This window comes from Siphateles boraxobius, unplaced genomic scaffold, assembly GCF_051911475.1.
Source record: "Siphateles boraxobius isolate OS27281-9 unplaced genomic scaffold, OSU_SipBor_1 30, whole genome shotgun sequence".
NCBI classification, from domain to species: Eukaryota; Metazoa; Chordata; class Actinopteri; order Cypriniformes; family Leuciscidae; genus Siphateles; species Siphateles boraxobius.
Genome location: NW_027508920.1, coordinates 13951402 through 14095580, shown reverse-complemented (window position 1 = coordinate 14095580; position 144179 = coordinate 13951402). Strand labels below are relative to the sequence as shown.

Here is a 144179-nt window from a genome sequence, read left to right as displayed (position 1 = left end):
GCCTCTTCTGGATCTCTCCACTTTGGTGCGGGCGTGACGGCACAGCAGCGTGAGCGGTCTTTTTCTCTTCTCTCTCTCTCTTCTTTGTTTGTTGTTTTAAAACTGAGCAAACAAAAAAGCTGTTTTCCCGGCTGGTAAGGTGCGCGGTTAAAGCGCTCAACGGCCGTTTTTACGGCTGGTAAGTTGCGCGATTAAAGCGCTCAACGGCCGTTTTCACGGCTGGTAAGACCAGCGAGAGAGAATCGCGCACAGACAGGTGCACATTCCTGTCTGTGTTCGCCGTGGCCGTTCCCCTGCGTGCTTCAGCACCAAGGAGAGCAGTCTCTAAAAGAGCTTACACAGATAGTTTGCGTCTTTTCCAAGATGACATTCTATCTGTGTGTTTCTGGATGCGGTCGTTACCTGGGGTCGCGGGATGGTCACGATCGCTGCCTTGTGTGTCTGGGCCTCGAACACGCACAGGCAGCGTTCGTGGATGAGTCATGTACTCATTGTGGGAAGATGACCATCTCGGAGCTGAGGTCGAGACTCACGTTCCTGCAAAGGGGCGGAGTCCCCGTGCCTGCACCTCGTTCCAACTCCCCTTCGCGGGTTGCTACGGGCAGTGACACGGGTGACCTGAGGATTACAGTGAGCGCGCTTCCTTCGGGGAACCAACCCCCTAGGAACCCTCACTCCTCTCATGCTCCGCAACCAGTTGAGCTGCCAACGGAACGTTCTGGACCATCCTCGAGATGTGTACCAGTCGTTTCGTTCGGCGCTCCCTGCGACGACCAGATGTCGATCGCTGCATCGGAGGGTGGGTCAGACCTCTCCGCGGACGACGGCTCGGAGTCGCTGCCTCCTTCAGGTGTGTCAGCGGTGCCCGAGTCGGACCCGGAGATGATGGCCATGCTTTCCCGGGCCGCCAACAGGATCGGGCTCGTGTGGAACCCTCCACCGTGTCCCGAGCCCTCGAGGTTGGACGATTGGTATCTCGGGGTGGCGCGCGCTGGTTCTCAGCAACCCACCCCAGTGCCTTTCTTCCCGGAAGTGCATGAGGAGCTCACAGGGACGTGGACGGCACCTTTTACTGCCAGAAACCGTCTCGGTGGCTCCTCCTCCCTCACCACCCTTGATGGCGGGGCAGCTAAGGGATACGCGCGTATCCCGCCAGTGGAACGGGCCGTTGCTATGCAACTGTGCCCTAACTCCACTTGGCTTGGAGAACCGTGTCTTCCTTCCCGTGCCTGTAAGTACTCGTCGGACCTGACCGGCAAGGCTTACAAGGCCTGTGGGGAAGCTGCCTCTGCCATGCACGCAATGGCGTTGTTGCAGGTTCATCAGGCCAAGGCACTGAAGGACCTGCACGAGGGTGGTCATGATCCACAAGTTCTCCAAGAACTTCGTACCGCAACTGACCTCGCGCTTCGTGCGACGAAGGTCACTGCGCGGTCAGTGGGTCGTGCGATGTCCACACTAGTGGTCCAGGAACGCCACCTCTGGCTGTGTCTGGCTGACATGCGGGAGACCGACAAGATCAGGTTCCTTAACTCCCCCGTGTCCCAGACTGGCCTCTTCGGCGACGCGGTCGAGAACTTCGCCCAGCAGTTCTCGGCTGTACAGAAGCAGACTGAGGCCATTAAACACATCCTGCCGCGGCGGTCAGCTGCTGCCTCCACCCCACCGCCCGCGGCTCCTCGGTCTGCTCGTCGCCGTGGGCGTCCGCCTGCGTCTGCCCCTGCTCCCGCGCCGCAGCAGCAGCCTCCATCCAAGAGGCACCGTGGAGCCAGTCGCAGGCAGGGCGCCCCGCCCGTCCTGGCCCCCGCCAAGAGGGGCGGCAAAGCCAAAGGTAAGCGGCCCTAGGACGGGCGACCCAGAGGTGGAAGGGACTGCTCTCCAGGAGACGATGACTGCATCGCTCCCTCCCCCGGAAGAGGGCCGGGTGGAAAATCCTTTGTTTCGTTTTGTTTGTGTTCCGCCGCTGGCCTTAAAACCAGCGGTACCCAAATTTTCAATAAAAGAGCAGTTTCTATCATCTCTGGGTCCGAAGAGGGCCCGGAGAGCAGTGGGGGGTCGGAATCCTTACCACTCTCATCCGCCTCTTCTATCGCCAGCCGGCAGCTGCGTACGGTCCGAGAACGCCACCGAGCCGCCTCCCGCACCTCCTGCCCCGTGGAACCAGGTAAGTGCTGCACAGCACACTCAGAACCCGCTACGGGCCGCCTCCCAGAGAGAGCCTCCCGAGCCGCGTCCCTGTGTTCCACCTCGCTGCCCCACTCCGGGTACGCCTACGGTTCCTTTGGTCCCACTTGTACAGTCTCTGCGAGCCTGGTTAGCGCTCCCCAGGCCGTCTCGCTGGCTCATTCGAACCATCAGGCTCGGCTATGCGATTCAGTTCGCCAGGCGTCCCCCCAAGTTTCGGGCCATCCACTCCACTACAGTGAGAGCAGCCGATGCCCATGTCTTGCGTGCGGAGATCGCAGTCCTACTGGCGAAGGATGCGATAGAGCCGGTCCCTCCAGCCGATATGAGGTCAGGGCACTACAGTCCCTACTTCATTGTACCCAAGAAAGGTGGTGGGTCACGACCGATCTTGGATCTGCGAGTTTTGAATCGGAGCCTCCACAAGCTACCGTTCAAAATGCTCACGCAGAGACGCATTTTCGAATGCATCCGTCCCCAAGATTGGTTTGCAGCGATCGACCTGAAGGACGCGTACTTTCATGTCTCGATTCTTCCTCGACACATGCCATTTCTGCGCTTTGCGTTCGAGGGTCGAGCATATCAGTACAAAGTCCTACCCTTCGGGCTGTCCCTGTCCCCCCGTGTCTTCACGAAAGTCACGGAGGGGGCCCTTGTTCCCATGAGAGAACAGGGCGTTCGCATCCTCAACTATCTCGACGACTGGCTCATACTAGCCCCCTCTCGAGATCAGCTATGCGAACACAGGGACCTAGTGCTCAGGCACCTCAGCCAGTTGGGTCTTCAGGTCAACTGGGAAAAGAGCAAACTCTCCCCTGTGCAGAGGATCTCTTTTCTCGGTATGGAGTTGGATTCGGTCGCCCAGACAGCGCGCCTCACAGAGCAGCGTGCTCAGTCGGTGCTGAACTGCTTGAACACGTTCAAGGGCAGGACAGCGGTCCCACTGAAACTCTTTCAGAGGCTCCTGGGGCATATGGCAGCAGCATCAGCGGTAACCCCGCTCGGCCTGCTACATATGAGACCGCTTCAGCACTGGCTTCACGGCCGAGTCCCGAGATGGGCGTGGCATCATGGCACTCACCGGGTGGCAATCACACCGGAGTGCCGCCAGACCTTCAGCCCGTGGTCAGATCCCTCGTTCCTGCGGGCAGGAGTCCCCTTGGAACAGGTGTCCAGGCATGCTGTGGTATTCACAGATGCCTCTGCCACCGGCTGGGGTGCCACGTACAACGGGCATGCAGTGTCAGGGGTGTGGACGGACCCTCAACTGCGTTGGCACATCAACTGCCTCGAGTTGCTAGCAGTACATCTCGCCCTGACATGCTTGAAAAGACGGCTACAGGGCAGGGACGTGCTGGTCCGTACGGACAACATTGCGACCGTTGCGTACATCAATTGTCAAGGTGGTCTACGCTCCCGTCGCATGTCGCAACTCGCCCGCCATCTCCTCCTCTGGAGTCAGAAGCATCTGAGGTCGCTTCGAGCCATGTATGTCCCCGGCTTGCTCAACCGTGTGGCCGACGAGCTATCACGAGCTGTGCTCCCGGGAGAATGGCGACTCCACCCCCAGGCGGTTCAGCTGATCTGGAGAGAGTTCGGGGAGGCTCAGGTAGACCTGTTTGCCTCCTCAGAGACCTCCCACTGCCAGCTGTTTTACTCCCTTACTGAGGGAACACTCGGCACGGACGCACTGGCACATTCGCAAATATGCGTTTCCCCCAGTGAGCCTACTTGCGCAGACACTGTGCAAAGTCAGGGAGGACGAGGAGCAGGTCCTTCTGGTGGCTCCCTATTGGCCCACCCGGACTTGGTTCCCAGAACTCATGCTCCTTGTGACAGTCCCTCCCTGGCCCATTCCTCTGAGGAAGGACCTTCCGACTCAGAGACGGGGCACCCTATGGCACCCGCGTCCAGACCTCTGGAAACTCCATGTCTGGTCCCTGGATGGGACGCGGAGGTTTTAGGTGACTTACCCCCTGAGGTACTTAACACCATCACTTCAGCACGGGCGCCGTCCACGAGACGTGTTTACGCCCTGAAGTGGAACCTGTTCGTCGAGTGGTGAAATTCTCGCCGAGAAGACCCCCGAAGATGTCCGATAGGGTCTGTGCTTTCCTTCTTGCAGCAGGGGTTGGAGCGTAGACTGTCTCCCTCCATCCTCAAAGTACATGCTGCCACTATTTCAGCTTATCACGACCACATAGATGGCAAAGCAGTTGGAAAGCACGACCTGGTCGTCAGGTTTCTTAGGGGGGCGAGACGATTAAATCCTCCTCGACCCCCCTCCATACCCTCTTGGGATCTTTCCCTGGTGCTTCGAGCACTTCAGGATGTTCCCTTTGAGCCTCTGCAGTCAGTAGACTTAAAGCTTCTTTCAATGAAGACTTTGCTGCTGGTTGCACTGGCCTCTATCAAGAGGGTAGGAGACCTGCACGCATTTTCGGTCGACGAATCGTGCCTAGAGTTCGGGCCGGGTGACAGCCACGTGGTACTAAGACCCCGGCCTGGCTATGTGCCCAAGGTTCCTACCACTCCCTTCAAAGACCAGGTAGTGAACCTGCAAGCGCTGCCTTTGGAGGAGGCAGACCCAGCCCTGGCTTTGCTCTGTCCCGTTCGCGCTCTGCGTATGTACGTGGACAGAACTCAAAGCGTCAGGACCTCAGACCAGCTCTTTGTCTGCTACAGAGTCAGCAAAAGGGAAAGGCTGTCTCCAAGCAGAGGATGGCCCACTGGATAGTGGATACCATCGCCTTGGCTTACCAAGCACAAGGCGTGCCCTGCCGGCTCAGGTTGCATGCACACTCCACGAGAGGCGTTGCATCCTCCTGGGCACTGGCACGTGGCTCCTCGCTAACAGATATCTGTAGAGCTGCGGGCTGGGCGTGTCGCTAGATACTATAGCCTACGTGTAGAGCCGGTCTCCTCCAGTGTTCTCACCCTAGACGGGTAGAAGCACTGAGAGGTCTGGCTCTGTCGGCTTGCTGCACCCTACTGTGCACCCTTATTGCTCCAGAGTAAAACCTGTCGAGTCCTCCATAACCCCTCGACCCGGACTTGGCGGAGCGTCCGGCGCCAGGCCCTTATCCGCTGAATCCTTGAGAACCGGATCTGGGCTGGGTTCCATATGTGTGACCCTACGGGGATCCCATATGTGTATATTCCACGGCTGCTCCTATCGGAAGCCCGTGTCTTTCCCTTGGGCTAAGTCACCCATTATTTCATATGCAGTACAGCCTTCGGGCTAGTCCATATGCATTTCCACATAACTCTTTGAAGAAGTGGCTTCCTAAACAGAAAGGGCACGCTTTCCCAGTGTTATCCAATATCTAACTGTATGGGTTATCACGGAACAACAGTGTCAGACTCACTCTGTGTAGGCCTCCGCCTATCGTCCTTCCAGGCAAGAAGGTGTAGAGGCTTGCATGGGGGCGCTGGATGGGGTGCAGCAGCTGTGGCGCTTTGGTAGGGATTCCTATTGGTCAGTCATGACCTACGTTGTAGTGACTGACCGATAGGGAACGTCTCGGTTACATATGCTAACCCTCGTTCCCTGAGGGAGGGAACGGAGACGTAGGTCCCGTCGCCACATCTGCTGCCGCCCGCTGGGGCGGCCAGCTTTTTCAGGCTTGGCTCCTCAGCAAAAAACTAGTGTGCAATCGCACCAGCTGCTTGTTAAATACCCGCGCTGCGAGGGTGCACAGCTGTTGCAAATGATTGCACGCCAATGTGTATTGGCTTGTTTTAGTTTCACTCGAAGTAGATTGGCCTCTCTAGCGAGATTCCTATTGGTCAGTCATGACCTACGTCTCCGTTCCCTCCCTCAGGGAACGAGGGTTACCATATGTAACCGAGACGATATCTCCAGTGTTAGGGTTCTGTCACTACTGTCTAGTTTATATCTTGGTTTGGTGACAGAGCTCTGACACTTCCGGTTTGTCATATGCTCGTCATATTATAATCCTATCTGTTGTGAGCACATGGCTTGTCATGTGTTTCCTTGTGCCATGTGCTCTCCTGTCAATTGTCTATCTCCTCCTATCTTGTTACCTATTTAATGATTAATTTGCCCTGCTTTCCTCTTTAGCCTCTTTTGTTTGCTTCCCTATTTAGTCTCCCTGTGTTTGGAGTCCTGTGCTGGTTTGTCAACCCGTGTATCTGGGTTTCCTGATAAAGTCAAATTTTGAGATGCCTGTCTTGTTTTCTTCCTCGGGTATTTTTGTTTTATTTGACCACTTAATTAAAGGATCCTTCATTTCTTGCACGAATCCTCGCTTCACCTTTATTCCATCCGTGGCATACAGTGAACTCGCAAACGTATTATTACCCCTTTATTTATTTTTTTGCATTTTGTTGTTGCAGGTGCTTTAAATTACATTTTTTAATGACAAAGCAAATAAATAAATAGATTTATTAATTTAAAAAAATAAAATAATTAAAAAACAAGTAGCCTGTTATACTCTTTTACGGGACACATGTTTCTACGTTTCGACTGGAGTTAACCTCAACGGCGTTAACCTCAAGAGAGTTAACCGCAAGAGAGAGTAAACCCCAAATTCAATTGAATGGACATGATTTGAAACGGCGCACACCTGTCAATAAAAGGTCTAACAGCTGAAAATACTTATCAGAGCATTAACCAAGCCATAAGGTCATAGGAACAGTGTGCAGAGCTCAGTGACAGGTTTGTGTCTAGACACAGATCAGGGACGGAAGACCTAAGTTTTTTTTTTTTCTGAACTACCGCTGGTTCCGAATTGTGCTAAAATAACGTTGCCGTATCTTCTCTGAAAAGTATTCCACACATTCAGATGACAGAAACCACACTTTAAATAAACAACAAAAAAAATCTATCCAGTGATGAAATGTTTTCTGTGTTGACACAAATCTTGTGCGATGTCCTAATCTGCCGGGATCACACAACGTGTGCCGTGGTCCGTTAATGACACGTCCGATTCGCGAACTAATGATTTATTTGAACCGATTCACTTCAATAAATGGTTAAAACAACTGATATGTCCAGCACTGAACTCAAGAGACATAACAAATCGGAAACACTTTGCAATAAGGTTCTATTTATTAAACTCTAGTTAACTACATTAGTTAACATTCTATTAATATTAGTTTCTATGTGGATTTACTCCATGACAAAACCATCTCAGTCATTCTAGAATGATTCATTCATTCCAAATAGAGCTATTCAAGTCATCTGGTGAAACTGTTTTTATAATCGCAATATATATCGCAGAAAAATAAAATATCGCAATGTCATTTTTTACCAATATCGTGCAGCCCTAATATATATATATATATATATATATATATATATATATATATATAAAATAAGCCCAGAAGTTTCTCTTCATGTGCTCTGCTCTTAAAGATTTTTAAAAAGCCCATCCAGCCGTCCGACAGATGTGCAATGTTTTATGTGATTTGCGGTCCAATATTGTCCCACTTAAAGTCTTTAAAGCAGCACTCTTTTGACCTCTGTGAAAAATTGGACGAACGTAGGTAACTGTTTTTCATTCTTTTGCATAAGTGTTTCCAGAAGAGCATCTGTCTTCAGCGCTATTCTGATGAGATTAGATTCCTAAACAGTGTTTGAGTTCATCTGTCATTTCAAGTACTGATTCAGACAGGATTAGGATCTTTGTAGTTATTACCAGGGTGGAAGTGTCTGTTGTCTGGATGTCAGTTTAAAGGAAGGATTACACCAATTGTTATTTTACCCAGGAAGTTCTGTAAAAGTTCTAAATTCATTAAAATGATGCATAAAAAATTGCTTTAGTTTCAGTATTCCAGTGGTTCTCAATTCCTGTCCTGGAATTTTATCAGATGAAGTACACATCTAATATAACCAATCACTTGACAATTTATATTAACTAAATAATATTTTAATATTTATATAAATTCACTTGAATTACATACACACTAAAAGTATGGTACTTTATATTTATTTTTAAGGTATAAGTCATCATACCTCAAACTTCTCTAATATGCACTACTGAATTTTTGTCTGTGTTTGATGGGATTGAAGGGTGTTCCGAATTAACGAACTGGACCAATATTTGGGATGACTGACAGTGATAACCATAGCAAAGGAAGGGACAGAAAATCTAATTTGTCAAAACAGATCTGCATATTAAGTCCTGCAGTGTAAATGCAAAAACTCGCCAATTCTGACATATCATATGACCTTTTAAAAAGTTTGCAATTAACACACACACACACACACACACACACACACACACACACACACACACACACACACACACACACACACACACACACACACACACACACACACACACACACACACACACACACGGATGGTTAAAATTGTTGCTTTTTTGTTCTCTCAGCCAAGCACTACGCTTGGCACAAATCAAATAAAGCCCTCCTCTCAAGTATCATCATCAGTCAAAACATAGTGACAGCAGCATTATTTTCTGCGTTTCTATTTGCAGGAGAAACTAGAAAGCTTGTTTGCATCAAGGACAAAGAAAAATACACAAACATCCTTGAGGAGAATCCGTTTTGGTCAGCCAAACATCTGCGTTTAGGCCAAGATTGTCTTTTCTACAGGAAAGGACAATTCATAAATATGATGAATTTCCAATCCTTCAACACTGGAGGATTACTGGAAACAAAGTGGAAATCTCTGCAGCTGGTTTTTGCTTTATCAATAAACAAAAGCACAAACAAAAGAATGTCCCCCAGATTCCCAAGAGATCACAAAAACTTTATTTCTAATTTGAGAATGTCACGTTCAATTAAACGCATGCCAAATATACAGGATGTTGGCGTGTGATGTGAAAGCAGCTTTATATAAGGATTGCAGAAAATGATGAAACAATTAAAAACCTGTAAAAAAAGATTTGTTGTCTTCTTACAAACTACTATTCCCTTTTCATTCTCCTCTCTCGCTTTGTCTAAAGAGCACACGGGGAAACACACTTTATTAATTGATATTACCTTGTTTTTTGGGGGGGGGGGGGGGGGGGGATTTTGACAGCGTGACAATTTTAGCTATTTTAGGCAAGGCAAGGCACTTTTATTTATAGAGCACGTTTAAAACAGCCACTGCTGACCAAAGTGCTGTACAATCACTTCAGACAATAAAACACATAAATACATAATCAAACAGGAAAACATACACAAATTCATAAAATTACAATGAACCAAATGCCAGAGAGAAAAAATAAGTCTTTATTTTTCTTTACAACTACAACTACAGTCCGGTGGAGAAGAAGATCTGTAATGTAGCGAGGAGCCTGGCCATCTAATCCCTTATACACATACAACAAGACCTTGAACTTAACACGGTATTCGACCGGCAACCAATGAAGCGAAGCAAGAACAGTTGAAATATGTTCCCTCTTTCTACATCCAGTAAGAAGCCCGGGGGCAGCGTTTTGTATTTTTTGTAGACAGGATAAGGAGGACTTAGCCACACCAAGGTACAGTGAGTTACAATAATCCAGCCTGGAGGAAATAAATGCATGAATCACTGTCTCCAAATCATTTACTATAAAAAACCCTTTTAATTTTGCAATGGATCGGAGATGATAAAAGCTACTCTTCACTACCGAACTGATTTGTTTGTCAAATTTAAGGCAGTTATCAAAAATCTCTCCCAAAATTTTAGCATAAGCATGAGATTTCCCAGTTAAAGGACCCAGCTGGTTATTTATCTGTATAATAGAATCTGGTGGTCCAAAAACTACAATTTCGGTTTTAGAGTCATTCAGTGTTAGACAATTAGCTGCCAGCCAGCATCTTACCTCCTCAAGACAGTTTAACAGAGAGTGTATGTCATAATTATCCCCATTTTTCAAAGGGAGGTACACCTGGGTGTCATCCGCATAAAAATGGTATGGAATGTTGGTACTTTCGAAAAATCAAGCCTAAAGGGAGCAAATACAGCGAAAACAACAGTGGGCCCAAGATAGAGCCCTGAGGTACACCACAAGTTAATGGTACAGAAGAGGAAGAAAAATTCCCAACCTCCACAGAAAATGTTCTATCAGAAAGATACGATTTAAAGATTTTGAATTGCAGACACCCGAAGCACAAAGCATACTTCGGTTGTCTGTGCTACGGACAGTGTTTGTCTACTGAACTGGGTTCTTATTCATGCTATTATTTAGGCCCAAATGGCACACTTCACGTGCACTTGTGGTCTTGTTGACTTACACTGGCTGCCGTGTGCATGTGTCCATAAAGTCCACAAGACCATAGGGTGTACCATTTGTTATTTTAGGTATCAGAAGGGAGATCCCCTTTGCGGCCGATTTGCACCCTCGATGCACACTTTTGCCAAGCAAAGCGCCATTACATGTGGACTCATATGAAGATCGCGAGGGCTTCAGGTTCCATTTGAGACCAGGCCTAACAAGCAAATCCCACACACACTACACTGCATTTTGCAGCAATCACTTGAACTGATTTTGGCATTAAGTTTAGGCTTTTAGGGAGGGACAAAAGTGTACCAGAAAAGCGGTGCATTGGATTTATAACACAAGACCAATTTTGAAACTGAATTTGGCACAATGTTTCCTGATCACTGGAAGCCAAAATCATAACAGAAAATCAAATTCAATATCCCCCACACCTAGCAGAGATTCTTTATAGGTGTAAAACAGCTTACTAAATCATTGCAGATCTTTTTGAATTTTAGTTTAGGGTCCAATTCTCACTATTAACTAACTATTACCAATGACTTTTCCCTTAATAAACTCCTCTAATTACTGCTTATTAATAGTTAGTAAGGTAGTTGTTAAGTTTAGGTATTGGGTAGGATTGAGGGATGTACAATATGGGCAAGCAGAATAAGGCATTAATATGTGCTTTATAAGTACTAATAAACAGCCAATATCCTAGTAATATGCATGCTATAAGCAACTAGGTAATTAGACCCTGAATTAGAGAAATAGAGACCCTAAACTAAAGTGTTACCGAAAGTATATATCTCCAAAGTATCAGTTTAAAAGTCAGATTAAATTTCATGGGCCAAAAAGGTCCATTGTCTATTGTAAATAGTGTAGTGATGTGTGAAGCACAGCTCACAATACACATTCAAACCAAGCACCTTTCTGTTGATCAATGTGGTGAATGTGTGACCAACTTGAATCCGTAGACAAATCTGTGTGAAGGAATCTTTCACCTTTTATGCGAAATGTAAATATGCAATGGTAAATGTGACCACCCCCTTGAGTTGGGCAGATCATGAATGGGCAAAATTCATATTTTATAAAATTGACTAAAATTAAATTAAAGTTTAAATTCTGATTCTAAACGGTGCACAATGTTACTGCAGAGTACTCTTTTTCTTTGTTTCTCTCTCTCCAATTTACTCAGAGACTCACCATGTCTTTGAAACTGCCCAGAACAGCAGTGGTCAGGATTCCAAACACGAAGGCCAGAAGGTTGAGGGCAGTTAGGATCCAGAGGAGAACATACAGAGAAAGGACCTCCTGACAGCTCTGCACACCAACAAACTCATAGTAATTGTTCAGATATCCTCCACTGGAAAAGAAAGCAAGCAGGCAAATCATTGTCATGGTATTACATGATTATGTACTATTTCACATTAATAACTAATCTACTGCAACTAGATGTTCTGAAGAAAGTGTAAGTGGTTCAAGGTATGTATGGTGTGCTTAGGAATTTAAACCCTCGAAATATGAATAATAGCAATAGTTATATTTGCCTTAGTTCTCTTTTATGCTATGGTGTGGAAAGATAACAACTTTATTATTATTATTATTATTATTATTATTTATTTTGCATTATTGATGAGTGTTTCTTTAAAGTGTGTCTTCAAAAATATGCAAATTACTTACTTGGCACAATCATACAAATCACAACAGTAACATGTTCCACTGCGAACTTTCATATCACAGGACTCAGTTAGTCCTTGACAGGGAACCTACAAAACAAATGAGTATAGAAATAAAATGTTATATTCAATACTTGAATGTGCGGTAAGTTTCATAAAAAAGTAACATTTTGAACCAAAAGCCGACAAAATCACATTTTGTCAAAGACTATGTCTGAATCGCATTCAGAACAATGATCAAAATTTACTTATTTATTATTTTCACCTGGGATGTTCCCATGACAACAGAGCAGAAATACAATGCTGTTAACATAATGGTTGCAAATAAATAAATACATTTTTTTTACTTTACAAAAAAACTTTTAAAATATGCATTACATATCTCTGTCAGTGTCTCAACTTTAAAACTTTGTAACTTACATTACCTAACATTTCTAATGAAACTTTCTTTATGAAAATTTAAACACAACATGAAACAATTTGTACAGTGTAACTGATGTATAGATTAATATCTTTCCTTCATGTTCTTCTTCTCTATCTTTTTTATTTATTTATTTTAGTTTTCAGCTCATTGTTCTTTTCTCATTTGTATTCTAATGACATTGAACATATTGTTAATACATTTTGTATATTGTATACAAGTTGTATGTCATAAAAATGTAATCTCTGTATGTTTTGCGAAAAAAATAAATAAATAAAGTTAAAATAAATAAAATAAAATAAAGTAGAACTTTGAGCTGTAAGCATGTCCCAGCCGGGTCCGTCACTTATTTGGTTCCCCGGAAACATTTCCGTTGTGGTCTGTGTTATTTACAGCGCGTTTCTGTATTTGGTTGTGTGTGAGTATTTGGAGCACACGTGTGTTGTGAAACTGATGAAGATGTTTTCTTAATTGGCGGGTGTTTTTTTCTATTTGCATGCGTTTTCTTCAGTTGCAGCACGTTGAGCTCTCTCGGCCGCCGTACATATGCTTCTATAACTTGTTTCTGCTTTTTCTTTGCCTGTGTTTAGATTATGTACTATTTTAGAAGTTGAGTAATAGCTCCCCCTACCGTATAACAGTGAAAACATGGATTTGCCAGAAAGTTCCGTCAATGGCGGGGAAAGAGTTAACTTTAATTAATTACTTAGTCTTGAAAGTGTACTCTCTTTATATACATATAAGTAGCCTTTTATTTATTAGTTTGAAAACCTTTTTTGTTTTGATTTGTAGAATACTACAAGTGCACATTCAATAAAATTAACCACACTTCTTTTTCACAAGGGATATTTTACAGAACTGAAAGTAAACCTTGAGAATTTGACTCACTGTAGTGTAGTAGTTCTCATAGATGTAACTAGTACCACTGGTGTAGAACTGACATCTTCCTGCCCTCATTGGACGCATATCCTGTTGACAGAGTGTAAGAAATGTCTACAGTTTGCCTTTTTCCTTTGAAACTGCTTTAACACATTTTTTTTTTAATACAATTCCCTTTTTGGAGTGACAAGAAACAGTAGAATGCCTTTTGTTTGAAGAAGCTCACAGTGGGATTTTCTTCTCACCACACCTTAGCCCTTCAATCCCATCATTCTTCTCTTTATGGGCCGCATCCATGCTGCTAAGACAGATGATCTGCCAGTATTCAGCGACTTCCTCATCCCTCCAAAATAAGCCCTTGAATGTATTTTGACACTGAAATCTGTGACTGGTTGCATGAACTGTTTAGACTAGTCTTACAAGTTATTCATCTTTTTTTCCCTTCAAGACTGGTTGTAACTTTTAAAAGTCAGTTACATAAAAGGTAGATTAGTCTAAATTGAATCCAAAAAGTAGCCAAAGACTGATTATATTTAATTAACTGCTAGATAGTCTTTATCATATTGGCTATGTTCATGCAACTGGCTTCTGGACTGAACATTTTATGATTGTGCAGACACAAGAATGCAGATCTCCAGCATAGTACCATTTGGTTGCTATGGCATTGCTAAATGGTGAATGGCAGCTAGGCAGTTCCTAAGGTGATTTTTATGCAAAACTGTGAATGGTTAATGTACTCACAATGTTGAGTAGGATGAAAACGCCATCAACCAAAAGACAGAAGAAGCTGGAAATGATACCAAAACTCAGGAACACAATGGCTGCGATCAGCTGGACAGAAAAAGAAAAATGGATTATAGATACAAATATACATTTGGATTGACAACCAAAAGAAATGCTGTCATTATTATTTATTTTTGGTACATTTTCCCCTAAATACATATCAATATTAAAAAAAATTTTTTTTGGAATGTTTTAAATACTTTTTTTTTATCAGTTGAAATAATAATAAATAATAATATATAAGTTCACGCTCTAAATCACTAGGCTGTATGTGGCCCTCAAAGTGCAAAGAATGTAGTGGCCTATAATGTTGTCAAGGTTCCTGTTGTCATACAAATAATTGCAATCAATTTATACTATGTTACACAATGTTAATGTAATTTACAAAGAAGCCTAATACACATACACCTTAAGAAGACATTTATTCAGTAATATTTCATTGATTTATACATCACTGTTGTCTTTTAAACACTTTAGTCTTGAACTACATTCACAATGTACATTTATTAATATTATTATTAATATAATAATAATATTTTTGCTTCAATTAAATGCCACATTTGTATTCAAATGGAGCCAGAAGAGCGCATAGTTTCGAAATTTTAAATGTGCAATGATCAGTCATCTAAAATAATCGCGACAGGGCTAATATTATATAAAACACTGCTTCATTTGACATGAAGTTTAATGTTGTAAATACCTTTCCTATTAAATACACATTTATATATGTGCACATACACACAGTATTTCTCTTGTCCAAAGGCTATACATTTTTATGCTATCCCTGGGGGCACAAAAAAATCCTCATCTGGCTTTGAAACTAGCCATAAATTACATATAGCTGACTGCTATGACTAAACCAAATGTCATAATGTATTTATTTGAACATGCAATATGATATCCACAGGGACAGATCTTTTTTCAGCTGATCAGAGACAGACTGCCAAGGGATGCGGAACCCACCAACAGAGAGACAGATGCACATCAAGAGAAAAGGAGAGGCAGGAAGAGAGAACGTGAACCGAGACAGTAAATGGACAGACTACAGTATATATGAAGGAAAAAAATAGAGCATCAGAGAGCATTAACAGGAAGGAAAATAAAAGGACAAGGTTTACGCTCAGGACCTGTGCTTCTTGTTCAGTTAAGTATAATATACCAGATGTGAATCACAGTTCAAAGATCGGAACGAGGAAGATATATTCAAATTAAACAAGACGCAAATATAAATACACATTTCTTGTCAAATAATAATCTATTGGTATGATTGTATTGCTTTTAATTGACTCTTCACTAAGCTCCGCCTCCCCTTTTTTGTCACAGATCAGTATTTGTGAGGTGAACAACTGGCACCCTGGGGAGATGGAATGACTTGTTTTTCTCGACAAGCTGGCGCTTGTAAGCTGGCCCAGGAGGGTCACTTCTTTCCTAACTCAGGGTCAGAGTGTCAGCCGTATCATCCATGAAGATGCTTCTGCCTATCAGTCCATGTGTGGACATTTTCAAGTTCATCTACTTCTTAGCCAATCAGAATCATTCAACCTGAAATAATGACGTATCTTCATGATTTTAGGAGAGTATAATTGGTGTGAAAATGTAAGCAGAGAGGCCTTATGAACTCCTTCCTGAGTGTTGAAGCTGACTTCTGTTGATCAAACTGTAAATTATTCTTCAGTAAAACTTTCTTCAATTGACTGCACTTCTGACTCCTGGTCTTCATTCTTACTATCTGGTCCTTGGGTCTTTAACTGTAAATTCCCCTACAATGTATACTGTTTATTAGCATTATGTGGTGGAAATTACTTTCATTACTTTGGCTTGCTATGGCTAATTTCATAACTTTATGTATACCAAATAATTCGTATTTTAAAGCACAATTTGACAAATTTACTGCTTGATTAAAAATGATACACAATAAATATATTTATCTCACAAGGGATATTTTACTTTTTGTTGTCTTCACGTATCAGATGTATCATACTTCTCAGCAAAGCTTTTTACTGTTGTTTCCTAAACTTTATAAAGGGCTACATCATGGTCGAAGGGAGAAGTGGAAATGATGCCCCAGATTTTCCAGTTTTTCCCATCTAACATCACTATGCTCTTGCAATCGAGCCACAAGAATATGGACAGCACTTTTTTTGTACCATTGTTAAGTTGGGCTGAGGACATTTAATTTCAACATAATATCAACTACAGTAGGTTTATGAAACAAACAATGGCCACCAACAAAGCAAACTGCCTCAAAGAACTGCTTCAGATGGTCGCAGAAAACTTCTAAACAGCCACAAACGCCTGAAGAAACTGCATATCTTTGTGGACATTTTATGGTTTTGTTCTATGGGTGCCTGAAATACTGAATAATACATGCAATGTTTCCCAAGAGCTTTGTAATTATCACAACATTTGGATTGTTTTATTTAAAATCCTGGGTTCAAATTTCAATAATGCATCATTTGTTTTTGATTATGATATTATTCGGCTCCAAAACAAAGTTCAGCATATGACAAACAATGTTTAATTGGTGATTATCTAATATATCACATTTTATCGGCAACTATAAAAGAGTATATTATAGTGAGTTGTATTCATTTAAAGGTGAAATCATTGTTTATTGGTATCAGGAAACATATAAAGCCAAATTCTGAACTCTTCAAGTTATTTCAGCAAGTAGCACATGTAAACAAAACTCAGAAACACAATAAATGTTGCAGCTGCGGCACATTAGCTTTTTTAGACCTCACAACCTCTATGTTCTCATCAAATAATGTATCTACTATTATCTTATTATGTAGCTAATATTACCTTTTTGAACATCATGCCAGAAAATTATATTCCTGGTTGGAATTCAATGAGCAAAAAATGTTGCCCTTGAAATCTACCTTTTCAAATCTGTGTAAGTATAGTTATTTGGGGGTAAAAACTATACACACAGATTATGATGCGTTTCTGATAATATTGTATTCTATATAACTACTAGCCTACATGGTTCTATATGATAATATGGTTCTTCTCTACAGACACACAGAAATTAAGTGCTCTAAGAATGTTGTCAGGGAAGACACAGACAGTTATGTCATCTTAAATCTGACCAGCAGTTACTCTTTTCACACAAGACATAATTCAATCATGAATTTGCATAAAACTAAGGTACAGCATCAAAATATTGCCTGTACCACGGGATGGGCGGTTCTGCGCACTATGAGAAATTATTCCAGTTACTTTTCCACCTAAGCATGGTACAATCACAAACCATTCCCATCCTGGATTTGCTCAACCGTGCTATAGCCTATAGTGGAACACCTGAAGTGACGTGATGATGATGTTTTTCTAGTATAGTACAGTATTTTTGAACAAGCCTTTTACATTAGCGAGGTAAATTATACGCTAACTAACTCACTCAAACTCTTATAATATATCGGTTATAGTATTGCATAAATAAATGTCTTAATTTTGAATTTCTATAGTTAAATAATTACTGGAGATAAACAATGAGGATGATCACATCATATAGAATATGATGTGATCCTCCTCAATGTTTACCTACAGTATCACGCCATAATCAACTCTTGTGTGACAGATACAGTCTAAAGCCCTATTCGGACTGTAATCAGACTGTGATCCTACGAACCCAGGAACGCGCTGCTCACGTGGTCAGTCGCATGATTGTCTACTGTAAGTAAAATGTCATATGCTTGGAATAATACAGATACATTCATATTTAATTTAATAATATAAAAGTAATGTCCTATAATATTATGTGATTATTTAAATCACCTCTATAAAAATTGCAAGCTAGACACGATTTAAATGTTTTTCTCAAACCATTTATATCTCGAAATGATGTATGACATTTAAAAAAAGATAGAAATTAGCAGAAATAAGTTAAAGGTGCTGTAAGCGATGCCACACGTTTTTTAGGCCGAAATTTTTTTTTGTCACATACAGCAAACATCTCCTCACTATTCGCTAGCTGCCTGTCCCCTGAACACACTGTAAAAAAACACGGTCTCTGCAGACACCCCAGGCTCCGGAAACGGCAACAAAAACAAACTAGGCCAACCCGCACCACGAAACATAACAAACTGTTTTAGCCAATAACCGACAAGAAGGATTTAGGGGGTTAGTGTGTGGATGAGGACGAAGGAGGGTCTAGCTAGCCTCCGTTTTGTTTGACAATACTTTGAACGTCAACAAGAAGTGACGTCACCCAACATCGCATAATTCAGTCACTTATTTACATGAGGTAAACAAAGCTGCTTGGTATTTTAATGTAATTGTATATACTACATTTTTAAATTGTATTATTGCAACAGCCCATTTGTTGCTTTTTTCTTTTTCTCTTTTTTAAAGTGTACATCTTTAAAATGCATGCAAATTACGTAAAGTGCAACAGTTACAGTGTTACACAGTGGTCAAAAAGGATTTAAACTGTGAATTTTGAATTGATTCCTATTGCAAAGACTGCAATTAAATTACCACACGACGTTGGTGTTTGTCAAAAAACAACAGGTAATTAGGCAGGGGATTTTTACGCGGGTGGTGGGCGAAAAACACTGACATTCTGGATTCGGAAGGCAATAAAATCACTGACTAGCCCATGTAAATGTTGAAAATGTCTTACGTCCCTATAAAAAACAATTACCGTCCGACACAGTGTTTCCCAAAGCTGTTCCTGGACGCACACCAACAGTACACATTTTCCAACTCTTCCAAATCAATCAGGCCTGAATCAACTCATCAGCTTGTTAGTAAAGACTCCAAGACCAGAAATATATGGGTCAGATAAGGGAGACATCCAAAATGTGCACTGTTGGTGTGCCTCCAGGAGCAGGGTTGGGAAACACTGGTCTAACATAGAGCCTAATTCTGATTTTGTAGCACCACAAAAAAGAAAACAACCATGCCAACTGGCCCAGATCATATGGTTTCACAAAAATAATTGTCTGTGGACAAGAAACATTAAGTCAATACATTGTGGCAATCCAATGTTGGAGAAAGGAGCCCAGGAACAAAGAAGTAGGTCCACTCTAGGAAAAGTCATCAATTATGAGTACTTCCACCTGTTCACCCTCCATACATGGAACCACTCACAGCTATAGCCAATAATGTCCCAATTGAGGTCACTATAAATCTGGGAACTTTGCTTCATTCAGGTTTGAATGGTCCTGGGTGCAGGCACCCCCAGGACGAGGCACAGGGAGGCCTAGAGGGAGACCGACTGAAGAGAAAAAAAAAAGGGCATGGTTAAACTTCAAACACCTGCTTTACCAACTTTGCCTTTCTTTTGTTCTGTCTGGCCTTGTGTGCAAGCACCTGTGACGGATACCCCCGACCGGGAAGAACCTACATTTTTTAGTTTAGATTCCGTTTGGCCATCCTATGTTTTTGGTAAAACCCTGCTCCCGCCTCTCTTCTGGTTGTGTTTGTTGGCAGCTTAAAACTAATGACGGGAAACCGAGGCTTTCTGAAACATTTGAGGCTTTCATCAAATTGTGCCGAAAAAACGTTCATTACTCGAAGCTTTTAACACAATGCGCATTAGTGACATCTGGTGGTCACACTTGTTTTCTCCACCATATCTAACAAGTCACAGCAGAGTAGAAAAAGCATGTGACCAAACAAAGCTTCGGAAGTCTGTGACATACAAGTGTGGGATCAATACAGTTCTAACTAATCTCATCTAAATTAATTTGTGCCAATGAGACCACAACTCATGTCATGTGTAGCCTGGTCAACAGATTCACATAATGATCAATACTATAGATATTTATATATTACATATATATAACATATATATATATATATATATATATATATATGATTGTAGATCAATGCAATAATATTGATTTCCCTTTTCTGTCGAAGATATTAGAAAAGGCAGTATCCTCACAACTATGTTCCCTTTTAGAAAGAAACGGTATCTGCGAGGATTTCCAGTCAGGATTTAGACTGTACCATAGTACTGAGACAGCTCTCATTAGAGTCACAAATGATTTGTTCTTATCATTCGATCGTGGTTGTATCCCTCTATTAGTGTTACTCGATCTTATTGCTGCATTTGATACTATTGACCACAACATTCTTTTAAATAGACTAGAAAATTATGTTGGCATCAGTGGAATTGCATTAGCATGGTTTAAATAATACTTATCTGATCGTTATCAGTTTGTAGCAGTAAATGAAGAGATGTCTTATGGATCACAAGTTCAGTATGGCGTACCACAAGGCTCAGTACTAGGACCGTTGCTGTTCACTCTGTACATGCTACCCTTGGGAGATATCATTAGGAAGTATGGCATAGTTTTCACTGTTATACTGATGATAATCAGCACTATATATCTTCACGCCCTGACGAAACTCACCAATTCACAAAATTAACGGAATGCATAGCTGATATAAAAAAACTGGATGACTAGTAATTTCCTACTACTTAATTATATATAAAAAAAGAGATTCTACTTATTGGACAAAAAAAGTCCTCACGTACTAACCTAGAATACTGCCTAACACTTGATGGCTGCTCTGTTAAGTCTTCATCGTCGGAAACTAACCTGGATGTGCTCTTTGATACCAATCTTTCATTTGAAAGTCAAGTTTCTAGTATCTTTAAAACCACATTTTTCCATCTTGAAAATATATCTAAATTACATCATATGCTCTCAATGACAAAAGCGGAACAATTAGTTAATGTGTTCATGACATCAAGGCTAGATTTTTGTAATGCTATGTGTAATGTTATGTGTGGTTGCCCTGCACATTTAATAAACAAACTACATCTGGTCCAAAACGCAGCCGCTAGAGTTCTTACCAGAACCAGGAAGTATGACCATATTAGCCCAGTTCTGTCAACACTGCATTGGCTCCCTATTAAACACATTTTAAAATATTGCTGATTACTTGTAAAGCACTAAATGGTCGCATTATAGTCCTTCACATCTATTGCAATCTCAAAATTCCCACCAGTTGATAATCAAAATCAAAATCGACTGCTGGCAGTAAATCCTTTTTCCTATTTAGCACCAAAACTTTGGAACAATCTTCCTAACATTATCCGGGAAGCAGACTTCCCTGAAAAGTTTAAATCTAGACTAAAAACACATATCTTTGACCTAGCATACACATAACACATTATAAACTTCTATAATTCAATGTTAGGCTGCATAGATTAGGTCAGCCAGAACCAGGAACACTTCCTATAAATCCTGATGTACTTGTGTTACATCATAAGAAGAATGGCATCTACGCTAATATTAGTCTCTCTGTTTATCCCGAGGTTTACCGTAGTCCGCCGTATCCAGATCTGATGAAGGACCTGCGCCTGGACATGACGACAACGCTGCCCTGAAGTGTCAAAAAGTCTCTCCCCTGTGTGGTGTATGGACGAAATCACAATGACTAGTTAACTCTAAGCTTCAGGAAAGCTTTTAACCTACTGGACTCTTTTAGTGGCATGATAGGAGTTAAACAGAAACACTCCCTATCTCTGCCGAGAGCTTCAGAAAGATCTTAATCATCTCACTTGACCTCCCAAGGCAAGCGCTAAAGTCACATTGCATGGATGGACCTCAGAGAGACTCCCAATACACATATATAAACATTCCTTCCATTTAACTCATAATAAAAGTCATTCCAAATGTATATGATATATTCCTGTGTGTATGTATGCTTCCCACCTCCTATTAACCTAGTGATGACTTTCTAGTTGTGTTAGTTGAACTCTAAGTGCTTATATTCAAGCATAAGAATGTATCTCTACGTTTGTACCTTCCAGACATATCTTTCTTGGTACCGAATTAAACCTCTCGGTTTGCCTTAGCTAAATATATATAGGAGGTTACGATAAAATGTATTATACTATGTTTACCATTCTTGGAGTAGAAATGACAAATTCTGACACCTTCATAAACCATGCAAATTAGGCTGTCAGAAGGAGGCAAAGAAAGTCTCTCCCGCTAAAAGTTTCTGAGGGTGATTGGTCAGCTCACCCAGAAGAGGTGTGAGCTAAGCTTTCCTTAAAGGACGATGACGGCGGGTCATTCTTTGCTGGCTCTCAAAGATTAACTGTTTGTGATTTTTGTCATTCTGTGATCTCACTCTCTCTCTCTCTCTCTCTCTCTCTCTCTCTCTCTCTCTCTCTCTCTCTTTCTTTCTTTACTTTCTGAATATGTATTCTTTGTTTAAATGTAGTCGTGTGTTTTTATAGTTTCATTTATTAAAACCCATTATACGCTAGATTGTCTCTGTCTGCTGCTCACCTAACAAAGTCCCTTAAATGTGTGATTTTAAGCTACAAGCTTTATATTGTTAAGTAACTAGTACAGAAAACTTATTCTTCATGATCAGAGGAATAACCTTTCCTGAGAGTTTATAAGAAGAATCATCTTTCTGGAGAATTGATAAGAAAATCGTACGAACAGATTATTCAAGGTGAAATTAATTCTGTTAAAGGTTATTGTGGAAATCGATCTATAGCCTAGCTGTATATTCATTATTGATTATAATTCATTGTAATTAATTATCTATATATAGAGATACAAATACATGGGCTATGTATTCCATTTTTGGGTGATTTAAAATATGTATGCAATACTCGATCATAACCATGATTAATTATTAATTATATATTCCCTTGAGCTAATTCGCTACAACTGTGAAGGCCTCATTCCCTTCCATTTATCTCTGTACAGATAAAACGTTGTCAAAATATTTCGGTTCCCATGACTAAGCGGAAGCGATAAATAATTCTGTATTATACATTTTTAAGGCCAGACAAGTAATTTCTTGAGGTAAATTTTTAAAGAAAAACTACACACCTTTGCACATATATATTCAAATGCACATACCTATAGACTAAACACGGCTTGCATACTTGGAACCTATTTCAAGGTTTGCGTTCTCGAGCCACCAGGCACTGTTGTTGTGCGGATGAGCAGGCCGGAGCATGTTAAGGGGTTTCTGTTAGAACGGTGTCAGGTTAGCAGCCACTAAGTTAATATAACTAATGATCTTTGCAACAGAAGTGAATCAATCAAAACTATCTTTAGCTGGACAATAACTTTATTCTAGAGCTGCTGTAAAGCCAAAACAATCTCTGTTACTTTAATTTTCTATTATCACAGTGAAGCTGCTTTGAAACAATCTATATTGTTAAAAGCGCTATATACACTGAACAAAATTATAAAATCCAACCCTTTTGTTTTTACCCCCATTTTTCATGAGCTGAATTCAAATATCTAAGACTTTTTTTATGTACACAAGGCCTATTTCTCTCAAATATTGTTCACAAATCTGTGAACAGTCTAAAATCTGTGTTAGTGAGCACTTCTCCTTTGCCGAGATAATCCATCCACCTCACAGGTGTGGCATATCAAGAGGCTGATTAGACAGGATGATTATTGCACAGGTGCGCCTTAGGCTGGCCACAATAAAAGGCCACTCTAAAATGTGCAGTTTTATCACACAGCACAATGCCACAGATGTCGCAAGTTTTGGGGGAGCGTGCAATTAGCATGCTGACTGCAGGAATGTCCACCAGAGCTGTTGCCTGTGAATTGAATGTTCATTTCTCTACCATAAGCCGTCTCCAAATACGTTTCAGAGAATTTGGCAGTACATCCAAGCGGCCTCACGACCGCAGACCACGTGTAACCACATCAGCCCAGGACCTCCACATCCAGCATCTTCACCTCCAAGATCGTCTGAGATCAGCTACCCAGACAACTGCTGCAACAATCGGTTTGCAGTACCAAAGAATTTCTGCACAAACTGTCAGAAACCGTCTCAGAGAAGCTTATCTGCATGCTTGTCGTACTCATCGGGGTCTCGACCTGACTGCAGTTCATCATCGTAACCGACTTGAGAGGGCAAATGCTCACATTCGATGGCGCCTGGCAGATTGGAGAGGTGTTCTCTCCCGGGTTTTCACTGTACTGGGCAGATGGCAGACAGCTTGTATGGCGTCGTGTGGGTGAGTGTCTTGCTGATGTCAACGTTGTGGATCGAGTGGCCCATGGTGGCGGTGGAGTTATGGTATGGGCAGGCCTATGTTATGGACAACGAACACAGGTGCATTTTGTTGATGGCATTTTGAATGTAGAGAGATACCGTGACGAGATCCTGAGGCTCATTGTTGTACCATTCATCCACGACCATCACCTCATGTTGCAGCATGATAATGCACGGCTCCATGTTGCAAGGATCTGTACACAATTCCTGGAAGTCAAAAACATCCCAGTTCTTGCGAGGCCAGCATACTCCCCGGACATGTCACCCGTTGAGCATGTTTGGGATCCTCTGGATTAGCGTATACGACAGCGTGTTCCAGGTCCTGCCAATATCCAGCATCTTCGCACACCCATTGAAGAGGAGTGGACCAACATTCCACAGGCCACAATCAACAACCTGATCAACTCTATGTGAAGGAGATGTGTTGCACTGTGTGAGGCAAATGGTGGTCACACCAGATACTGACTGGTTTTCGGACCAGAACCCCCCCAATACAGTAATCTGTGTTCGAAGCTTCAAACGTCATCAATCATGTGGTAGTGTCAATTCGATACAAGCATCGGTACAGTGTGTGATATTGTATCAATCAAGCCCCGGTATCAACTGTCCCATCACTTAAACCTCTCCTTTCTTTGGGTCTGTGCCACAATATTTTTAAAGAGAAATAATTCATGGGGAATACTGTTCTGAAATAAATAAATGCAGTCATCTAAAATATCTAAAAATATTATTGGCATCAACCACCAGTCATGTCTTCATTAGGGATTAGACCATTCCTTCTGATCTTAAAGAAGTAGTTCAGCCAAAAATGAAAACTCTGTCGTTTACTCACTCTCATGTAATCTTGAACCTGTATGACTTTCTTTCTTCTATGGAACATAAATGAAGATATTTTGAGAGTTTTTTTTTTCTTCATATATACAATAGAAATCAATGGTCACCAAGATATATTATTTTGTGTTCCACAGAATCAAGAAAGTCAGGGAATTATGACAGAATACAAATTTCTGGATGAACTTTCCCTATAATGTTTCTTCGTAAACTGCAGTACCTCAACAGCCTGTCCAAAAAACACAGGTTCTGTTCGCCACAGAAACAAGAGACTAGGTTCTCAACTTTAGTTGAGTTCTTGTGGAATTGGACTATAGCCTTTTAAATGACCAAATATAGTCTCCCTGGGATAACAAATGTTTTTTGGTTTATGAACGCCAATCCATTGGAATAACAGGCAATAAAATTACCATCTGCTGTGAAACATTCTTCTCATAAGTCTGGACACTTTCTGCTGTACATAATGTTCTTTTTCTCTCTACGTCACTCAGCATCTATGTTTTTCCTAATTTCACAGATATGTAACAGTTTGTATCTGGTTTCAGACTTTTATGTTTATGTTTTCCAGACACGTTCGACATGCTGAAGCTGGACCATGATGAACAGAGACAGTTTTATCTGACCTTTGGCTCTCCTAATATTTTTCCAGTCAATACTCTGGTCCCCTGACGATCACGTGATGATGCCGAGCAAGATGGCTGCTTAGGTTGAGGGCTCCGGCGCCACGAGTTTACATTAAGTGTGAATATATAGTAGAGATGCGCGGTTGGTGGTTATAGCCGCGGACTCCGTGGATAAACCGCGGATCGGGCGGATGACGCGACGGAAAAATTTTTTTTAATTAAATTCGGGCAGGTGGCGGGCGGTTTCTAGTCTCGCGGCTTTCATCAGTTTCGTCATTGTATCAGCGGATGCGGTTTTGAAAATTTGTCAAAAATGTTGCGAATGGATGGCGGACGGATGATGAGTTTTGTGATGCGGTTTGCGGATTAAATAATAGCCCATCCGCGCATCTCGAATATATAGGCATTGCATTGTTTTGTTTTTTTTGCCTATAATAAGCGTCATCCATTACTGATATGCCAAACCCCCGGAAAAACGAAAATGCAACTCAACAGCAGAAAAGTGCTAGGGCTGCCGCAGCCGCTAGCTCAAAAGTCGCCCACGCTTCTCCTGGATCGCCAGCACGTGAAGATGCGGATGTGTCTATCTCTACTGCTAAAATACACAAACTTCTTCAGAAACTATCAGATGAACAAACCAAACACTTTGCAGATATCCGCAAGGACGTCTCAGAAACGAGAAGGGCTGTTGAGGCGATTGAGGGTAAGCTAGCCGATATGTTAACCAGGATAAGTAGCGCGGAGGTGCGTCTCGATATGCTGGAGGAGGTTGAGAGGCAGCGCTGCGTCTCCCCCCGGCTTTGGCTTCGGAGGTTGAAAAACTGAACACCAAATTAACTGAGTATGAAGATCGGGAAAGGCGAGTTAATCTACGCATTTATGGGTTCCCGGAACGTGTTGAGGATAAAGATGCCATATAGTTTTTGAGGGTCACTCTTCCCGAAATCCTCCAGGCTGACTTCCAAGGGGGCTTAGATTTGAAACACACTCATCGTTCGCTTCTACCAGCTAAGCCCGAAGCACCTCCAAGGCCATTCATTGTGCGGTTTCTGAGGTTTCAACAGGAGCGGGTGAGACAACTTGCTAGAGAAATCGGGGACGTCCGTTGGCAGAACCATAAGATAAGTTTCTATCAAGACTTTTCTAAGGCCACACAGGAGCGCCGACACTCCTTTCTGGAGTGTAAACGTCTGCTTCACTCAGCCAAGATCCCGTTTGGCATCGGCTGTCCTGCAGTGCTTTCTTTCACATCGTCTGGTGGAATAAAGCATCGTTTTTAAGATCCTAAAAAGGCCTTGATATGCATTAAAAACTTTTGATTGTCTCCATCCTTCCGCGGCCGTGCACACCTTCCCAAGGTTTTTTTTTTTTTTTTGCTGGCAGAGTGACTAGGGTAAGATAATGTAATCTATGCTCCGTTCTCCATCTCTCCCTCTGATATACATTTAAATTAGCGTTTCGGTTTTATATTACTGGAGGTGGGAGATGTTTATTTTTTATTATCAATTTATTTTTTGCACTGTCTTGCATTACTACCGGTAATTTACTTATTTGCTTAGATCTACTATTCTATGTTCATCTTATTGTCTTTAGTGTTGTTGCATGCCATGTCGGCTATGTATGTTGGGTGGGGGGCATATCCGTGGGTGCCGTGGTCAGTAAGAGTATATCTCATTGTTATATAATGGCAGACATTTTAAATGTTGAAGAAAATGTTTTTAACTATTTTTTTTCAATATTTTAACTCCTCAAAACCCAGTCGTTTACTAACAATAAAACTTCGGACGGATGAGCACTTTGCTGATATTTTTTGCATTAAAGACAAAAATGGCACTATTAAATGTGACCCAAAGGAAGTGAATGCTGCCTTTGCCTCCTTTTATCAGGAGTTATATAATTCAGAAAGTAATTTTGATAAACATGTTTGCGATAATTTCCTGAATGATGTTAGACTATCCCGCCTTGGTACTGATGACTCCATAAAGCTAGATTGCCCAATCACATTGCAGGAGTGCGAGGCAGCTGCTAGGGACATGCGTAAAGGTAGATCACCAGAACCAGACGGAATTCCTACCGAATTTTATCTTACCTTTTGGCCCCTGATCGGTCCGCTTTTATTGGACATGATCCTTTACTCAGTCAGAGTGGGATCATTTTATAGGGATGTTAACTCAGCATTAATTTCATTGCTTCTTAAAAAAGTCAATTTCGTCAGCACGATGCTCCCCCTTCCCCCGCCCCCTAATTATTGGAGCAAATTACAGTCAGCAATAACAAAACTTTTTGTGGCATGGCAAACGACCTCGCATTAAGCTCACCACTATGCAGCGAGAAAGGCAAGCTGGTGGCCTGTCTCTCCCTAATTTTAAGTTCTATGAGTGGGCCTTTACACTTAGACCTCTCCTATCCTGTACTCAACCTGATGCGCAAGTGTCTTGGCGAACTTTGGAGGAACGGACGATAGCTCCATACTCTTTTGCTAACATTCTGCATGCTAAAATCTCACCCAATCATTGCCGTTTGAGATTTGGTCCTGTGATTTCATACTTGTTATGGGTTTGGAGGAGGGTGGAGAAATTGGCTGGTTGCTCTTCTGTTTGGGACCCACACTTTCCAATATTTAACAATGAGAGATTGTTGATTGGCGGATCTCCTATTTGATTTCCCGATTGGGAAAAAAAAAAACGTTTGTACACTTGGTGATATTTATGGGGAGGGGGGGTTACTCACTTTTCAGGACATTTGTATTAATCATGGTATACCACGTTCCTCCTTTTTCTTTTATTTGCAGTTGAGATCGGCTTTAAAAAGCATTGGTGCCCCTTTACAGGCCCCTCTCACACCACACCCACTACGAAAACTGTTTCACTCTGTGGGGAGTAAAAGGGGTTTTGTGTTGAAACTCTACTGGCTCTTGCTGCGGTATGCTTATAGACCTCTGGCGTTGGACACGGTGTGGAGGAGGGATGTTCCAGATTTGGCTCCCACATTTGATTGGGATAGAGTGTGGATCAGTATGGGTTTAGCATCTAGGAACCCTGATCATCAGCAAATACTTTATAATTTTGTACATAGGGTTTATTTAACTCCTAGAATACTTCATATGATGAAGCTAATCAACGATCCGACATGTACTTATGTTCTTTCAAAGTGATTGGCAGTTACTTTCACATGTTTTGGGGATGTACCCCAGTGGCTGACTTTTGGAAGATGATTGCCTTGAACCTCTCTAGGTTGTTTAAGATTAATTTGCCCTGTACGCCTGCTACACTCATTTTGAATGATTTTTCAGGGTTGGGTTTGACACTGGATAAGAGAAGAGCATTGCTGGCTGGACTTACGGCTGCAAAAAAACGAATTGCCTCACGTTGGAAACCTCCACATTCACTCTCCTTTCGAGCTTGGGTTTTAACTTATATGGATATTGTTTATTTGGAGTTGTTGACAGCTAGAGTCCATGGCGCAAAAGAGTCAGCAATAGAAGCTTGGCATTCATTGCCAACTACTCTTCATGGGCTTCAGATTTAATTTGTAACTGAAATTTTGAGATCTGGATCCAGGGGGTGGGGGGTGGGGGATGGGGGGTATAACTGTTTGTTTGTTTTTTTGTTTTTTTTGCCGTTGTTATTATTTTTGTGTTTTTAATTTATTTTATGTTTATTATTATTATAATTTGTTTTTATATTATGTTAATCATATGCTTCATTATATATGCTTATTTATAGGTATCTATGCAAATGCTTGTATATATGTATGAGTGTGCGTACATATGTGTATATATATATATATATATATATATATATATATCTGTACTCTATTTATAGAATTAAAGGGTTAGTTCACCCCAAAATTTAATTTCTGTCAGTAATTACTCACCCTCATGTCGTTTCAAACCCGTAAGACCTGCGTTCATCTTCGGAACACAAATTAAGATATTTTTATGAAATCCACAAACTTTCTGACCCCCCGACGAACGACAAGAATTATTTTTGTGTGCAAAAAACCCCCCAAAATAATGACTTTATTTAACAATTATCTGACTTATCTGTCAGTCTCTGATGCTGTTCACATTGTAAACACAGTGCAGCGCTTCTGGTTTTTATCAAATTGCACCAAGTTTCTATCAAAAGCTGATTTTGATCGCTATCGTAGACATCAGTGTTCATATTTGAACTTTAAACTTTTATCCAAGTAAGCCTACTAATTTTAACTATTGCATCACAGAAATAATGATACTATGATGATACGGTCACTCTTGGCTTACATCGTGACCCACGAATAGGAATCTCGCTAGAAAGGCCAATCTACTTCGAGTGAAACTAAACGAGCCAATGCAAATTGGCGTGCAATCATTTGCATTAGCTGTTCAGCCACGCAGCGCGGGTATATAATGAGCAGCAGGGGAGATTGCACTTCAGTCTTTTGCTTCGGAGCCAAGCACTCCGATGCTCTCTACAACTCTACAGGAGATTGTGAAACCACGAGCGAGTATTTTTGGACCTCTCCACCCTGGTGCGGGCGTCACAGCACAGCAGCGCAAGCGGTCTTTTCTCTCTCTCTCTTTATTTTTTTTTTCCCTTTGAGCAAACAAAAAAGCTGTTTTCACAGCTGGTGGGGTGCACAGGTGAGAGCGCTCAAAGGCCGTTTTCACGGCTGGTAAGACCACACCAGCGAGAGAGAAACAGCACACAGACAGGTGCACATTCCTGTCTGTGTTCGTGGTGACCATTCCCCTGCGTGCTTCAGCACCAGCGACAGTAGTCCCTAAAAGAGCTTACACAGATAGAACGCGTCTTTTTAAAGATGACATTCTATCTGTGTGTTTCTGGGTTAGGGTTAGACCCATTGTGGGAAGATGACCATCTTGGAGCTCTCGTTCCTGCAAAGGGGTGGAGTCCCCGTGCCTCTGTCTCGATCCAACCCTCCACAGAGGGTTGCTCTGGGCGATGGCATGGGAGACCTGAGGATTACAGTGAGCGAACCCCCTTCGGGGAACCAACCCCCTAGGAAACCTCATCCCTCTCATGCTCCGCAGCCAGTAGAGCCACCAACGGAACGTACTGGACCATCCTCGAGGTGTGTACCAGTCATTTTCTTCTGTGCTCCCCGTGATGATCAGATGTCGATCGCTGCATCGGAGGGTGGATCAGACTTCTACGCGGACGAGGACTCGGCACTGCTGCCTCCTTTGGGTTTCCCAGCGGTGCCCGAGTCGGACCCGGAGATGATGGCCATGCTTTCCCGGGCCGCCAACAGGATCCGGCTTGTGTGGAACCCTCCACCGGGTCCCGAGCCCTCGAGGCTGGATGATTGGTGTCTTGGGATGGCGCACGCTGGTTATCAGCAACCCACCCTAGTGCCCTTCTTCCCAGAGGTGCATGAGGAACTCACGGGGGCATGGACTGCACCTTTTACCGCCATAAACCGTCCCGGTGGCTCCTCCTCCCTCACCATCCTTGATGGTGGGGCGGCTAAGGGGTACATAAGTATCCTGCCAGAGGAGCGGGCCATTGCAATGCAACTGTGCCCTGACTCCACTTGGCGTGGAGAACCGTATCTCCCTTCCCGGGCCTATAAGTACTCGTCGGAATTAACCGTCAAGGCTTACAAGCCCCCTCTGACATGCACGCCATGGCGTTGCTGCAGGTCCATCAGGCCAAGGCACTGAAGGACCTGCACGAGGGTGGTCACGATCCCCAAGTTCTCCAGGAACTTCGTGCCGCGACGGACCTCACGCTTAGTGAGACGAAGGTTACCACGCGGTCGGTGGGTCTTGCGATGTCCACCCTGGTGATCCAGAGACCAGCAAGGTCAGGTTCCTCAACTCCCCTGTGTCCCAGATCGGCCTCTTCGGCAACGCGGTCAAGAACTTCGCCCAGCAGTTCTCGGCTGTACAAAAGCAGACAGAGGCCATGAAAAACACATCCTGCTACCTCCAACTCAACGCCGCGGCTGTTTTACTCCCTGACCAAGGGAACACTCGGCACGGACGCACTGGCACACAGCTGGCCCCGGGGCCTCGGCAAATATGCGCTTCCCCCAGTGAGCCTACTTGCACACACCCTGTGCAAAGTCAGGGAGGACAAGGAGCAGGTCCTTCTGGTGGCTCCCTATTGGCCCACCTGGACCTGGTTCTCAGAACTCCTTGTGACAGACCCTTCCTGGCCCATTCCTCTGAGGAAGGACCTTCTGACTCAGAGACGGGGCACCAAATGGCACCCGCGTCCGGACATCTGGAAACTCCATGTGTGGTCCCTGGACAGGACGCGGAGGCTCTAGGTGACTTACCCCCAGTGTTTCTTAACACCATCACTTATGCACGGGCGGCGTTCACAAGACGTGCGTACGCCTTGAAATGGAACCTGTTCGTAAAGTGGTGTTTTTCTTGCCGAGAGGACCCCCGAAGATGGGGTCTGTCTCCCTCCACCCTCAAAGTACATGCTGCCGCTATTTCAACATACCACGACCAAATAGATGGCAAAATAGTAGGAAAGCACGACCTGGTCGTCAGGTTCCTTAGGGAGGCGAGACGGTTAAACCCTCCACTACCCCCCTCCATAACCTCTTGGGACCTTTCCCTGGTGCTTCGAGCACTCCAGGATGCTCCCTTTGTGGCTTTGCACTGGCCTCTATCTAGAGGGTAGGGGACCTGCAGGCATTTTCGGTCGACGAATCATGCCTAGAATTCGGGCCGGGTGAAAACCATGTTGTACTGACCCCGGCCTGGCTATGTGCCCAAGGTTCCTACCACTCCCTTCAGGGACCAGGTGGTGAACCTGCAAGCGCTGCCCCTGGAGGAGGCAGACCCAGCCCTGGCTTTGCTCTGTCCCATTCGCGCTCTGAGTCTGTACGTGAACAGAACTCAAAGTCTCAGGACCTCAGACCAGCTCTTTGTCTGTTATGGAGGCCAGCAGAAGGGAAAGGCTGTCTCCAAGCAGAGGATGGCCCACTGGATAGTCGTGGATGCCATCGCCTTGGCTTACAAAGCACAAGGCGTGCCCTGCCCGCTCAGGTTGCATGCTCACTCCACGAGAGGCGTTGCATCCTCCTGGGTACTGGTACGTGACTCCTCGCTAACAGATATCTGTAGGGCTGCGGGCTGGGCGACACCTAACATGTAGATATTATAGCCTACGTGTAAAGCCGGTCTAAACCCGTGTTCTCATCCTAAACGGGTAGAAGCACTGAGAGGCCTGGCTCTGTCAGCTTGCTGCACCCTACTGTGAAGAAGAAGAAGAAGAAGAAGAAGTTTTATTTATATAGCGCCTTTCCAAAGCTCAAGGTCGCTTTACATGGTACCTTTATAATACATTTAACACTGACGCACAACTTTACAATCACAAAGGACACATATAATCACATTTAGGCGAAGTACATGTTAAACGGATATGTTTTTAACTGTGTCTTGAAAGCAGTCACTGATGAGATATTTCGAAGTGAAAGGGGCAGTGAATTCCATAATGTTGGCGCATTAACACTGAATGACCTTCCACCTACTGTAGATAATCGAAAACGAGGGATGGACAGTAAACCAAGTTCAGTTGATCTGAGAGAGCGTGCAGGACGGTAGGTGAAAAGTAGATCAGACAAATATGGGGGTGCAACACCGTTTAATGCCTTATATGTTAAAAGCAATACCTTAAAGTGGATACGTGATGAAACGGGTAACCAGTGAAGGTCATGAAGCACCGGAGTGATGTGAGCAGAACGCCTGGTGGAGGTGAGAACTCTTGCTGCTGAGTTTTGGACGTACTGCAATCTTGCAATAAGTTTTTTGGGAAGGCCAAGAAATAAAGCATTGCAATAATCCAGACGTGATGTGATTAATGCATGAATTAAGAGTTCGGCGTCAGCTAAAGTGAGAGATGGTCTTAGACGAGCAATATTTCGAAGATGAAAGAAAGAGTTTTTAACAATGGAAGAAATATGAGAGCCAAAAGACAGAGTTGAGTCAAATAAGACACAGAGGTTGCGAGTCAGTGATGAAGGCTTTATATGGAAACCATCAATATAGAAGGACTGGTCCATCCTTTTGACTGAAACTGGAGAACCAATCACTAATATCTCAGTTTTATTATCATTTAATTTGAGGAAGTTAAGGGACATCCAATGCTTTATGTCCCTGATGCATGCAGTGAGTGAGTCAGGCAGGGATGGTCTATCGGAGCTGGTGGTGAGGTAAATTTGGATGTCATCTGCATAGCAATGGAATTGTAGTCCATGCCTGCGTATGATGCTACCAAGTGGGTGTATGTAGATGATAAACAAGAGTGGACCAAGAACCGAACCTTGAGGAACGCCCCGTGTAAGTAAATTGGTGGCAGAATTATGACCTTGTATGGTGATATAATACATTCTGTCAGTGATATAGGAAATAAGCCAGGAAAGAGCGGAACCAGTGATACCAATATCAGAAAGCCGAGAAATAAGCAATTCATGGCAGACTGTGTCAAAAGCGGCGCTTAGATCAAGGAGCATCAAGATGTTTATTAACCCTGAATCCATCGATGAGAGAATGTCGTTAACCACACGCAGAAGAGCAGTTTCAGTGCTGTGAGATGGGCGAAAACCCGACTGAAAAGGTTCAAAAAGACCATTCATATCCAAATAAGAGCGTAATTGAGAAGCAACAACCTTTTCAAGGATTTTGCTTAAGAATGTTAGGTTTGATATCGGTCTGTAATTGTCCATGTTTAGGTGATCAAGGCCAGGTTTTTTAAGAATGGGAGTCACTGCAGCAGTTTTTAATTCCGCTGGGACAATGGCACGGGCTAAACTACAGTTTATCATGTGAGTTATGAATGGTGCGACCTCGAGGACGCACTTCTTAAGTAGAACAGTAGGTGTAGGATCGAGCCGGCAGGATGTAGAATTTGACTTCACAATTAGGTCACTTATGGCAACAGGAGTAGTCAGAGTAAAAGTAGAGAGAGGGTTTGACAAGTGGGCTGGTCCAGTTATCATTAAGTTTGAGTCGCTTGTATGCTTGTTTTTGGTGATGGAAGAAGTGATAGACATCAATTTGTCTGAAAAGAATTTAGAGAAGCTATTTACAAGCTCCACAGAGCCTGACATAACATGTTGTGGTGGATTTGTTAGTTTGTTAACCATAGCAAAGAGTGATTTGGGTCTGCACGAGGAATTTCTAATAGTGGAGGAGAAATAAGTGGATCTTGCATTGTTAAGGACGGTCCGGTAGTTGAGCAGGTGTTCTTTAAAAGCTAAAGAGTGCACAATGAGTCCAGTTTTCCTGTATAGTCTTTCTAGACGGCGACCCTCAGTTTTCATCATCCGAAGTTCGGGAGTGAACCAGGGTGAGGCACGAGTAGATGGAACCAGTCTAGTTTTAACAGGGGCATGCATATCAAGTATTTGAGACAGAGCATTATTGTAAGTACAGCAGATTTCTGATGGATGGTTAGACAGTAGACATTCTGATAAAGTAGAAGCCCTTATAGAAGCAGAAAAAGAAATTAAATTTACAGAGTTAATTTTACGATAGGTCAGCATTTTCTTCTGAGGAGACATAGATATTGGAAAACTACAACTGAAATTTATAAGTTTGTGGTCTGAAAGTGCAAAATCAGAGCCGTTAACAAGAATATTATTTAAGCCAGATGTACATATGAGATCCAGTATGTGGCCTCTGGAGTGAGTGGCAAAAGTTACATTTTGAGTCAAGTTGAAACAGTCCAATACTGACATCAACTCTTTGCATTGTGCAGTGTTTTCATGTATGTTAAAATCACCAAGCAAAATAACAGATGAATGACAAGCACAGACAAGAGTAAGTATCTCACTAATATCAGAAAAAAAGTCAGAGGGACTTTTTGGTGGTCGGTAAATTAAAATTACCACCAGTGACGTTTGGCCCGTCATTTTCAGCGCTAAATATTCAAATGTTGTAACATCGTGTAACTCAATCTTGGATATTTTAATAGTCTCACGGCAAACTACAACCAGCCCTCCACCTCTGCGATGAAGACGTGGTTGAGAAAAAAAGATGTATCCAGGCGGCGTTAAGAGGTTTAAGCTCAAATAGTCATTTGGCACCTGCCAGGTTTCCGTTAGAAATAGCATGTCCAGGTCAGTGTCAATGATTATGTCGTTCAATAGTGATGCTTTATCAGTTAGAGAGCGGGTGTTTAGCAGCGCACATCGCAGGTCAGGTGATGCACGTCTGCAGATTCCGAGGTCAAGATCAGGACGCAGCGATCTTAAATTTCCAAAGTTGATATGTCTATGTCTTTTATCCAGTTGTGTTGTATCCAGAACACGGTTGATGGTAGAGACAACCGGAATATTATTGGGGGGCGAGTAATAATAATTCCGGAGTTTTTTCCGCGACCGGTGAATGTAGCGAGGTCGGCGTAAAACCTCGAGCTGTTCACAGCGTTTATAAGTATCAGGAGCCAGGCGGGAAACTCCTTTTAATGATCTGAGATGAGCAACGGAATATTGCAAAGCCATCTTGGGGAAAAAACTGTGATTCGTCTCATCAACAGACAGGAAGATCCAGATAAGACCACCAAAAAACAGAAACAGAAACTGCCAGTGTAGATGTGACGACATGACGAGTGATGACCCGTTCGACCTAACACAACAGTTTATCGGTTTCACTGCGTTAGCCAGAACCGCGTCGGAGTCAACAATCCTCAGAAGGGACGGCTACCCAACTATACTAAGGATTTACATCGCAAAAGACAAATGACAAAGAGAGTGGAGACTCACAGTATCAGGTGTCGAGAGGGATGACAGGATATTGACGGAGAGGACTCGCAGCCGATCTGTGTGAGGGATCACAGGGACACCCAGGTCAGTTATCCAGTTATCCAAAAGTTTTGGGAATAGTCCAGCGAATTTACAAAAATTTAGAGGGTATGAGAGTAGTCCAGCGAATAATCCAGGAGGGTTGAAACAGAGAAAAACATATCCAAGAAAAGACACGAACGTAACAGCAGCAGACAGACAGGTACCAGCGTGAAGCGGCAGCACAACCGCGCCAAGCGTTCTCACAACCGGAAATGACCGAGTACTGTGCACCCTTATTGCTCCAGAGTGAAAACCTGTTGAATTCTCCAACGCTCTCGGCCCGGACATGGGGGGAGCGTCCGGTGCTGGGCCTTTATCCGTTGAATCCTTGAGAACAGGGTCTAGGCTGGGTCCCATATTTGTGACCCTACGGAGATCCCATATGTGTATTTCTTCCACGGCGGCTCCTAAACGGAAGCCGGTGTCTTTCACTTGGACTAAGTCACCCAGTATTTCATATGCAGTACAACCTTTGGGCTCCATATGTATTCCCCACATAACTCCTTCGGGAAAGAATGTGGCTTCCGCAGCGTTCCCCTTTCCCCATAGAAAGGGTACGCTTTCCCAGTGTTATCCAATAATCTCACTGTGTGGGTTATCACGGAACAACAGTGACAGATACACTCTGTGTAAGCCCTCTCCTATCGTCCTTCCAGGCAAGAAGGGGTAGAGGCTTGCACAGGGCGTTGGATGGGGTGCAGCAGCTGTGGAGCTTTGGTAGGGATTCCTATTCGTCTGTCAATTACGTACGACAGGGCAATCGCACCTTCTGCTCATTATATACCCGCGCTGCGTGGCTGAACAGCTGATTCAAATGATTGCACGCCAATGTGCATTGGCTCGGTTAGTTTCACTCTAAGTTAGGGCTGGGCGATATGGCCTAAAAAAAAAAATCCCCGATTTTTTTCACAAAAAATCCGATTTACGATTTAAATCGATTTTTTTCTCTCTCTACTTAAAATCAATCTGCAGATGACAAAGAAATTGTTCAAAACAAGTTTTAACTTTATTTTGTTTTAATATTCCCTTCTGGGATTTGATCTCCATTAAAGTGCAATCAGAAACAACAAGCCAAAAAGACAAGAGGACAGGCCCTGTCTTTGAAAACAATGAAAATGTAACAAAATAAAATGGGTGGATTGGGATTGGGGGGATGTGTAAAAAAAAACACAAAACTTGTGATTGTCAAATTATTTGGTAACTAAACATAATTTTAAGTTTACTGGTATGCTACTGTTCTTATTATTGCTTAACACAAATTTCACAATTTCAATTCAATTATTGTGATTTGATTCTGATCTTGATTCAATATAAATTCCTTTGGATAAATAGGTACAGTAGATACGTTAATGTGTTAATTGTTCTCCCCCCAAAAAAAAAAAATTCACCTAATGCTGTAAACATAGAGAGCCCTGTCAGCTGGTATTATTGAAGGTTAAAACTAACTCAAATTAAATATAATGCGTTTTTTATTTTATAATGCGTCTAACTCACATGCGTGCTGTGGGTCATTAAAAGCCATCCTGAGGTAAATGTAACGTTACGTGACATATGTTGTTCTCCAGCTGTTTTATGGACATCTCTCCGCGATTGAAAAACACTGATCGATCGATTTTATTACATTTCGGTAAGTTGGTAGTAAAGAGTAACAGATGTTCGGTTCACGTGCCGCTTGAACTGAGATCTGCCAGCGTTCTTTCACGTCACATTTACAAGCGCCAAAACGGTGTTTATTGTTTGAATTTTGTAATAAAATTGACAGAATCTGAGAGCTGAGAATCTGTTTCATATCGATAGTAACCTGCTCTGTCTTGTCTGTCGGTGTGAGTGTCCTCTTTGCTTCGCGATTTTTCTCTGCGTGAGAAAATGGATGTGTGGCGTGAGAGTGTGTAAAAAGTGACAGAATTGCGTCTCTCACAGTGAACTCGTGAGAGTTGGCAGCCCTGCAGATTCAGCTTGTAGCCTAAATGTTTTCGGCGGGTGTGCTTCTTCTGCTGCTGTTTGTGTATCTCTATCATGGCAAGCGCTGAGCCCGGTCGGAACTACGGGAGCCCAGATGGGAGCGTCGGCGGTTGTTAAAGAGAAAACCGATTTTCATTCAGAAAAATCGGCGTAAACTACACATTCGAGTTAATCGATAAAAACGATTTATCGCCCAGCCCTACTCTAAGTAGATTGGGCTCTCTAGCGAGATTCCTATTCGTCGGTCAAGACGTACATGTCCGTTCCCTCCTTCAGGCAACGAGGGTTACCATACGTAACCGAGACGTTTGTGAAGCTGTTTCATGACAACTCACTCTCTCAGTTTTTTAAAAGTGTACATCTTTGTCACAAGGACGTGTACTCTCTATAACTAACATTTTCAGTGCATTTATAACCAAAATAATTTAATCTGGTACAGCATGTCAAAGATACTGTTGACAGAGTTTAACTTGACCTATGAACACTAACACAGAGATTTACCTGCACTATACTACTATCCATTAATCTTTCAGATATCAATGACAAACGCATATGCTTGAGTGTAATATTTAAGGATCAATGATTCACTGAAAAATTCTATATGCTAGTAATTCTACTCATACTCTATACCACATTTACTATATGTGCAATTGTCATTATATAGTGATTTTCAGGTTTTTGCCTCTTTTCTACTTACTGTTACATCACTAATTCACCCAGTAATTGGAGTTAACCTGAAATCACCTACATTACTGGATAAAATCAACAATCCCCATAAGGAAATTTGCTTAATTAAGCTTAAAAATGTAAAGATTCAGAAAGGTTTGTGTGGGGGTTAGGTTTAGGATTAGGGTTATGATGTGATATGTGAAAATATCTTTAGCTCAGTGTAAAGACAATAAAACTCAAATTCCCACCACAAACTGTGTTTGCAGTTCTGGTTTTACACTCACCTAAAGGATTATTAGGAACACCTGTTCAATTTCTCATTAATGCAATTATCTAATCAACCAATCCCAGGGCAGTTGCTTCAATGCTTTTAGGGGTGTGGTCCTGGTCAAGACAATCTCCTGAACTCCAAACTGAATGTCAGAATGGGAAAGAAAGGTGATTTAAGCAATTTTGAGCGTGGCATGGTTGTTGGTGCCAGGCGAGTATTTCACAATCTGCTCAGTTACTGGGATTTTCACGCACAACCATTTCTAGGGTTTACAAAGAATGGTGTGAAAAGGGAAATACATCCAGTATGCCGCAGTCCTGTGGGCGAAAATGCCTTGTTGATGCTAGAGGTCAGAGGAGAGTGGGCCGACTGATTCAAGCTGATAGAAGAGCAACTTTGACTGAAATAACCACTCGTTACAACCGAGGTATGCAGCAAAGCATTTGTGAAGCCACAACACGCACAACCTTGAGGCGAATGGGCTACAACAGCAGAAGACCCCACCTGGTACCACTCATCTCCACTACGATGGCAAAAATGTTGCCTGGTCTGATGAGTCTCAATTTCTGTTGAGACATTCAGATGGTAGAGTCAGAATTTGGCGTAAACAGAATGAGAACATGGATCTATCATGCCTTGTTACCACTGTGCAGGCTGGTGGTGGTGGTGTAATGGAGTGGGGGATGTTTTCTTGGCACACTTTAGGCCCCTTAGTGCCAATTCGGCATCGTTCAAATGCCACGGCCTACCTGAGCATTGTTTCTAACCATGTCAATCCCTTTATGGCCACCATGCACCCATCCTCTGATGGCTACTTCCAGCAGGATAATGCACCATGTCACAAAGCTCCAATCATTTCAAATTGGTTTCTTGAACATGACAATGAGTTCACTGTACTAAAATGGCCCCCACAGTCACCAGATCTCAACCCTATAGAGCATCTTTGATATGTGGTGTAACGGGAGCTTCATGCCCTGGATGTGAATCCCACAAATCTCCATCAACTGCAAGATGCTATCCTATCAATATGAGCCAACATTTCTAAAGAATGCTTTCAGCACCTTGTTGAATCAATGCACGTAGAATTAAGGCAGTTCTGAAGGCGAAAGGGGGTCATGCACAGTATTAGTATGGTGTTCCTAATAATCCTTTAGGTGAGTGTACTTGTGAGGACCAAATTTGTGAAAATGTCTGACTTTCTTATTATTTTGCATACTAAAATGTATGTGTTTTGAAGTTTCATTTATTATAAACATTTATACCTATCAAGAAGAATGTGGTCAAGTGATATGGAACTTTAAAAAACTTTATAAATTCATCCACACTGAAATGTCGGAAAAAAGTTCAATTCACCTTACTGCGCATGCATAAAACCTCATAAAAGCTCACGGAGATGATGCATTCGGAACATAATAAAGTTCTCATGTTAATCTTCTGGCAGAACACATTTTTTTTAGCAAAATATCTCACCATTCACTGATGAGTCCAGGTCGCACTCACTCACCATTACATGTTTGGTCTAAAACACAACTACTCTCATGTTTTGCCACAGGACAGCAATTACGAGTACATTTTCTGTCATCTTTGCAGGACTGTGATATGAAGAGTGTACAAAGTAACATATCTTTAGCAACAGTGTGAAAGTGAATAGCACACAGCAAAATCCCCAGTGTTAAATGAACTCTCCTGGTGTACATATGGATCCACCATACAACAGGACCCATATGTACAACAGGAGAGTTCATTTAACACTGGGGATTTTGCTGTGCACATGACAGGCACAATAAAAATACATACTGTATCTTATCTATCAGTTCAATATGCGTCACATGACTAAACATGAGTTTTCAAATTTATCCACTTGGAAAAGCGTTTTCAAAAAGCTCAGTTTTCATAGTACAAAATCTCTGTCTCAGTGTGGACGGAAGGCCAAACCGGAGAGAAATAGATATTAGTGTGGCAAAGCCTTAATGTGGTCATTCAGTCACAAAAAATTAATCAACATTTGAAACATTTAACCAGAAGCAAGCATTCAGGAGCACTGTGGTAAAAAAAATGATTATCTTGTTTTTTGAAATGTTTGTGCTTCACATATTTGAACGTTGGAAGAGTGAGATTTGAATGTTTCCATAACAAATAGAATGTGATGAAAAAGGACAATAAAAGATGGTACATATTTTGTGAAGCATAACTAGAAAGGACCATTGCAGGATGACGAGGTATCATGCTGAGCAGGATCAAAAAACAGGAAGATAAAACCCATGCTGATGATGAAAAACTGAAAACGTTACATGGGATATCTACCAGCTGTTTGCGGTTTTCCTCCAGGCATAGTCCAAGAACTCCCAAGAAGGATCCAAACGCCAACTGCAATCAGCAGACAGACATAAATGTAAAAAGAGAAACAAATGATGCAAAATTCTCTGGAGAACATAAGCATGACCATACGAGCACTGGGAATCATTATCATTGTTTCAATTAATTTCAAGCTAAATGATTTAGGACATTCATTCTATGGGTTTATCAAGCTTATATGACAAGAAAATATGAGGGAAAGTCTGAAATACATACATATTTCAGCGTTCATGAGATTACATCCTGTTGTGGAACATATAACCTTTCCTCAACATCTTGCTAATAGCTAACTGGAAGATCCAATCTTTGCATGCAAAACTTCATGACCATCAGCTTATGAGAGCTGACATACTTTAGCTATACTCATAACCCAGGTCGCCAGTAGGGTATCTGCTGGAGTTTCACAGACCATCCAAGTTCACAGATGGAAAAGAGATGTTTTGGCAACACAGTATGCGGTTTACTCCTCACTGTCAGACTGACTTTATTATCTTCTTTTTCCTGCTGTGAACCCATTGATAATATTTGACATTGTATCAACAAGAAGCCCCTTGTTTATAATGTCTGAACAGCCTTGAGCCCAGAGATGAAGTCACTAATGCAATTAATTAATGAGAGAAATGCAAATTCGGATATTATTAAGGCCGACACTTCAAGGCCCTAACAAGACCGTTCACAAAAATGGGTAGAAATTCTGTCCTTATTTTCATGTTTTTCTAAACCCATATGCCACAAAAGGAGACAGTCTGTATAATTTATAGTTAGATAAAAAGGGTTAGTATAATATATATTTGTATAATATATATATATATATATATATATATATATATATATATATATATATATATATATATATTATAAAGTAATATATACTTGTATATCATTTCATGGTCAATCTATATGGGACCTATCCAACAGGTATTGTTAGTGAATTGAGGGGTACATGGAAAAAATACTGTACAAATGGCCCAAATAAAATTGATTTTAAAAAAGGACATAGCATTTCATATTTATAAGTTGATCATGTATTATATGTGACATTTGGCAACCCTAGCTAGGTGTCATAATAATAGGAGTACAGATGTTGGATGATGCTTGACCATTGACTGCACTGTATGCTAGGAACCTGTTTTCAACCTGATTCTGGTTAAAATGATAAAGTCTTAATTATGTTAGTTCTTGATGGAATGAACAATAACAGTAAATTCAGCTTTAGATGATGGGCCTGAGTGTCATTTGCATAAGAATGATCGTAGAAAGAGATGATGATGTTGCTAAGTGTAAGATAATAAAACAGGTCCGAGTACTGAACCCTGTGGATTGATTGGTGTGGAGATGAAGTGGATCTTTTCCAAGATTAGAAAGAAGACATTTTTCAATGTGCGTTCTTTTGCAATTTTTTTCCCATGCAGATTTCGCAATGGGTTCAAGTTAGTCACATGGAGTCATTACCCTGACCAGCAGAAAGCTGCTTGGTTTTAAAGTGACTTCTATGTGAACAGTGTACATTGCTACAGTATTGACAAAAGACAATGGACCTTTTTTACCGACAAAATTTCACAGAAATTTCACTAACGTGATCACACATCAAAGCTGCTGAGTATGTGACAAAATGATAATTGTCATAATCATGAAATGGGAAATTAAAAGGTTCCTATTTGTCAACAAAGTAAATTCTGTAAATTCTGTGAATCAGTGTGTGGGCCTATAATCCCGTCAAAGCCAAAGAAAATTACACAAACCTACATTATATACATATATGCTATTCTCCAAAAAACAATTAAATGCTATTTGTTTGATTAAGCATTTACTGGAAAACTTAATTTTCTTGGAAATTACCATAAATATATCATCTTTCAGCACAGGCTAAATCTTAAATCAATGTGCATTTAACGATTTTGAAAGGGCTGGTGGGATCTAAAATGATTTTATCCCAAACTTAATTTATAAATTGTATCTCAGATAAAACTGTGATACTCCTGCGTCATAGTAGTGTGCGATTTTCTCATGAAAATTTGTCTTGGAAGGTTTGGTTGGTCTCTGTCTACTTTGGCAACTTCTATTAGTTAAATAGACTCAGAGCAGTGAATTTGGCTTGGGTTGTTTGGGGAATGACTGCTCCAACCAAATTTTGTGTTTTTCTTGACAGACGATCCATTTCAAATGTCTACTTTCTTATCAGATTATGGTTTGACTGAATGAGACATATAAGTGCATTTTCATTTGGCTGGAATTTGGAATGGAATCTTCATTGAGACCAGAATAAACTCTAGTTCCCCAGGGTATGTACAAAAAAATTCAAGGATGTCAATAGGTCTTATAGTTAGTCAGGATAGAAAAGAAAACAAATTTAAACCAAAAAACCAACCATTGTTTTATAAACATTTAAATATGTTTTCCTTTTATTTCATTTACACCCAATATGATTCAAAATGTGATTGATACTTACGATAATCCCGGACATGTATCCTGTGATGCTAACACTCTCAGTACGTGTGCTGATGTAGATACCCATTACAACAATGAGCAAAGACAGACTTAACATGGCTGAAACCAGCCACTGAACCTTTCTCCTCCTCATCCTCACTACATCTACCAGAGAGACAGTGAGACAGAGAGTTATATGAAAAATAATTTAGAAGTTAGCTCATCTTACGAATGATTGCAAATCAACAACATAAACACAGTTTAAATTTGCTAAAAGTTTTCTCTCTTGACTGACAAACTCAGATATAATAATTAATCATTCTCTGCCCCATGCATAGGGGAAATTCTTGGATATTTTATTGTTGGCTTCATATTTTTACGAAGGCTATTGCCAACTGCCAACTATATATTTGGTAGCTAAATGATCCCTCAGCACTAGCAATATGTAAAACTGTTTTGAAAATATTAAACGATTAGTGGGAATTATGAGATCCATGACACACATGTTGAATTGCAAGCTTTTCAATCTCAACCTTTGAGCATTTGATGATTCTACAATCATCCTAAATGTCAATGTAGTTTATAGTAGGCTATGTCATAACATGTCAGTAGCCTATAGTTTATGTCAAAATTATAGGTCTCAATTTATCTAATTTATTAAATACACGCTTGTTAGATGCTGGTGTAGCCTATGATCATATCCACTAAGATTATTTCAGACAAATGAAAACATTTTCAGAAAGACAAAGACCATTGAAACAATAATGGCAGGTAGCCTTCATTTAATTGTCAACTGATTTTTAAAGGACAGTCAATCATGAAAATAATTCGTTCCACTTTACCTGTGGTCTCACTTAGGCTACTTTGCCTGACCTGAAGCCAATCAAATATAAAGATCTAAGACTGCATTGTAATCTATTAAACTTGACAAAAAATAATAAAAACCCTGCGGGAAAAATGTATTTGCGTATAAAAATGAGTTGTGCAAGTTAATGCAGACCATTCTTTCATATAATAATATTTTAGCCTAAATAAAAATAAAAAAAATAGACTACTCTCTATTTTTTTTTTCTTACGCAGAATTTATTATAGGCTACTTTTGAAATCTAATTCAAACCACTCACACTTACCCACAGCAGTATTTGGAGGAGCGGCGTCGCGAAGGGTCGTTTCCTGTGAGTTTGTCATCTTTATTCATTAATGTTTATAATCCACTCGATCTCACTCACTGGTATAAATCCGGACTGTGCGCGCAACCACGACTGCTCGAGCTTTTATACACGTGCCCGCGCACTCCGGGGAATTCAAGGTCGTAAAATTAGAGCCTGAAGTTCTACAGTGTTCTATGTGTTACGTGATATTATTACTAGAATTTGGGGCAAGACCTTCTATTTGACTTTATGGTTTCTTTAAAACTTCCACAGACGTGCAGAATATATAAATGACTTAAGGGATATTGTCACACCTTTTACTACAGTGAATATTTCTCAAGGAAGATGTTTTATTTATAGTAGCCAGCTCAGGTAAAACATTTGAAATAGTTTATTTAACATTAGCTATTGCTTTTTTTGTGACAATGGAATCTGCCATTATTAATCAGGCTATTCTGGCATATTTAACAGTAAAAAAAAAAAAAAAAAAACACAATTCACCAGACAGCAACAACAACAACAACAAGTCTCATCCCATAGAAAAACCAATAGAATTTTTTTTAACCATATTTTTTGTTTAATTACAATACAAGTAATTTGCAGTTCATAACTGACAACTTGTCCTGACTCTATGCCAGTGTGGTTAATATGAAACAAGTTACGAGCAAAAGATGTTAAAGGAAAAAGTGCTACAACCAGCCTCGCTCGCTGTCCTCAGTTCTGATTCATGCAGAGGTCACTGGCCTGTGTGAGATCTGAGATGCTGTTTTTGTCTTATGTCAGTGAACCCACACTGACCGATCCTGACCATCCCTGTGAGTTCCAGAGATTAGCTGCAGACAAGAGGAAAAACATCACACACCTATTAAATCATGTATCATTGTGTCATTTTAAACACCCTGCAGTACTAAGAAGAGATTTATAAGGACAAAAATGAGTGCTATTTGGCAAAGGACATACAGGTAGCAGACTGAATTTAAAGATCTAATTATGTATAGAATCTAAGCTTTTATCATAATATAAAGCCGGTTTTCTCGGCTAACTAGACAGGCCTGTGTTGAACAGGAATAATTTACAGCCTGGCAGGAATGCGACTTTTAAATGAATCCCAGCTAGAACAGCATTTGCTACACTTAACACCTTAACTAATTCAAACAGGCCAGAAGACAACACATGTTGTCGGTTTTATAACACTTATTTGGAATAAATTTGTTCAGACCTCTAACTGATTTTTAAGTTTGTGGATTGCGTTTTTTAAGTTAATGTGACGTGTGTGTTCCCACAATACAGAGCAATATATATATTTTTGCTATTTTTATAAAATATTGTCAGCCCTATCCTTCATGTTATTACATTATTGGTCTTTTGTTCTTGTGTATTGGGATGGTGTCATGTTTGTCTGGGCTCTTATGTGCACTTATGTGTATTTTTTTATATATATACCTCATTACCATTAGGTCAACATATGATGTTCTCCCATCACCGCAGAACCTAAACCTCTGGGTAGGAGAGGATCCCTCTTGTCCTTTGTGTTCATCACTTGCCACATTAAGGCACATTTTGACAGGATGTAAGGTGGCTCTTAGCCAAGGTCGGTTTACTTGGCGCCATGACCAAGTATTGCGATGTTTGGCTTTAGCATTGGAAGGCAAGCGTAGTATGACCAATACGTTGCCGCCTGTTCTAGCAAAACATGACATGCAGAAGACAATATGCGGTAGATGAGGCATATGAGAGGAAGAAACTGCGGTATGCTCATCTGGCCACTGAAGCAGAACAGCGAGGATGGAGAGTCCAGGTTTATTCAGTGGAAGTGGGTTGTCGAGGTTTTGTGGCACACTCTACAACCCGGTTCCTCAGAGACGTCAGATTCAGTGGCCAAGAGTTGCGTCGCACAGTAAAGAACTTATCTGAAGCAGCAGAAAGGAGCAGCAACTGGCTGTGGTTGAGACGGAAAGATTCTAGCTGGCTGTGTACAGGCCGCCATGCTACGGTTTCGTAGAATTCTTGAAAACTTGAAGAGTCTGTTGGTTTATTTGTATAGGTTGTATAGTATTTACAGTCATTACGTTCCTGTGTATATTGCGTGAATGACGGGTGGCTGGGTAGATATTGTGTTTTGCGTAGGTGGTATGCCATACGGAACCGTTGCCACTGAAACTGCATATTAACGCACCAGTGGGGCTCGAAAGCCTTAGTCAAACGGTGTAGAAAAGGAACTGTATTGCACTAATTACTATTCCGATGCCAACCGTTTCAGAGGGTCATTACCACATTTTGATGTCCAATGACCACGAGAGTAATGAAGAGCAAGCAGTTGTACTAAATTGTACTATTTTACTCTTGATATCGTTGAATAACAATAATCAAATACACTGTGTACATGTTCACCATCAAAGGATTATACAAATGTAAAGAAAATGTACATATGAATAACATAGGCCTGTGCAAATAATAAACAAATAAACAATGAATTATTTCAACAGATTTGAATTTCAAGGATACAGATGTTAGCTGGTCTTGCAGTTAGGCAGTGAAAACAAAGATTGTAACAGACCGTTTTAGTCTCTACAGTTCTTTAAGATGTTCAAATGTCCAAAACAGATTTGTGAAGTTCGTCGTCGAGCTGCAGTATCAGGCCCTGATGTATGATGAATCCTCTGCGATGATAAATGTAGGTGTGTAATCTAGTGTGTTACTGAGTATTTATCTTGCTGATGTATGATTCTCAAATGTGGTTCTACAATAAACAAATAAAGTAATCAGTAACATAAACTGAATAGATGTCCAATTAACACGGCAGAAATGCTGAGACATTACAACTCTACAATGGCTGAGCACGTTTGACACTATTAACATAATATTTCACACAATCAGGTAATCTCACTCTCATATAACATAAAATATTATGTAGCAGCCGTACATCAAGCTAAACAGTGAATAAGTGACACAATAACAATATAGTGAATACTCAAATGTAACTCACAATCTTCAATGACGCACATTCAAGAATCGTCACTATGGAAACTTCAGCGCGAAGTTTAATACCATCCGCTGTCAATCAAGAGCACAAATATTCTATTCTGCAGTTCACAAAGTGAAGGCGCTGCAGAAAGAGATTTTAATCTATCTTATTTAACTGCTTTACAGGTAAGATGGCAGGACCTCAGCTTCCCTCAGGATCCGAACGGAAAATATGATCCGCTCTTGCGCGAACTCAGATTAAACCACACCCCCTCACATTCAAATCAACGACCAACATAATAGCTGCACAGTCATTATAATAAATGAACACAAACTGAACATGGGCTTTTTTACAGCCGCCCCCAAATTTGGTAGACAAATTTGCCCGTAGTAAAATCTACTACTGCGTATCATCTGAGCCCTGCGGTAAAGCGGGTAATCTAATCAATCGGGCAACTGGTCGAGTGTAAGTATGATCTCTCACTTTAACTACAGCAGTTCTAACTCTACCATCAGAGCTAGGAATGATGGATGAAACCGTACCCACTCGCCAGAGCGCTCTCGGTAACTGCTCGTCAGCTATAAGAACTACAGTTCCAACCGTAATGTTCTCTCTCTCTCGATTCCATTTCTGACGTGTCTGTAGAGTAGGCAGAAAATCATGCACGAAATGCTTCCAGAAGTGATCACTGAGAAACTGCCTGTGTCTCCACCTCTTCCGACTGAGCAGATCAGACTCAGGATAATCCACCTGAGGTAATGAGGAGTCAGGCCGACCCATCAGCAATGAATTCGGAGTCACAGGATCTGGATCGGCCACATCACTGGAGACATAACCCAAAGGTCTTGAATTTAAGATACCTTCAACCTCTACTAAGACCGTCCTCAATACCTCTGCAGTGACAACCTGAGCACCCAGTCTGGTCCGTAGGGATGTTTTCACAGACCTCACTTCTCTTTCCCAGGAGCCCCCAAAGTGAGGAGCACTAGGATGATTAAAGCGAAACCTGATCTGTTCTTTGGCTAGTTGTTCTCGGAGAGTGCGTTGTATCTGACTGAAAACTTCTTCCAATTCACGACTCCCCCCTTTGAAATTGGTTCCCTGATCAGATAGAAGTTCGTAGGGCTTTCCCCTTCGTGAAATAAAGCGTCTGAGGGACAACAAGCATGAATCAGTGTCCATATGATCCAGTAAATCGAGGTGAACCGCTCGAGTGGTGAGGCATTTATAGAGGATAGCCCACCTTTTCTCTGTACGACGGCCTTCTTTTATTGTAAGGGGACCAAAACAATCAACCCCAGTGGAATAAAATGGAGGTTTGAATAACCTAAGGCTGGAAGGTGGAATGTCTGCCATCCTTGGAATTTCTGGTCGACCCCTCCACTTTTGGCACTCAGGGCAGTAACGCTGCTGTTTCTTAACTGCCTCTCTCCCTCGTAAAATCCAGAACTTTCGCCGTAGCTCGGCAAACACCCGTCCAGGCCCAGGGTGAAGTAGTTGGGTGTCATAGTGCTTAATGAGGAGTTTCACCACTGGATGAGTCGGAGATAAAACCACAGGATGTAGAACATCTTTGGCCAGGCTGTCACATCTTCTAAGTCTGCCACCCACTCTGATCAGGTTAGAATCTTTGTCATACTCAGGTGCAAGTCCTACCAGCCGACTGCTGGTTGAGAGAGTCTTTCCTTCCTTAAGCAAGGCAAATTCTTCAGGGAAGTCTTGCATTTGACAATGCCTCAGAAGAGTCAATTCTGCATCATGGAATTCATCTGCATCTGGTGGTTCTCTACTGCCGGCCACCCCATGCAGGGACTGCACTGTGGCTTCTAGAAGCTCTTGATAGCTATTGAATTGATGGAAGTCTGGAATGGCAGATATTGCAGTTTCGTTAAGCAACCCACTGAATACAGGTTTCTTAAGCTCCTGACTATCATCAAGGGTTTGACCTTCAGGTGCCTTTGGCCAATTGCAGCTGGGTTGCATCAAGAAGGCTGGACCCTGCCTCCAGCGAGCATCTTGAGCCAGTTGAGTCAGTGCCAAACCTCATGTTATGTCATCAGCAGGATTATTTGATGAATCGACATAGCGCCAGGATTTTGGATCAGACAACTCTTGTATTTCACAGACTCTAACTCCAACAAATACTTTGTAGCTGCAGGAATCCGATTGCAGCCATGCGAGGACTGTGGTAGAATCGGACCAATATACAATGTTGTGGATGTCCAAAGTCAGCTCTTTCTTCAATACAGCACCTAGCTGTGCTCTTGTCATTGCAGCACAAAGTTCTAAGCGTGCGATGGAGAGCTGTTTCTTTGGAGCGACTCTGGATCTTGCGACCAAAAAGGCTACCGTAATATTGTTCTGATCATCCTCAGTACTCAAGTATACAACAGAGCCATAGGCTCTCTCAGAAGCATCGCAGAATACATGAATGCTGCAACTCTTGATTGCATACTGAATACTGGAGCTGTAACATCTAGGCTGAGAGATCTCTGATAACTGAGGAAGCTCATTCTCCCACTGTTGCCAACCCACCAATAATTCAGCCGGGAGGCAAGGTTCATCCCAGCCTCGTTTCTTGCCCCAGAGCAATTGCACAATGATCTTAGCCCTTGTAGTGAAAGGAATCAGATACCCAAAGGGATCGTATTGCTTTGCAAGTGTGCGATAGATCTTACGCATGGTGGTTTCACCTTCCTCTTTCTGGTATGGTTTGTATGCCAAAGTATCAGATTTGCAGTAACATATCAGTCCGAGGGTACGCTCCTGAGGATTGGCTGTTTCTTGGTTAATCCAGATCTCACTGCTCTTTGATTTTAACTCAGACGGAAAGTGATTAATGACTATAGGAACATTACTGGCCCATTGTCGCAACTCAAATCCACCCTCCATTAGTTGGTGCTGTAATCTGTGTACTAGTTCTCGGCCTGTTCTGCAGTTGGTACACTTTTTAGACAGTTGTCTACATAGAAACTGTTTTCAACAGATTGACACACATCATCTGTTGGTTCAAGGTAGTTCCCTACTTGCGACTGAAGGGAAAATGTAGGACAACAGGGGCTACAGGTGGTTCCAAAGGGCAAAACTTCCCACTGATAGATTGTTGGAGGCTCAGCAGTATAACCATTACGCCACAGAAATCTGAGGAAAGGCTTGTCTTCATCAAGGAGACGGACTTGATGAAACATGCCTCGCACATCACTGCAAACAGCTACATGGTGCTCCCTAAAACGGAGGAGAACTCCCAACAAGCTTGCCCCAAGAGTAGGCCCAGGTAAGAGATACTCATTCAGAGACTGGCCTTGGAACTCGAAGGAGCAATTGAATACGATACGGTCCTTCCCATTATGATGGACCATATGGTGTGGTATGTACCACGAATGAGGACTCAATTCACACTCCTCGAATGATAACGGGGTGACGTAGCCTGCCTGCAGCAACTTTTGAATCTCAGCATTATAAGTGGCTGCCCTTTGTGGCTCTCTGGATAATCGTCTCTCCGTACTACATAGGAGAGCCAGGACAGCTTCCTTTGGCGCATTCAACGGGGGAAGTGACTCTTTCCAGAGTAATGGTGTAGTGTATCGATTGACTCCATCCACATTAACTCTAATGGTCTTTTCTTCCAGAATACGGAGGGCTTCTGAATCTTGACGCGAGCGTGTGACTACCTTATCAGATCGGTAAGGTAAAACGTCCAGTTTCCACAGCCTTTCAACCTGGTTAAAGAGTTCAGAATCTGGTGTCACACAAGAAACAAAGAAACATTCCTGCGGCTGAAGACGAGGGCGAAGGAACCTTGATGGACCTTGCAAGGTCCACCCAAGTCTCGTATGCACAGCTGCTGGTCCTCCTTTGGGTCCCAATCTCACTGGCTCCACAGGTTTGATCAAATGTGGATAGTCTGAGCAGATAAGCACTAATGGTTGTGCTTGATTGATATCGTGCAAGGGCAGATCTCTAAGATAGCGATACTTTTGCTGTAGGTCAGTGATGGGATAAGTATGCTGGACAAGACCTAGGTCCTTGCCTGTAAAGGCTCCAAGAATTTGGAATGATCTGTCAGGTTGTGAAGCTGGAGCTATAGAGAAGGACACTGAACTTCCTCGTATGGTGCTCTCTGACTCTCTGATGTTGCCTTTCCCACTTGATTCTGAACTGACATTAACATCATGGAGAACTTCAAGATGTCTCCTATCGCATTTCTTGCACTTCGCTTTCAATGTACACTTCGAAGTCTGATGATTTCGACCGCATCTCCAGCATCTACGGCCCATTTTGATCCAATTCTCAACCTGCTCCTTGGTCAAGAGCTTAAAATTTGAGCACTGATTCATGTAATGCTGGATGGTATCGCAAAACGGGCAATATCTTTTGGGCTTCTCCTGCACCCTATCTGAGGACACTGACCCTGTCCTTGTCCTTGAGTTATCTACTGACTCTCCCTTATGCTCACCTCTATGCAGAACAGTAGTCAGCTTTTGAGGTGGGAAACCATACTTCTTATCTTTGCGGGTGCCATGCTTCTCATAATCAGGGTAAGTACTGTACTGGGTTCCCTCCACCTGCATGCGAACCTCATATTCAAGCCAATCGGCCAAGTCAAGAAGGGTAGGAATCGGAGTCTGAAGAGGGTTAACAAATCTCTTAAAGTTGGCTCTTAGGTCATATGATAACTTAGCTAAGAGGCGAGATACATGAGAACCGCATTTCAACTCAGTCCAACCTGGGCTACCCAACTGATTCAACATTCCAACTAATGCTCGCACACGAAGAGCGAATCCCTTGAATGCCTTTACATCACCACTCTTGATAGTGGGTCCTTCCATCAAACTGGTGATCCGCTGCAATGCTAGCTGATGCGGTTGCCCATACATGTCGGTTAGAGCTTGCATAGTGTCACTAAAGGGAGAACGACTGTGACTGCAAGAATCTGCAACAAGTAAAGCATCTTCCAATTTCAAATGATCCATTAGTATTTGAAACTTAAAAGATTCAGAAGCTTCGTCAGGCAGTACGTTGCCTAAAGCGAGCTTCAGTCTGGCAAACTTTCGTGGATCATCATGAATGAAATTTGGGATTGTTGGTGTAGGCCCACGATATTGCATTGGCAGGGTTGCAAAGGAGGGTTAAGATCTTGATCCAAAATTGAATATGAACGATCAGGCGGATACAGCCTTCCGTTGCTATGATAGTGTTCAGATCTAAGATCACGTTGAAATTGAGGACTAGAACGGTCAGCTAAGGCAGTTTCTTGCAAAGTGTGCACTCGGCCCCCATATTATGGATCATGAAGATTTCTAATGGGCCGATACTCTGAATGCGAATGAGAAGTATGTGCATCTGCAGGTGAACGACTGAAATCTCGAGGGAGATTTGGCGAATTGGGCTGAAACAACATGGCATCACCGTACTGCCTATAAGGAGGATTAGACTGACTCTGCTGCAAACCACGGACATTAGCAGCTCGGTCAGGAACGTGTTGCAGTGAATCATTCAAAATATGATGAGGTTCAGTATACTGAGGTGTTGACTGACCTGAATGTAATTGGCTACCACTCAGTCCACCTACTCTCTTCAAACGATTAGTAAGATCTTCAATAAGATCTTGAGGACCATCACGACGTGCGTGCAGAGAATCATCCCTAGGAGGCACCAATGGCACATACTCAGATTGACCTGGATTTCGATCATCCTGATGTGAGGCCAACATACTTGTAGCCATCGGTGTAGAAGATACCTCATCTTCCGCACTAGGTGATTGCCGTGTAGGTGATAAAACCTGTAGTGGAGCTAACATAGGAGAACTAGCGATTATATCTGAGATGCGTTTCACATCCTTCCACAGCTGCTTGCTCTCCTCTCTCATTTCACAAATACATGAGAGAACGTCAGCATTCATTACCGTATTGACCTGCTCATCTGCAAATGTGAGTTGCCTCTGAGGATGACTAACCTCGTAGTCCTGAAGATACAACGGCTGTCGAGTAATTCTGCGTTGCCGAACCACCTCATCCTCTATCATTCCCTCTCTGGGTCTGGACATCATCGCTGAAACGATTAAAGCATCCGGCTCGAAGGACCATTAAATGTAGAAAAGGAACGGTATTGCACTAATTACTATTCCGATGCCAATCGTTTCAGAGGGTCGATTACCACATTTTGATGTCCAATGACCACGAGAGTAATGAAGAGCAAGCAGTTGTACTAAATTGTACTATTTTACTCTTGATATCGTTGAATAACAATAATCAAGTACACTGTGTACATGTTTACCATCAAAGGATTATACAAATGTAAAGAAAATGTACATATGAATAACATAGGCCTGTGCAAATAATAAACAAATAAACAATGAATTATTTTAACAGATTTGAATTTCAAGGATACAGATGTTAGCTGGTCTTGCAGTTAGGCAGTGAAAACAAAGATTGTAACAGACCGTTTTAGTCTCTACAGTTCTTTAAGATGTTCAAATGTCCAAAATAGATTTGTAAAGTTCGTCATCGAGCTGCAGTATCAGGCCCTGATGTATGATGAATCCCCTGCGATGATAAATGTAGGTGTGTAATCTAGTGTGTTACTGAGTATTTATCTTGCTGATGTATGATTCTCAAATGTGGTTCTACAATAAACAAATAAAGTAATCAGTAACATAAACTGAATAGATGTCCAATTAACACGGCAGAAATGCTGAGACATTACACAACTCTACAATGGCTGATCACGTTTGACACTATTAACATAATATTTCACACCATCAGGTAACCTCACTCTCATATAACATAAAATATAATGTAGCAGCCGTACATCAAGCTAAACAGTAAATAAGTGACACAATAACAATATAATGAATACTCAAATGTAACTCACAATCTTCAATGCTATTACATTCAAGAATCGTCACTATGGAAACTTCAGCGCGAAGTTTAATACCATCCGCTGTCAATCAAGAGCACAAATATTCTATTCTGCAGTTCACAAAGTGAAGGCGGTGCAGAAAGAGATTTTAATCTATCTTATTTTACTGCTTTATACAGGTAAGATTGCAGGACCTCAGCTTCCCTCAGGATCCAAACGGAAAATATGATCCGCTCTCGCGCGAACTCAGATTAAACCACACCCCCTCACATTCAAATCAATGACCAACATAATAGCTGCACAGTCATTATAATAAATGAACACAAACTGAACATGGGCTTTTTTACAAACGGGTTGGCGCGTATGGTTCGGTTGCGGAGAGATTGTGAGATTGTGGTTAGGTCTCAGCAGCAGGAGGGATGTAGAGGTCAGTAAGCTAGGCTGAGTAGAGTGGGGGACGGAGGGGGGTGACTCTGGGACGCCAGAACCACTGTCGAGCCCTCTTGAGGTGTCGTGGCCTAGTCGACGAAACACTGAGGACGGAAGGTACCCACTTGAAGACCCTAGAGATGTCCCCTACTCAGCTCAATCCAGACAGTTGTCATGGGGGGACCGCACTGTGGGTGCAGCCGTTGTGTGTGCTGACGCGTGTTAACACTAGACAGAAAGAGATTTACATCACCATATGGAAAGAAGCGTAAATGGATGGGAGAAGCATAGGTTACTGTAAAGCTATGTCTTATTTGGTGCTTATCTGGGCGAAAGCCGAGTACAAATCAGCATGAAGTTTTAACATCTACTCTCGTGTAATGGAAATCATAACTTTCACTTCAAGTTGTTGCTAATTTCTAAGTGGTTAACCTGACTGTTACATCTTTGTAATAGGCTTCATGATGTGACTATTTACAAAGTTATTACGTTATTACAATGATCTACCATCGAAACTGCAAAGTACAAGACAAACATGTGTTTTAGTGCAGTGGTGTAAAGTGTTTGAGTAAATGTAATTAGTTACTGTACAGTCCCCCTGTGGTGAAAAAAAAATCAAGCTATGTTGTTTATGGAGTGTTTTTATGCTTTAAGACAAACCATGTGCAAATTCATAAGTCAACACCATTGAGTATTTTCTCCTTAAAACTGCAGTGAACCAAAGACAGTTTAAAAAAAGTTTTGAAATCACTATTAGCCAATCACATCAAGTTGTGATCATCAAGGAGTGGATCTTTGAGCTGGTGCCAATGAGTGGAGGCGGGGCTAATTTGCTTATTCATAGAACCCCCTATACCTACTACCAGCACATCCGGTAACTTAACTGTCGATTTCCTCACCGCCCCTTTTTAGGGGAAAATAAACTAGACTTCCCATAGACTTCAATACAAAATAGTGTCACAAAACAACGTCTGTACACAGCCGGCAGTCACGAATACCTTAATAAATCACTAAGATTAAACATGTCAAGTAATGATATGTCCACCTTGCCTGCCATAGAGCGTGAAAGATACATCAACAAACTTAATTTGGTCAATTTAAAAACATGTCCCTTCACTCTCCCAGCGTCAAATTGGTGTAACAAATCCCAGCCAGTGGGGTTATATATATTATAAGATATATTATAATGTATATTATAAGACATAATATATATATTTAAAGATGTTTACTTTCAAAAACGAAGTAAAATAATTCACTGGCTTACCATGGTTACTCGATGAGGTACCCGGGTAAGACACTTCTGGCCACTGGGTGGGGTTGTTACACCAATTTCACGCTGGGAGAATGATGCCCCGTTTACTAGGGGTGGGTGATACTGCAAATTTTGGTATCGATCCGATACCAAGTAGATACAGGGCCAGTATCGCCGATATCAATACCGATACCAATACTTTTTCATTTTAAAAGCATGTACTTGAACTTGTATGCACTTTCCTGTGCTAGAGCAGAGTTTCATGATTTATGAGGTGAATGCATCATTAATATGCTAAATCTAAATACGTTTTCATGACCACTAAATATTTTGTGATTTGTGCTCTCAACTCGCCTGTAATTAGTCAGTGACTTTTACAAAACTACCCTAATTATAGTAAATGTACTATTGTACACTAGCCTACTGTTCAAAAGTTTGGGGTCTGTAAGATTTTTAATTCTCTTCTGCATTTATTTACAAAAATACAGTAAAAAATGTATTATTACAATTTAACATAGGCTACCTGTTTTCTAAGTCATAGTAAACTGTAATTTATTCATGTGTTCAAAGCTGAATTTTCGGCATCATTACTTCAGTCATGATGATAATTCATGCTGATTTGCTGCTCAGGAAACATTTCTTATTATTATCAATGTTGAAAAAAGTTTCATATTTTTGTGGAAACCATGATACATTTTATGCATAATTATTTGATGAACAAAGTTGAAAGAACAGCATTTATATGAAGTAGATTTTTTTTAACAGTGTAAAGCCCTTTGATCAATTTAATGCATCGATCCTTGTTGAATAAAAATATTAATTTCATTTAAAAAAATCTTACTGACCTCAACATTTTGAACCGTTATGTACACTTGTGGTTTGTTTATTGCGAAATAACTCTGATTGTTTCTCTGTCATTCTAAGCAAGGCTTCGTTTCCCAAACGCACTGGGCCTGTGAGCTCAGCGAAGCACCAGCATCGGAAGCTCTATGTGATTGATTGGTGTCGTCTTGTATCCAGATGACTAGGAGAAAAAGTTCTCTTACGAGAGTATCTCTCATACTGCGTAATATCTTACGCTACGGGGAAAACCTCTTTTCCACGAGATATTGAAGCCAAAAATTATCCTTAATTTTGAATTAATGTAAAACGCTGTGCAGCAGCATGCAGACATAGGCAAGACGGCTTGCGCGCCTATTGGCTGCCCTGCAGCAACAGCAGCAGCCTATCGAGAGAGGCTCTGCATGACACATATCCAATGGGGGCATTTCGCGCCCATTTCGTCACGTCCCGCCAGAAAGGGCGTGGTCTCGCCCTATAAACATAGCTCGATTAGGCTGGTACAACTGATTTTCATCTCTTCAGCGTAGCATCACCGCATCGCTGGATCCGGAGTGAGAAGCCACGCCGTCTGAGAAAAAGCACACCGCGGGTTGAGCCTTGAGTCTGAAGTCGCTGGCATCGGCGCCTTTAGCCGCCGTACCTGCTACGCTTTCCGGCGTTATATCCTTTTCTGAAAGTGTGTGTGTGTGTTCGCTGCTGCATCTTTTTCAAGATGCATCGATCCTGTGGCTCGTGCAGAGCCACACTCAGTGAAGAGGATCGCCATGTCATCTGCGTTTCCTGCCTGGGTGAGGATCATGCGGCTCTCGCTCTCGTCGACGGCGGATGCCCTCACTGTGAGCTACTGCCGATGGTGAATCTGAGGACTCGCCTGGCATCATTCTCAGAGCCTGCACTTCAGCCCGCTGTAGCGCCGCGCCGTAAAAGCGCCGTGCCCAGCGCGGCCCCGAGCCCTCTCCTGCCCGCCAAAGCTCGCCGGTTTAGAGCTTCGCCGGCATCGCTCGAGTCCCTCACCGACGGACAGCGGCCGCCGTCTGCCGCTGCTTCCGCCATTGAGGTCGACGAAACAGCCCCGAGCCTTCTCTAGCCCGTGATAGCTCGCGGGTTCGCCCGCCAGCTTCACCAGCTTCCCTCGAGCTGCATCTGTAGAGAAGGCCAGCTGCTCTATCCTGGCGCCGAAAAGTGAGGACTGGGCGAGCTCTGTGGACCTCCCCCCCTCTGCCCGCGAGTCGTCAGGGAAACGGGCCAGCATCAAAACCGCTGCGCGGCTAGCTTTCTTTACGTTACAAGAAAGCTACCCCGCCCCGCGTGGACATGCGTCACCGGTGAAATGAGGAAAGAGTGTGTTTTGGTCCCGCCGAGGCCAGACCAATCTTCATTTCTCAAACATTTCTCAGCTCCTCTTAGTTTGAGCGGCTGAAAATGTCAATTTTGCAGCAATGAGCCTGTTGAATAACACGCACGCCTGCAAACAAACGCCAACACACACAAACTGTGATGACGCTCTCTTATCTGCTCGAGCTATTTTAGGCTTTTGTCGTTTCCCCCTGTGGCTCAGTGGCGAAACCCAAAGCCTTCGCACGGGAGACCCGTGTTCAATCCCAGGTCTCGCAGCAGATACAACTTAGTCTCGCCGCGGCCAGACTTGCACCGAAACTTCTGGCTCGTTCAGTTCCAAGAAAATGTGACTGTTCCAGTGTATTTTGCAGTCAACCAGCCGGTACCATGGCCCGATTGCCTGCTCAAAAATGCAGTTTCCACGGCGACCCAGGAAAATCATATAAGCAGTGTATTTTCTGGTATTCCGGCCACAGCCGATGGTGTTATGAGTGTAATAAAAATGCCCACAGCCCAGTGTTCATTTCTACACACAAACACAGCCCGCCACAGTGCAGGGCTCACACAAATGAGATCGACTCATGTCATTGTGCATTAAATGTAGTGAATGTGCCCACAACCCAGTGCCCACAAACACTACACACTGCATATGCCACGTTTTCTGTAAAACGAAACCAACACACATACAGTCAGCTAAGACCCACGGTGTTTAAGTCTCGCCGCGGCCAGACTCCACCGAAACTTCTCGCTCGTTCAGTTCCAAACAATGTGACTGTTCCAGTGTATTTCGCAGTAAACAAGCCGGCACCACAGCCCGCTTGCCTGCACACAAATGCCATTTTTATGGCGACCCAGATAAATCCCAAAAGAGTGTATTTCTGTTATTCCGGCCACAGCTGATGGTGTTATGAGTGTTGTAAGAATGCCCACGTCTCAGTGCCCATTCCCACACACAGACACAGCCCGCCACAGTTCAGGGCTAGCACAAATAAAATCGACTCATGTCGATTGTGCAAAAATGTAGTGAATGTGCCCAAGACACAGTGCCCACAAACACTACACGATGCGTGTCCCTCGTTTTCTGTAAAAACGAAACCGACACACATTCGGTCAGGACAAGCCGACGGTGTTCTCAGTGCAGTGAATTTGCCCGCCGTCCCGCGCCCACATTCCTTCACAGACACGCTCAACCCCACGGGGTTTGTCCCGCTCGCTCTCTCTCCACAACCTGTCATAGAGAATTCGAGCGCGACCAGGCTGCCCGCCGTGATCGGCGCGCCTCCCGCCTCGCACACTATAAACACAGTGTTTATGTCTCAGCACACCGAAGCTCTGCAGCCGCCACTATGCCGCGGCCAGAGCCCGGATTTCATTCTACCCCTAGCTATTCACGCAGATGCGTGGGCAAAGCTTCCCGGGGTATCAGAATGGGTGTTGAACACTATAAAAAGAGGCTATTCGCTACAGTTTGCTCGAAGTCCCTGCCGTTACACGGCGCGAGTCGAAACCAACGTAAACAACGAAGTATCTCATATACTTTGAGCCGAAATAGCGAAACTGCTGAGCAAAGGGGTCATAGAACCTTTATCTTAGGCTCAGAGCGAAGGGGGGCTATACAGCAGATATTTTCTGGTACCCAAAAAAGATGGGGGTCTCAGACCGTCTGCGACAGCTGAACAGAGTGCTTATGAAGCACCAGTTCAGAATGCTGACAACCAGGAAAATCCTTGCGCAAGTGCGCCAGGGAGACTGGTTAATGTCAATAGATCTGAAAAACGCCTATTTCCAAATACAAATAGCGTCACGTCACAGGAGATTCTTGAGATTCGCCTTCGAGGGCCAGGCATATCAATACACAGTCCTACCGTTCGGCCTATCCCTAGCACCCCGTACATTTACGAAGTGCATGGACGCGGCCCTCGCACCCCTGAGACTTCAGGGCATGCGAGTTTTGAACTACTTTGACGATTGGCTGATTCTAGCTCGATCACATTCAGAGCTCATAGAACACAGAACCACATTACTCGAGTGTGACGGTGGTGTCCACGGATGCCTCCACCTCGGGATGGGGACCACTGCTCGAGGGCAGACCGTTCTTCGGCCAGTGGTCAGAACGGGAAAAGCTCCTACACATAAACTGCCTAGAAATGCTGGCAGTCGACAACGCGCTATGGCGCTTTTGTCCCCAGTTAAAAGTCCGCCACGTCTTAGTCCGGTCGGACAACATGTCAGTGGTGGCATACATAAATCACCAGGGTGGCGTCAGGTCCCGAAACCATTACAGGCTGACGGAACGCCTCCTGGTCTGGGCTCAGCACAACCTGCTTTCACTGAAAGCAGCGCATGTGCCTGGTCGCCTGAATCTGGGACCAGACCGTCTGTCCAGAATCAATGTCCCAGCAGGGGAATGGTCGCTGCACCTGCAGACAATCCAACTGCTGTGGGAGACATTCGGCAGAGCGCAGGTGGACCTGTTCGCGTCCCAAGAAAGCGCTCACTGTCCAAACTTTTTCTCCAAGAGCAGGGATGTGCTGGCCCACGTATGGCCCCGCTGCCCCCTCTGTGCTTTTCCCCCCGTCTCGCTCCAGCATCAAGTGCTGGAACGAATCAGGGAAAACGGATGCCCAGTGCTACTCATGACTCCGCTCTGGACAAACCAGAATTGGTTCCCAGTCCTAATACGGCGGACTAGCACTGCCCCGTGGCCGATACCGGTGAGGAGAGACTTCCTCTCTCAGGCAAAGGGCTCGATTTGGCATCCTCCCCCGGAGTTATGGTCCCTACATGCATGGGCCATCAACGGGTACCCGCTAACCTCCCAGGGGGAGTGTTAAACACAATCACGCAGGCTAGAGCCCCGTCTACTAGACGCCTCTATTCCTCAAAGTGGTCAGTGTTCTCTGCCTGGTGTCAAGCTCAGGGCTTTTCTCCCGCAGACTGCGGGGTTAAGGAAGTGCTCTCCTTCCTTCAGGAGCTGCTTGATAAGGGCAGAACCCCATCCACGCTCAAAGTATACGTGGTGGCCATAACGGCGTTTGCAAAACCGACGTCTGGCCAGTCACTGGGGAAAAACGACCTGGTCGTGCGATTCCTCAGGGGAGCTCGGAGGCTGAATCCTCCCAGACCCCGCTCAGTCCCTGTGTGGGACCTTTCTACGGTTTTGGAAGCCATGATAGGTGCCCCATTCGAGCCAATCCATTTGTCAGACATGAAACATCTGTCTCTCAAAACGGTATTCCTTATGGCTCTCGCTTCAGTGAAGCGCGTAGGGGACTTGCAAGCGCTTTCGGTAAGCGCGTAATGCATGATGTTTGGGCCTAATGGCTCAAAAGTCATACTCAAACCATGGCACGGGTACGTGCCCACATCCCTCAAACACACCGTTCAGGGCCAGGTTATTTCCCTGTGCGCCCTCCCGGTTCGTGATGAGGAGAAGAATGCGAGTCTCCTCTGCCCTTTCAGGGCACTGAGAGCTTATGTGTCCCGCTCGTCGGTCTTCTGACAGACTGAGCAGTTTTTCGTTTTGTTTGGCGGACACTCCAAGGGACTGGCCGCATCAGAACAGAGCCTATCCAGATGAATAGTCGACGCCATAGCACTGGCTTACACTTCTAAGGGCGTGCAGTGTCCTTTGGATGTCAGAGTGCACTCCACAAGAGGCGTGGCCTCATCGTGAGCGTGGTATAGTGGGGTTACCGATATCTGTACGGCCACGGGCTGGGCCTCGGCGTCTACATTTATAAAGTTTTACAACCTAGAGGTTCCCGCCTTACAAGCCAAGCTTCTGTCGGTATAGAATTCAGTGCTATCTGCCCCGCTGTGCCGGCCCAGATGCTGAGTTTCGCTTGTGCATCGCTCACTGAGCGATAAAACAGCTCCATGGGTGTTGAATAACCCGTACTATTACCCAGTTCAGGCTGAACACGTTCACCTTGTCTGCGTGAAACACTGTTAACATAACTCGCTCCTGTAGGATGCTATTTCATGGGGAATGATGCTTGCAGCCTCTCTTCTCCCACTCTCTGTGAGTCTATAGTGATTATGCACTATATGAGCCCCGGGCTACTGCCCTTGGGACTTTGGTGTTGGATCCCAGTACGCACGCGTTTTGCATTGTGTTCCCCATAGCGTCAGATATTACGCAGTACGAGAGATACTCTCGTAAGAGAACGTACTCGGTTACTAACGTAACCTCGGTTCTCTCTAGAGGGCAGCCAATAGGCGCGCAAGCCGTCTTGCCTATGTCTGCATGCTGCTGCACAGCGTTTTACATTAATACAAAATTAAGTATAATTTTTGGCTTCAATATCTCGTGGAAAAGAGGTTTTCCCTGTAGCGTAAGATATTACGCAGTACAAGAGATACTCTCGTAAGAGAACTGAGGTTACGTTAGTAACCGAGTACGTTCTATCCTACACAATTATCCGCTAACATTCGCTTATTTTTCCACTTAGAAGCTTATTTTACGCACTGAATTGCGTGCTAAATTAATAAAAATTACTGTTAAAAAAACACACATTTGGATCGATATTTTCATTTGAGGATCGATCCTTTTCGTATAGTATAGTATCGATACTTCAGGATTGATCCGCCCACCCCGACCGTTTACACGAAGGGAAGACGCAGATATTTCCCTGCGGTTTGGCCTGTCATTTACATGAAACCCCCGTTTTTATCACAGAAAACGATTATTTCTAAAAACTCCGGCCAAAGTGGAGATTTCTGATAACGCCTATTATGTGTTGCCATGTCAACTGGGAGAATCGGGGTTTTAGGTTCTCAAACGTCACATTATGCGCCAGAAAATGCTTAAAGGGACATTGTGTAGGAATTTCTCCCATCTAGCGATGAAATTGTATTTTGCATTCAAACCACAGTAAAAGAAATGGACACAGCGACCCCCTTGATTTCAACGGAGAAAACTGAGCCCGATTAAAGCACTCACTTCCTGATGCCTGAGGGACTGCGCAGGCTCAAACTGAGCTTGACGACAGTCTGACAGTTGTAAATCTTCTAGTAGCTGTGCCAAGACAAATCTGAATCACCTAATTCCTAAAAAACGTTGTTGAAATATTTTGTCCCGTTACTTTTATGGACTCTCTATCTATGGGCTTCTCCCTTGACTTTATGCCTCTATGTCCCCCCGATTGCCTCATAGACAGTAAAAGATTACCTGCAAGCTTCTCCTCCTGTCTATACGGTAATGTCTCTATTGTGCGACAGAAAGTCGCATGGTTATGACGCAATCGTTAGCCTATTTTTACAAAAACGGCTTCTACAAGGCCATAACGTAAGATAAAAAGTAATGGAGCTTTTTATACATTGTCGTGTGTCTTTAGAAATAACTTATGGACAAATTAAAGTAAAGTTATTCGCTGTCAAAGTGACGCCAAAATGAATGGGAGTCAATGGAATGCTAACAGCAGGTGAAGTTCAGCTACAATGGCGGCTCCCGCGAAGCTTCAGTTTCCGGCTAATGGATGCAAGGAGTAATCCATCAGCCGGAAGTAGATATATTAATAGATATATTAATTAATTACAAACATTTACAATTTTCATTTATTTACTTTAACGTGTTTAGGTCGGCAAGGCACTTGTTATTAAAATAATTATATTAAGGCATATTTTGGGTGGCGTTTTTGAAGAAATTTTCAAATAAATGCAATATTTCACAACAGTCGATAAGTATATTAAATGTAAATTTTTTTTATATTTTTCAAAGTTGTAAAGCTTATTAAGCTAGTTTTGCAAGAAAATAATATTTCAGTCTTTGTGCTTCAAAATGTTACGTTTAATTCAATGTAACACATGCTGTTTCATTGTAATTATTTGTACAAATTTACTAGCAATTTCTGAGTGAAAATATTTGTACACCAATTTTTTTTCATTGTATGGTTTGAGGCTGAAATTATGTTCTGACAATCTAAAGTCTCATGATCCTGCAATATCCATCCACCTCACTGCCACCTTCTGAAAATGAAACCAGCAGTGCAGTTGCTCTAACCTTCATAAAAGTATTTCCAGTAATCGCAAACGTTTTGATGCTATTGACCCTCCAAACATGATGTGAGGGACCTCCTTCCTAAAATATAAACGCAGCTATACATTTATAACATTTCGGAAAAAGCAGGATATTATGTAGTCCCCAAATTTAAATAATTAAATATTAAATGTTTTATATTGTTACTATACTGACAGCAAAGCAAATGATTAAAATCTTGTCTGGACTATATAACCAATATTACAGTAATGGATGTATAACTGTCAGGGTTTAGGTGAAAGGAGCGAGGACTCAAGTGCAGGACAATGGGTATTTATTAAGCAAAAAAATTTGACTTGACTTGACTTGGCATACAAAAGAGGGTAACGAGGGAGGACAGGTGGGGCACATTAATCAATAATCAGGTAACAAGATGGGCTGGGTTAAACAATCGACAGGAGAGCACATGGCACAAGGAAACATACATGACAAGCCATGTGCTCACAACAAACATGACTTAGGGGGCTGTCACACTGGCAGTTTAGTTCGGAACGGGGCACGGTTCGCATGAAAAATCGCTAATGTGAACGCTGTCATGGGACCCGGGTGCGCACTGGGGTACCGAACCCGAGACTATCGGGAGGAGGTGGTTTGAGTTCGGTTGCTCCCGAACCGTGCTGCGATTCGCATGAATGTGAAAACAACACGGACTCGGGGGCGCACTTGTTCAGGAAGTAAAGTATCCTGCGCAGGCGTTTTAGCTGATTATGATGTATTTAGTTAAATAAAACACACGTAAGGGATGAAGATTTACCCTGGATACGAGCAAGAGTGAGTCTGCAGTGTATTCGCGCATAGTGCGTGCAATCAGGGCAACAAATTAATGGAAATCCACTGTCTCCTCAAAAGAGTCCATTTGCAAGCAGCGGAAAGACAGCTTATGCGAAACACACACAGTTAACCTGCGTTGTTTACTCAGCTATGAATAATAGCACCAAATTAATAAAAAAACACAATATATTGACCCGCGTCGTGTTTTCTATCATGCGCCATGCACATTTGCAATGATGTAAGATGCACGCAAACGCACCAGAGTTCGATAGAATCAAGTTGAGTGTGAAACCAGACCAACACTGCGGGGGGCGCCGGGAACAATCGCGCTCGGGCTCGGACCGCAGCAAACGAGCCCATTGTAAAAGCCTCCTTAAAACATAAGCACATGGCCAGAAAAAAAAAAAAATCACCAGCCATGTGCTCACAAAATGAGACATGGACACGCAGCCAATGAGAACACTCATAAACCACGTGTTCACGCAAAACATGACATCATGAAAGCACACAGCTAGTGTTAAACACAAGCTTTTAAAGAAAAAGCTTGCTTAAAACATTGTAAAATATTCTGTGTGGTCTGATTTAGTACTGTATGTATCTTTTGTGCAAAACAAGTGTTATTTAATTGATTTAAACATGTTGAAATTTGGTTACAGTGGATCCATGAGGGTTAAACTTGGCATCTAAAAAACAAATATTGGAAAAATTTGGAGTCCAGACTATATGCATTCTGGCACAGCATTCTGCATTTGTCTTCTTAGACATACACATATGCTTCAGATTTGTCAAAAAAAAAAAAAATCTTTAAAAGCACCCACCCTAATATACACAAACACAAACCCATACACTCAACTCCTGAACACTTATCTGACTTGCATGGCTGTAAGGATGGAAGTGGAACCCATAACTGGACTGCTATTTTCCTCTCACCAGGCTCCTGCTGTACACTACCACTCATTATGCCGGATTTGTCAGATCTGTGTCTTGCCCATTTAAGTGGGTTTGTGCTATGCTTTACTGTTCAGTCTTGAGCCTATGTTACCTGTTGCAAGCGGTAATGTTACCTGTTGCAAGAAGTCTGTTGAAGTTTAAGTCTTTGGACCCTTGTGTCTGTTTTTCTTTTCACTGTTTCTTGGAAACCTGGCTTCTTTTGTTTTGTTGTACTTTTCATCAGTAAAGATTTGCTTTTGTTGAAGATCTATGACTCTTTGCTTTTTGACCACCTCTGTTCTTAGATTCATTAATCGAGGAGTTAGCTCAGTCAGTTAACTCAGTGACTTTGAACATGAGAGACCCAGGTTCAATCTCCAACTAGAACAGCCCTTTTACAATGGCCTATGGATCCCCCCAAGCCTTAAAAGATCAAGAGGGGAAATACTAAAGTACTTGAGATGCTTCACAAACAAGGACCAAAGTGCTCTACAAACATTATCTGTCTTGTTCATTTTCTTTCTATTGCTCTCTCTCTCGTTGTTAGTATGAAAACCCCCTCAGTCCTGTGAACATCTTCCCTTCATAATCCTCTTCATAACATCTTTCATGAGGGGATGTACTTCAGTGAACAGAAAGCAATATATGAAACTCCTCCTGCTTTAAATCCAGCTGTTAACAGCTTTGTAGGTGGGACAAAAATATCATAAATTCTGCACAATTATCTTTCAGGTACACATTGCTAGTACTGGAGTGGACCCCCTTTTGTCTTCAGAGCTGCTTTAATTTTTCATTGCATAGATTCAACAAGGTGCTGGAAATTTTCCGCAGAGATCTTGGTCCATATTGACATGAGAGCATCACGCAGTTGCAGCAGATTTGTCAGTTGCACATCCATGATATAAATCTCCTGTTCCACCACATCCTAAAGTTGCTCTATTGGATTGAGATCTGGTGACTGTGAAAGCCATTTGAGTATAGTGAACTCATTGTCATGTTTAACGAGTTTGAGATGATTTTAGCTTTGTGTCATGGCGCGCTATCCTGCTGGAAGTAGCCATCAGAAGATGGTACAGTGTGATCATAAAGAGATGGAGATGTTTAGCAACAATACTCAGGTAAACGCTGCTCAATTAAGGGACCCAAAGTGTGGCAAGAAAATATCCCCCACACAATCACACCACCATCAGTCTGGACCGTTGATACAAAGCAGGATGGATCCATGGTTTCATGTTGTTACGCCAAATTCTGACCAATCTGAATATAACAGCAGAAATTGAGACACATCAGACCAGGCAATGTTTTTCCAATCCTCTATTGTCCAATTTTGGTGAGCCTGTGCAAACATAGCCTAAGTTTTCTGTTCCTAGCTGACAGGAGTGGCACCTGGTGTGATCTTCTGAGGCAGTGTAAAATGTCTCAAAACAGCTTAGTCATGAGTGTTTGACACACTTAGTAAATTCTACAGACATTTGCAGTACAATTCACTGATACTTTGGCCTGGTTTCACAGACAGGGCTTAGATTAAGCCAGGATTAGGCCTTAGTTCAATTAGGACATTTAATAAGCTTTTATAAACATGCCTTAGAAATGCCTTGGTGTGCATCTTGCGACAAAACAATGGCACTGAAATATTTTAAGATATGTCAGTGCAAGTTGCTTTCAGTTAAAACAGCTCAAAATACATTTTTGTCTGGGACTAAGCTAAGCCTTGTCTTTGAAACCGGGTGATGGTGTATTAGCTAAGGCCAACATTTGAGAGATTCCAACAATCAATCTGGATTCCCAATACCATCAGTGGTAGACTCATCGAAGGGGTGCAGTGGGGCAAACAAGTCTGACTCCAGAGTTCAGGCTGGGGAACAGTCAGTCTAATAAAGATCTCTGGCTTCATGTCTCCTGCAGGACACCACAAGAGACTGCATGATCATCTTTTACTGCACAAAAAGTTGTTAAAAATGGTGTTTAAACATGTGCTCTTTTCTGTGGTTTGGAGGCCCAATAAAGACTTTTTTCATAATATGCATCTCTCTTGCTTTTCATGGTATCAATGTTTGTGGTTTCAATAAAGGTGGCGGCATAAAATGATGGCCGTCATTAAAATGAGCAGTATGGCAGCAATCAACAGGGACATGTTTTTATTCTGAACTTGGCAAAAACAGGTTTCAACAAAGTTTCAAAAACATGTTACCATTGGATCTTTCTAAAACCTAGTTTTTCCCTTGTTGAGCAGAGCTAAAAATTTTAGAAAAGTGTACTTTGCTTGCAATGTGAAAAAGAAGTGACATTGCACAAAGTAATTAAAAACAGTGCAATCAGTTTAGTTTTATATTCCACGGACACCATTCAATTGTGCACAACTAACTAAAAGTTATGCAACATTCAGTCTGGCCAATTTTTTTTATCTGTGTTATACAACATGGCAGTGACACCCCATAATTTATCACCGGGGTTTGTTACAAAATAGCATATTTAAGGGATTAGTTCACCCAAAAATGTAACTTCATTATTTATTTACCCTTCATGTCATTACACACACAACTCCTTTTTACCTCCGTCAAATGTAAAAAGAGATGTTACAGTTTTTCTCAGTCACTTTGGTACCAGTGGGGATTTCTTTAAGACTGCAAGGGAAGCTAAGCTTTCCCTAATAATGTCAAAAAATTAAAGGTAAAATATCTATTATTGTGTTAACATTTTTTTGACTAAAAATGCGTTACAACACGTTAATCTCGAAGACGAGTTCATTCAGAATCAGCTACATATAGCAGGTAGGCTGACTCGATTTCCTTCTCATACATTCCCAAGCTATTCAGGCTCAGTCAGTCCCATCACGGATTTTGAAAGTAAGACAAACTGCTGCAATCTATTTCTTGATATTTGCTTGGCGAAATTGCTTGCCAATTTTCATCATACATTTCACACAATTATACACCACATTCCTTGTTTCAGTTTAACAAAAAAGCATGGTAAGTTTTGTGATTACTGTCCTTTACTAAAAGCATGGTAAGTTTTATGATTACTGTCCTTTACTATACACCGTGTAGTAAAGGAAAGTTATCATAAAACTTACCATGCTTTTACCACATTATTGGTAGTTTTAATGTGTCATCTGTTGTAAATGCACTGTAACCAACACTTACCATGCTTTTACCACAGTAACCTTAGTTGTATGGTTATAGGTGTAGTAATGGTTATAGGTGTAGGATAGTAACCACTATTACTTAGTATTTTTTTCCCAAAAAATGAGCCTCCCCTCTTTGAAAGACCAGCAGCCGCCACTGTTTGGTACATTTCTTGAATCATCCTTAACATTTGCAAACCAGTAAGTGCATTTCTCGAAACAATTGGTACAAACAGCACCAAAATATGGACTACAAGCAAAAGCCTATAACTTTAGTTCATCTCTTAAAAGTATTTATAACAATGAACAAATCAGTGCACATATAATAAAATCAAAATGTTTAGCTACTTAGTCAATATAGCGGTGTATTCTTTTAGTATTTTCAACGTGTACATCTTCCATTATTATACTAAAAGTTATGTCATTTTTCGAAAATGAAGAAATCAAATTAATTATAATTTTAAGCCACTTGTACATGTCAAACCAAAAGGTTCTAGTAATTGTACAGTCAAAAAACAAGAATAGGCCTACTGTTGTTTCAATTTAGAATCACAGAAAGTGCAATTATTGTGATCAATGTTATATCTAGGCCTAACTAAGAAGTTGGATGGTTATATCGTTAAAAGTTTGAAAGTTCCTTAACTTTGGGGGGTATTGGAAAGGAAAATACATAGGGCTAGTTATTAATTTATTAATATATAGCTCTTGGGAAAAGTTTGAGTCACATTATTTTGACTAGCTTGATTTGGGCATTTATCTTGGTTAATAAAGTTCGTATGAATTTGTTTGGAAAACTACTCATTACAAAATCCAGTCCATTTATTTTTTAAGATTGTAGATGAAGAGCTTCAGTTACATTGGGCACTGGATTTCTAACCAACAGAGCAAAGGCCTTTGAAATAAAATTCAAAACCTTATGATTAAGTTTATAGCTACCGGTAATCACATTGAAAATTATACTTTTCACAGAAAGTCCTGTGATTCATAAAATTACCTTCCTCATCTAGAAAATGAACAACAGACCAGATACCTATTTCCCACCAATCTCTTATAAAGAGTGACTTGTTCCTAAATAAAATATACCTATTGTTCCAAATTGGTAAGAGGGAGGATCTAACAACGTGTTGTTTGGGTTTGCTGTTGCTACGGCAACACACAGACCGCTCTTGAAGAACGCTGACACTTCCAAAACAAATTTGATAAACGCATTCAAACATATTTATCGACAGGTTAACTCGTTGGAAAAACTTTGACATTAACACATTAAATGCTTTAAATAAATTAATTTCCTAATCATAATGCGAAAGGCGCAGTCTGGAGTGTCCAGCGCCGTCGATGATGCAGTGGTGCTGCAGCTCCGCGCTCTCTGGAGAAGATATGAGCATCACTGCATGCAGAATGACAGCTGTCCCAGTGCAGTGCTCAAACAGGACATCCTTCACCACATCGACAAACAACAACATCTCAAAAAGGTATTTTACGGAGGGAAACGGTTAATAAACTTTGAAAATCTTTGATTTTTAATAGGAATGAAAGCGAAAGTGACGGATAGACATCTAGCTTAGGCCTAACGTTACATCTTTCTACTGTTATTCTTTGTAAGTTATTTAAATATATTTTATATTGTTTTGCTGACGAAACACTGCAAAAATATATTTCCAATAAATTATAGTAGCCAAAAACTCCAGACAACATGAGCTGCGGAAAATTACAAGTGAATGAGGTTTATACATCGTTTTTCAGCGGATGCCATTGAAAACACGGTAAGTCTATCCCTCACAGCCTCACTTTCAATTCATATTCACACAAGTCATGGCGCTGCTCTAAAACAGGTTTATAGGCTCTTATTAAAGAACATAACATTTTTACATAAAAACAGGCACCAAAGTCTGTAACTTCAAAAATGGGGTTTAAAAAAACATTTCAGATCTATAGTAGCCTACTTAACATAGTAGGCCTACTGTACATTTTATATTTTACATAGCCGTAAGTGACCCTCATTAAAAAAAGTTCATTATAGAAAGCCTTACAGAGGATTTTTAAAGAAAGAATTTGCGATTCAGAAATAGGCCTATTTACAAAATTGCCCGTAGCCTACTTTTGCCTATAATAATCATTCTTATTTCACATTTTATCTTAAAAAAAAAAAAAAAAGATTAAGAAAAAAAAAAAAAGGATTTCCAAAATGTAGACAATCAGAAAACAAATGACAGAACACCTCCTCATTATTATTACAAAAGGAGCATTCTTTTCCAATTTCTAAAAGTAAAATGTTAGTTGGATAATTTCTGTAATATCTTTAAGTGAATTTCTCTTTATTCAAAAATGTAAATTTTTTCGGACTGGTAGATTCCAAGCCTTCTGAAGCCATATGATGAGGAGTATTATGAACAGATTAAAATGTAAGCCTTTATTCACTTTCAAATAAAATTATTGATCAGCTCAACTACCACAAAACCTCATTGGTTCTGCGATGTCATGACGTTTGGTCATGGGACTTGTGGGAGCCAATGAGGTTGTCAGGTTCTGCAAGAGAGAGAGAGGACTCAGGCTACGTTCCAGTCCAAAATTGTCATACCCTTCAGGCCTTCACTCGCTAACTTCCCTCCGTCTCGTTCACTTGGATGTGCGTCATTGCTTACGTTGCACGAGTGCCCACTTCTGGCGGAAACTGCAATGGGCTGAACTGGAATGTCCTAAGCCCTTGATCACTTGGAATCAGCTATGGAGTTGATTTATTATTTACAATTTTTTCCCTTTAAGAATTTGTTTAATGCAGTATCCAAATGTATATAGATGTGTTTGGGTTGTTTTATATAAAAAAATTCTAATTAATATATCATAGAGTTGTTTTTGGTGGTGGTGATTAGATGAGATCTGCAGAGATGTCACAATCGTGTTGCATTGTGGTATATGGAACTGCCTGAAGTGTACATATGAAGTAGGGAGAGCAAAAATCGAGGGAATGAGGGCCAAATCCATATAAACTTCCCTCGTTCACTTCACGAAGTGGAACGCACTTTAAAATGACGGCAGGGATTCCCCCAAGGGGAAGTGCTTAGGGAAATTTGCAAGTGCATGTCTAAAAGTGGACTGGAACGCAGCCTCAGACGCAGAATGGACAGTGCGTTTTATTGACAAGACTGTAGAAGGGCACAACAAGGAGAGTGGGGCGTGAAACAGTCGGGCAGGGCAGACAACACGATGACAGGCCAGGGAGGATGACCTCTGAGACCAGTGCTGGGGTGACCACGAGCTTGAGGACTGCAGAGGAAGTGGCAGCACCAGGTGGGATGATGGTGAGGAAGACAAGCAGGGGGTTGAGGAACCAGAGGCTTGATGATCTCTTCAATGTAGCACCAGTTTTGCTGCCAGGCAGAGGCTCACAGAACCAGAGGCTTGACACTTGAGTATAAGTCTGCTCCCACAGTCTAGCTGCTAGGCAGTGATGGTCAGTGGCCAGGAAATCACAGGATGCAGGGCAGGGACAAACAAGACTCTCAATGAACAAGACAAGACTAGATAAACAGGCAAGGCACTAAAGAGAGAGTAATTAAATAGGAACTATAAAAATAAAGACTGAAACAAAACAATAACTAGAGAAGCAAAAGAAAAGAAAAGAAAAGAAAACTAGGAATAAAATGACTGAAACTTGTAATCAAAAAATAAAACAAGAACAAACTTACAGGGTACTACTGTAGAAACTAGATACTGGAGATGATAATCTAGAGTAGAAATAAAAACAATAGAGAGAAACAAGAGACAAAAACTAACTAGAACAAGAGTATAGTGATGTTACATTTGACACTGAAGCTTCAATGCACGTATCGAGTACGCAGTGCAATGTTTTATAAATCTCCGTGCCGGAACGCGAATTGTTTTGCGTATTGTCAGAATGAATGGAGGTCTATGGAGCTTTACCCCTAAAAATCCACTTTTGAGCACTTGTCTAGTAATTTGAATGTTGTATTTGAAAGGAGATGCAAAGAAAATGTATATACTTATTTGCTTTAAAAAGTCTTTTAAAATGTCAGTGACGTCATACACATCGTACGACCAGAGATACTGATTTACGGCAATCCTTCAGTCACTTTGGTGCTTTCGCGCTCTGCACTGTCTTTTCTCTCAAGGCATCGACAACACAGCTGACACAGGTAAATACACGTGCTAGAAGAGTTTTTGTTTTGTTGTTTTAAAAGACCACACCAAAAATACACACACACACACACACACACACACACACACATACACACACACACACACACATTCTGGTCCCGCTTCGGATGCCAAGATGGCATCAAGCGGTATCTCTGGTCTGGCGTGTAATGGGCAACAACAACTCAACCTGTAAGAAATCGAAAGGACACGAAAGTACTCGTTCATTCAACTTTCGGCCTATAACCCATGTTGAATTTGCAAAACCTCTCCATGTCCAGCACTTTATTTCAACTTAAACACAAGCAGACATAAACCCAGGCATACAGTTAAACAAGGGGCAATTCAGTAACTCATGGGTGATAACAGGCTTAGATCGAGGCAGGCATAAATAGTCCAGAAGACAGGCAAGGGTCAAGAGTCCAGGGAAATACAGAATACTAAAACAGGGAATAATGCTCAGAGATGTATGCTTACAATGTAACAAGACTTCGCACCAGACACAGGGATCATTCAGGCTTAAATAAGGAACTCAATAACCGGTAATCAAACACAACTGAAACATAATTAAACATAATGAGTCCAACATAACACATAACAAAAACATAAAACACAAGAAGAGAGTGCCCTCCAGTGGCTCAACCGGGCACTCCAGCTGGCATACAAGACACACAGACATAAGTTGGGAAAAATTAATCAAATCAGTGTTTCTGTGGAAAGACCTTGAGTGTAGAGAAAGTATTGTATAGCAGAAGAGGCAGTACCTCCATACAAGTTACATCAGCCCACCGTCTAGGCTTTTATTTGTGTTCAATGGATAAAAGAACGGCGCTGCGCACTCAGCTGCTCATAAACATAGCTGCTATAAATTTGTCCTGCCACAAGATGGCGCTGTTTTCGACACTCTTGATGCTTCGATCTTTTATCGAAACATTCAGGGGAAAGCCTAAGTGCTTCATTTGCCCATACTTACAAGAATAGAAGGAAAACATCAAAAGGATACACTAGAGCTAGAAACGATCAAATTCACAAAAAGAACTAGGTTTAACCATACGCTCAGGCAAGCAAATAGGAATAAACCACAAAGCACAAAAAACAAACCAGCAAAGACATGAGGGAAAGAGGCACAATATAAAGGGATCAGAGCACATGAGGATCAGGTGAGAACAATTAGTGAAACAAGGACTAGTGGACTAAACAAGGTGGCATGGTAACGGAAACAAGGAGGCGGGACAAGAGGAGCACGTGGCCAACACAAACAAAGACAGAGCCATGTGCTCAGGCCTTGACAGTTTTACTTTACATTGCTTTTTGTGCATTACAGTCAAAATAAATGCTTTTTTGTATTATAATAATTCAGGTGGAATTCAGTACAGGTGTCTTAGTATGTCACAATGCAAAAAAAACCCCGAAAAAGGCTACGGAGCCCCTAAAGGGACAGGGTGAGGGTAAAAAATATGAGCTCTTGCAAAATGTGTTCCCAGATTTCCTTTATATTAATGTTTTGTTAAAAATGTCTACTGCATGCATCTCCTCACTCACTGTTTCTGTCTGTTCCTCTCCCTTCCCTGTAGATAACTCTGTCATTTCCAGATTGCAGGCCCTCAGACGCTACTCTGCCCACCCTTCAGCCTCTGTTAATGGCTATACGAAATGAGCGTTACACACACGCACAAGAATTCCACATCTGGCGTCTGTCTCTCAAGCAAAAAGATATAGTTGAGCTGGTGAGCATTGATCCCACTTTACTGTAAATCCTAGTTTTGTGATTGCCAGTAATGGAAGTCATTTAGTCTTGTTGGATGCTTGTTACACTATAGGGAAAGAGTCCTCCAGGGAAGCCAAGCCGACTGCAATTCAAACCAAACCTTTCTGTTCAAAAATAAAAAATGCTTGTTTGGTCACATCACTCACAGTAAGATATGTGTATTTTATCTCAGCAGTAAATGGTAATGAGCCATAACTGTTAACATCTTATGTTAACATCAGATCAGTTTAGCTCTGGAAAGAGTTTTGAATTACACAACAATTTCAGGTTCCAGAATTCTTTTTTATAATTCAACTTTTTTATTGTTCAACAGTCAAAACATCAGAGTACATCACCACATTATTCAGTAATCACTTTTGCAATTACACACTCAGCCACTAGTCCCCATCAGTGGAATACAACCAAAACAAAAGCACATGAAAATTAAACCATTATTAAGCAGTCCTATTTACACCATTTTTATATGCTGCCAAAAATGATCCCATGTTTTTTTCATTTCTCCCTCATTATGCAGTCTCCCCAACATGCTCTCATATGAAGCAATTTCAATCATCCCATCAACCCAGTCTTTTAGGTCTGGGGTTTTGGGGCATTTCCAATTTCGCAAAATCATCCTGGCAGCTGTAATACAGCCACTCTTAATAAGGGTAAATTTATTTTTTGCTATGTTGGGTATCACTGATTTATCTCCAAGAAGGCATAATCGTGGTTACACAGGTAAATTAGACCCCATCCACTCTTCAAGTACTGCCAGAATTTTCATGAACATTCCCAAATCATATGTAAATAAGTACCCTCTTCTTCATTACATTTCCAGCACATATTATTTCCAGCTATCCCCATCCTGTAAAGCCTAGATGGTGTATAATAATATCTATGTATTATTTTGTATTGAAAGAATTTCCCCCTAGCTTCCCAATGTTCTTACCCACATTAGATAGAATGTACCGCCAGTCGTTATCATTGATATTAATCCCCAAATCCTTCTGCCATATTGTTTTCAGGTTGTTACAGGTATCTGCAGTTACACTGAGCATTGATTTGTAACACATAGAAGCAGTCTGAGCTTCACGTGGCAACTTAAGATAGGCATAAACAGGGTTATTACTTGCATTAAATTTGTTCTTGACACAATGTCTAATCTGCAGATACTTCCAAAAGTTTCCTTGACCTCCAATATTGTATTTTTTCACCAATTCAGAGTATGACATAAAAAGTCCGTTCTCATACAGATCACCAATTACAATTACCCCTTTAAGCTGCCATTTTTCCAAAACACCCCCGCTTTACCTATACAAATTTCAGGGTTATTCCACAATGATGCATATGACTGTTTATAATGTGATGTCCTGCACACTTTATGAATTTTGCCCCAGACATGTCTTGAATGTATTGTCACTGGATTTGAGTCCCATTTAGCTCCAGAGCATTGTGAAAGAATGCTAATGGGGTGAAATGGTGAGGCCAGTTTCTGTTCTATCTTGATCCAGTCCAACTCCGAATCTGTCTCGTCCCAATGTTTAGCCAGTTTGGCCATTTCAAAAGCGATATTATACATCCTCACATCAGGTAGTCCAAGCCCCCCTTTGTCTCTTGGGGAGGTCAACTTGCTAATCTTAATCCTCGGTCTTTTTCCTTCCCATAAAAAGTCCTTGATAATTTTGTCATATCTTTTAAAGACAGGGTCTGGAATGTTCACTGGTATCATCATGGATATATAATTGAACTGCGGAGCAATAACCATTTTAACAATATTTACTTTACCCCACAAAGAGAGTTTCAGGTGTTACCATTTGTCCACATTATTTTTTATCTTTGACAGCAGTGGTTCATAATTCAACAACATTATATCCTCCACATTCTGTGTTAATTTAACCCCAAGGTACTTCATACCTTTTGGAATCCATTTAAAGCCAAATTGGGTCACTGTATGGGAATGACAAGTTCTAGACATTGGCATAGCTTCCGACTTATCCTAATTTATTTTGTATCCTGACACACTAGAATATAATTGGATAATCAGAATCAGAATCAGAATCAGAAAGAGCTTTATTGCCAAGTGTGCTTGCACACACAAGGAATTTGTTTTGGTACTGAGGCTTCCAGTGGACATATACAAATACAACATGAAACATAATACTACAAATTATAAGATTAAAAAATAAAAAATATAAATATATGAGAATAAAACTATCACAGTTGGGTTTAGTTAGAATAGACATTTTCAGATTTACAGATTATGAACCTATTTACAGTGTTTTGAATATTATAAATAAATAAATCTACATATAAGTATCAACTGAGTTGTGGGATATTGCACTAAACAGTGGGAGCATTGCACTTACAGGCATATGCCTTGGGAGGAGTGTTAACTGTTCAGGAGGGAAATGGCCTGTGGGAAGAAACTGTTCCTGTGCCGAGATGTTCTTGTGGCCAGTGATCTGAGTCTCCGTCTTGACGGTAACAGTTCAAACAGGTGGTGTCCAGGGTGAATGGAGTCTGTGATGATTTTACCTGCTCTCTTCCTCACTCTGGAAGAGTACAGGTCCTGGAGGTTTGGCAGGGGGGCACCAATAATCCTCTCCGCAGTCCGGACTGTCCGTTGTAGTCTCCTGATGTCTGATTTGGTAGCTGAACCAAACCAGACAGTGATGGAAGCGCACAAGACAGACTCAATGACGGCTGAGTAGAACTGAATCAGCAGATCCTGTGGCAGGTTGAACTTCCTCAGCTGGCGAAGGAAGTACAGTCTCTGCTGGGCCTTTTTCACAGTGGAGTCAATGTGATTGTCCCACTTCAGGTCCTGAGAGATGATAGTGCCCAGGAACCTGAATGACTCCACTGCTTCCACAGTGCTGTTCATGATGGTGCTGATAATGCTCATTAATGGAGGTAAAGATTTGAGAGGATCACGAGATAACAACAAAATATCATCCGCATACAGCATTAACTTATGTTCTATCCTCTCCTCTACCCCCCTTACTCCCATAATGTTTGAGTCTGCCCTGATCATAATGGCTAGAGGCTCTAAGACTATTGTGAATAAAAACGGGGACAATGAGCATCCTTGACGAGTACCTCTTGAAACTGTAAAAAAAGAGGAAATCATGCCATTTGTCATCACTGCCGCTCTAGGATTTTTATATACAAATTAACCCAGGACCTAAAAGTATGACCAAATCCAAAATTCGACAGGGCTGCGGCCAAAAATCCCCACTCCACCCTGTCGAAAGCCTTTTCGGCATCTAAGGATATAGCTGCGATCGGGGAATTTTCTGAAGAATTTAGCCACATTAGATGAATTAGCCTTCTCATATTATCAGCTGATGATCTTCCTTTAATGAAGCCCACTTGGTCCTTATAAATTATACTTGGTAGAACCTTTTCTAACCGTGAAGCTAAAATTTTTGCCAACACCTTACAGTCCACATTAATAAGACTTACTGGCCTAAAATTAGCCGGATCTGCTAAATCCCCATCTTTTTTAGGTATCAGTGTTATCAATGCTTCCATGAAAGTACTAGGCAATACTTCAGCTTCAAATGCCTCTATATAGACTTCTGTTAGAATTGGGGCCACTGTGTCAGCATACTTTCTATAATATTCAGCTGGAAACCCGTCCACCCCTGGCGATTTGCCAGATTTCAAAGAAGTTATTGCAGCTTTAACCTCCTCTTGTGTAATGGGAAGGTCTAGAGACCCGGATTGCAATACATCTAATTTAGGTAACTCCATGTTAGAAATTTTTTTTTTTAGTTTTTCTCCATCCAGACTACCTGAAGATGTATATAGATGTTTATAGAACTTCTGAAAAACCTCGTTTATATCTTTTGTCAATGATACCATAGAATCTCCTTTCTTAATTGCCGGAATAATGTTAGCAGCATTTTGCTGTTTTAATTGTCCGGACAGGAGCTTGCCCGCTTTTTCACCTCCTTCATAAAACCTTGTCCGTAGTCTAAATAGAGCATATTCTGCTTTTTTATTATATATCTCATGTAATTGGAATTTGTATTTACAAATATCCTGATATAAATCATTAGAGTAATGTCTAGCCAACTCCTTCTCCAGTGCACAAATTGTTGCTTCCAAGTTCTTAACCAAGTATCTTCCTTCCTTTTTCTTTCTGGCTGCCTGTGCAATCAATTTCCCTCTAATGTATGCTTTTGAGGCCTCCCATACAGACGCCAACTTATCAGTGCTTCCTACGTTCAATTCAAAGAAGGAAGTCAGATCATCAGCCAATAATGTGCTAAACTCCTCATCTTGTAATAATGCAGTATTTAAACGCAATCTTCCCTTTCTACCAGCTTCTGTATTTAGAGCTATACCCAATTCCACAGTTGCATGGTCTGATAATACTATTGCTCCAATATTACAGTCTACTACCTGATCAGTAATCAGTTTGAAACCAAGAAAAAATCGATCCTAGAGTGAGATTTAAGGCAATGAGAGAAAAAAGTATATTCTCTTTCTTTTGGATTTACCAAGCGCCATATGTCAGTCAATCCAATATCTTCTGTTAGCAAATGAAGGGCAGCCCTATCCCTTGCTATTGAGGGTCCCTGATATTTACTCTTATCCAGAACCCCATCCATAACCTGATTAAAGTCCCCAGCCAAAATGATTTGCCCCTCTTTGTCACCAAGAATCTTGTTTACCTTATTAATAAACCCCGGATCTGTCTTATTCGGGCGTATACATTGCATAATATCACTTTAACTCCATTAATGAGGCTTTCTATACATATAATCATCCCAACATCGTCTTTAGTTTCCGTTAACATAACAAAGTTCAATTTCCTTATTTATTAGGATCATAACCCCATTTTGTTTGCTTGTAAATGATGAGTAAAATACATGTCCCACCCAGTCTCTTTTGAATTTGAGCGCTTCATTATCTGTTACATGACTTTCCTGCACAAAAGCAACATCCACTTGTTTATGTTTGAGATATGTCAGGACCTTTTTTCTTTTAATAGGACTTCCACATCCGTTAATATTCCATGTTATAAACCTGATGTGACTAAATCGCACATTATCGTGCGCGTAACCAGGTGCGTTGAGCGACTGCCCCCTATTGGGGAATGGCATACAAAACCGTGATGCACATTTATTTAAATTTAACAAACTGCAGTTGAACATTTCAAACACCAAAACTATTTTCTGAAAAAACCCTTCACCCAACTTAATATCATAAAAAATCAGAACAAAAAACAACACTAAAAGAACGGTCATACCAATCATTGAGGACCGTCTTCGTTCAAACACCTCGAGATTGCGGTCCGTGGAGTGCCGAATCAGCTATCCAGCCTTTCTTTAGCTGTCAAAACTGTTCCGAGACAGCAAAGTTATCCTACTCATCTGCCCACCTGCCGCACCTGACCCATATGCTCCACTTTGGCGATCTTGCAAAGAATATTTGGTCCCGTCACCCTTTTGCCCCGCAACGTTCTTTGATGAACTGCTCTGCATCCGTACTCGATGTAAACACCCTATTCTTCCCTTGCCATGTGAAACGGAGTGAGGCTGGATATGCCAGCGTATATTTCACGTTGACGCTTCTCAGCATCCTCCGCGAAGCGGTGAAATCCCTCCGTTTTCTGGCCAACTCTCTTGACATGTCGGGGAAAAATGAAATCCTGCATCCCTCCCATTCCGTCATTCCTTTTTCTTTGGCCGCTTGTAATACTTTCTCCCTGGCTGACGAATGCAAAAACTTAATCAAAATTATTCTTGGTGGTTGATCAGCACTGGGCCTGGGAGCGAGAGCACAATGCGCCCTCTCAATCTCAAACTCTCCATCCGGATCAATACCCAGTCCCTCAGATAAGATTTTACACACGCACTTGATCAATCCACCTGCTTCCAGCCCTTCTTTCAGACCAATCATCCTTACGTTGTTGCGGCGGCTCCTGTTTTCTAAATCCTCTATACGATTCCACATAACTTCCAGGCGTTTATCATGTCGTTCGCCGTCACCGACGAGCTTCGAGGTGATGTCTTCCATATTGGAGATGCGGCCCTCCACCGAATTTTTAAGGTCAGTAACAACCTCTTTTATTGATGACACGTCCGTCGCTACCACTTGTAAGGTAGAGCTCATTTTACTTATTTCGGATAATAAGTTTTCCATCTTGAAACCTTGGTCTGTGGGCTGGGTTGATGGCAACTCGTGTGCCGGCGAATTCTGTCTGGTCGTCATGCGGCTCGTCGTTATCCCCTTAAAAATCTTCGATGTAGAGGTCGACATTTGCGATCTACAGCACTCTTTTGTTCTCCAAGTATTTAATCTTACCAATGACACTAGTTTTGATAAAAATGTGGAGTGAATTGCTCGAATAAATTGAAAATACTGGTGGGCCTATGGAGCTACACAACTATGCTGCCATCTTCCTCGGCGGTCCCACGTGACTCCTCAGGTTCCAGAATTCTGAATATTTTCTGTCATCTCTGCATTTTGTTGCAAAACATTTTGGCTTTACGTGTTAAATGTACCTGCTTTCTCTCCCTCCCTTTCCATTAATCACATTCTTTTTATCCGTGCATTTCCACATCATTATCGAAGTGAAAAATGAAACATTCACAATGAAAAATGAAACCCTTTCATGATACTTTTGTAATGCTATGACATTCCTTTTCAAGCTTGAAAGCTCCAGTCCCCTTTCATTGCAACTGCATGGCAAAGAGAAATCAGTATATTATTTAAAATGTCTCCTTTTTTGTTCCACACACCAAATTGCCATGTTTGATTGAAATTTTGCATAAACCAGAAGCAACTGACATAGTTAACTGTTGTTTTGTTTTAGAGACACATCTGTTCTCTTTTGGATTTAGAAAACAGGTCTTATTATCATTGTGGTGGGGCTTTTCTAGTTTGAGAGGCCATTGGCAGTCAACTACTGGCTTGTGTTTTCAACAAGAACCACAATACCTCTGAGGCTATGGCAGGCTGTCAAACCCATGAAAGCCTAATGAAAATCAGGGGATTTACTCGGCTACTGCCAAAACTTTTGATTATTTTTCCAGCAATATAAGACTTGTAACTTCTGTAGGAACTTGAAAGAAACCTGAGAATTGACAACATTCTTCAACATTTCATTCAGAACTGATACAGTATGTAGTCCTATCAGCAAACACTTAGTCTGAAGCCAACATGTATTGTCATACAATTTTTCATCCTAGTTTTGGGCCTGAAAATAGCCTAGCATATAATGTAGATCAGGCTGCGTCATTGTCCTGTAGATTTTTAGTTCCAACTTGGAACTTGAAGACTTAGTTTAGATGTTTTCATGTTTTCATAGTATGGCTACTTAGACCTTTATTATCCCGTGGTCCACACCCATTTTCATTCCCTTCCAGGGGCAACATGTTCACACTTTAGCTCATATAAATCGGAAAAGTATGTCCTATTAAAGGGTGAGATTTACTTCCAGAACAGCTTTGATGCTGTGAAAATCATTGCCATATTTTTCCAGACCTGCAGACAAAGAATGTAAGGAAAACAACATGAGAAGCATGCAATTGAAGTTCTGCACTTGAATGCTGTTAGAACAACCCTAACATATAATTTTGGCACATACACAGATTTATATGTGCTGGTCAGACAGTTATAACAATAAGTGCTTCTATAAGAGGTCCTCATTTTTAAGATGTTGATGAGATTCTGGGAGATTTTTTTCTGCTGTAGATCATCACTTATCTATAGAATGATGTTCAAAGGGAGCTTTATATGTTGGGTAAGAATGATATATAAATGGAATTACTCTTTCTCACAGTTAGAAAGTGATTACACACAGCCACTTTGTCAAGAACTGCAGCTTTGATCTCTGTTATACTAAGCTATATATTTTAGTAAACCAGTTTGACTGACATCTTCCCAACTGCTTAGCAGTGTCTGTGAGTGCACAAACCAGTCTTTAATCTCTTGGACTGTGGTGGAAATTGTGCCATTGGTCTTTCTGTTGTATAATAATAAGTTGTATATTAAAAGAAGTATGAAACAAAGTAGCACTGATTAAATTAACCAAATTTGTATATTCTGAAGAAAAAGTGAGTATTGTCTGCCTGTGCAAAACTCACTATCACAATGCTAAAGTGTTATGGGTGGTTGTCAGGGTATTGTTGTAATGTCCACATGACTGTGTGTGTGCAACATAATAGTAATTGTAAAATCCATGATTGTAAATTTACCACATGGAAAATTGTTTTTCACCAACCCAGCTGTTTGTTCTGACAGTGTCTTCTTTTGGAGAAAAGGGGGAGGACAGTTTATCCCTTCAGATCACTGGAGCTGCTTGATTGCAAACTGACTGAATGGTCTCTGGAAAGATTGGGCAAGGCTGCAGGCATCAGCTACCTCACCACACTCTGCCTGGACTACACACGGTGAGAGGACATCTGATTGTATTGTGTGAATGTTCTCAAATGCACTTTGTCATTCCAGTTTGTCAATCACAGTGTATATCAGAGATGGGCCACTTGGATCCTGGAGGGTCACTGTCCTACAGAGTTTATCTCCATCCCTAATAAACACACCTGAAAAATCTCATGGGTGCTTTAAGTTAACTTATGAGTGCTTGGCTGAATCCGAAATCGCCCCCTTAACCCTCATTCACTATTTCCTACATTAGTCCACTAATACTGTTTACTTGAAAGAGTGAATGAAAATGAGTGAGCGAATTCCGACAACCGTTGAGCGTACATCGGCTATACAGTATATTCGTTATTGCGGCGCAATGTGGGATTGAATGAGTGCACTCAATAACATCCACTATGGTTTCGGCAGAGGTGGAAAGAGTAATAAAATATTCTACTCAAGTAAAAGTACTAATACTTCAATGAAATTTTACTTAAGTACAAGTAAAAGTACCGGTCTAAAAATCTACTCAAGTAAAAGTAAAAAGTAGCTCATTTAAAATTGACTCAGAGTAAAAGTTACTGAGTTACTTTTTTAACAGCGGGGGTGGGGTGGGGGACCCTCCCGTGTAGGGTTGTAATGGTATAAGATTTTCACAGTATGGTAACGTCTCAGAAAATATCACGGTTTACAGTATTAATAAATTGTTAAATAAATAAACTGTATTATTAAATTATGGGTATTATTATTATTATCATCAGTTAAAATGACAGTTAAATTAATGAAAACAGGATTTTTTTTTTTTGGTTGAACAAATGCTTTTATTATAACAAACTTGAAATAATTTGTTTGTTTATTAAAATTTCAATTAAACATGTCTAATCAATTAAATTTGTTAATTAATAATGAATTAGATTAACAACTTATTTTTAACATTAATAATTTATTAAAATGTTTAAGAATAATATTGTCCTATGAAATGTATTTTATTCAGAAAATTAATGTTTCTTTTTATTAATGTTTCTTCTACCGAACACGCCCCGCCCTGCAAGCTACCCCGGCCCCGCCCAGCCCGGCTCATTGATTGGACCTGGAATCAGTGTTGCCAAGTCCGCTTATTATAAGCGACTTTGGGCTTGTTTTTCTGTAAAGTCGCTTACAAATATTGGTGGTCGCGGGTCGCGTTTTTTTTGGGCTTGTTTCTAAAGTGTAGTTGCTTATTTGGGCTTGTTCTCAGCTCGTTGTCAAGCAGATATTTTCTATATGTTATTTAAACGTAGGAGTTTGTCTTGCCTGTTCCCTCTGTCTCTCCCCTTTCCCTATACACAGAGTTTTTTCCCACCCACATCCTGCTTCTAATTGGCTCTGACCCAGATGGCAATGAGTACTAGCCAATCAGAGGCAGAGCAGGGCAATCGTTTTTTTTTTCTGGTTAGGAAAACGTCAGTGAGTGACGTTTAAATGAAAATACGTGCGAGTCGCGACCGTCGCGACTGATGGTGACTGGACTGAAGGAGAGTTTTAATATATAAATTATATTTTAGATATTATAGATATAGATATTATAGTTTAATATTGTTTAACCCTTTAACTGTCACTCCCCCTTTTTTCGCATAGACATGAAAATCACTATTCAAACTTAAATGGTTGTAATTCAAGAATGCTTTGGAATATAGACCTATGGTTGGTCTTGTTTTAAAGAAGACATTTGCCAGATTAATGTTGAAGTGAAGTATTATGAAGTTATGAAAGTGAAACAGAAAAAAAGTTATACAAGTTTGAGTTTATGAAAATGAACAATGTAAAAATATAATTATTTATATTTTATATAAAATATATATATTACAAAATATATTTTACTCTAAAATTGCCAGAAAATGTAAGCCAAAAATCTGAAGAAGTTGTGTTCCAAATTTTAGGTTGATATCTCAAAAAATGAGCTTTCAGTAAGATTTTATTTGGCCGCAGTACCAACATTTTTCACTAGATGGACAGCCAAGCTTCATTACAGAAGAAAAATAAACTACCGTGTGCACAGTTTTACAAAACTAGGCACAGTTTACCAATCTGTCCACATGGATGTAAATTGACAATCTGTACCCACAGTTTAAAACTATCTGTCACCACGGATTGTAACAGTAGCGGCAGCGCGGAGTAAACGCGAGTAAACGCGATCATCTCTTCCTCAGTTACAGAATAAACATGAATGGACACCTGAAGGTATGTTGAAAAATACAGTATACTTACTGAAAGGCATCATAACTCGTGTAATCGCTCAATCAGTGTTTCATCAGCGCATAGACGTCAATAAAACTGCATAGTTTGTCACTCGCATTATATTTACCTCAGCAGGCTAGTGATTCAGTGTCCACAACTTGTTGGTTCCTAGAGAAATTAACTCTTGCACTAAATAAATGCACAATATTATCCTATATATTATATTTTACTTAACCTGTTAATTATATCTTTATTATTTAAAGTACGTTTAAAATATCTTTAATGAAAATGACAGCAACTGTGTAAATTATTTAATTTCAATAACAAATTAGAGTAAAGTTAATGCAAAAACTGCCTTATGTTCAGTTTACATGTTTTCATACAATTTGTTGGGTGTTGATTATTATATCTAAAAAACAAATAGCATCTAAATTTAGGCTCTGTTGTTAACCTTTAATGTTATAGTAATGTGCGGCTCCCTATACAGCATTAGCAGATTTTTAATCCTTGCAAAACGTTTAATTGTAATTGAATTAATTTAAAGACAAAGACACCATTTTTTCATTAAACCACTGTTTATTTTTTTTTAGCTTTCTAAACCGAACCGAACCGAAACGTCAAAACCGTGTGAAAACCGAACCGTCAGTTTTGTGTATCCTTACACCCCTACTTTTTATGATTTAATCCAAATATATTATCAAAAACTGTGGTAATCAAATGTAAATTTAAACTTGTGTCCTTTTATTTTTTGGGGAAGCGCTGTAAAAACAGATTTACTAAATTAAACCATGGACAAAAAAAATATTCCTTTAAATAATGTTCAAATAAAATGTATTATTATTGTTGTTATTATTATTATTTTGAGAAGTAATATATTTATATTACTATAGTACAATAGTAATATATTTCTGTCATAATTTCTCCTAGTAAAACCGAACTTTTATTTTGACGGGTTGTGAAGACCTGTTAACTTAAAAGTGTATTTTACAATGGATTTTCTCAAATAAAATTATGAAAATGCTCATTAGGCGTTCTCTCAGAGCAGCTCTGGAAATGTTCATGTATTCATATCCTCAAATTCTTTGTGAGACGCTGAAAAGACCATGAACGTCACGAGTACTTGAGTATAGTAGACAAACGCAGCTCAGCAGAACAAATAGGGTTATATATTTACTTGCAGTATTTTTGTGCTTAGCTTAAATATCCACAGACCATGTCGCGATTGGATTTATTGCACAGTTCTACTTTCCATGTATTCATCCATCCATTATTTTGCATGTTTTACGTGACATCTGCATTAAGTGAATTCCATTTTCATGACTGGATTCCGGGATACCCTTTGCATCACGTAAATCGGGACATACCTTTATCTGCAGGAGGGATGGTGTCCTATATCCTCTTTTTGCAGCCACTTTGCGTCCACATTTTTTGCAAATTGGATATCTATCCTCGAGGACAACCACGCTTTTTTTCTACTTTTCATACTGGCCATAATTCGCTTTGCGCTTAGCTTTCAGCTTCAGCTGGCCGTCACCTTTTTTGCGCGTTTGTTCTCCCGCCCTTCAATCAATTCAGTAGTTTCCGGAGTGTGTGATTTTTTTTTTTCCCCCCTTGTTTTATTATTTTTTACTCAGTAACGGATATGATTTCAAATGTAGCGAAGAACAATACTTCAAAGAAAACGTACTTAAGTAAAAGTAAAAGTACAGATTTTAAAAACTACTTTAAAAAGTAGAAGTACACAAAAAAACTACTCAATTACGTAACGCGAGTAAATGTAATTCGTTACTTTCCACCTCTGGGTTTCGGACACCACAACAAATGGCCTTCCCATCAAATAGCGCCCTATTTGAGGCCATCTCAATTTTAAGGATCCTTTGAAGGCATTCCTTTATTCTGCATTCCTTCATTTGGCTTATTTTGAAGGATGCATCAAGTCTATCCATTGCATCCTCCAATCACCTAATCCTTTGTACACATTCCAAATTTACAAAAAAGAATGATCAGAAAATGAATCAGCTGGTTGTAATTACTTGTACTGCCTTAATAGAAAGTCAGTTAATATAAAGCTTTTTAATGTGAAGTATTTTTCAAATGATAAATTTAATTGTAAATTTGCACCGTGACCACAGCTGCCAGAAACATTTGAGGTGTAGCCATGCACACATACCAGACCGTCTCATTTTATTGTTTAATGTTGAGTAATACTCTAGTCTACGAGCCTCTGAAGTACTTGACTAGGATGCAGCCTTCCGTTTGAGAACCACCCTTGCTGCGTCCCAATTCGCATACTATCCGTCCTAAATAGTATTCGAAATTAGAATTAGTACGTCCCAAATCGTAGTATGTTGAAATGAGTGTTCCAAAGATACCCGGATGGTCTACTTTTTCCGGTCAGAATCCGAAGTGCAGATCGATGCGCACTCTAACGGCTGATATTACCGACAACCCATCGCGCGTTGGACGAGGATTCGATTAGAACTACAAACACGAGTGAAAAGTGTTAAAAAACTACAGACATGGAGGATGCGCGAGTCCGGTGGTTATGTAGAAAGGTTTAGATAAAGGGGTTTGAGTGGGTATTATCAGTATCTAACATGACGAAAAATTATTTATTCAATGTTGTCTACATTATATTGCATCTGCAGCAGCATTGTGAACTTTTGTAAAGATACGTTTAGCCATTAACTTTTAAATGCATCATTACATTCAAATTGCAAACACATGAGGAGAGTCACCGCATTAATGACCCACGGCTGCAGACCAAGGTGCCACAACATTTCTCTCCGAAACGGTAGGAAATTAAATTAGAATGAATGGAGGATTTTAACTGTGACAAGATGATTGACAGGGCAGTTTACGGTGGCTGGACGCACGCGACAGAGCTGTCCATTAAAGATGACGAATTAGTATGTCCCGAAGCTTGCCTACTCTTTTGCTACACACTCAAAAGTATGTACTTTTTCTTCACAAAAAGAGTACACTTTTAGGTCGTAGTATAAGTAGGCGAATTGGGAAGCAGCCCCTGTCTTCAGGATTGCTTGAAAATTACAGGCAGGTGTGTTTGATTAGGGATGAAACGGCATCTTTCGCCTCCCCCCTCCCAACCCTCCTACCACTCCCACCACCCTGTGTCTCATGTTTTAAAACGAAAACATGTTCTGTGTGAATGGAACCTTTCAATGCTATGTTACAGTACTTTGGAAAATGTTTTAGCCTTTTGTTTCAATGTATGTATGTATGCTTCAATGTATGTAGTATGTATTTTTTCCTATTTAAATATTTTTTTAAGTCATCTTCAATGTGTTTTTAAAGGTTTAATAATGACCTCTCCTCTCTGTCTGCTTGTTTCTTTCTCAGCGTGGGACAGGAAGGATTGGAAGGTTTGCTGAGTGGAGGTTTGGGGACCAGTCAAATATGTTCCTTGAGTTTATGTTATTGTGGTTTGGGTTCATGGAGCGGAACTCTGCTAGCTTCACTTCTCACCAACAGTTGTGTGAGGTACGGACTGTTATGACCACTGATGCTTATGTTTCCAATTAACCTGTGACTCTCTGCTGTGGGCTCCTGGGATCCATTAGCTTCTGCTAAAATATTTCATCACATATTAATTCATGAATGTGAGCTTCAGCTGATGACATCTTATTGGGCCACAGGGGTTTCGGAGTTATAGTAGAAGAGAAGCTATTTTGACAATCCAATAGAATTTTTTGACTTATGTGTACACTATTATACGGTAGAGAGCACTATTAGGCATCTTCTGAACAAGTACAGAATCAACATTAAAAAGCATATAAATCAAACCTGCCTAATGTTACCGAATTAAATGTTGACCCAGGATGAGATATAGGATTGGGAAGCTTTGGAGGTGCTGATGGACTCAGTCTACTCAATCTATGTTTTTATCATCGTTCTGAATCCGATCCAGATGTACTCTTTGACAAAAACGTGATTTTCCTCAGCTTTTTGCTTGAAATGTTGCTTTTTTTAGTGAAACTTTTCCACATTCAAGTGTTTATAAAAAAGAATGCATGGAGCTAGAATTTTGTTTGTTTGTTTGTTGTTGTTTAAAAGCAGAGGGCCTGTTCTTTCTTTTGATAAAATGCATGTCCAGATATTCATACAACAACATATTCTCGGGGTTGTGAAACATTTGTGAAAATGATCAAAAATGCTAGTGCTGGCAGGCAACTTTTTTAGAGTTAATATGATGTAGCATTGGATGAAGTACACTCAAATATATTTTTGCCATTTCTGCAATGTTTTGAGAGAGAGACAGGAAATGACTGAAGAATGAGATTGGGAAATGACCACAAGTGAGAACTCAAACGCTGGCAAGAAGCACTGTTGTGGAAATAAGTCTTGAAATGAGACTGAAATGCATTGGTCCAGGGTCTCTTGTAACACTGGTCCAAAGATTCAACCTTGAACTTGCAACTGTCATCTCGAGTCATTCCGAAAGACCCCAGGCAAGGGAGATTGAGCTAACCAAACTTGGTGCCTGAATTGCACTTGAGTACCAAAGTAGTTGATGCACTTGACACGCATAGCCTGCACCGCAAGTTCATTAAAGCTGGCGCTACACTAAGCGGCTTGATTTGAATGGGAGGTGTCACACTAAAGGCCCCAATATACTTCCAGCAAAATCAAACAACAAACTGGTGTGACGTCTTTTCGAACAAATTCAAGTTTCAAAACAGCTTGCCAAAGCAAACTTTCTGGAAAAGTTCACTCCAACTGGTAAACACCTATCACTGACATCGCTGATGCTCCCCTTTCTTTGACATGGAAATCGTTTCCGGTTTATTTCTTCTGTTCAGTCAATCGAGGTCAGACATCCGCAAGTAAAAAAGGAACACTCTACTTTATAGTAGAAATTGAAGTTGCAATTATAATTGAAAGAGACACTGACATTGTTCTTTCATGTTTAATTAAAAGCTGCTGTAAAAGCAATCTATTGTATAAAGTTCTATATAAATACTTAGGATTACTTGATTGCAGTGCAGAATTGCACAGCATCTGATCTCCATGCGGTGTTCGATACTGAGGCAGGAAGGGCACTGATTATGTCCACCCATGCTATCCATCACACTAAGGCATGTATATGGAGCTAGAATTGTGTCTTTATTACATGCGAGAAAATAAATGATCTGAGAGAAAAAAAAAAGTTTGAGAGAAAAAGTTATCACACTGATAGCAAAAAAGCATTTCATGAGAGAAAAAAGAATTTTCGAGAGAAAAAGTTCATTCCAATAGCAAAAAATAATAATATTTGAGACTAAAAAAAGTTGAAAGTATTTTCTCATAGAACATAAAAAAATATCAATTTGAAATTTTTTAAATTATTTCTGAGAAAAAAAAATCTCTCTCAAAATACTTTGATAGGAAAAAATATATATTTGACATTTTTTTCAGTGTGAAAACATTTTCTCTAAAAAAAAAATGTTTCTCTCAAAACGCTTTTCTTTGCTCTCGATGCAATTTCTTGCTCTCGTGTCAGGATTTGAGAAGGAGGTCTCTGCGGAACAAAAGTGGGCGTTTCTAAATTTGTGGGTGTTTTCACACTGGTGGGTGTTTATAAATCATTTAATGAAAATGATGCCCTTCTCCCGACCCCACCCCTAAGACCTACCCACACTGTGACGTGGGCAAATCAGGTAACGAGGTTGAAAACGCCCCTCTGTTTATGGCCTCGCCCCCTGATTTGGTAACTCCTATTACCGTCTGCAGAGACCTCTATTTGGAGAATTTTGCTTTCGCTGTGAAAATTGTGTCATGGGCGGGGCCACGTTCCTATTGGCCAGTCGAGTGAGCATCGTCTTGTCTTGGGAGTCAAACTGAATCATTACAGCATTGTTCGGTTCACCTAGATAGATGCCTCCTCTGCCTTTGTTGAGCACGGACACTCCAATGTTTGGGTAAGATGATGTCACACACACAACTCGATGGGTAGCTGGCTGAGCAAGTTCAGCATCACTGAAGATTAAACATTAAAACTCATGCAAGTTACCTAGCATGATGGCTAATTAGCGATTAGCTTTACTAGCGATTAGCAAGCTAATAATATAATACACATTCATTCATGAACATGAGTGCTATTTTTTAATGTTTAATCTTCAGTGATGCTGAACTTGCTCAGCCAGCTAACATCGAGTTGTGTGTGACACATTAAATGTAATTATGAGCCCGAGCCCGATTTAAACCCGACCATTTTTTAATACATGGGTCGTTATAACTGACGTTCTCAACTACTTTCTATTACTTTCTCCCGCCCGCAACATTTATGTTTTGTCCCGCAAAAATACTTTTTTTCTGTACCTCCAAATACTTTCAAGTTAGCCTACGTGTCGCCATCATACACATCAGCATAAGTGCTCCTGATAAATTATTTGTTATCAAAGCATTAACACACAAACCACTGTTATAACATAAAAGCAAGCAGCTACTGCGTGCATGGTTTGGCATGACTGAATGCGCGCAAAGTGCGCTCCCTTAATAATTCCTAAAAAGCTGACAGTTCATCGTGATCTCACACATGCCTGTTATTATCAATGAAGCTGACTGCACAATGAATCTTTCATAATATATACACTTTGTTTGTTATAATTAGAGGATTTGCCAGCATACAGAATTCAGCTCTGAACAAAAAGTCTGTTTTGAGCAGTGAGGGGAGTCTATCTATAATGCTTCTGATTGGCCATTGCGTTCAAGAAATCAACACATGTCTGTGATTGGCTACATCGCTCAACGCTGCAAACATGTTATAAAAAGAAACTCTGGCCTCTAAATCATTTCTATTTTGTTTTAGTTGTTCTTGTTGCTTTTCTGCAACAGATGAATAAAAATGTATTAGTTTTTATGTTTTATTAATAGATATTTCTAGTTTGCGGGAGTCCCACGATTTTTTTATTTATTCACCTGCAACCCCCACACACAGAGTGAGTGCATTAGGTTACCGCCCGCGCCACTCAGCCATCAAATCTAGTCCCGCGCTGCACTCTTTTGCGTTGGGAGTGCACGTCTCTAGATCAAAGCCCCGGCCCGAGTATAGTGACGGGAAATATCGGCCCGAGGGTCTAGTCGTGTCAAGTTCGGGCTCGGGCAGAGAACCTAAGCTCTAGCTCAACTAAGGCAGAGGAGGCATCTATTTAGGTGAACCGAACAATGGTGTAATGATTCAGTTCGACTCCCAAGACAAGACGATGCTCACCCGACTGGCCAATAGGAACGTGGCCCCACCCATGACACAATTTCCACAGCGAAAGCAAAATCCTGACACGAGAGCAAGAAATTGCATCGAGAGCAAAGAAAAGCATTTTGAGAGAAACACTTTTTTTTTAGAGAAAATGTTTTCACAGTGATAGGAAAAAATATATATATTGAGATATATTTTTCAAAGTATTTTGAGAGAGATTTTTTTTTCTCAGAAATAATTTTACAAATTTCACATTTATATTTTTTTATGTTCTATGAGAAAACACTTTCTCTCAAAACCTTTTTTAGTCTCAAATATTATTATTTTTTGCTATTGGTATGACAACTTTTTCTCTCAAATATAATTTTTTTCTCTCATGAACTGCTTTTTTCTATCAGTGTGATAACTTTTTCTCTCAAACTTTTTTTTTCTCTCAGATCATTTATTTTCTCGCATGTAATAAAGACACAATTCTAGCTCCATACATGTAGACCTTCTAATTGTATCCACATTGAGCTTAAATACTCACCTAAGAGCAGACCCAGTGAGGGCAAAATGATAGGGATACAGAATGTGTATGTTCACAAAGATGCTTTTTGGAGAACAAGCCGCTTGTAAATCAGCACGTTCCGAAGAAGAAACATTCATAAAAAGAAACGTTCATAAAACAGATCTTTCCAGGCATGGACAATTGCAGGTTCCAGAGGAAAGAAATGCACTGTACAAGGGTTCAATTGAAGCTCTTTTCAGATGAAAACTGCATAGACGATCATAACTAATCGATTTCATCAACTGAGAATGAAGAAGAGATTGAGTTAACATGTTTGGGGGCTTTTATAGCTCAAGAAACATCTTGCATCACAGAATGATGCGTTAACTCTTTGATTGGGTTCTTTTTAAAATGTGAACGCAGGTATTTCCACTAGTGACTCTGACAGTCTGTAATGAAAGGAAATAGATGTTATATACAGTGTCTCACCATAGATATCACTCTGTCTTAAGCAAATAAAAATATATAGTCGTTATGATGGGTCTTTCATCAACCGGAGCCTGGCTTGTCTGTGTTTTGAACAAAGACTTCTGACATCTAGCTTTAAAATTTAACACATAACAGAATCTATAGTTCAATGTAAAATTACCCCCCCCCCCCCCCCCCCCCATTTAATTAATCAGTCAGTCTCATAAAGTAGGCTAACTTTCTCAGCCCTAAATGCATTAATTGGTTGATCCTCGCCTTTAGGGAGCTCTACATCAATGGCAATGAGCTGCAATGTGGGGGTGCCAATGAGCTGCTGAGACCCGTTGCTGAAAACTACCAAAAAATGGCAGAAATCCAAAACAGGACCACATCCATCACAGGTGTGTATGTGAGTTTATCAACTTTCACCTAATTCATTCTATCAATAGTACAGATGACAGACACCGACCAACAGCAACACATTTCATCAGGGGTGGAATGTCTGAGAAGTGAAAGGCTATATTCTGGTGATTGTCGGCATTGGGCGACGTCTGTTGGTGCAGTGTGAATTGGTCGTAAAAGATCAAGATAAGACTTCTCCCTTAAGGTCTCTCTGTTTTTTTAAACCTCAGAGTTCTGGGATACATACATACATACATGCAGTGTGTAATGTTATGCAATGGAATGTGTCAAGTAACTAAGTTATTAGAATCATCTCCTCATCATTCTTTTTTCTCAACCTACCAGTAGACATTAAAGCGTGTAAAGTAAACTCATTTTGTGCAAAATGATGTCATTCTCTGGTTTCCTCCTTTTAGACGAGACTGAGTTGAACTCCCAAATGAGCAATATGTCTTCCAGCCAAAAGAAAGCAAAGAACAAAGGTACTACTAATTTTCTGAACTACTGAGTTGTTTTCTCTTCCTCGGAAAACCACATCAGGAGCCTCATAAAGCCTGAAACATATATATTAGATTCTTTAGCTATGTCCAAACAAAAAACATATTCATACAGCCTTAAAATAATAATAAAACAAAAAATTTACTAAACCGTGTCCACATATTCTGAAGAGCTCTGATGGGATCTTGGTTTCCCTTGTGTTAAACATCACAAAACCTCCATTGAAACCACCTGAACAAATATTCTCACTTAGGACTCCTGTTACAGCACCTTGACAACACAACACGTCCAAAGACAATGTGGAGGAGAAACAGGAAAACTATAATGGACACACATGCTTGTGCATAGTCCTAGGCAAATATACACCAAACTCTTTTAATCTCTGTATAAGAAGGAACAGAGTAATAGTGGATGAAGAATCGTGTCTCTCTCTGAGGGATTGGGGCTATCGCTTCCCATTTGTGTCTCATGACAATATTGATATAATTAACATGAAAAAAGCGAATAGTATATAAGGGTCTAATTCTAGCAATTTACATGAAAGATAATCCAAGAGGATAATTCATAAAGAAAAAAAACACACCAGCTTTGCATACATGCATACAACATGCATAGAAAACCGAATAAACTATAAATATATTGGGTGAGAGAGCATGGATAGATAGGATGTTAACTAACTGAACAAGTGTGGAACATATTCAGTAACTAAGGCAACAAATGAGAACATACATAGGCTGTGTCCGAAATCGCCCTGTAAAAAACTATAGCTTTAAATAGGGTACTATTTGAGGGGACAGCCATTTGTAGTGGTGTCCGGAACCATAGTGGACATTATCGAGTACACTCATTCAATCCCATAATGTGCACAACTGATGTACATTCAATATTCAATATTCAGTATAAATGGTTATTAACTCTTTAATGGTTATTAAATTGTTTGATTAAGCGATTAAGCAATTGTTTAATTTATAATTTTAATATTGAAAGTAGAAAAAACTGTTCCTTTTTTGTTTTGTTTTTCTTAATTTTTCCAAAAAAAACGAAAAACAAGTCTTCAGTTTGATTTTTCGTTCTGAGGTAGAAAAATGAATAAACAGTTTGAATATTCGATTTCTACATGCGGACGGGAGTGAAACGCCCCTTTCCTCTGATTTGTCAGCCGAAGATCAAACTGTTCCGTCATCAGTTCTTCCTCAGTTCCGCACCGCAGAATAAGAGTCCTCCGTGCGGATTCTTATCTTGTTTATTGCAAATACAGTACATTTCATCTTTATCTCACCAAACAATCAGACTAACGAATGGCTCGACACAACCTGTACCGAGGAAGAGCCTAGACAGGGCTTTCTTCTGTGTAGACCAGCAGTTCTCTAGTGCCAGGGGGTCCGTAAAATGATTTGCTATTTTCCTATATTTTCCGGACTGTAAAGTCATGTTTTTTTATCATGAAGCACGCTGTGATTTATTCCTAAGTGACTTCCGGTTGCACTCAGTGTCCGAATTCACTCTAGCGATCGAAACAATGATCATTTTCATTCACTTCTTCAAGTGAACTATATTAGTGGAGTAATGTAGGAATTAGTGAATGAGGGTATAAGGGGTGATTTCGAACACAGCTATGCATACTTTGCACGTGACGTCACAAGTACTGGCTGGCTGGCAAGAACGTCGCTCTCTAGCAAGGAAACCCAGTTAACTAATCAAGGATCTTGCCAGGACGTCGCCAGTTTTAATATACAAAAGTTGGTGTTTTGAGGTGTAAACGACATGCCAGATAGTTGTTGTGCGATTGGATGCACTATTATTCAGCATAATCGGGTTCTCAGAGACGACGATGGATATACGGTATATCGATGACTATCTTAATTTACTGGCTTAATCTTTCTCTTGTGGACCTACATTAATGACAGTAAAAAATTTGAAGAATATTTCTTTTTAAACAAGTTTTTGAAGCTGATTTTGATTTTCACATTTGTTGTGAAAGTTGTGCAGTTCGTGAACTAAAGACTGTTTTTAGGCCTATACCATTTTAGTGATATTATTCATATTTAGTAATTGTATTGTTTTTAGTGTTATTAGTGTCATTAAACGTTTTGCTAATGTGCTATGGAAACAAAATAGCCTCACTATATATATAATTGATTGTATTGTGATTTATTGGCCATTTTGTCTGCGTTTGTTGCCCGCCAGGTATCCATGGTAGTCACGTGACTGCAAAGTATGAATAGAAATCATGACAACCCAGGAAAAAGGAACTAAACACACTGAGAATACGGGAAAAAAAAGAATGAAACAAACTTCAGAACAAAAGTCTCTGAAAAGAAATCAAACCATACTAGCTGTGACAATCATTACTGTTACATTTGTATTGGTTAAATGTTAGGGGTGAAACGATTAGTTTTAACAACGATTCGATTCGTATCACGATATGATTCAAGGACGATATTGGTTCATTTAGAACGATACAATCCGAAATGATTCAGTGACTTGAAATCGAATCGAATCGAGTAAAGTTTAATGCCTTTATCATTAAAAGTGCTAAGAAAAAACGTAATGCTTAAATCCACCAATTGATTACCTTGTAAAACGATGTTAGATCGAGACATGTCGTCCGGAAGGCCAACTTGCTGAGCACAGGCCGATTTAGTTGGATCATATGAATATAAATCGATACATAGATGTAGTAGATGAATCGTTACACCCCTATTAAATGTTTTAATATTGGAAGTTAGAATATTATTAATACATTTAAAATTTGGTGCAGTCTTCCTGGTGGGTCCTCCCAATTTCTATGGTGATTACTGCCATTACTTTAAAAATAAACAAAAAACATAAACAAAATTATGGGACTAGTAGCTGCGTTCCTACGTTAGATTCACACACATTACCACGCACGTGCACAGGCACTTATAAATTAAATATGATAAATGTTTTCACACACATAAATCGATCATGTTGTCAAAGGGAGGCCATAACTGAACTGTGATGAGTGAAGCTGGTCTCACACTCCGGTTGCCACATTCTCAGTGTGGCCAATAGCATTTTGCTGTTTCCTCAAAAACCTTCCCACTACCCTGTAGGCCAACGAGAGAACTAAGGGACAGACCGTCTCTGCCACTGTGTGTGTTTAAAGTGAATTAATCTAATTTCCAAGTTTAATTATATTTTCTTGTTTATGCACTGTTGTTATAAAAATGAATTGCATCTCTTGATGAATGGGAGGTGGTAGTGAGTCATGTCAATTTGATGGATGCCAGATTAGTCTCAGCTGTGGATGACATGTTGTTGTGGTTAGGAAAGAAGACGAAGAAGAAAAGAGAAAAAACAAAGAGCGGTCCTGGTGCTGCAGAGGGTCCGTGGCTAGAGAAGCTGCACATGTTCGATAACTCCATTGATCACCCAGGAAAGGAGGGACCAAATCAACTAACTCAATTCTTGGAGCTCCTTTGCATGTGAGTGTCCATGACTGTATATACAGTTGAGTATATTGTTCAAAATGTCATCTGTCTTTTCTTGGCAACTGGAGTTGTCAACACAGATGATGTATTTTTGACCATAAAAGATATGCTTAAAGGCCCCTGAAATCAAAATATATATATTTTTTAGCTTTTATTATGAATATGTTAGGATTAAGGTTATGAATAAACTGGTGTGCTCCAAACCAATGACAAAATTTGCATTTAGGAGATATAAGCAAAGATATAAGCAAAACTGACAGTCCCTCACTTAAGTTAAAATGGATCACGGATTTTTATGACATCACCACGGACTTCAGCTTCTCATCACATCTTCTGTCCAATCAAATGCTCTCTAGAATGTAAAGTGTCCTGCCCCCTATGCTATAAATACCACCTGGCCAAAGCGAGTCATGTCACGGAGCAATATGGGTTTTTGCCAGGGTCGATATTCTCCCTACCACTATTTGAAACAACTCGCGGCACGGATGTACATTATAAAAATAAATAAAATATCTCCAGTTAACTAGCTGGGCATCCATTTTGTTTGTTTGTCAAGTAAGAGTCGTTCTACCGCTGCTATCAGTGGCATGGATACAGTGTTCTCTTGTGGCTTGCGCACATTCTTCACTCGGACGTGCGTTTCAATCTATCGCCGTTGCTGAGACTCTATTCACTCCGGTGAAATCACAAAACAAAATGCACACAAACGTGTCCCTGTTTGATATACAAACACTGATAAACATATTCGGTTTTGATGAAAAAAAAAAGAAAACTATACGAGTTAGGATTAGAACCCAGAGCCTCCGAAACGCTTGGGAAAGGTATTAACACTAGCATGTGAAAGCACACAAGTTACAGTCGCGGATCTATGGATTTATTCACATGAAAATACTTGCCACTAACACAGTGGTTCTCAACTCCAGTCCTCGGGACCCACTGCTCTGCACATTTTTATGTCTCCTTATTTAACACACCTGATTCAGATCCCCAGCTCGTTAGGAGAGACTCCTTGATCTGGGCCTCATTTATAAAACTGTGCGTAGGATCCTTACTAAAAGTGTACGTGCGCCAGAAAGCTAAAAATGGCGTACTCAAAAAATATTCAGACTTATAAAACCGTGCGTACGCCAGAACCTGCGGCGAATTCACTTTATAAATCCCAGTTATCGGAAGATTGTGCGCACATGCGTCTCCTCCCCGAATCAACCATCTATGGAGCTTGCAACGCCTAGTTTTACTATGCATATCCTCATCTGCATATCATTTGCATATGATTATTCATCTACGTGATAACATGTTTAACGGTACAAGACATTAGGAAATTATGAAATGATGCTGTGCTGTCACATTAGTTACATTAATAAAAACTAGTAGCCTATCTTTGCCTTGTTTTTGAATAAATAAATCAAATAGTATATAATACATTTCGGAGAAAGTTTTTCTTAATCTTTTCCACTGGCCAAAGAGTATTTTTAATTGATTTATGTTTTTAATGGAAACAGATAGACCTTGTTGTGCATTATTTGCACGAAACCATTTTCTCAGACAATCTGCTATTATCATGATAAGCAATTATCTCTTTAGTTAAAATATTAAAACACAGCATACAAGAGGAAAAGTGTTCGAAAGCATTGCATCCACAACAAATATTTATATTTATTGAATATAAAAAAATGTTGTAACTTCTCAGTAATGATTTCATGTAATTGAAGTGTTAACTACATTAATCAGAATGGCATATTTAATCTAAATCTTTACAACAGAAGTAAAACAAAGTTTAAATCATTGTTTTATTTAAACTGTTATTGTGAACATGAACTGTATTTATGATTAGGACTTATAATGAAGATTTATTGTTTTAGATGCGTTATGCTATGCGTCAGTTTCACTAAACAGCCAAACGCGCTCGCTGGCGCGGACATTTAAGAAGGGATGGATGGTTGCTTCATGTGATAGGCTTGGTTTGTGAAATTATATTTGTATTATCTTTCTGTATATGTATAATTTTCTTTAGATTTTCTGTCTAAAAGTGACCAAAAAGACATTTAACTCCAGCTCACCATCGGTGTCGCCAAACTGCTCCATCTCCAAAATGTTCGTACGCATGGGTCAGAGTTTGCGTGCAGGTGCGCAAATTTTCCCGTCAAGTTTGTTTTTATAAATCACAACTTGTGCATCGTAAGTGGCGTACGCCTCTTTCAGGGCCTGTTTTGTGCGTACGCAATGGTTATAAATGAGGCCCCTGAACTGAGTGTGTCAGATAAGAGAGACATACAAAATGTGCAGAGCAGTGGGTCCCGAGGAATGGAGTTGAGAACCACTGCACTATATCAGTACAGTAGATTTCATTAAATGGCAAATTAAACCCAATGTACTATTGAAATTGATTTCTGGATATCGTAATGTTATTTTTTCCGAAAATTGTTTTTCTACACATATATTGTATTATATCTTAACATAGTAACATCCCCCCACACCCCACACACCTGTCCCACCCACTTTTTAAAACAAAATTACGCTACTGGTTGGAAATGTGTGTTCGGTTGCTCGAGTTTATACCGTTTTTTTATTCCAAACTGTACATTGGTTAGGAATGAAATGACTAGAATTTATTCACACCTCTACTATTGAATCCAACGTATCACCAGCGCTGAGATTCACTTCCATGGTGCTGTCAAGTACGACTTGCAGTCTGTGAGGGAAACCAAACGCTATTGGCTATTTGAAAAGGGGGAGGAGCCATTCAACATTTCCCGCCTTAGCTTCCTGTTTCAGTGGAAATGACGTCAACGCATCATACAAAGCTGCGTGTTCCAAGGCACTTCGGTGGGCCTTTAAAATGCGTTGCAGGCTTAACGCTACTTTAAGCAATGCTATCTTGCACCAGATAAAGCTGCTGCTGTAACATGTATGTTCTGTGTTCCCTCTTTCATTGTGTATTTGGTTCCGTCCTGTGACCTGGTTTTCCTCTGTCTGTTTATAATATAATTAGTCATTATATTCACCTGTGTCTTGTTAATTAACTCATTAGTTCCCTTTGTTTGTTCATGCTTATAAGCCTTCAGTTCTGCCTTGGTGTTTGTCGGTTCATGTTCCCAGAATATTCTTATTAAAGTCTATCTTCTAGTATTGTTCCTCGTCTTTGGGTGTTTCGATACCACATTCCGTAACTGAAGAACTGAACCAAAACCAATCAGCATGGCTTCACCTGCTGTGTTGCTGCTTTGCTTGGAGCAGGAGCAGAAGAGCCTCGAGGCCCACACATTTGGATTCCTCTATCTGGCGAGCATCACGCACTATCCAGACCACTCCCTGTGCGCTTTTTATTTGGCCAGTTTTAACGAGCGCACAAAGGCCTGGTTTGGGTTCTCGAGGATCATTCACTGAGTTCATCGAGTGGGTGTTGGTGAACTGCAGTTCAGCCTACACCATCGGCCCTGCTGAGGATGACATCGTCACCAGCCCCACTCTGAACACACCACCAGAGACCAGCCATCCACCACCGACTGCGACTGCATGATGGAATTGCCTGTGCCCACCGCATACCATGGAGACCGGCCCAGCGCGATGGACAAGTACGAACCAGGCAAGGTCGCCACGGAACCTGTCCCACTGCTAGAGTCTGACCAGGTGCGTGAGCTGGCAACATTGTGCATCTCTGTGGGAGTGGTTGTGGAGTTCGAGGGCTGGGTGGAAAGCCCCACCCACGACCCCACCGCTGTGGATGAGATGTTAATGGCCTCTGGTACTTACTGTGAAGAAGTAAAGGATTTATTTGAAGAAGATTAAATGGATTTTTTTGGTGCCATTATTCCCAGTTTCTCCAGTGTTCACTATCTCCAGTGCTTCCTGTATACCCGACGCCCTCTGTATCTTCAGATTGCCCACCCAGCCTCCTTGTCCCACCTCCGACCTTCGCCTTGGTCGGACATCGTCCTGCCTGCGCCTTCGGCACTATCTGGCTCCCCCTCCCCTAGGCTCCGCCTTCGTCCTCTGTCCCTCCAGCTCTGTATCAGTCCTCTGGCTCACTTGGATGCTCGCTGCCACAGATCCACCTTGGTCTCCAGTACCATCGGTGTCACTTGGGCTCTTCGGCCTTTCAGCTCCACCAGTGTCTCCATCATCAGTGGCTGCATTTTCGCCGGTCGTCCCCAGGGGGTTTTCCATTAAGTTGTCTCCACCATGGCTCCTTAAAGTGTATCTCCTAGTATTATTCATTGTCTTTGTGTGTTTCGACACCACGTTCCGTAACAACTGCACTGCAAAAAGTGATTTTCTTACTCAGTGTTTTTGTCGTTTTCCAATATAAAATATCTAAACATTCTTAACTCAAGATATATTTAAAAAGGTTTATGCTATATCTGCCAATTTTGTAAGAAAAGTCTTTTTCCCTCACTCTATTGGCAGATATTTTTTCTCAATTTAAGAATAAAATCACTTTTATTTTGAAACATTTGAATCAAACAGACAAGACTATTTTTGACATCTTCCTCCTCAATAAATATTTCTTTCTGTAACACTTTAGAATAGTTCCGTCATTGAAAAAAAGTAGTCACTAATAGTGACCTACCAAATTCAACTGAGCGCTATTTCTTACTAATTCGGTAATCGGAGTTTCTTGTTAGTAAATAGTAGTTACTATTAATAATGAGTTACTCATTTGTTCCTGTGTATTCATTCATTAATGAATGAAGAGTATTCTAAAGTCTTACCTATCTTTCTTCATTTAAGAATGTTTAGATATTTGTGCTGGAAAACAAGACAAAAATAGAGACGAAGAAAATCACTTTTTGCAGTGTGAATTAGCCACGTCCCTTCAATCACACGCCCTCGGTCTAAAAGCCTATATTATTAACTAGCATTCCCATTCATCTGAAATGCATTTGCTTTTCTAGGTCTTAATGCCCAGGGAAGTACGTGATCTGCATGATGCTATCTTTACTATCGGGCTCTTAATTTGTTTTTTGAAAAGTTTATTTTTATTTTATCCAATCACCTGGGCTGTGAATAATTACTCTGAAACCACACTAAAATGACATCCTATCAATGCTGATTGGCTGAAGGAACCATGAGGTTATTTTTTATGACATTGTATGCATGCTATTTCAGAAGAATTACTCACTGACTGCAATTAAACAGTTCAAGCATGCGACTCAATTCATTACAAACACCAGCTTGGCAGCATCAAGGGACAGTTGAAGACTAAATGGAGGTCAAATTAAATCTCTCAATTAAGTCTGTCAACAGTTTGTCCCATTCAGAATTTACTGGTCATATGCTATCGACATTTGTGGCTGTATAATATTCCCAATCTGATGTTTGGCAGGACGTTAATGTCATCTCTGGATTTTTCTAAGACCTTCTACATATCCTCTCTATTTGACAGTTAAGGAATATGATGTTCTCTGCCGATATGCCTATTTGCCTAATCCAATTGGTCCCTTCTTTTTCTGTTCTGCATTCTTCCCGTGTGAAAAAAGGCGTACACAGGATCAGTGGCGTGTACAGGAGGGGGCCGTGGGGGCTCAAGCCCCTGCCCCTTTCAATAATACAACAAAAAAATTTTTGCCGGAAGCATTTGGCGGAGATGAAGTGGTAGGCGGAGTTTCCTGTGCAGCGCCTCGTACGCAGCAGTAGCAGTTCGCCGCGAGCCTTCAAACTACACGAGCAGCAGGTAACTTTAAGCATATGGAAAAGTTACATTGATCCTACCTTGAAAAGGAGTAAGGGGATAGCGAGGTAGCTAGCTTGAAGCCAATGGGGCTGTCGGTAAGAACAGGTCCAGTGTAGTCACTCAGGTATCAAATTCTTTATTTCTTTTTGTGTGCGTGTGGTTTCTACAAAGGAACATAGGAATACAGCATTTAAGGTTACAATAAACAATATACCCAGGCATCTACTCATACTATAAAGTTCATCAAATATACATCTGAATAACTAAAGACAATGCCTAAACAGGAAATATAGCAAGCATAAAAATAAACACCTTTAAAGACAATTTTTAAGAAATACAGAGCGATACTAAGCATCAAACAAAAGGCACTTACATGGTCAATTACGCATACGCAGGAAAAATCAAAGAAAGGAGAAAAACTCTGTCCTCTGCAAAGTACATCCATGTGCTGCAAACAGAAGTAACATGCTGTGGGCATAGGTGCAGTTAATAAAGCCAGATATAGAGTCCTGATTGGCTAAGAATCAGGTGGGTGTAGCTAGAGTTAATATGAAAATTAACATGCTAAGAGGGGTGTGGCACATGCTTTGCACCTTGTGGATTAAGGGACACAAAACTTCCCAACATACCTTGCTACTGTAAAAGTTGCGGCAGCATGTGAGTTATGCTTAACTAAAATAAAGTATAACTCGATTTCAGCCGCATTCTGAGTCTGGCAATGTCATTCGTTTTTATCCAAGGCAAGTGGTATTAGCTTGGGGAAATACATCTAGTGAAATGAAATCTTAAGTCCATGTCCAACTCTAAATTGTAAGGAATTTATATATTTGATTTCATAATAAACAAATGAACCTTATTGCAAAGTGTTTCTATTCATGTAGCCTATTAGCTAACATGAACTAACAAATAACAAAATGTGTTGCTCATGGTTAATCTTAGTTAATAATAATATACCTGTTAGGCTAATTGTTTTTTCATGTTATGTCACAGTCACATTAACTTATGTTAACACATACAACTTTTATTTTTAATAATGTTTTAGTAAATTATGAAATTAATATTAACTAATATTAATAAATGCTGTAGAAGGGCAGTTCATTATTAGTTCATGTTAACAAATTTAACTAATGAAACCTTATTGTAAACTGGTAGGCTACTGATTTCATGATGGCTAACACTATGCATTATACATACATAAAATTTACAACATCAACTAAACATGAATTCCTCATAATTACCTTCTTGATTACCTTCTTCTCACTGTTTTGTTTGGTAAAGTACATGATGATGCAACAATTTGAAGAGAATGCAACATTGTTTGCCAAAACCCAGAAACAGAAGAGTTAGCATTTTAACACTTTTGGTTATACTGTCTTGAAGTCAATGGGATTTTTGAATGGGTTTTTGGTTAAATGCTTGAAATTAGGTCTGTGCCGAGCACAAGCTCAAGATATTTTCACTTTTCTTATAAAATATATCAGTAATACTCTCTTGTGATATTTTTTTAAGCTTTCACTTGTCTTGTAAAAGGCGGTTGCTAACAAGTTGCTAAAAAAGGCTACAGAGATTGTCGTGGACATTAAGTATCATTAGCCGAACAGGTAAACTCATCTACTCACTAATTGGCTTTCACAGCCTCGTTGTGTTTATAATCACGCTCTTGAAAACATTTCTAACTTTAACTTTCAGGGAAAATGTTTTTAAACAAAGACTGAGGGGCCGTTTACATGACACCGTTTTCAACTAAAACGTTTTGCCGTTCATATTTAAATGACAATGGCATTTTGGGGCCCTGAAAATGCAAACTTTTGAAAACCGTTTTCAAAGTGGAAGATTTTGAAAATGGTGACGTTCAGTCATTACGTGTTCAGTCTATACGCGTGTAGTGTTTCTTCATAAAGTGACATGGCCAACTACTGGCCTGCTATGCATATACAGCGTTTTTAGTCATTTTCGCAAATCCTTTGAAAGGGGATTTTTGTAAAAAAATAAAATAATTATGTTGTTGTCTGTTTGCGAAAACGTCTGTTTTTAGTACATCGTTGTCATGTAAACGTACCCTGAAAGTGTTGTCGGAGGCTTAGTGATGGTGACGTTGAAGTCATGCAACCGTGGGGTTGTTCATACGCTTCAAAATTCATAAAAGTTGTGTTCTAAATAATATTTAGTAATATTATAATAATTTCCCTATTTTCATTTGATGTGTTATGCGTTCTAATTGTATCAACATCTTTTCATAGAATGCCAAGGAAATAAAGGATAAAAAAAAAACTAAAAAAACAAGGAGCTCTTCTTCTTCTTTCTTTTTTTTTGTTGGCCTTTTTGGTCCTTCGGCCCCTGCACCTGAGGAGGTCTGTGCACGCCACTGCACAGGATGTAATGTAATGTTTTCGGATTCCTAATTGCATGTTATTTGCATTTGTATATGTAATTTCATAATTACTTTTATTGTCTTTGAAATATGGTTAAATTGTAAAGTGTAGAAAAGCATTTGTGGTAAACTAAAATTAACTGATTTCTGAAACTTGTGTCATGTATAAAAATGTATTTGTAATTACACATTTGCAATAAAGTTTAAATTTTAGCATATTTATTAAAATTATTGAATACATTGCAGAGAAAAGTATTTTACATGTGATTTAGTATGTTTGTTAACACATCAAAATACATTTACTTCTTTAAATTTACTTCTTTGTTAAAACAGTGATTTAAATGTACTTTAAAGTAAATCTTTTAATATTGGCATTATTACAAAGTGAATTTTAAGTGTAGGCTACTTACGTGTGTTAAACAGTCATCAGTGTACTCTCTACATACATTTACATTTATTCATTTAGCAGACGCTTTTATCCAAAGTGATTAACAAATGAGAACAATAGAAGCAGTTAAACTAACAATAGGACAACAATATGCAAGTGCTATGACCCTTCCCAGTTTAATCTAATGCAGTACATGTATAATAGCTATAGAATAGAAGATAAAGTGTTAGTATTAATGGATCAAGTGTTGCCGAAAAAGATAGGTCTTCAGCCGTTTCTTGAAAACGGCTACAGACTCAGCAGCTCTGGTTGAGTTAGGCAGATCATTTAACCAACAGGGAACAGACAAGAAGAAGGTCTGAGAAAGAGATTTTGGGCCTCTTTGAAATGGCACCACGAGACGGCGTTCACTTGCAGAGTGCAAGTTTCTGGATGGCACGTAAGTCTGCAGTAATGAGTTTAGGTAAAGGAGCAGAGCCAGTGGTTGTTCTGTAGGCAAACATCAGTGACTTGAATTTAATGCGAGCGGCAACTGACAACCAGTGCAATTTTGTGAGGAGAGGAGTGACGTGTGCTCTCTTCATTAGAGACTTCCTGCTGCATTCTGGATCAGTTGAAGAGGTTTGACAGAGCAAGCTAGAAGACCTGCCAGGAGAGCATTACAACAGTCCAGTCTGCATAGAACAAGAGCTTGGACAAGGAGTTGTGTAGCATGCTCTGATAGACCCTCCTGATGTTGTATAAGGCAAATCTGCAGGACCGAGTCATTCTAGCAATGTGGTCTATAAAGTTCAATTGATCATCAATCACAACTCCAAGGTTCCTGGCTGACCATGATGGAGTTATGGATTACCTGTGGAGGAGTTTGTGTTGTGTTTTGAGGGCAGGTTAAGGTTGAGAGTGAGGAGGAAGTGATCTGAGGTGTGCAGCGGAGTGACCAGTGTATGGTCATTGGAGCAGTAGCGCGTGTAAATAAGGTCTCATTGGTTACCTGATTTGTGAGTAGCCGCAGTAAATACTCGTTTGAGGTCGAATGAGGCAAGCAGAGTGTGGAAATCAGCAGCCTGAGGCTTTTCTAGGTGGATGTTAAAGTCTCCACGAACGACAAAGGAGTACCATCTTCAGGGAAGGATGAGAATAGCACATCAAGCTCCTTCAAGAAACTGCCAAGTTGACCTTGTGGACAATTAACAACTACAAAATGTTTCATAGGCCTAGTGATGGTAATTGATTGTGATTCAAATGAGCTGTTGTCACACAGAGGTGGTAAAGGATAACATTTCTAATCACTTGAGATGAAAAGACGAGGGGTGAGTGAGAAAGTGAAGTTAGTGGAGAGGGCAGCAGGTGTGGTAGTGTCCTCTGGTCTAATCCAGGTCTCAGTCAGGGCTTTATTTACAGCGGACTGGCAATTCTAGAGACCGATGGGAAAAGAGAATTAAGTACTAGAAGACACCGGAAAGGTACGCAAGTTGCTATGATTGTGCTGCCTCAGTACACTTAAGTGGCCTTTAATTTCATTAATATTATATTATATGCAAGTACAGCGTTTTAAAAAGATCTGAAATACATTACAAGTGCACAGTCAATACAGTTAAGCACACTTTGACACACACACTATGAGATTTAGCTTTGTACCAGCCAAATACAGCTGTCTTTCTCTTCAGCCTGCATACCTTTACATCATCTTTTATGCACCAAGTTCAGATTTAATAATTGCTGATCTCATAGTCACACATACATTTACATTTACTCGTTCTGGACTGTTTTGGGTCCGTGTAATTTGTTAAATGATAAGTATGATCATAGTAACCATTAAAAAATAAAGCATTTCCCTTCTCACTCTCAACAAGTCCAATAAACATGATTTTTAGTGGTTATTAAATTTTTCCCCTGCAACATGTATGCAGGTCTTATTTATTTGAACGTCCATATGAACAGATTACAGCACTTACAGCTGCACAGCAGAACCAAAATTGCAAGTGAAGTATTGCACATCACATGCAGACCACATGCAGTCCAAATACTCTCTTAAGTGCAAAATTTCTATGAAGTAACAAAATACACACCCATTGTTTGAAAAAATACGCCTGTTGAACTTGATACAAGTTCCACATGTTGTGACAGGCACACAAACAGCAGTTTCTGCACAGTAAATCTGTCTGAATCCAGATGATTTAAGTATCTTCACTTTACTTTGGTGTTTGAGTAATTACCATTTAGATTTGAGTATGGTTCCCGGTAACACTTCATTTTACAGTACGTGCACTTTCAATGTACTTACAGTGTTCTTACCACAAAAGTAATGAGTAGTGTAAGGTAACTACATGGGTTATGTTAAAGGGATAGTTCACCCAAAAATGAAAATTCTGTCAGTATTTACTCACCCTCATGTTGTTCCAACCCCGTAAGACCTTCGTTCATCTTCGGAATACGAATTAAGATATTTTTGATGAAATCTGAGAGCTGGATCACTCCTCCATAGGATTCTTCAGGGATTGAAACTTGCCAGCCCCTAAAAGTTATTAAAGACACCGTTAAAATAGTCCAAGTAACTACAGTGGCTCAATCTTAAGTTTATCAAGCGACGAGAATACTTTTTGTGCGCAAAAACAAACAAAAATAACGACTTTATTTCAACTATTCATTTTCCTTCTCTCTGGGCCTCGAGTCAGTTCACTAGTGATATAGCGTACGCTTCTGTTGTTGTAGGTCACACGCCTCACACACATGACCAGCGTCGGCCAATAGTGAGCCTACGTGTGACGTAGCTCTACGCAATCATACTAAGTTAACTGACTCGAGGCCCACAGAGAAGGAAATGAATAGTTGAACTAAAGTCGTTATTTTTGTTTGTTTTTGCGCACAAAAAATATTCTCGTCGTTTGATAAACTTAATATTGAGCCACTGTAGTCACTTGGACTATTTTAACGACGTCTTTAATAACTTTTCGGGGCCTGCAAGTTCAATCCCTGAAGAAGCCTATGGAGGAGTGATCCAGCTCTCAGATTTAATCAAAAATATCTTAATTCGTGTTCCGAAGATGAACGAAGGTCTTTCGGGGTTGGAACAACATGAGGGTGAGTAAATACTGACAGGATTTTCCTTTTTGGGTGAACTATCCCTTTAAGGTTTAGGGGTAGGTTCAGGGTTAGTAGTTAGTGTCATTACTACAATAAGTACATGTTAATAAGAAACAGGACTATAAAACAAAGTGCTACCTGGTTCCCTTTCTCATGTAAATTTTATAATTTATGACCATTATCATATCACATCGGAAATATTCAATAACCCAAAGTTTCATTTATATTTTTTTCTGTAGGCTATAGAACAGCAGTTTGGTTGCACAGCAGAAAAGCAATAGGAGGCTGCTGTTGTAGTTATGCTGCTACTTCGCTTTCTGTACAACAGGAAGGACCAGAGAGAGGGCTGAAAATGATCATGAACAACTAAACTATGATTGTTTTTGGCGCAAAACAACATTGGCTAACATTATAAGTGAACCAGAAACTGATTTCTTTGGCGACTCACCGAATATTCTTAATTAACACTGATTAAAATACCTTCTGTCGGCATTTGCAATTGAAATCGTTTACAGCTGTTACTGTTTCTCAACATGTTTGTATTAATTGTTTTGTTAGATGGTAGATTTGGATTGGCTACGATGAGTGAATACTTTTACCATATGTCAGAACAGTTGATCCTATAACACATCAACCTCAACTGTACATATGTCTATAAATGTCTTTCAGTCTAGTACAGTTCTCCAGTCACCTGACCGAACTTGACCTTGGTGAGAATCACATCGGAGAGGATGGTGGGAAAGTGCTTTTAGAGGCCCTGAGAGAGAGACAAACAGGTGTGAACTTTACTGTGATGGAAATATGACTATAGAGGTGACCTCATGAAAAGATTTTAGGTGACTTAGTTACATTGTACTTACTCAAATAAGTACTGAGTAATATTAACTAATTACATGTACTTAAAGATGCAGTCCGTAACTTTTGGCACTCTAGTGGTTAATAAACAAAACTGCATGCGTCTTGCGGATGAATATTGTAACTGGAGCTACTTCTCTCTGTTTATGTCTATGTCGAGTCATGCAGGTACTGGGATACTCTTCAGCGATACCGCCAGTATCAGTCTAAAATAGTCTGAATATAAACACTTACCGTAGTGATCCAGGATAAGACAAAAACACGGTTTGGAAAATGGATTTATGATGTACTCGATCATTATATCATTTTTGGTCAATTTTGAACACAAAAAAAGTTACGGCCTGCAGCTTTAATATAGAGTTACGGTTAGGCTTGGTTTAGAGTTAATTGTAATTATGCATAATTGTATTTGTTGGCGTTCCTATTATTATTATTATTCCGTTTCTTCTTCCGCTCTTGAGTCTATGGTAGCCCATAGAACCGTATGGTTAAAAGTTGTTAAATTTTGCACACAGATAAGAGGTCAGTCCAAACATTCACCATAGGAAATTTGGAGTTTCTTAAGTTGGGGGTGCACACAGCGATTTTGGCCACAATTTGGCCGTCTGAGACAAATTTTTCAAATCCTAAAAGATTCCTCTATTCCTAATCTAAAGTCTTTGATCGTTAGTTTGACATGTTCACCGACAGCCGATTAATGACCGTTGCGATCAAATTTGACCTCAAACGAAATTCTGACCGTGTCAGAAGATTTGACTCATACTCCTGCAAGTGCGACTAGACAAGCCATAACCAAAATTAACGTTAGAGATTTCTTTGCATCCACCATTCTAATCCCGCGTGTAATCCAGCTAACTGTCACCGAACATTGATTGATGATGTAAAACTGCGGACAAGTTTTCTTGCGTCCATCCGTTTTTAGCACGTCTTAACTGTCGTACAGCCTGACATTAATGACAACTGAGATCTTACAGCGATGATCATGTTCGTACACTCTGACAAGCAGCAATCGTAAAGGACTATTATAAATCATACAGTGTGCACCCGGCTTAACTCAATCCCTTTAGCACCACCAGCTGTCCAAAGTTGCACTCATGGTTATGCTAATAACTTTTGAACCATAAAGGCTAGAGACAAAACAAGTTTCCTCTGATTCCTTATGTCTAGTGAATAACATGACCTGAACATATTCAATTAGTGAATTCTGGAGATGCCATTTTTTAAAAGTAAATAGGCCTACTAATTATTTGATCTTCTTTCTCATCACTTCCCAGAATGTTCTCAGATATTTCCCTGACTTAAAGTAATAATAATAGAATGTTATCTGGTCTTTAATAATGTTCTCAAAGCGTCAGCACAAAAACATTGTCTATACATCATTCATGGAATCTTCGTCAAACATTTTTAAATGTTAGTTTGTTTCAAACAACATTCAAAAGTAACATTCTTGTAATACTTGCAAAATGAAATGTTCCTTTAATGTTCTCATAATAAAGAGAGCATTCAGAAATAATGTTTTTATAGTCTTAGAACATATTTTTGTTAGCTGGGTTCTTTCTCATGAGTGCTACATTGGAGAGGAACGCTATTGCAAATTAATGACTTCAATTTAGGTCTGTTCCTCATACAAACTATGGCTTTTATGGATTGAGAAAACTTAATAAAAGTCTGGATATGTTCCTGTAGTGGATGACAGTTTGGTAAAATGAGATTGTTAATCATTTTCCCATCTCCTTGACAGCTAAACTATCTCCAATTAAAATCCAAGTTTCAACACGCATGTCCACAGAAACATTCAGTGCCATTTTGAAAAGCGCAAAGGAACTTAAATCTGGGAAAAAGAGAAGAAAGACAAAGGTGCGGTAAGCATGTAAAATGTAAAAATGAAAAATGTATAGTGGCCCTAAAAAGGATTTGGACACTAAAAATGCCTGTATAAAAGTGTAAACAAATGAAGCTTTTCTCAGAACTATCTCTTTATCTTTGCAACACTTATTTCTGCAACACTTTTTTAGTCATAAGGCTTCGAATCATTTTTGGGGACACTGTATTTGCTTGAAATGTCATTAAAAAATTTTGAATAAAAAATATCTGTAATAACTCTCTTATTTGATCATTTCTAGGGAAAAACAAAGTAATGCATCTGTCTGGAGGATATTGAAAGTATGTTACTGGTTTACACAAGAATGTTTTTTTTAAAACTATTTCACCATGTTTTCAGTTTGTCGCCATAGTTTTTTGGGAGTCATCCTGGGAAGTCTGAATTGTGTTTGACAACAGCCGCACACCAAATGTGACCGCACAACAGACTCATGGATTATGAAGCATGTATTTGTCAGTGGTGCAGCAGGGGTTCTGGATCGGATCTTATTTTTTTGTCACTCTATTGGGAGCTCGAAATAGCATAAGGATGTTTGTTCTTATTTAGTGCTTCTTCCGTTTCCTTCTCCTTTCACATCTTTGCTGACAAAATGTGAGTTACTTGTTTTGTTTTTTCGGAACAGTCTAATACATGCAATATTTATATTTTACTGAATAATGTGGGGGAAAAGTTGTTAGCATTTATTGGTGTGTTTCTGTGCGTGTCTGCCCGTCATGAGGAGAGCAGAGCAGACTCGTGGATATCTTTCTGGTAAATTTGTTTTTGTCTCCACCCTATGGCCAAGAATGATACTGCACTGCTGTATTCATGTTGTCTATGGATTTGCCATCCACAGGCTAATCGCCTGTTTTACTTCTGGCTCTGTTTTGGTACCTCACAAAATAAAGTGAATCCAAACATGACGTTTGACCGCGTAATGTAGAATTTGTTGTGTCTAGCTTAGCCTACATTTAATATGGAATGACTGATGGCACCAAAATATAATGGTGCAAAACAGTGGTTAAATTGGGCCGGGGCTTTCCGGGGCTCAGCCCGGGACATAAGCCTGGGACATAACAGACATAAGATCTGTTTTATTTCAGATCTGTTTGTCACCATCAAAATTATCAATTAGCAATATCCTTTAAGCCAATAGATCTTACTTGGGTTGCTTGACAGTTTATAAAAGAGAAACGACCAGTGCAGTACTACTAGTACATAGTAGGCTACACCACTTCAACACAGAAAACTTATGCACACACAGTCATGTAGGCTACACTCTCTCTCATACACACACATATGGACACTCATTCCTGTTACTAAGTGTTCATTCCTGTTGCTATTTTTTTAAACCAGTGTTTTTATCAGTTTTGTTTGGCCCATCATTTATACAATTGTTTAATAAATGTAATTATTTAAAAAAATTATAAACTTGAAGCTTCGGTCTTCTTTACAAATGAAAAAAAAAAGGCTTTGTGTTTTTTATTAAAATACACCTTGCCTTAATATAGCCTATACTACATTACATATTTATGTATTTATTTTGTCACAATAAATATCAATTGTTTGAACATATAACCAACAATTTCTTTTAAATAAACACTTTCTTGTGGGGAAAACAAAGGAATTAATTGACATTTTAAACATGCATTTTAAAAGAGTTTCGGTAAGAGGACTGAAAAAACATGCGTCCATCTTCTGCTTAGAAACCTTGTAACAAATTAAATAAAGTTGCCTGAGATTGACCAATACACATTTTGAATAGTTGAATATGTGTAGTATTAGATTCAGTGTTGGAAAAAATGTAAAAAATAAAGATTAATTTTGAAGAGTTACAACAAGCAAATGACACCCATTCGACACCTATTAGGTCCTTCTAAATAAAATTATATTGATTGTTCTTAATGGTATTACTAATTTGATTTTATTACTTTTTGTCTAAATCTTTTAACTAATTCAAAACTTTTCATCTGAACATATTTTTGTCCTGTTACTAACTTATGCAGAAAAAGAATAAAGATGTATTGTTCATTAGAGTGGTTTTCCATGAAAAATGAGAGAGTAGTAGCCTATTTTTTTTTTTTGCAACTTTATCCGTCAGTCAAAGTTTTATAAGTTATAAACTGTAAGATTCAGTTATGTCATCTTACGTTATTAGTCGCCTATGTCAAAACAAATTATAACAATATTTATTGAGTAAGATAAAACACATCAGAATGAATTAGAAAATAGGGCCTACACAGTCTCCCCCGGATAAATCATTGTTTTGTCCGGCGCCACAAGGAGTCGCTGTGATTTATTCACGCAGCACAAAGCCAAGTTGACGCATGCGCACAAACTATTTCCATTCATTTCGAAGGAGTGGAGGTGGATTTGTCCTCATTATTAGCTCAGCACACTTTAATACAGGGCTACAGTAACTTTATCATGGATTTGGAAGTTGGCAATTACGAACCTGGTTTTGTGGGCATTAGGTTCTGCCAGGAGTGGTGAGTTTACGCATGTTGCTGATCTGATGTGCGTGTTTGTTTTGATGGCAATAGCGGCTCTGATATGAAATCTCTCTCTTCACAGTAATAACATGTTGTATCCTAAAGAGGATAAAGAAAACCGCATTCTGCTCTATGCGGTAAGTTATTTTTTGTTACATGAATAACGTTAGACCTTTAATCAATGAGTTTGTTTTACTTCGATTGATACATTTACAGTTTGATTTAATTAACAGATGTGATATAACTAACTTTTAATGATTTATAATGCATTTAGCTAACTTTTGAGAATACGTGCTAAGAGGTTGATGGTGTTCACAGAAAACGGTATAAGAGGTTAACAGAGGGGTAACGTTAGTGTTTAAACAGGTTATGCTTCGTATCTGACAGAACATGTATGTTTTCAGTGCAGAAACTGTGACTATCAACAGGAAGCCGACAACAGCTGCATCTATGTCAACAAAATCACCCATGAGGTTGAGTGAGTGTCTTGCTATTTTGTTTTGTTTTTTACAGAGAAGTTGCGAAAGGTATTGACATTAGTATTATTAACAAGTGTCATGGCATCTTACGCAAGGTTCCTCATATCACTGGTTGGTCAGAGAGATTTGGCACTACCAGTGTCATTGGATCACAGAGACTTCAGAGCTAATGTGGATAAATTAAGAATAATATATACTTAAATATATTAGCCTATCCAAAGCACAAATGCTCCACCTTCCACACTGATTAACTCTGATTCAGTTGTTCTATAATGTTTTCGCTTGAAGAGATTTTTCTAGACACCTCTAACCTTGTCTCGTCCCTCTTTTCTGCAAGTGAACTCACTCAGATTATCGCAGACGTGGCCCAAGATCCAACACTGCCTCGGACGGAGGACCACCCATGCCCAAAGTGAGTGATAAATATGTTTCTTGATTTATATGTATATTAAAGGTATTGTAGGTAGAAATCCACAAAAATACTTTTTGTCAAAATTTGTTTAAACTGTCTTTATATATCAATGCATAATTAAAATGTAAGTACTCTGGAAAAGAAATTATAAAAATCGAGTGTCTGTAGTCCTCTTAGGACTACAATAAACACAGCTCATTATTCCATTAACTCCCACTCCCTCCCTACTCGGCTCCTTCCAAAGCCACGCCCCCAAAACAAATGAACGCGCGATCCCGGCTATTCGCTCAGCTGGAAGAGTCGGACGTGTTTACCAGCTTTACCAGATGTAGTGACATCATGTCAGAATCACAAGTAATAAAATAACTAACTTTATCAGTATGAATATAAACAATTAACATGGCTGTTAGTACTCACTATCCAGCTCGCATAACGATACTTGTAAAGTTTAAAATATTTTACTAGCTCGTAACGGAATCAAACTCAATATAAGGCAAAGCTATAAATAGCTTCATTGATACACGTTTGCCGTTACTATCAGTTACACTGTGATGAAGGTGAATTTGTAAGATTCATAACATAAGATTGTTTACAGATAAACTGAATTACATACACTCAAACACCTTCTCACAACTGCATTGCAGACCCAAGATAATATAACACACACACACACACAACATATATTGTATAGCACATACAGATACAACATAAAGACATATGTAAACATATGTAGAGCATATAACAACAAACCAAACGTGAAAAAACGGAGTAGGTAGAGTTCACGGTGAAAATAGGAACACAGTTTAGGCAGAGGGTAAAGCTAGGTATAAAAATAGATCCCCTAAACTTTTTAACCTAAAGTTAGATTCGGCGAAATTAAATAAAACAGCTTTCGACTGCAGATAGGCCTATTGCTTATTTATCGTCTCAACCCTGGCTCACTAACAGTAACGTTATACTAGTCGACACCAAAGTTACACTGTCATAGCTAAGCCAGTACCGTTAGTTATGCTACGTAACGTTAGGTAGCTAATATTAGGTGGTTAGGTGTGCTAGTGATACATGCTTCATGAAAAAATAAATGCCATCAAAATGAAAACAGCAAGATTACCTGTCCAGCAGAAATAAAGCCATCATGGAGTCACTTTTCAGCCCCTTGAGATCACTCAGTAGTAGCCGACGCTGGAAAGCCACGCCGACTCTCTTATGATTTCTTTATTTATCCAAAGACTTTTTGTTCATAGCCTTTTCAAATACTGTCTTCCTTTTTTTAACTCGTTTGACTTCGCCGCCTCTATATGCAGGTAACGTTACTGAGAATTGTGACTGTTCTTTCTCTGCCATAATTGTTTGTTATTACTAGCTTCCGTTCCTTTTCAAACGGGTGCGCGCATTTGGGCTCCTCCTGTATCAGCAGAGGTGGTATCCATGGTAGCGAGGGAGAGTGACAGTCGCCCCAGCCAATCATTTCTTTCGTCCCGAATGGAATAATGAGCTGTGTTTATTACAGTCCTGAGAGAACTACAGACACTCGATTTTTATAATTTATTTTCCAGAGTACTTACATTTTAATTATGCATTGATATATAAAGACAGTTTGAAAAAAATTGGAAAAAAGTATTTTTGGGGATTTCGACCTACAATACCTTTAATATAATGTTATGATATGATGGCCATTTTAAAATGTTTCTTTTTGTTTTGTTTTAGGTGTGGCCACAAGGAGGCGGTGTTCTTCCAGTCTCACAGCATGAAGGCTGAGGTAATCTTTCATGCACATTATACATTGAATCCACGTGGCAGATTTTGTGTAGGGCTGTCACTTTTGTGAAAAAATCCTGTTCGATTTTTGAGACATATGTGTTCATTGAATCGATTGTAAAATCGATTTTTCCATGTCTAACGACGTTTCCATTTTCAACACCAAATATTGGCAAATCCACGGACAACTAACAGGCAGTAGGACGAACATAAAGAGGGCGCTTGAGACGCGCACAAGTCAGCAATATTTCTGATGATTTATTGGCGTGAAGTTTTTTGCACAATGACAAACAGGAGTGCAGCATTCAAGGATTGAAATTAACACCCGCCAAATTCGGATAAAATGAACCTTGGCGGGTAACGCTGTCATATCACGAGCCAATTTGGCATGTTTCTATGTTTACCCACTTTGCTGGGGAAGTTCGTGTAAGCCAAATCTGCGTGGATTTAGCGCAAATACGCAACTCGTGAGTCCTCGTGATATATTAAATACAGCGTATTGCGCAGAATCTGCGCATTTCTGGCTTGCTTGAACACACACGTCACTAAGCAACAAATAACGGCGCCCTTGTTCACTTGCACTGAAGTAATAGCGAATATTAAAAAGCATTTGGTTAACAGAAAAGACATTGTTATTTTCCAACATCCTACATGTTCTGTGTACTGTATTGATCTGTCTATCTAAAAAACATTTTTGGTTAAAAAAAAAAGGCAGTTAAAATCGATTCTCTATTTTCGTTTTCGAAACTTGTGTTGGTTGGTCCGATCGATTGTGCAATCGATTTTCGAACGTAAAGTGACAGCCCTAATTTTGTGACTGGTATTTAGTTTAAAAATCCATATATTTTGGTGTTTTTAATCAGACTGAGTAATATAAATTGCCCTGTTAATTTTAATTACTGCAATATCAAATAATACCTACTGAAACTGAAGAGGTGCGTTTTGATTTTCTGAATGCAGGATGCCATGAGGCTTTACTATGTCTGCACCGCCCCACACTGCGGCCACAGATGGACTGAATGAGAAGGATAAATCCATGAATGTCAAAAGATGAGGACGTGCTCTGCGGTCCTGTCTCACTATTGCTCCATTCCTACATGTTATTTCTCAGGTTAGGGGACATATGATGTGGAGTGGACATATCTGGTCAGTGACCCAACTTTAGGTCACTGATGCATTTACATTTTTGAATAAACTAGTGTTCATTTGTAAATTTTCCCTCTGAGCGTGAGACTGGTGCACAAACACCAGAATGAAGTCCGAGACTCTTTTCCCTCAAGGATCTCCATAGTTTCTCATTTTAATATTTCACACTGTATTTTTTTGAAGTTTTGTAATAAAAGATTACAAAAACCGAGTTGTTTTTATTTATTAAAAGTACTGTTTTTCTAGGGATCCTATTATGCCCTTCTACAAAGTCTTGATTTTGTTTTTGGGGTGTATTAGAAATGTTTTCATGCTTGATTGTTCAAAAAATGCATTCCCAGTCTGACTGGAACATGCTGATTTCAATGAAGCCCCTCCTTTGAAATCTGAAATGTGCTGTGATTGTTTAGCTGTCCCAGTGTGTTGTGATTGGTACTGGTTAGCGTGTGTTAGGGAAATGTACTGCCTCTCCATAACTGCAAGTTCTATTCTAGATATATTAATGATGGCATTAACTTCAAACCAATTTGAGCCTGATTTAGACCCTGACTATGTTAATGAACGAGATTTCATGCACAGACTAATGCTTTCTGTACACCTAAAGACTTTGAAAAGATTTAGAAAAGACTTTATAAGATTATCAGCTCACATCTAAAGAATTGATCCACAGTTTTTAGTCTCAGACTAAAGACTTGCGATAATATCAAACATGTTTGATATGAAAGGCTAGAGAAAGACTGGCATAAATCGGGTCGCCGACTGCAGATTATCACCTCACATTTAACGATCGAGACGACGGGAGCATGCTGAGACTCCAGTAAGATTCCTAAAGACTGCCGGTCTTTAGTCTGGGACTGTGAACACCCGGCATTAGCTAGCACAGATTTCACATGACATTTGAGTGAGATGTTTTTTGTAATTTTCTTATAGATTGATACAATATACATTATAGATGTTATCCATTTAATCATGATATTTGTCAGAAAACTAAGGTATTACAAACAGTAATCATCACAAAACCATGGTTAATTTTCCTAAGGAGCGGTGAACCATCTTACAAATATGGACGTCCCGCGTGACGTCACGCCATTTGGAGCATCCATCTTGATGGAATAGAAAATGCTATACCGCCGGTTATAATACAGCTCGTCGCGAAATATTTCTATCATGCCCGAGCGATGCTGTGCAGTTGGATGCGATCAGATGCGTGATCATACTAAGGGAATATCTTTATACCATATCCCAAAAGAAACAAAACGGAGAAACAAGTGGTTGGCAGGAATAAACAGGCAAAACGCTGATGGCGGTGTTTGGCTTCCAACACACGCGGCTTTGCAGTCTTCATTTTGGATCAGGTAAGTTGTTCCCTCGAAGGCTAATGAATGATTTCTCTGAGTTCGGGATCAAATGTTAAATCCACTGTTGCCATAGAAATCCGCAATGTTTGTGACGTGTTCACAACCAAGCATTCAGCATAACATAAGCTTGTCTTAGCCAGACACGTCACCAGGCTCCCAATTTTACGATATATAACGTTATATAAATGTATATAACGTTATATATATATATATATATATATATATATATATATATATATACATTTTTGTTGTTGCTTTAAACAGAAAATCATTTGTTAATCAAACGTTAAGCTGTCGCCCTTTATGATGACTATTTATGACTATTGTGCATTTTTTCAAGGTTCTAACATTGTATGGGTTTTACATTTTTCTATGTTTTTTTTTTGTAGCAGTGAAAAAAACCTACTAACATTAGCTAGAAACAGTATTAAAGTAGTAGTAAAGAATAGAGAAGAGAGCTGTGGAACTGCTCAGTTAGCTTCAGAGTCAGTAACGTTACTGGTAAATGCATTTACCTAAAACACTGTCGCCAAATGTCAAAACGTTTTTATGTAATTATATTATTAGTATAATAATATACTAATAATATATATTACCCACGGCAATGGATCTATTATTAGGGGTGGCCCACCCCTAACAAAGAGTAGCAGCTAGCCTATAGAAGAACAACTTTTATACTCTTTGCCCCTAATAATAGATCCATTGCCACTGAGTAGCTTAGGCCGTGTGTCCACCAAAGCGTTTTTTCACGCAGCTGGCGTAAAATTCCAATTGTTTTCAATGGGAGCGCCGCGTTTTATAAACACCATGAGCATAACGAGGCGTTGAGCGTGTATTTAACGCTCGAGCGCCCGGCGTTTTTACTGGTCGCCGAGAGTTGAAAAATTTTCAACTTTGGGTAAAACGCTGCGCTCATCACTGTCACTTTTTACACAGCCGTCCAATCACAGTGGAGGAGGGGCGGGACAAAAACCACACGACCAACTGTCACAACATTCTTTCTGTACAACGACGTCAACCAGCAGAGCTAACCGAACAAAATGGATAAAAATTTTTTTAGTATGAAACAAATTATCTACGAAATCAGTTACAAGAAAACTGTGCTGCCGATATTCTGTATCATAGCAACGAATCGTCTCAACTGAAAAAACGCAGCGCTGCTAAAACGCTCTCAAGCGCCAACAGCTAGGCGTTTTCAGCAGAGCGTCTAGCGTTTTCAGCTGGCTAAAAACGCTTTGGTGGACACACGGCCTTACTGATGTATTCCGTCAAAATGGCCGACACGCGGCTAGGTGTCACGTGACTGGGAGATCCCTATAGCAACAAAACAAACTGTTCTTCATGAGATGTGCAGCACACAGATAAACGATGGGATTATAATGTTCAGGAACAGTGTTTAAAATAAATTTGAACTCTAATGCACCCCAACCAGGCCTCGTCCCCTTATTTGCATATTCCGTGGGCGGGGATTATTTAAATGAGTATCATTATGACTTCATAAGATCTGTAAAAATCGCTGTGGCGAACAGGACGGCCGAGGGACGTGAGAGAACGGCGCGAGGCCGGTGGTGCAATTGTTAATGAGCAACACCTGTGAAGCACACCGGTCTCGCATCTCTCACGGAGGAGCGGAAGCATAAAGGAGGAGCTACGACGTTGATGATCGAGAGAGGAACAAGTTGAGATTTGTTTTTTGTATTTGTGTTTTATTTTAGCCAGCAGTTGTCCACGAGGGGCTGCTGGCCGTTATGTTTATTTTGGGTAAGCCAGCAGTCGTCCGCGAGGGGCTGCTGGCGGTATTTTAGTTTGTTTGGTTTTATTTTAATAAAGTATGTTTAAATGTTCGCCGGTTCCCGCCTCCTTCTTCCCTGAACATTGCTACACTGGTGCCGAAACCCGGGAAGAGGGAGGAACGCACTGACAGAGAGTCCTCGCCGCTGTGGGGAATCCGCGGTGCCATCGAGCATGGTGCGCACGCCGTGGGACGGAGCCTGCTGCCATCCGCCGAACGAGGGGAGGAGCAGGGAGCGGGGGACTCGCGGCCATGGACGCTCGAGGCGGTGCGCTGGAGTGAGTTGCCGGTGGGACGGTCGAGCTCGCTGCCGGCCGCCTGGGAGTTGGAGGGCCGGCTGCCGTCCGGGAGGGAGCGGGGAGTCGCCGCCGTGGGCCAGAGCCTGCTGCCGTCCACCAGGAAGGAGTAGGCACAGGTTCGTGGGTACCCCCCGGCCTGTGAGGGGCGATTGGGGTATGTGGCGAACAGGACGGCCGAGGGATGTGAGAGAACGGCACAAGGCCGGTGGTGCGATTGCTAATGAGCAACACCTGTGGAGCACACCGGTCTCGAATCTCTCACGGAGGAGCGGAAGCATAAAGGAGGAGCGACGACGTTGATGATCGAGAGAGGAACAGGCCTGTATTTTAGTTGAGTTTTGTTTTTTGAATTTGTGTTTTATTTTAGCCAGCAGTCGTCCGCGAGGGGCTGCTGGCGGTATTTTGGTTTCTTTGTTTTATAAAACACAGGCCTGTTCCTCTCTCGATCATCAACGTCGTCGCTCCTCCTTTATGCTTCCGCTCCTCCGTGAGAGATGCGAGACCGGTGTGCTTCACAGGTGTTGCTCATTAGCAATCGCACCACCGGCCTGACATCGTGTTGTAGTCAAAACGAGCCGTTCGTTGTACAGTAGTTGTTGAAAAGGGGATTTTGTTAAATAAGATATCTTCCTTTTGAGTAGACTGAGCCTTGTAACCTGGCAGATCTTTTTTATGCTCAAACAGCAATATTACACACTAACTAAAAGTGAAAAAGCATAAAAGTTTATTCCATGGTGATTTAGAGTAGAAATAAATCTGAATAAAACCACATTGTGATATGGCTCAGTGTCACATAGGCTGTGATTTAATCCATATTTGAGCTGTGTGTTTTTTAGAGTGTTCTTTTACACACAAGCTGCTGATGACTGCTTTTCTCAATGTTTCAGAGTGGCACGTTTCACACGCAAGCTAGATTTGAAAGCATTAGATGCCACCCTCCCTTCCAGTGTTGGGAAAGATACTCTGAAAATAATTTGACAAGTTAAAGTAGTTAAGATCAAGCTACACTTCTGGAGAAGTAGTTGGCTACACTTAAATTTTTTTACAATGGCGCTGTATATTACAAATACCTGAATAATTGTTAATCAATAATGTTTTAAGTAAAAGATTTGTAACAACGTAATACAATTATGATTTCAAGGAGTATTGTTTTATTTTGTAAACTAGCAAACATACACACAATACAGCTCAAACTGTCAAAGTGCTAAGTTGCTACAAATATAACTTAAATGTAAAAAACAAAGTTTGCAACTTGATACACAGGAGTAGTCAAAAATGCACATTAAACTCGCATGCGGTGGAGCTCGCAGCATTTACTGTGAACTGAGCTGCTCTGAGACGGGAATCATGAACAGTGCGCTTCACTCTGCTTCTTTCAGAGCGTCTCCAAAACCACTCCTCCTTCAAAACACATGAACGCACATAGCAGAGTCTGCAAAGTGTCAAAGAAACAGTGTTAAATTACCTCATGTCTCAAACATGCGCACAAACGCTCTGTGACTGTCTGTCTACAACTTTGTTTGTCATACAATGGAGTCAATGATAACTAAAACTTTAACTTTGGTTACCAAAATTTTTCTTAATACTTTTGCTGTGTTCCGCAGAAAAAATATACATATTTGGAACTACACGCTGTAAAAAGTGAACGTGCAGTGATTGCTTTAAGGAGGCATTTCTGATTCAACCGATAAAATACAAATTTGTTGCTACCTAATTCAATCAGGTTTAGGTAACATAAATCAAGAGAATGCTGTTTTAACTTGATCGAGTGACACTGACCCAATATACGATTTCCAATAAAGCTCAGGATGAACGTATTTGACACATGCGCACTAAGACTGCACCAGACCTATTGAGGGCAGTATAGTCATCATGACTCGTGTCAACTGCGCAAGGCAAGGCACTTTTATTCATAGAACACGTTTAAAACAGCCACTGCTGCAGACCAAAGTGCTGTTCAATCACTTCAGACAATTAAATTCATAAATACATAATCAAACAGGAATACACACACAAATTCATAAAATTACATTGAACCAAAAGCCAGAGAGAAAAAATAAGTCTTTAGTGAGGATTTAAAGCTATTAACATTGGAAGACAGCCTTGAGTGTTCCGAAAAAAAGCATTCCACAGACGTGGAGCAGCAACAGAGAAGGCACGATCACCCTTTAGTTTCAATCTAGATCGTGCCCCAGTCAGCATCAACTTGTTAGAAGACCTCAAGGGCCTAGAACATTTCCGGTGGAGAAGAAGATCTGTAATGTAGCGAGGAGCCTGACCATCTAATCCCTTCTGTAATAGAAAGTATATTTCTTTCTTCCTATACATTCAAGTTATAAAAGAAATGTAAACAGAAACACAAAATGTGCATACTCATAAAAAAAAAGCGCTTCGTGAGGCGCACGCACGCAAGGACTCTCGCTCTCTCCCTCTCTGTAGTGCGCGCGCTCTAGATTTCGGGAGATTTGAACTAATTTGCGTACATCAGGGAGCCGCTATCAATATGCGGGGGACTCATGGTGCGTTCTATTATTTATCCGTGTCGGACTTCCGACTAGGTAGACAGACGTTGCCTAGCAACACGTACCAACACGCCTCCTTTTCTCGGATTTCCCAGCTCGGACGTCGGACAACCGTGAAGACACACCCTGCGTTCTATTATTGTCAACGAACCGGCTCGGCCCTCAGATATGACGCCACTTCAACACTTCAAGTTCTGGTATGTTTTGCGCGTCCGAGTCGGAGAAAAAAACATGGACGCCACCCAGAAAGCTGTTGCTATGGTAGCACTGGCCGAGTACCAAAACACAGCCATTTGAACTTCTAAAATTTTCACTTCATTTAATGTTTTAGCTTATCTTCTGTTAGCAACGCTAGCCACATTAGTAACGTTAACACCCGTTTGAATCGAGGCTTTGTTCAATATTGCTCTCACAACAAGACCGATTCCCATATCCAGAGGCAGTGATACGGACGCAGTGAGGTATTGCGGTAATACGAGTGATTAAAATCGTCATTTAAACAACCAAAGCGGTCCAAAAACAATGAAAACAATTCATACAAGTCACACAGGGCACAGCCATCTTGGATTCCGTATCGGAATTCTTGCTCGGTGTCCTCACGGTTGTCCGACGTCCGAGCTGGGAAATCCGAGAAAAGGAGGCGTGTTGGTACGTGTTGCTGGGCAACGCCTGTCTACCTAGTCGGAACTCCGACACGGATAAATAATAGAACGCACCATGCTAGAGCAAGAATTCCGATACGGAATCCAAAATAGGCCTAACAACGTCCCTGGTTGGTGGTGCAGGCTTGAACGGAGTGCAGCTACTGTCCGTCATCTTGTTGTTTTGGTAAAGCGCGTCTTGTACACTGCTTGTACAACGCTGAACGCTCTCACTAGAGTGTTGCCCACAGCGCCGCCACTGGCCGGTGGGCTGAATTGATTCATAGGATTTGATGAATCGATATTGAATTGAGAAACAAATAATTGCAATGCATTGATGAATCGATATTTTTACCCAGCCCTAGTTTGGGGGTATGCTCCCCAGGAGATTTTAAAAAAAGACCACTCAAATGATGTCTTCTAGTGAGTTTTGAGGAAATATGGACAGATTTAGTCAGACACACACACAGTTCGATCGTGCCCGCGCCTCTCTCTCTCTCACACACACACACACACACACAGTTGATCGCGCCTCTCTCTCTCTCTCACACACACACACACACAGTTCGATCGCGCCCACGCCCCTCTCTCTCTCTCTCTCTCTCTCTCTCTCACACACACACACACACACACACACAGTTCGATCGCGCCCGCGCCTCTCTCTCTCTCTCTCTCTCTCTCTCTCTCTCTCTCTCTCTCTCTCTCTCTCACTCACACACACACAAAGTTCGATCGCGCCCATGCCTCTCTCTCTCTCGCGCGCACACACACACTCCGAACCGTGACGCCCGTACCATTTCGGTTCAATACGAATACGTACCGTTCCCCTATTTGAAAGTAGTGGGCTACTTTTACTTGTTGTGATTGAGTAGAATTTCAGTCATGTAGGGCTAACTTAACTGCAAAATGCGTGGTCAACCAGAGAGAAAACGGTCACGTTGTTGATAACAGGTGTCCATGCGAGTCAAACGTGCATCACCAGTTTATGACACCGCTTAGATATCTCAGTTTAATTTGGCATGTCGACCATTTTTCAAAATTGGATATTTATAGCAAGGGCGTAGGTTTGGTTTTGAGATTGGTGGGGACATTCCCAGAAGCTGGGGAATCAGGAAATTAATAGGATAATATTAAGGTTTTTAGTCTATATTGACCTTAACAATACGTTAATGAATTCTGTAATGTTAGGACAAATATTAAAGACAAGAAGGGAGTTTAACAGACACTGAACTTTCCTCCATTCATAGTGCAGTGCAATAGTGCAATGCGGTCTTGTTCCTTGCTTTTTGAAGAAGCCAAACACATGTCTGTATCTGTCATTAAAGGGATAGTTAAGGGAATAGTTCACCAACATGAAAATTCGGTCTCTCCCACAAGTTGTTTTAAACCCTTATAAATTTCCTTCTTCTACTGAACAATAAGGAAGATATTTTGAAGAATGTTGGTAACTAGACAGTTGATGGACCCTATTGACAACCATAGTAAGAAAAAAAAAATACTATGGAAGTCAATGGGGCCCATGAACTGTCTAGTTACCAACATTGTTTAAAATAACTTCTTTTTAGGGATGGCCCGATACCGATACTGGCATCGGGGATCGGGTCGATACTGTCCTCATATACTCGTACTCGTACTCATAAAAATTCGCCGATACCACGCCCCGATACCACGTACATTTTGCGAAACGAAACTGGCCGCAGCGAGTGCTTTGTCGAGGTGAACTGAGGCATAGGGACGTGCACTCCCAACGCAAAAGAGTGCGGCGCGGCACTAGATCTGATGGCCGAGCGCGAGCGTGGGCGGTAATGCACTCACTCTGTGTGTGCGGGTTCCGGGAGAATAAAACGATTCGCGGGACTCCCGCAAACTAGAAATATCTATGAATACAACATATTAAAACTAATAGATTTTCATTCATCTGTTGCAGAAAAGCAAGAAGAACAACTAAAACAAAATAGAAACGATTTACAGGCCAGAGTTTCTATTCATAACATGTTTGCAGCGTTGAGCGATGTAGCCAATCACAGACATGTGTGTTGATTTCTTGAACGCAATGGCCAATCAGAAGCATTTAAGATAGACTCCCCTCACTGCTCAAAACTTTTTTCTTCAGTGCTGAATTCTGTATGCTGGCAAATCCTCTAATTATAACAAACAAAGTGTGGATATTATGAAAGATTCATTGTGCAGTCAGCTTCATTGATAATAACAGATGTGTGAGATCGCGATGAACTGTCAGCTTTTTAGGAATTAGACTATTAAGGGAGCGCACTTTGGGCGCATTCAGTCATGTCAAACGCAGTAACTGCTTGCTTTTATGTTAAATTAACAGTGGTTTGTGTGTTAATACATTTATTATTTTACTCATTATTATTTATTTTTAGACTTGTTAAAACAAGCAGAGAAGAAATTAAAAACAGTCTTCTAACCTGTGTTCTAAAATAGTCTTCTGTCTTCTTTTCTGGGAGCCTATAGTTACTTTTGCGGTAGAAATATCGGTATCGGTACTCGATATCGGCAAGTACACAAATGTAAATACTCGTACTCGTATCGGTTTGAAAAAAAAATGGTATCGGGCCATCCCTACTTCTTTTGTGGTCAGCAGAAGAAAGAAACTGGTCTGAAACAACTTAATGATGACAGAATTTTCACTTTTTAAGGAAACTATCCCGTTAACAGAAATTAACTTTTAGCATATTTGTTTTCACATCCTTACTGTCCAGTTTGTCCTGTTGGACATAACACACAACAACTTGTGCCATTGTTCTGAACCATGTTTTCAGTCTCCTAAGAGCAATGAAACTTATTTCAGCTTCAGCTGAGACTGGGATGACAAGGGTTTTAACTTGATCAAACAGACTTCTCATTTCAACAGACCAAACAATTTTGTGTTTTCATGTTTAATGTGGACTTTCCATAGTCGTAATGATTTATACTGTACAAAGTGTATTCTATCCCCCTACACTAACTCTAGCACAGATAACTTTCTGCATTTTCAACAAACAAAAAACTTAGAATGATTTATAAGATGTTTTCAAAAAAAAAAAAACTTAGTATGATTTATTAGCTGTTTTCAAAAAAAAAATCCCCACAAGGATTTCGGAAATTGCCATCTTTGTGTGGACATTCTGTCTTTGTCCCTACAAAAATGGCAATATACGAAAATCCTGTCCTTCTGGGTATTTTCTTCCTTTTTTTGGAAAACTGATCATTATTATGATATTTAAGTGATGTTTACTCCGTGATGTTTTCAGTGCTCTTTGCGCGCGCGCGCACACAAACACACACACACACACACAGACACACACACTAAGGCCCTGTCCACACGGACACGGGTATTTTTATAACCGTGACTTTTTTTACGCGGTTCGGCCGTTCGTCCACACGAAAACGCACTGAAACCGAACATTTTTGAAAACCCCTGCCAGGGGTGAGGATTTTCAGAAACGCCGGTTACAGTGTTGTCGTGTACACAGTGAAACCGGGGTTTTTGCCTTGCGACGTCAGAGTGTGCGCCGTTATCAGCTGTGTTTGACATCAGATTTGCGCTTCTGATTGGCCAACGTGGCTTTAGGGTTAAGGTTTATATCACCGCCTGCTGGCGTGGCATGCTCTTGACCGCGCTTGATTGCGTGTTTTTACGTTTTCATGTAGACTGAGACCGAGCATGTGTGGACGGGATTTTTTTTAAAAACGCTGTAGGAAAAACTCCGGTTATAAAAATACCCGTGTCCGTGTGGACATGGCCTAACACTAACGACATGTTTGCCACTTATCCTGCGATTGTCACACATTATATTGTAAAAACGGAGCTGTCCCCGAATCATTTGACGCGATTTGCCCCGTATGTTTGTGCACAGAACTGTAGATTACTCCCTAGTTTACCGCATCGAGGAGGTTTCCTTCGAGGTGCATTGCCGCTTCGCACAATCAAATGTAGCTACAGCCTCTCACAAGTTAGAAAGAAAACACAAAGCCAATCAGTTTAGCAATGTGTGTTCAGGAGGCGGGACTCAGATCTATTAACCGTTTGTGTTCCAGGATTTGCGCATTTTTCTCAGAACGCTCTTATAAGAGATTTTTATCTAAATTAGATGTTTCCTGGTTAAATAAAATAAGAACTACGCAAAACACACTGGCAACAGTAAATATTAGCATTTTTGATCGAAATTATTGCTAGGGACCGTGGGGACAGTGTCACTAGATATTGGTAGGGACACGTCCCGTCCCTACTAAATTCTACGCCCCTGATTTATAGATTCTGGGAAAGTGGATGCATGCCAATTTTGTGAATGCAGTAGTTTAAACACACACAAAAAGCTAGACTCACGTTAGACCCTTATCTGACCTGACGATCATAGAAAAATTCGATGAGACAACAAAGTATTGCGGATGTAAATAACGTAACAATGTGGTTGTTGCAGGGTTAACTGTCTGATGGACTTTTTCGACTTGGTGTCTGTCAAATTTACCTCTAAACTCACTGCTTATCAGCCTGTCTTCTCCGAGGCACTGTCCAGGCTCAGGCTGCCCTGCTGGCGAGACAGGTGAAATTTCGCGGGGGTCGCTGCCGTGCTTGTGATGGGTGAAACCATTGTGAGGGGGAGGGGATTCTAAATCGGCGATTTCTGTTTGACAGGAGTTTGGTGCGGGCCTTCAACGTGTAGGCTATGAACATAAATAATGCTTAAAAAATATTATCTGATTTATAAATGGGGTGGCAAGACTGTATCCCAGGGGTGGCAGCTGCCACCCTTTGCCACCCCGTAGATCCGCCCCTGCATACAACAAGACCTTGAACTTAACACAGTATTCGACCGGCAACCAATGAAGCGAAGCAAGAACAGGTGAAATATGTTCCCTCTTTCTACATCCAGTAAGCCTGGCGGCAGCGTTTCGTATTTTTTGTAGACAGGATAAGGAGGACTTAGCCACACCAAGGTACAGTGAGTTACACTCTCAGAAATAAAGGTACACGATGGTACAAATAATGTTCCTCGAAGAACAGTTTTGTACCTTTTCAATAATAGTACCTTTAATGGTACAGGAAAGACCTCTGATGATAAGGTTTGTTCTCACATCAAGGGTACAATGATAGGCCAAACTACTGTTAAATTCGTGATTGGTTGCTGTGTTGAGTATTTGGCATAGCAACAAGACGCTGATTGGTCGAAATCGCTTCAGCCGTTAAGGAATTTTCCAAACTGACAGCGGGCAGCAGGCTACATGTCTGCGCGTTTTATTTTAAATATCAAACTTGAAGAAGACTAAATTAAAAGGTGAGTTCTGATAATTTATGTTTATATTTAGTTCACAAGTCGAAACTATAAATGTTTCAGCCACTTAACGTAAATTTAGCGAGTTAAATTAGCTTTGCACCAAATGCTTTTAGCCATTTGACTTGTATAACGTTACACTTGATAATGCACGTATTGATTAGTATTAAGTCATCGCGTGTAAATACTATGGCGTTTGTTCTCCATTGTCCACTATAACTGTTAACTTTGCAATTAGGCACAACAACATGAAACTGATTGCCCAAGGTCGCTGCAGCCGTTACTGCATTTTCAAATAGAACGGAGCGGGAAGCAGATTAACGTTGCCGCCAGCACGAGCACCACTACAACCATGGCTTCGCCCTCTTCATCGTCAGAAGAACTTTAGAGGCTGGACTCGAATTATAAGAGGAAATTCAAAGGTGAGTTTAATGTTTAACCAAATAAAAAACATATTAAACGTTACAGCCACTCAACATGACATTAGCGTGTAAATAGCTTAATCAGGTACGAATCCAGTCAGTGCTATTGGCGTCTGCAAATATATTTCAAAGCAATTGAGTTTCTGTGTCGTAAGTACACATTTAATACGTAATTATTGTAAATTAATGCTTAACTAGAGGTGCCATGGTGGTGTACATTAGTCCACATACAATAACGTTACTGTATGCAGTTGTTGAACAACGCCACCGAACAGTGCACAGATAAAATATAGATATAGATATATATAGATGCCATTCATTTTATCAGAGAATTTTGTTGAAACTCAGCAAATGTGTCTTTGTTTTTTAGATCATGAAGATGATGGGGTAAACTGTCAGTACTGGCCTCACTGATCACACATCTGAAAGTCTGACTGCATCCTCAGCTGAGGCAAGTATCAGTACAATGAGTTATTTGAGTTTATTAATCTTATGATATTCTCTTAAAAAAAAAGTAAAATTTTTTTAAGTGAATCATTTAAAACTGCTATTCTTTTTTTTGTGTGTGTGAAATGTAAAAATGCAGAAAGTTTTTTTTTTTGTGAAACTGTTTTTTTCATATCTGCATTTCCGTTATTCCAGGAAATGGACTGAATGCATGCTGTGGCTGATTTAAGGTGTTTCCAGGATTCCTTAACGGTATAGTTCACATTAAAATGAAAATTCTGTCATTAATTACTCACCCTCATGTCGTTCCAAACCCGTAAGACAAAGGTCTTACGGGTTTGGAACGACATGAGGATGAGTAATTAGTTTATCTTCTGAAACACAAATGAAGATATTTTTTATATTTTTCTCCAAGAGCTTTCTGTTCCTCCATTGGGAGCTTTCGCAACTAATACATTCAAGCCCCAGAAAGGTAGTCAAGACACCATTAAAGTAATCCTTGTGACTCCAGTGGTTTTACCTTAATTTTATGAAGCGATGCAAGTGCTTTGTTTTGCGGAGAAACAACAACAACATATTTACCTCTATATTTAGAAAATAATATCATCTAAAACACATTCACGGTACAACTTCCGGTCTTGAGTCAACATAATAAGCATGCGTCATAGTGCTCCCCTACAGGATTGCAGGTCAGTATTTTCCTAAATAAAGTGTTAAATTGTTGTTGTTGTTTTGTTGCAAAAACAAACAAAGCACCGCTTCATAAAATTGGTTAAACATGTCACGAGTCACATGGATTACTTCAATGATGTCTTTCCTATCGTTCTGGGCCTTGAATGTGTTAGTTGCATTGCTCCCAATGGAGGGACAGAAAGCTCTCAGAATTTCATTAAAAATATCTTCATTTGTGTTCCGAAGATGAATGAAGGTCTTATAGGTGTGGAATGACATGAGGGTGAGTAATTAAGAAAATAAATTTCACTTTCATTTTTTTTTTAAATTGTCCAATGTGTTGAGGTTGGCTAAGCTGAAATCCATTATAGAAGCACATTACATGGATGCCAGACGAGATGTTGCAGGATTTAGTTCACCCAAAAAATTAAACATTTGATGGGGCCCCATTGACTTCCATAATATAAAAAAAAATTCTATGGAAGTCAATGGGGCCCATCAACTGTTTCAATTATCAAAATATCTTCTTTTGTGTTCAAGTGAAGAAAGAAACTCACACAGGTTTGGAACAACTTGAGGGCGAGTAAATGACAGAATTGTCAGTTCTAGGGTGAATTTTTAAGTCTAGAGGTCAAATTTTAGCTTGTCATTGGGAGTATAAATTTTATCAATTAACTTCTGTCTTTTCTAATACTGATTCTTCATTTTGTTCAGGAAGTACTGGCTACATCACAACCCACTGTGCAGATTTTGGGGACGTCTTGACTGGACGTGTCTTCGGTGAGAGGAGAATCTTCAGCCGTGTAAAAATGGAGGGATCTGAAATTGCCGAGCAGTTGGGGTAGAGGATGGTGTTTAAAAAAAAAAGTTAAATAAATGCAAATGCAATGTGTGAAAATGGGAGGAAAAAAACAAGTCTAGGTTTGTTGTAGATGAGAAAATATATTTTATGTACTGTAACATTTTAGTGTAATTGCATTTTGAATTCTTTCAAATCTTTTGATTTATTAACACAAAGAAAAACTATACTGTAAGCTGGAACGAAAGTATTCAAACGTTCATATGTATTTGATATGTATTTACAGTACTCATTAAATTGATGCCTTTTGGATTCATTTGTTGAATGTGTATGTTATTCAATAGGAAATCAGCCATTAATAGTTCTCGAAGGAACATATTTGACACAGTTAAGGTACAAAGGGGCTTGTCACTGGGGTGGTACCTTAAAGGATCAAATTTGTACCCTTGATAAAGGTACAATATTGTCGTAGCCTACCAACAAGTTTTAAAAAACAAAAGGTACATTTTGGTTGCCCATGGTACAAATCATGTCCTTTAAGGTACAAACTGGAATGGTACAAATTTGTTCCTTTATATTAAGGTACAGTTTTGTACCAGTAAAAGGTATCGCCCCAGTGACAAGGGTTTGTACCTTCTTTGGTACAAAAATGTACCTTTTTTCTGAGAGTGTACAATAATCCAGCCTGGAGGAAATAAATGCATGAATCACTGTCTCCAAATCATTTACAGTAAAAAACGCTTTTAATTTTGCAATGGATCGGAGATGATAAAAGCTACTCTTCACTACCGAACTGATTTGTTTGTCAAATTTAAGGCCGTTATCAAAAATCTCTCCCAAAATGTTGGCATAAGCATGAGATTTCCCAGTTAAAGGACCCCAGCTGGTTATTTATCTGTATAATAGAATCTGGTGGTCCAAAAACTACAATTTCGGTTTTAGAGTCATTCAGTGTTAGAAAATTAGCTGCCAGCCAGCATCTTACCTCCTCAAGACAGTTTAACAGAGAGTTTATGTCAGAATTATCCCTATTTTTCAAAGGGAGGTACACCTGGGTGTCATCCGCATAAAAATGGTATGGAATGTTATGCTTTCGAAAAAATCAGCTTCATCTGCTCTGAAGGACAAAGAGGAAGAAAGCATTTGGCTGCTCCTTGCTGATCGGCGAATTTTGCTTCAGTGTGGAAATCTGATTTGTGGTTATTACACATGTTGCATCAAAGTGAAAATCACAATTGACATTATAAAACAAATAAACACTCAAAAACATTTTTTTTGCCTCTTGTTCAGTTTAATCCAAATGAGCTAAAGTAACACAATGTAACAAATTGTCACAACTTAAATTATTGTGTTCAATCCATAAATATATTTAAAAGTGAAGTATATTTAATTAATTTGAGTTAAACTAACTGGGCAGTGGCTCTGTACTTCCCAGCATGCTGCAAGGGTATGCATTGGGAAAGTAAATTTGGGGATAAAGTGTTATGTGTTTTTCAGATGTTGGTGTTAATGTTTAATGTTCGTCAATGTTGGACATTTAGAGGAGTTTCTGTTATTGAATTTTGTGGCTACCATTGAGCTGAAGAGTAGCACCTGTGGACACTCAAAGTTCTATACCAGTATCAGTACTTACATATTTCAATTCTCACCAGTTCATTATATATATTGTGTATAATGATGGATAACACTACTAGCTTAAAGATTAAGGCTTTAAATTAATTCGACCTAAAGCAACGAAATTGTCCTGACCAAACTAAACAGATTTATTTTGAATGAACTAAATTAAGTTTTGGGTAAAAATTCTGAAAGTAAAGGACGTTCATCATATAAAACAAAACAAGATTATATCAAAGTTATTAAATAATTTTGCCTTGCTGGAGAAATCAGATTATATCTACTGACAGGTATGCTTCCTGAATTGTTTTTTCAGGTTGGTTGATTAAAACGCAATCTTAAAAAAAAAAAAAATCATTTCAACATCCAAAATCTAAATCTAATACAACGGAATTCACACTTTTGGGGTCACAGTAGCCTACTACAAATGAAGTTTAAATTAAAAAGAGAATCTCATAGGTTTGACTTGTTCTCACCAGGTTCAGAGATTGTGTAATTGTTATATGCAAGTTTAACTGCCTCTTTTCGTGCCAAGCTGCCATGCACTTCTGTTATTTTAGCAATGAAAAATATCACCATTCACAGCGTTATTTCCATAGTGATCTATAAAAAGCCCGTGCCGCATAGGCTAATTTCTTCATATGTTGTTGCAGGGCTCGGGACTAGAATTTTTGCACGAGACAGGAAAGTACGCGGAAGTATCAACAACACGTTTGTCCCTCCCTGTCAAAGCTAATAAGTCATGTAGCCTACATTCGCCGGCTGTTGAAAGAAAAGTTTGTCGCTGGCTGATATGGACGGACACACACCTGGAGAAGCCGTGGACATGAACTCGGGTGAGAGCAATCATCCACAAGCGATCGCGCGCCCAGTATTTATATGTAATTTGTAGCATTTTGATCTTATCACATTGTTGTTTCGCAGCGGCTGTAGTTTGTCGCCGTGCTTGGAACGCAGTGGATCCTCGAGACAGGACAGCGATGAAGAGTCCCGCACAGAATGTGATCGTTCACCACACGGCGCTCCGGTACTGCTCTTGTCCGCGCGACAGCATCTCTCAGCTCGCGCACATCCAGCGCATGCACATGCAGGAGAGGGGCTTCGACGATATCGGTTATAAGTAAGATGTTAGAACACTACATTTAACTTCTGACCACACGTTTATTACGTATCTAGTAAGTACAAATGTTTGTAATTGTTTTGCAGAACAAGGCTTGTATAAACTTTGTTTGGACGTCAAATGGTAATAAATTTAGCATGGTATGGATCAATGACGTGACTCTTTATTGCCCCGGTCAGACAATTTAAAAGCGATTTAAACTAAAACAAACTAAATGAAAATGTAGGACGTTTTCTATGATGAAAACGTTTACTTTTCTGAATTTTTTTATTTTTTATTTTCTGAATTAAAAAATGGGTAGCACTTTATTTTACAGTCCTGTTCCCCGTGTAGCCTACTTCCTATTTAGCCTACTTATTATAGTAATGCAATAACTGGGTAACAACTAGCCGTGAACCTATAAACCTATACCCATATTATATTACCCCAGTAGGCAGCTTTCTTAGGTAATTGCTGCACTGTAAGTAGCCTACTTGTAAATGCATGTAGCTACTGTAAATTAAAGTGCAACTAAAAATGTCTTGGTGTTGCCTAACTGTCAGGTTATATCACCCAGCTAACAAAAATATATTCCAAGAAGGTTTTGCTAACGTTCCCATGAAGTTATGAAATGTTCAAAACGTCCAGTTTTTTAATCGTTTTAAAACTTGTTATAGGCTGGTAAAAGAACATTCCATTTGACCATTTTGCAAACATTATGGTATGTTTAAATGTTCTCTGAACATTCTGAAACAAATAACGTAAAAAAAAATAAAAATAGATAGTGTCAAAATAAAATGTTTCAAAAAAAAAAGTTCCATGAAAGATGATTGCAGTGGTTGTATTTAAGGGAAAAAAATCTCAATAATAGACAGAAATTCTGTATTTATTACTAAAATAAAAAATATATAATTTCACCAAATCTAAGTCAGGGAGGTGTAACCAACATGTAGGAAGCCATTTTTTCGTCATGTGATAAGAAAACCATAAAACAAAAAGGTGCCCTGTAGACCCTTACAACTGTCCTGTATTTTTTTATAATCACATATTTTCAACTTTCTATAAAAAGGTATGTTTTGTACCATTTCAGTTCTGCGGACATAACCAGACTGCCTCTGATCTATACATTAATCATCAACTCTGTGTTCCTCCAGCTTTCTGATCTCTGGAGATGGGGTGGTGTATGAAGGGCGGGGATGGGGGATTGTAGGGGCCCATGCAAAGGAACACAACTTATATTCTGTTGGCATCGCCTTCATGGGTAACTTCAATGGTGAGAACACGACTGCCTCTATTATTACATTCATTTTCATCTTATATTTATTGTCTTTTGTGGTGTTTACACTATTGTGTTATTTAGTGGTTTTGTAAATGGTAAGAGATATTAACATAAGAATTTCATTGTAGTGAAGAACTGAACCAAAGTTCACGCATCATAAAGAAGATATGTTGTATTTTCTATTTGTCTTTAGATGAATTGCCCAGTTCTGCATCACTGTCCGCTCTGCTGAGACTGCTGCGCTTTGGAGTGCTTCACGGTCATGTGCGCCCCAATTTAGTGCTTGTGGGACATAGAGACGTGGCAAAGACTGAGTGTCCGGGTGAACATTTATACGCTCTAATACCAAAACTAAGAGACCAATTACGAAACCAATGATGATTGCACAAGTTGCATAAAACCCCTGTATGCAGCACTGTCTGAATGTGAAAGTATATGATAGGTCTATTTTTGTGTGCCTTGTGAAAGTCTCTTGTGAGAAATAATGGATAAAAATAAATTCTATCACAACCAGTTTGGAAACAGTTATGAAGGACATCAAATTTGTAAAATTCTGTTTATCCAGTAAGATCCATGTTAAGAGGATGCCTCTGGTCAATCCTACAAATCCTATTAGCATTCCTTTATGGTTTTTATGAGATATTTTACTGATTAAAATTATTTTTTTCTTGACTAGACTACTTATAAGCTACAAAATCATGATTATGTTATGTTTTAATTTCTCTGCACACACACAAAAAAAAAACATGTAAAATGCACTGTACAGTGACGTGCAATAATTTAGTAATCTGGCTAGTTGTAAATAATGCATATGCAAATAGATTTTCAAAGTCTAAAAGAGATGTACTTGTGAGCTCATGCATTGATAAGGATTTTTTTTATTTCTGCCAAAAAACAAAAGCAAAGTTTTTATGTCATTGTGTCTTTCTAATTTATATGCTTTTATTTACTTTATCTGTTGTTTATTATTTACTGTATTGTATTATTTACTGTAACTTAGTCCCATTATATAATAATTGTCTTTATCATTTAAATTAATCATTTGATACAATGCACTACTGTATACATACATGTTACTGTACTTTACTTACTACTTAAAAAACCTGCGTGTAATTATTATTTGTACAAGTACAGTTAATTAAACTGAAAAATAAATTGTCTGCACAATGCCATTAAACATCCAACAGTTTAACCAATTAGAAATGAGCTACATGCTAAAGTCATAGAAGTTGCAAGCTCTCTATAAAAATTAAGAAATTTGGACAAAAACTAAATTTGAAGAAATTTCTTTAAATGTAACATTTTGCTTATAATCAAAATTTAGGTCCACTTTATACTATGTACTAATATTTAAATTAATAATTTGATACAATGCACTTGCATGTTTTTACAATAGCAGCATTGGTAACACTTTATTTTACAGTGTCCATTACATATGTTACATGCAACTAACCCTCAACCAAACCATAATTCTACCCTAACGCTGTTGTCAATTAATATTACTCAGTACTTTAATATATACAATTACACTGCAACAATGACATCTTAAAATAAAGTGTAACCGCAGCGTTTTACACTACAACATGAACACAATAAGTACATCGATATAGGCTATATTTTTATGTAGGCCTATACAGCAGTTAATGAAACCTAATATAAAGTTTGACCTAAAATTCCAATGCATGAACTACATATGAATAGACAGTTTCTCTTGTTTAATTTGATATATAGCTAACATCTAGCCTTTGGTCTATTATGTAGGCCTAGCTAAATTTAGTTCATGCTCAAAATTTAAAACGTCCAAGTTTTTGAATGCTGTCCAATTCACTCCGATTATGAGGTAGATTGTAACCACAGTAGGCCTTTTCCTTGTACTTGACATTAAGTTACAGTTTACGAATGAGTATATTTCAAAACAACGTTCATTTGAAGCAGACAAATATGGGAATATTTTATCAAAGTTTGATGCACATTGCGAAAAAAAAAGCATTGAGTTACAGACGTTAAAGTTTTCATCTTTTTTTTTTTTTTTGCACGGTCCGTGAAGCACATGGTCCTCTATGGGTTCATCCTCCAGAGATTAGGTTAATGTCCACCCTAAACTGTTTGTTTACTCACATCTCCAAGTGTTGTCGTATATCAGAACTCCGTAGCATAGCCTAACGTCTTTTTGCCTCACTCGCTTCTGACAGGCATTCAGTCAGATGAATGTGTAAACAGAAAAGGGCGGTCTCAGGTGAGAGGCTTGAGTTTCACCGGCTTTCGAAGTGTTATAATTGAGACTTCGAGTTCATTGATCAGTCAGAGAGATTGGCTGTGCCGGAAACTTATCAGATCGTTTTTGTTTTTCCGCAAGCGTTTCCTAAGAATGGACGGGCACTTTCTAGTTTTTTTTCGACACTTTTAGGTCCTGTTGGAAACATTTAGGAGCGTGTTTGTATTGTTAAACATGGAGGAACTAAAATCCCCCGTGAATTTTTTCCACAAGTCGTCTTTCAGCATCAGTAGTTTACTGCTCCGACACGAGCGCGCGAGGAGCGACTCGAGCGCCGCGCTGGAACCACCGCGGTCTCGTGCCGCAAAGCCACCCATCGCGCGCTCCCATCATCAGCAGACAAATGACGGAAAAGACAAGTCGATTCCAAAGCGGAACGAAGCGAACAGACCGGATAAAAAAGAGGCAGGGGGAGTTGGAGAGCAAAAGTGTGAAAGTACAGATGGACAGTTACCGGAGAAGAAGAGCAAACCCGATAAGCCTCCGTTTAGTTATAACGCGCTTATCATGATGGCCATCCGCCAGAGTCCGGCGCGACGGCTCACCCTCAACGGTATCTATGAGTTCATTATGGGCAACTTCCCGTACTACCGAGAAAACAGGCAGGGTTGGCAGAACTCAATCCGGCACAACCTGAGCCTCAACAAGTGCTTCGTCAAGGTCCCGCGCCACTACGACGACCCGGGAAAAGGCAACTACTGGATGCTGGACCCGTCCAGCGATGACGTGTTCATCGGCGGAACCACTGGGAAACTCCGGCGCCGGTCTACAGCCGCGTCTCGAGCCAAGCTGGCCATGAAGAGAGGCGCACGGCTATCCTCCACCGCAGGACTGGCATTCGCAGGCTCGTTTTACTGGCCCGTCCCGCCGTTCGTGACTCTCCAGCATCGTCACCCGAGCTCCGCGGCTCACCACAACAACTACGCCGCGTCGGTTCTGTCCCAGAGCTCGCGCCACTTCAGCTCGGTCGGTCCCGCTGCGGAAAGACTGCTTCTCCCGTCCGCCCAAGAGGCAGCTTATTATGGAATGGGATGTGAACAGATGACCTCCACCTCCTCCTTCTCCACATCTGCTTCTGTGCCTCTGCCTCTATCTGCTCCCCGCTCTTTCAATTTACTTAGCAATCAGTCCAGTTACTTTTACTCTCACCAGGTGCCTCACACAGCGGGACTGTCACCCTGGTCGCAGGAGGAATCGTACCTCTCCAAAACATCTCCTTCTGGACAGTTATTCCCTGGAAAGCCATCTCCTTCTTCTGAATACATTGGAGGACTATGTTCAGACATTCCCAGTTATTTTCCTAATTTTAACACAGCCAACTCCATGCACTGAACAATTTCAGCTTTTTAATGAGAAGAGACAAGCAGTTCATGTGCAATCTTTTTATCCATTATTTAATTTCATGTGAAGCCAAACAAGTTTTCTTTTGTATACTATCCAGTTGTTTACAGTCTAGTTACCACAAAAACGAGTTACGCAAATATTTGTATGCACATGACGGCTGAAATAAACGGGCCGATCCGAAAGGTCAATGCACTTCTAAAAAAGGGAAATAGCTGAGGGAAACAATGATGTTGTGTTCTGACCACATATGTCTCTTTTTGATGTCTGCTGGTTTTTCTTTAGATGGCACTTTGTATACGATAAGAAAAGATTAACTGCATGATTCTGTCCGGTGCTTTTTCATAATATGTCTTCCTGTTGTTCAGCATTTACAGTCACTCACATAATCTGTAGATATTTGTGTAAGAAGAAGCCTACAGGTCTTGGCCAGTAATTTTGACCTGGCCCAAACATGTATCCACTCAAAGGAAATAAATGTTTTGAGGAACAGACCTTTGTTGTTCATGACTCTTTGTGGTCATTAAAAATCCCAGGATGTCCTTTGGAAAAAGAGTAGGGGTATAACCCCGGCGTCCTGGCCAAATTTGCCCCTTGGTCTCTGTCCATCATGGCCTCCTAATCATCCCAATATAAACACTGATTGGCTTCATCACTGTCTCCTCTCCACCAGTAAGCTGGTGGGCGTTCTGGTGCAATATGGCTGCTGTCGTCTCATCATCCAGGTGGATGCTGCACATTGGTGGTGGTTGAGGAAATTCCCCCCTTATGTAAAGCGCAATATAAATGTAAAAAAGTATTAATATTATTATTATTATTATGACAATTAATTGTTTATTAATTGTTTTATGAAAGAAATCTCATACTGCAATTTCAAATTTGCAGACAGGTGATAACATTTCGGTATAATTTACAATAAGGTTTCATTTGTTAAAATGATCAAATACATCAGTTAACATAAACTAACAAAGAACAATACTTCTAGAGGCATTTATTAATCTGAGCTAATGTTAATATTAACATTTACTAATACATTTTTAAGATACACATATTGTATCTGCTAACATGCACTTTGAATTTGAACTAACATGGACAATTTTATTAACGTTAACAAAGGCTAATAAATACTGTAAAAATGTATTGCTTATTGTTTCTTGTTAGTTAGTGCATTGACTTGTATTAACAAATGAAATCTTATTGTAAAGTGTCATCAACTTTTCATTTATTCAAAATGTGTATGTAAAAATATCCTTTATTTATTAGTTTTCAATGTGATTTGAAATTTTACCTATTTTTGCTTTCAATTAACAACAACCTCCCTATAAAAATATGTTAATTTAATGTTTTTACTCTTTTATCATTTTTATTTTGTACGGCACTTTGATATTCTTGATTCATAAAGGTTAGAACAAATAAAAGCCCATGTATTGAACAACACAAAGCTGGGAGTTTGAGAGTTCATATGCTTAAACCTTGTCTCATGAATGAATAGATTATCCATTTATTCAACAATGCAGGACATTTAGAGCAGGCCTATGTCCCATGATTTAATACAAATTGTAATGTTTTATGATATGGTTTATGTGTGTATTCAACGCTATGCAGATAAATATCTGATTAGCCGTCCATAGAAGAAATGTGAAAATATTGTACAGTGCTTTGTTTTTCCACATCTTTCTCCCCTGTCATTCACACGCACACACACACACACACACACACACACACACACACACACACACACACACACACACACACACACACACACACACACACACACACACACACACACACACACACACACACACACACACACACACACACACACACACACACACACACACACACACACACACACACACACACACACACACACACACACACACACACACACAGTCTGAGGGTCTCTAGAGTGCGATCACAGCCTCAGCTCAGTAATGAAGTGGGTCTCCTTTTTCAAATGGCTGAGGAGGGGAGAGATAAAAAGAGATGATAGAAGGAAATTCAGAGAAAGAGAGAATCCAACCACAGCACGCTAGAAATAAAAGTCACGTTCATCAGATTACACCACTTCAAATAGACACAAGTGGTTTTTCACATTTGTACAAGCTGTGGTAATTGAGTGAGCTAGATGAAAAGTGTTGCCCTTGAACTAAGGTAACCAGTTAGTGAGTCCAGATTTCATCTCGCTGAATGACCGATCTGAGCAGACCTCACATGCCCTCGTCTGAGCCATCAATGAGTCTTTTCCATTTAACAAATCTTTTTTAAAATCAGGTTTTTTTTTATTAGTCTTGATATTTAATTGCATGATTTTTAATATTAAACCTATTTTAAATTTCTTTGAGTGATATAATGAAAAAATATATTGTTACATTTGAGACCTATGTAACATTTCAATTAATTATTTGATACAATGCAGTATGGTGTAATATGTTTTTACATTGTACTTATATATATATTTTAAATACCTTAGTTACAGCTGTATCTATACATCTATTACACTGTTGAGCCTTATAGTTCACCCAAAAATGAAAATTCTGTCAATAATTACTCACCCTCATGTTGTTCCAAACTGGTAAGACTTCCTTCAGAACACAAATGAAGATCTTTTTAATGAAATCTGAGAGATTTCTGTCCCTCCATTGACAGCTACGCAACTACCACTTTGATGCCTCAAGAAGTTCATAAAGAGATTGTAAAACTAATCCATATGAATTGAGCGGTTTAGTCAAAATTTTCTGAAGAGACTCAATCGCAGTCAACAGACTGAATTTAGGCTTTTACTCACAAATAAACATTGATCAGAGAACATAAACAGAAGCTGCTTGAAGTGGTTACTAACCTCACTGGTTCTTGCAGAAGCTCAAACGTGCTGCGTAATACACGAGAATGAAACTCAGTGGTTCTCGCACTTTAAGCGAACATGCTTAAGCTTCAGTTTACCGCAAGATGAGATATGACGAGACACACAGTTACACGATTTCCTATCAAAAACACAACCATTCCGTCAGGTCTAAATACACTTATTATAGGCTTACCATAGTGAA

At 40.4% G+C, this 144179-nt stretch overlaps 5 protein-coding genes and 2 long non-coding RNA genes across 8 annotated transcripts in view; 5 read left to right on the top strand and 2 right to left on the bottom strand.

Annotated features, from left to right (window-relative positions):
- Nucleotides 1–45314, bottom strand: part of LOC143757284 (transmembrane protein 255B) — a 56066-nt gene extending 10752 nt beyond the window's left edge. Inside the window, exons 1-7 of the mRNA XM_077248312.1 lie at nt 45197–45314; nt 44089–44231; nt 41589–41651; nt 14067–14156; nt 13335–13415; nt 12030–12115; nt 11553–11712 (exon numbers count right to left, since the gene is read on the bottom strand). Coding sequence (XP_077104427.1) covers nt 11553–11712; nt 12030–12115; nt 13335–13415; nt 14067–14156; nt 41589–41651; nt 44089–44231; nt 45197–45254 — 681 coding nt within the window. The 5' untranslated portion in view covers nt 45255–45314. The remainder of the gene's footprint in view (nt 1–11552; nt 11713–12029; nt 12116–13334; nt 13416–14066; nt 14157–41588; nt 41652–44088; nt 44232–45196) is intronic.
- Nucleotides 45315–47534: 2220 nt separating this feature from the next.
- LOC143757458 (uncharacterized) lies at nt 47535–48713 on the bottom strand. The gene is made up of 2 exons (XR_013210546.1): nt 48204–48713; nt 47535–47957 (listed from the first exon to the last, which is right to left on the bottom strand). It is a non-coding gene; the product is annotated as an uncharacterized LOC143757458 (long non-coding RNA).
- A 22293-nt stretch (nt 48714–71006) lies between these two features.
- On the top strand, nt 71007–113932 carry LOC143757282 (uncharacterized). 2 transcript variants are annotated; one of them, XM_077248308.1, is made up of 10 exons: nt 71007–71242; nt 75500–75652; nt 83932–84080; nt 89629–89769; nt 94704–94822; nt 95240–95305; nt 98614–98770; nt 110963–111069; nt 112890–113005; nt 113272–113932. In XM_077248308.1, exons 1-10 carry the CDS (start codon nt 71069–71071, stop codon nt 113284–113286), a joined length of 1197 nt encoding a protein of 398 aa, XP_077104423.1. In that variant the 5' UTR covers nt 71007–71068; the 3' UTR covers nt 113287–113932. The 2 variants fall into 2 exon arrangements, with proteins under 2 accessions (XP_077104423.1, XP_077104424.1); XM_077248309.1 differs by lacking the exons at nt 110963–111069; nt 113272–113932 and having other exon boundaries at nt 112890–113002.
- A 1405-nt stretch (nt 113933–115337) lies between these two features.
- polr2i (RNA polymerase II subunit I) lies at nt 115338–119507 on the top strand. Its single transcript, XM_077248314.1, has 6 exons — nt 115338–115498; nt 115584–115638; nt 115906–115979; nt 116318–116392; nt 118100–118151; nt 119111–119507. Exons 1-6 carry the CDS (start codon nt 115437–115439, stop codon nt 119171–119173), a joined length of 381 nt encoding a protein of 126 aa, XP_077104429.1. The 5' UTR covers nt 115338–115436; the 3' UTR covers nt 119174–119507.
- Nucleotides 119508–131353: 11846 nt separating this feature from the next.
- LOC143757456 (uncharacterized) lies at nt 131354–133638 on the top strand. Its single transcript, XR_013210545.1, has 4 exons — nt 131354–131606; nt 131977–132057; nt 132249–132305; nt 133440–133638. It is a non-coding gene; the product is annotated as an uncharacterized LOC143757456 (long non-coding RNA).
- Nucleotides 133639–135791: 2153 nt separating this feature from the next.
- On the top strand, nt 135792–138695 carry pglyrp5 (peptidoglycan recognition protein 5). The gene is made up of 4 exons (XM_077248534.1): nt 135792–135974; nt 136063–136258; nt 137392–137510; nt 137710–138695. Exons 1-4 carry the CDS (start codon nt 135932–135934, stop codon nt 137892–137894), a joined length of 543 nt encoding a protein of 180 aa, XP_077104649.1. The 5' UTR covers nt 135792–135931; the 3' UTR covers nt 137895–138695.
- Nucleotides 138696–139576: 881 nt separating this feature from the next.
- On the top strand, nt 139577–141624 carry foxg1c (forkhead box G1c). Its single transcript, XM_077248533.1, has one exon. The coding sequence runs from the start codon at nt 139966–139968 to the stop codon at nt 141121–141123; it is 1158 nt and encodes a 385-aa protein (XP_077104648.1). The 5' UTR covers nt 139577–139965; the 3' UTR covers nt 141124–141624.
- The last annotated feature ends 2555 nt before the right edge of the window (nt 141625–144179 follow it).

Bases quoted from the DNA above. Each gene is read 5' to 3' on its own strand.
- foxg1c (XM_077248533.1), top strand. From the start codon at position 139,966: ATGGAGGAACTAAAATCCCCCGTGAATTTTTTCCACAAGTCGTCTTTC.
- polr2i (XM_077248314.1), top strand. From the start codon at position 115,437: ATGGATTTGGAAGTTGGCAATTACGAACCTGGTTTTGTGGGCATTAGG. The intron at 115,639-115,905 runs GTAAGTTATTTT...GTATGTTTTCAG, and splicing joins ACCGCATTCTGCTCTATGCG to TGCAGAAACTGTGACTATCA. The intron at 118,152-119,110 runs GTAATCTTTCAT...TTCTGAATGCAG, and splicing joins CTCACAGCATGAAGGCTGAG to GATGCCATGAGGCTTTACTA.
- LOC143757282 (XM_077248308.1), top strand. From the start codon at position 71,069: ATGCGAAAGGCGCAGTCTGGAGTGTCCAGCGCCGTCGATGATGCAGTG. The intron at 84,081-89,628 runs GTGAGAGGACAT...TTTCTTTCTCAG, and splicing joins CTCTGCCTGGACTACACACG to CGTGGGACAGGAAGGATTGG. The intron at 98,771-110,962 runs GTGAGTGTCCAT...AATGTCTTTCAG, and splicing joins TTCTTGGAGCTCCTTTGCAT to TCTAGTACAGTTCTCCAGTC.
- pglyrp5 (XM_077248534.1), top strand. From the start codon at position 135,932: ATGGACGGACACACACCTGGAGAAGCCGTGGACATGAACTCGG. The intron at 135,975-136,062 runs GTGAGAGCAATC...GTTGTTTCGCAG, and splicing joins AGCCGTGGACATGAACTCGG to CGGCTGTAGTTTGTCGCCGT. The intron at 137,511-137,709 runs GTGAGAACACGA...ATTTGTCTTTAG, and splicing joins CTTCATGGGTAACTTCAATG to ATGAATTGCCCAGTTCTGCA.